The following is a 144,179-nucleotide window of genomic DNA, read 5'->3' on the forward strand; positions in this document are numbered from 1 at the left end:
ATATAGATACTGTGGCTACAAGAGCAGGTCAGAGTCTAAGGGCAGAATTTTGCTGTTGTCGGGCGGGAGGTCAGCGGGGGTGGGTGGGGGCGATCAGGAAGCCGGCCTCCGCCCACAATAGGAGCCGGACTGCGATTTCACGCTAGCGGGCCAATTAAGGCCGGCCCAGCATGAAATGCCAGCTGCAGCGCTCAGCGCTGCCTGTGTGGGCGGGGGAGGAAGAGGGTGAGTGGGGTGAGCGGGGAACTTCCTGTATGCACGTGGGTGCGCGCTAGGAGAGCCCCACCCCCGAGGCACAGAGCGCCTCAGGGAGATGAAGAGTTCTGAAAAACAAAAATAAAGAATTTTTAAATGTTAAAAAACATGTCCCCTCACATGACTCTGTCACCTGAGCCGGGACATGATATAAATGAGATGTAAAATGTTTTATTTTATTTTTATTTGCTGTTGGAAACCTCATCCCGCCCCTGGAGGAGATTTCCTAAAAAGTGCAAAGGCTGCTTGGCCTTTTTGCCTGCGCGACGACCATAAGGTTGGACAGGCAGCAAAAAATTTAAGTTAATTGATTCTTTAATGGCCTTAATAGACCTTCAAGTTGTCAGTAGGGGCACCTCCGATTCCCACGCATGCGTGCCCACCAACTGAACTACCGCGTGACTGTGCGTTGATGTCAAGATGCTCGCCTGATGTCATCGCACATCATTTCATGCTTGAGCGGGTTGGGTGTGTTCCCATCCAGGTGAAAATTCTGACCTGGGAACCCTGCAGCGAGTAACTCACCTCCTGACTCCCCAAAGCCTGTCCACCATCTACAAGGCACAAGTCAGGAGTGTGATGGAATGTTCTTCACTTGCCTGAATGAGTGCAGCTCCAACAACACTCAAGAAGCTTGGCACCATCCAGGACAAAGCAGCCCTGCTTGACTGGCACCACATCCACAAACATTCACTCCCTCCATCACCGATGCACAGTAGCAGCAGTGTGTACCATATACAAGATGCACTACAGGGATTCACCAAGGTTCCTTCAGCAGCACCTTCCAAACCCATGGCCACTACCATCTAGAAGGACAAGGGCAGCAGATGGATGGGAACACCACAATCTGGAAATTCCCCTCCAAGTCACTCACCATCCTGACTTGGAAATATATTGCCGTTCCTTCACTGTCACTGGGTCAATATCCTGGAACTGTCTTCCTAACAGCACTGTGGGTGTACCTATACCACATGGACTGCAATGGTTCAAGAAGGCAATTCACCACCACCTTCTCAAGGTCAATTAGGGATGGACAATAAATGCTGGCCCAGCCAGCGAAGCCCACATCCCATAAATTAATAAAAAAAACATCCACAAGGATCTCACTCGCTGCCAGTTCAAGGGACATCACCATTCACCCTCTCACACACACACACCTTCATCTGCCCTTCGACCATGTCCTCATCCTGTCCATGACACAACTCACCACCCACACATGCCAGGCATCCTTATCATCTGGCCTGGCAGGCATCCTGCTTACACTCTGTCTGTATTCATGCAGGACAAACTGGAACATAACAAAAGGGAGAGGTTGCAGACTGGTAGGGGAATGTCTGACATCAAGGTCCTCACAGACACTGAAAACAGAGCCACCCAGCCGGCTGGCAAGGATCTGGACAGTTCCTGTGCTGAAGGTGAAGTCGGCGGTGCTCTACCAAGTAAGGAGCCAGCAATGCAACATCCATCAGACAACCATGCTGTGAGTGAGTTCCCCTGTTCTGCAGTTCACTGCCATGCACTAATTATCTCTCCTTGCTTTCACAGGCTGAGAGGTTCCACATCGCACTGTCTGATCCAAAGCAGGTGGTGGCAGTGACTTTCTGATACTCAGAGGACTGCTGGAGACCAGAATGTTGCTGAGTCCAAGTCAGATGATGAGTCCTTGGACTTGGTCATACCTCAGTTGCTGGAGCTGCAAAGGCAAGCTCGGGAACATCAGGAAGGAATGTCCGCTGCCCTCCTCAGATTGCAAGGCATGATCGAGGAGTCTATCCGCCTTCATTCTGAAGTGATAGCACTGGCATGCCAATGGACTGCGATCAATGCTGGTAGGATGGTGGCCGCCATGGAGCCCTTGGTCCAGGACATCGCTCCTGCTTTATTGCTTGGGCTGAACTCCATCACTGATGCCAAAGTTAGCCTTCAACAGTATGTACTTGAGAAGGGTGCCAGCCAGCTTGATCTTACTCCAGCTCCCCCTTCTCAATGAGTCAGCCAGGAGCCCTCAGGCACCCATAGGAGGAGAATCAGCAGATGCACACCCTGGGGGCATCCACCCAGATGACTCCGGGAGTGACCGGCCCATCTGAATTCCCTCTTCCTGTGACCCCAGCAGCTCCAGATCCACAGGCCAAGGAGGGTGCCACTGCCACACAGCAGGATCTGAAAGCAGACTGGGACCCTCCAAGTCTCGGCCTTCCAGACGACACCCGTCAAGGTCATCACAGACAAGGTGTAGCAGTCAGCAGGCTGCCTCCACCTCCTCTGTGGACATCGGGGGAGCAACAAGACATAGTGGCAGGGTTAGGAAGCTTAAGAATGTGTAGTTTCACCTCTTGGGCATGGGTGTAAATCACTTGTACATAAAGCTGATAATGCAAAAAAATTCCCAACAATGTCTCCCTGCCTATGGCTCCTGTTATGATCAGCAGTGTCTGTGTCAGTCTGAAGTGAAACTTTGGTTCCTGCACAAGATAAAGGCAGGTGTCTCAGTCCAGGGCCTCCTCCCTGTGCTGTGTGCAACCTTCCCAGCACACTGATGGTGTGGCTTTCATAGTTACTGGACACATCAATCATGCCTGTACCTCAATGAGGCTTATCAATGCTGCCAGAATGTCCTGGGCCAGAGCACAGGGTTCTGTCATTCTCTCTGTGCTCTCAGCACCTTTGAGGTGCGGCTGGCCCCCAACTCACCAGCATCTGTGTCCGGTGACAGTGTGGTCCTGAAGGGTTCAGCTCACGAAGGATGCCACAGGATCAAGAGAAGTTAAAGTTTCCCCACTGCATCTCCATGATATGACCCTGTTCACAGAGAGCAAGTGGCATGTCATCAGCCAGACAGGAGTCAGACATTCAAATAAACTATGTGAGGATCTATGGTGTCTCCTCGCTCTATGTTGTCATCATCCTCCACAAATCTAGCGGCTGTGTGGACCTCCCGAGCGCGCCTGCCTCATCTGACCAGTGCGATGGCCTCATTGCCGCCATCCTCGCCTTCGAGGACCTCATCACCCTCATCCGCATTGACATCCTCCTCATTGGAGGAGACGTGCAGCTCCTCCGCCTCCTCCTCAGCCAGCTCCTCTCCCTGCTGCAGCGCGCAGCAGATGATGACGATGCGTGACACCCGCTGTGGACTGTATTGCAGGGCTCCACCAGACTAGTCCAGGCACTGAAACCTCATTTTCAACACCCAATGGTTTGCTTCGCCAATGTGCCAGTTGCAGCATGAGCCTAATTGTACCGCCTCTCTGCCTAGTCTGAGATTGCCGCACGGGCATCTTCAGTTACACCCTCTGCGGGTAGCCCTTGTCCCTGAGGAGCCAATCCTGCAGCCTCTGTGGACCCTGGACGAGGTCAGGGGTCTGTGACCGACTTAGAATGTAGGAGCCATGGACAATCCCTGGGAATTGTGCGCAGACCTGCAGGATGTGTTTGTGGTGGTCGCACATTCAGCAAGTGGAAGCCCTTGCGGTTCACATAGTTGACTGCATGTTGCTATGGAGATTTGAGCACCAGTCGGGGGCAACCTGTACCTGTGTGCACTCACCTCCAAGTTCCCCTCGAAGTTCAGCTTGCCAGGTGCACACTTTTTAAATGCTGTTGTGAATCATGTCATTCTGAGGTCATGCCGACATGGGAGGTAAATTTGATGTGTCAGGATGATTCCGGCGGGCAGGCAGGATGATGAGATGCAAATGCATTGAAATTAGGTTGCAATCGTCGGATAGCAGCCTGACATTGACAGGCAGAGCGGATGATCACAAACTGGTTTCATGATGGCATAAGACAGGTTTTTTGGCCTTCCCACCATATTGTCCCCCCATCGCCTATCACCAACGAGGGCAGAAAATTCCTGCCTCTTTCTTGGCAACATTATAAGTCTTAACCCGTAACAATCAACCATGTGACATTTGAGATTTAAAGTCCAGGTTGTCTGAGTTCTTGGAGACCAGACTCTCTTGCAAGTGAGAGTTTCTTTTTACTACTGGTTGATTCACTTCCTTTCAATCACCAAAAAGATCTCCTTTTTTTCATTTTGTGTAGTCTGCATAGCTTTTCCATATCCTTGGTTAAATGATTGCCCCTCGGTTTTGCACTCTTCACGCTGCCTTTTAAAATCTCTGTTGGATTGTGTACAGCTTGGACTCTGGGATAATATTCATGATAGGCCCAAAGGTTTTGCAATTTTTTTATGTCTGATTAACTTTGTCAAAAGCAACATAGCTGATCTCTGGCAAATCAGCTGGCTTCTTGGTGGCTGCAAATTGGAATCCAAGGGGATATCCCCTGTTGTATTGTTTGTTACTCTCTGGATTCAGCAGTTCCTTCTGTTCTTCTTTAAAGACTGACGCTAAGTTTTCATCGGGGTTCTCACCCTTTAAAAACAAACTCTGAGCCACTCTGTTTAAGTTCTAACTTCTGACCTCCATTTATATCCGTGCCTGCATGGCTTTTAATGCCCAAACCTTGGGGAAAAGTTTCAACCAGCCAAACATCCGAGTTGTTCTTCATAACAGTTCAATGCACCTCACCATTCTTAAAGTCAGGATTGTATTTAACTTTAAGAGCTGCTCTATGAGTTAACCCTTTGGTTTCCTTTTCTCGGAGACGCAGGTTTAGCGCTGTCTCCTTTTGCACAAGTGATTCATTTTTCTGTTGAATAAAATTCTTTTTAGCTGTTTTAAGAACTCAGTTAGGGTTATGCTGAGGTCCTGCTACGGAAGCTTGAGTCTCCCTTTTAAGCGGTTCACAAATTTTATTAATTTCTTTTTGCTTTCTGTCCTCGCACTCCATTCGGGCTCTCCTTAATTCCATTCTAGCAAGAGTGATTGCCTCCTCGTTTTCAAGTTTTAATTTTCATTCAAGAACACATATCCTTTCTCATAGCTCCATAGTATCTGCACTGGATTCAGCTTTGACACTCTCTTTCATAGTCTATTATCCCTGTTTCACCCTTAGCTTTGAGTGCTGTTGCTATCTGCTGTCCCTCATCTTGTTCATACATTTTCTGCATTATTGCTTCAGATGATTTTAAAGCTTTTCCAACTGCCACGAACTTTTCCTTGTCAGCTGGATGCTCCAATGTCCCTTTAAAATTAGTCGGCTGATTTTCTGACTCTGTAGACGCATCTTTAGTTCAAAACATTAATTCTCACAGCAGTTTTACAGAAAGTCAGGGATTCTTTTAAGTCACTCGGCTTTTCCTGTACAATTTCAGTTTCAGCAGTACCTAATTCCCAGCCGAGTCATTTCCTAATAATAAATATACATTGTCAATAGGCAAATCAGTAAAAACACCAACTATTAAGAACTGGTAACTAAAGCACATTTTAAATTAACTAGACAATGGCACAGGTAAATAGCTTGCAGCAATCCCCCGACATAATACTTTGGTGTTCGTTGAACTATCTGCAGAGTAAGTCATGTCATTGCCAATGTTATGGTCAGGTGAGATGTGGTGGAATGGTTCCCCTCTCTTTCCACCCCTCAGTTGACTGCAGGTGATTTTTAAAGAATTCAGTGAGTGTTTAACTATTTAAGTGCTGTGACTGTAAAAGGCACACACAGGCATGTTTTTTTAAGTTTTAAAAGAAAAGAGAATAGTGTTTATTGTACTTAACACCCAATCTGAATAAAAATAATAAAAACACTCCAGCTCTCAATCACACATGCATTAAAGAGTTCACACACACATATACACACAGAAGTATGTTACAAAGGGAGAGGGTAGGTTAAATTGTTTAAGAGTCCAAAATAAGTCAATTTTACATGGATCCTGTAGATTGATGACTTGGATAGTTTCAGACTGGGCTCTTTCTTGATTCTGTGTCAAAATGACTTAAAGATGTTGACAGATGATTTTTGTCTTTTCTTCTGGAGTCAGCAGCTTCTGGATTGATATTTAAGATGCTGCCTGTATGGCTGGTGAAAAAACATGCAGGGCACAAACTTGCATGATGGTTGTCAAAGAGAGAGTGCCAACTCAGCGTCTTTCTGGTTTCACTCTGACTGGCCTGGGAGAAAGCTGTTTCTTAAAACACAAAGAGGGTTAGCTTGCTTATCATTTGATCTCCTCTCACAAACTGGCCAGTTACCCAAACATGGTCATAGTAAACTGGTCCTAGGTCCATTGTATAAAATTGATTAGATTATGGTTGATGGAGTTCCCTTCTCAGCCAGGGTCAAATTTCTGAAATGATTTAGTCTCATGGCTTGGTCCACACCTAGCTAAATACACAGGTTATGTCTGGATGTTTTGTGAATGGTTCAGGAGATGGGACGTTCACACTCATCAAAGTTGATTGTCTCTGATGGGCCACTTCTAGACTGGTGATAGTTTTGTAATTTGTAGGGTACAACTGTGTCAATGTGCAGCCTCTTAAGAGCTGATGTTTAAGTCATTTAAAATGCTGTTCTGTCTTTTTAAATGTATCTGGTGGTTTCAGATGACTTGATAAATAAAGTCATTTCCTATGTAAAACATAGTTTTATAACACCAATATCAATGGCCGTCACCTCATATCCCTATGGATAATAATCAATTTTCCTGCCTCACCAGATGAACATGGGGACACCTTACTCTTGAGCAAAAATCTCTTTTGCTTTCTATCCCCTGTTCATCCACTCAGTGAATGTGGAAGAGACTCCCTGCTTGTCTTGAACCCAGGGCATTATCACCTGGGGAAACGCCTCTTGTTTGAACAAATGCGACAGGCTTGGTTTTCAACTTCCAACATTCAGCCTTCACATATCCATTTTTATGACAAGATTACCATGTTGGTCCTCTTGACACAAGCTTACCCTCTGGGTTTTCTCTATTAATAATCTGAGGAGTGACAATCTTCACCCTGGCCCTCTCTTCCACTAGAATTAGATTTCTTTTCACTATCAAACCTTCAGTTTTTCTGTGATTTTTCAAAATCTGTCCTTTTACTGATTATCTCATGAGTTAGTTCATAATTGTCTGCCATTACTGAGGGGTCCCTTATCTTACGAACTTTGTGGTCTTCCAGGTGAGACCTTAACTTCAAAGGAATGCTATTTCTTAATTTATCGACCATCATCATCTCCTTAAAGTTATTGAAGCTCTGTTCCACCTTCATTGACCTACACCACCTTTCAAATGCCAGTTTCTTTTCTCTGGCAAATTCTATATAGGTCTTGCCCATTCTCTTTCTCAAATTGCTAAATTTTTGTCTGTCAGCCAATGGCATCAACTCGTAAGAGTTGAGTATAGAAGTCTTTACTTCCTCTTAAGCACACAAGTGCTCTTCTGTGAGAAATTAGTACACCTCCAAAGTCTTCTCTGCCTAGACAAGCATAACCTACTTCCTTTTAGCCAAATCAGATTCATGGCAATTTACTCGAAAGAAATGAAGTGTATCTTCATTCCCTCCTCACTAAATTTAAGTACTAAGCAAAAATTCCTCACCACATCAGAAATAAGAGGAGTCTTCTCTGGGTCAGCCTCACTTCTCCTTGTCAACTCAAGTTCCTGTAATCAGAACCCATGGGATGATTCTGCCCAAAGAAAGATCGCGTTTTATTTCAAGTCTTTTCATCTTCTCTCTCTTCCCTTTTTTGCCTATCTCTTTCCTCTCTTTCTTATTTCTCTTTTTATAAGCCAATCTTTCTTTGGGCAGAATCATCCCAGATTTGCACTGTGTGATAGCAGGTGGGAAAATCAGCATTTTACCCACTGGCCTCAATGGCAGCTTTTCACACGGCATCGTCCCAAACCCACCGCATCAATTATGCATTCTCTCGTTCGCCTGCCACGCCATCACCTCAATGCTTCATCACGCCAGGCACCATATTTAAAGTGCAGCCATGCGCACACCTCCCAGTATCATGGCTGCTGCATGAAAGACATGACCCCAAAAGGCAAAAAGACTGCAGCCCCCAGGTTCAATGACGTGGTCCTCAGCACCTTTTGGACACAGTGGAGGCCTGCCATGATGTCCTTTACCCCCACTCTGGCCACAGGATGGGCAGATACATCACCAGCCTGGCTTGGGAGATCGTGACAGGGTGGTCAGAGCTAATGCCCTGCAAACGAGGACAGCCAACCAGTGCTGCAAGAGGATGAATCTTGTCCGTTCTGCCAGGGTAAGTCACTCTTCTCATCCTTCTCAGCTCACAAACCCATCACACATCCACAGGGCCCTCACTCGCTGCCAGTTCAAGGGACATCACCATTCTCTCAAACAAACCATCTTTGTCCTCATCCCATCCATGGCACCACTCACCACCCAAACATGCCAGGCATACTTATCATCTGGCAGGCGTCCTGCTTACACTCGCTCCATCTCTATCCATGCAGGACAAGCTGGCACACAACAAAATAGAGATCACAGACCGGTGGAGGAATGCTTGAAATCAAGGTCCTCATGGACTTTGAAAACAGAGCCATCCAGCTGGCCGGCGAGGATCTGGACTGTTCCTGTGCTGACGGTGAGGTCAGCGATGCTCTGCCAAGTGAGGATCCAGTAGTGCAACATCCACCAGACAACCATGCCATGAGTGATGTGTCCTGTCTCACAGGCCATTGCCACGCACTAATTATCTCTCCTAGATTTCGCAGGCACATCTGGGAAAAGCTGAGAGTCTACAGCCCAGGGCCTCCAATAAAGCCCCGAAGAAACCTCTGAAGAGGAATCTGGAGGCACCCTCCTTGAATCCCGTCACAGTGCTCACCCACACTCTCCACCAGTGCAGACACACACCTCGATGGGATCTAGCTTTAGAGTAACCTCAGGATCATAATTTGGTGAGCGCATCGCACTGTCTGATCCACAACAGCTGGCAGCAGGGTCTCCTCAGGTCCCCGACACTCAGAGAGTTGATGGAGGCCAGAGCTTTGCTGAGTCTGAGTCAGATGATGAACCTCTGGACTCAGTCATGCCTCAGTTCCTGGTGCTGCAAAGGCAAGCTCGGGAATATCAGGAAGGGATGTCTGGTCTACTCCTCAGATTGCAAGGCACAATGGAGGAGTCCATCTGCATTCGGGCTGAGGTGATAGCGCTGGTATGCCAATGCACTGAGGTCAACACTTGTAGCATGGCAGCCTTCATGGAGACCTTGGCCCAGGATGTTGCTCCTGCACTGCTGCGTGGGCTGAACTCCATTGCTGATGCCATAGTTGGCCTTCAACAGTGATTATGCAAGAGGGGTGCGGGGCAGCTCAATCTCACTCCAGCTACCCCTTCTCCTCATGGAGGTAGCCAGCGGCCCTTGGGCAACTATAGGGGAGGAGGCCATCTTGGTGACTTCGGGAGTGTCTGGCCTATCTGGATCCATTCTTCCTGTGACCTCAGCAGCTCCAGCTCCACACGTCAAGGAGGGCACCACTGCTACACAGCAGGACCCTAAAGCAGGCTGGGGCCCTCCAGGTCTCGGCCCTCCAGAGGATGTCCTGCCTATGATGACCTTGATCTGCCTGTGGCTCCTTGTTCTGATGAGCAGTGTTTGTGTCACTCAGATGTGAAACCTTTCTGCACAATATAAAGGCAGGTGTCTCAGTCCAGGGCCTCTTCCCTGTGCTCTGTGCAGCCTTCAGACCAAAGTGATAGTCCGGCCTCACACTCCCTGGACACATCGCTGATGCCTGCACCTCGACAGTGCTTGTCATTGCTGCCAGAATGTCGTGGGCAGGCATCACAAAGTTTCGTCATTCTCTCTGTGTGCTTTCAGCACCTATAGGGTGGGGCTGGCTCCCATCTCTTCAGCATCTGTGACCAGTGATGCTGTGCTCCTGAAGAGATCAGGTGTTGAAGGTGGACAAAGGATCAGATGCTTTTAAAGTTTCATGGCTGTGTCTCCATGATATGACCCTGATAACAGTGTGCAAGTGAGCTTCCCTCAGCCAGACAGGAGTCATTCTCAGAGGCAATGGGCTGCACCATCCGGTTGGTGAGTGGGGGCTGGGGCCTGCTCGCCGACACGTAAAATGACGCGGGGTGACGTTGGGCGTGTGTCCCGACATCAACCCCGCGTCATTTACATTTTCAGGTTGGCTGCGCACCCGCCGAGCTGTCAACGGCCACTTAAGGCCATTAATAAAGTAATTGAATCAATCAGTGGACCTGCCCGTCCAACCTTAAGGCTAGTGGGCAGGCCGGGAGCCCAGGAGGGCTTGTGAAAAAACATGAAACCTCATCCGTGGATAGGATGAGGGTTTCATAAGGGTATTAAAATTTGTATTAAATGTGTAAATAAAATAAATTTGACATGTCCCAGGTCACGTAACAGTGGCACATGAGGGGACATGTCAGTAATTTTTTTTCTAATCTTTACTCAATGTTTCAAACCTGAGCCAATCTCCCTGAGGCAGCACTCCCGGCTCAGGGAATTCCCACCCCCCGCCCCCTGCTGGCATCCGTGACCTCATGGATGCATTTGTTGGTGGAGGCTTGTGAGATCCTACAGAGGTCTTCTATGGATCCCTGAAAAAAGCCACTGGCGTAGAAATTGAGCGCCACTGTTACTTTCACGACCACCGGCCGTGAAGGCCCTCCATGTCCCTGTGACGCCAAATCCTGCAGTAACTGGCAAATGTGACTGACCAGTTCCCTAGACATGTGCAGTCTGTCTGGTTCTTGGTCATCTGCAGGAGTGAAAGGTGGCATCTATAGACTCTGGGCCGACCAGCGACGGCTTGCTGTGGCTCTTCAACGGTGTGTGCAGGAGCCCCAGTTGCACGATCTTCCTGAGGGTGCTGCTCCTCCCTCTGCCCAGCCAGGTGCCTCTGTCACTCTCTTCTCCATCATCTTCACTCGCTGTAGGCCATAAGGCATACAACTAGTTCACCAGCTCCATGCTCCTTCTTTACTCCTCCTGCAGCATGAAAGAGAAAGAAATGTCAGTTAGCTTGGGTGTTCTAAGAAACTTTCTTGGTTTAGCCTGAAAGCTTCTTAATGCAACCCAGAGAATGCTGACCAGAGATTAATGTGCTGCATGGCTGCCCGAAACCCCACCCTCCTTTGCCCCACTCCATCTGACCGATTGGCAGCAGCTTTGCCCATTGGACTGCATACTGTACTCTCAGCTCAGGCACAGGCATTCTCCTAACTCACACTGCAAGGCTACACTGTTAACTTGAACCATAGGGGAGACTGATTCAAACTGGGATGATGACATTGCAAAGGGGCTGTGAGCACCTCCACCAGTGACTGCTCCATGGTCAGCTTTAGCAAAGAGATTGTACAACTTGCCCAGTCATCCAACTGTCCTCAATCCGCTAAAACACTCATTAGTTTGCAGTCTGTGCCTGAAGGGTGAAAAGCTCTGGAGCACTTAGTAGCGCTTTCATGCCTCTGCGCTGCTCAAGTGGGCAGATAAGCTAGAGACCTGTCTCCAGGCATGTCAATGTGGCTGCACCTGAACTGTCTCAGCTGCAGAGAAATGGTCACTTTATATAAGTTTCCCTAATGCGTGGCTGCTTTCCTCTCCTCGACCCTGCATGTGCTTCTGCATTACCTTCAACATCAGAGCAGCCTTTGCCCATCACCCCACCACCCCGCCCCCCCACGCCCCATCACCGGGAAGATGATTCTGGTGGGCTGGCCTTAAAATGATATACAGATGTATTACAATGAGGTTCTTGATGTCTGATGGTGGGAAATGCGGCTCGCAATTGACAGACTGAACAGACGGTCACAAACCGGTTTCACGATGTCATGAAACTGATTTTTGCCCTTCTTGCCACATTGCCCACTTACACTGTGGAACACACCCGATGCCAGCAGGTATGGAAAATTTTGTCCTTTGTTTTATTTCTTTTAAAATTCTGGCCAGTTGTACTCAGCCACTAATAGAACTAATACTTTCTTCCTTAAACCCCAGCCAATTCTTCAAGAATCCCAGCCCTCTTAGCTCCTGATCTTATGTTAATCCCCACATGCTCTGCTACAGCCTATAAGTAGTCTTTTCTCAACTGTTTCAAGTCTTGAGAATCTTCTCTCTCAACAAAGGCTAGAGCCTCAAAGATACCCATGTTCATTTCCCTAAAAGATATGGCAAAAGTAATCGTGAAATCTTGTTTGTTTAAATGCAGGAAGTTCCAGGGAATCCATTTCAGTCCCTGGGTTCGATCCTGCAGGAGCCCCCAACTTTGATATAATTCTCGTGGGGAACTGTAAACCCAAATAACCAAATTTACTGAATGACCCCCACCGCCCCTCCAATGAAGAAATTACAGGACGATTTCACTGTTTATACCTTTTACTTTAACATGAAACAGAGCCAACATAAATTAACAGGCAAATCACAGTTGGTATGAACTATAAATTACACATGGAATAGCTAATACAACAGAGACTAGCTCAAAGACTTAGTATGCAGTCGACTCGACCTGCATGGTCCCAGTTTCTGCCAAACAGTTTGTCCAAGCAAAATTCCAGCCCTTTTTCTTAAAGGAATTAGCCAACACTCCATAGACAGTGCTTCTGTGTAAACAGGGTTCTGTCTGTGCAATCTTCCCTATATCACGCACTTATTTCAGGAACCTTCTCAACTCTCATCTCTTTTTGGTTGTGGTAGTGTGGATCTACCAGAACTGCCTTCTATCCCCTTTCTTCTTTGTCTTCTTGGCCACATGGCTTCCATATGACCATGTGAACAAGGAGCAGGAGTAGGCTATTTGGCCCCTTGAGCCTGCTGCACCATTTGATAAGATCATGGCTGATCTGATAGTAACCTGAAATCTGCATTCTGCCTACCCCCCGATAGCCTACTACCCCTTTGTTTAACAAGAATCTTTCCACCTCTGCCTTAAAAATATTCAAAGACTCTGCTTCCACTTCCTTTTCAGGAAGAGAGTTCCAAAGACTCACAAACCTCTGAGAGAAAAAATTTTGCCTCACCACTGTTTTAAATGGATGACTCCTTACTTTTAAACAGGGACCCCCAGTTCTAGATTCTCCCACAAAAGGAAACATCTTCTCCACATCCACCCAGTCAAGACCCCTCAGGATCTTATATATTTCAATCAAATTGCCTCTTACTTTTCTAAACTCCAGCAGATACCAGCCTAGTGTGTCCAATCTTTCCTTATCAGACAACCCACCCATTTCAGGTATTAGTCTGGTAAACCTTCTCTGAACTGCTTCCAATGCATTTATATCCATTCTTAAATAAGGTGACCATTACTGTACACAGTACTCCAGATGTGGTCTCACTAGTGCTCTGCATAAATGAAGCATAACCTCCCTACTTTTGTATTCAATCCCCCTCACAATAAATGATAACATTCTATTAGCGTTCCTAATTACTTGCTGTACCTGCATACTAGGCTTTTACGATGCATGCACTAAAACACCCAGATCCCTCTGCACCTCAGAGCTCTGCAATCTCTCACCATTTAGATAATATGCTTCTCTTTTATTCCTCCTGTGAAGATGGACAATTTCACATTTTCCCACATTATACTCCATTTGCCAGATCCTCGCAAACTCACTTATCCTACCTATATCTTTTTGCAGCCTCCTTATGTCCTCTTCACTACTTACTTTCCTATCTATCTTTGTGTCTACAGCAAATTTGGCAACCATCCCATCCTTCCCTTCATCCAAGTCATTTATATAAATTGTAAACAGTCGAGGTCCCAGCACTGATCCCTGTGGCACATCATTCGTTACATCTTGCCAACCTGAAAAAGACCCATTTACACCCACTCTCTGTTTCTTGTTAGCCTGCCAGTCTTCTATCCATGCCAATATGTTACCCCCTACACCATGAGCTTTTATATTCTGCAATAACCTTTGATGTGGCACTTTATCAAATGCCTTCCGTATTTTAGCTTCATTCCTGTTAGTACTTCCAGGTCAAGGGCTGCCAGGTCACATGGACCAGTATTTCTTATTATCCAAAACTATAATTGAATCCTTTACAAGTGATACAAGCTCTCAAAAGTCCTTTTTGAGCATTTTTGAAATATTTTAAAGTGATTACAAGTTTTCTTTATTGTTGCTGCTTCCAGGCCAAAGGCTTAACTGAGTGATTGGGACCAGAAGGCCCCAGGTTCAATTCCTGGTCAGGTCTGAATGAACTGATTTCATTCAGAACAATGCTGTAATCAGCCTACAAATTAGGCTATGTTCCTGCTCCTGATTCCTGTCCTGTGTCTCCTGATGGGAATTATTACAAATACCTGGCGAGGGGAGGGGAGGGAGAGTTAATTTCTTTGGAGCTATTTTTGCCAAAATCCTGTTTACCCAAAGAAATTACCCCCCACTCCCCCTCCTCCCCCCACTCCTACCAAAGTGTTTACAAATTGTTTCTTCAGGTCAGGTTGGGCATGGTGACATGTTGAACACAGCACTATTGTCTGAAAATGGTAAGGACCGGTGGCCTGGTTTGAATGGTAACTCTTTTTGCTGCTCTCTTCCTCTTTTCCCCTTCACACATTGTCGCGTCTCCTTTTTTTAACCTGTTGAGTTTCGTTTTTAGATCTGCCTTGCTGGATGAGTCACAGCTGAAATGGAACGCCCACACCAGGGAGTGTGGCTGATAAAAGGCTTGAGCAAGTAAAAGGCTTGAAGCAGACAAAATGAGGTGTCAGAGGCCCTGATGACATATTTCCAGCATTTTTCCTTTGTTACTTCTAAGTGTGGGTGAGTGGGGGGAGGGTGGGGGAGAATGGCGGCGGGATACTATGGGATATTCCTTTTCTGTTAAACATTTACGCATATTTGAGAATTGAGTACCAGGTAGCTATGGACTGGATTCCAGAATATAAACCTAATGTTCAGTCTTAGGTCCAAAGGTTGAGGCAATAGTAGGGTGTCTCCAGGTCGGGTCCTAAACTAAAGAGATAGGTATAATCAGCCTGGGATCATGCTTATGGGATCTGCGACATCTGGTAGTGTATTTATATAGCAGCAGTAACAGAGTAAAACATCACACAGTGATTCACAGGAGTGCTATCAGGCAAGATTTGACACCGGGCCACATAGTGGGACATTAGGACCGGGGACCAAAGCTTGGTCAAAGAGGTAGATTTGAAGGTGTGTCTTAAAGGAAGAGGAAAATAGGTAGAGTGGAGAGATGTAGAGGTGGATATCCTGAGCTTCAGGCCTAGGCAGGTGAAGGCACAGCCACCAGTGGTGGAGTGAAGAATATAAGCGATACACAAGTGCAGCTATCATGGAGGATTGTGGGCTTTGAGAAGGTTACAGAATTAAGGAGGCCATGGAGGGATTTGAAAACAAGGATGAATATTTTTAATTCAAATGTGTCAGACAGCAAGGTGGGTCCACAAGCACAGGAGTGATGGGTGAATGGAGCTGGGTGCAAGTTGGGACATGGGCAACAGAGTTTCAGATGTGCTCGAGTTTACAGAGCATGAATGATGAGAGGAAATCCATCCCCACCCCTATAGTCAGTTTGCTGAGAAGCTTACTAAGGATGGCAACTTCAGTGAGGGACCATTGGGAGATGAGGATCAAAGGGATCACAGCTCAGGATGAATGAATGCTGTTAATAGAGAAAATTGGAGTCTTGACAGTGTGATATAGTAAGGCAGTCATTAATGCTTCATGCACCATGGTGGCATGTCGGGTGAGTTTGTAAACCTTCAGCTATTATCCTCCCTCCATTGTGCCTGCTAACTGGAGCAGTTGACATGTCCTGTTAATCTTCCTGGTTTGGCCATGCAGCAAGAGAGCCTCACTGATTTTGTCTCCTTTATAAGAAGGAGTGAACTGGCTCCCCTCTATTCAGCCTCCTCAGTTAATATGAAGCTGATCTCTCTCTCACACACACACACACGAAAGTAACTCACCTCTTGACTCCCCAAAGCCAGTCCACCATCTACAAGGCACTCAGGAGTGTGATGGAATACTCCCCACATGCCTGGATAAGTGCAGCTCCAACAACATTCAAGAAGCTAGACACCATCCTGAACAAAGTAGCCCGGTTGATTGGCACCCCTTCTACAAACAGTCACTCCCTCCACCACCGACGCACAGTAGCAGCAGTGTGTACCACCTACAAGATGCACTGCAGGAACTCACCAAGGCTCCTTAGGCAGCACCTTCAAAACCCATGACCTCCACCATCTAGAAGGACAAGGGCAGCGGATAGATGGGAACACCAACCGCTGGAAGTTCCCCTCCAAGCCACTCACTATCCTGACTTGGAAATATATCGCTGTTCCTTCACTGTTGTTGGGTCAAAATCCTGGAACTCCCTCCCAAACAGCACTGTGAGTGTACCTACACCACATGGACTGCAGCAGTTCAAGGAAGCAGCTCACGACCTCTCTCTCAAAGGCAATTAGGGATGGGTAATAAATGCTGGCCTAGCCAGTGATGCCCACATCCCATAAATGAATTTTAAAAAACTCTCCTGAGGGTGTCTTGTTTGCTTATTGACCTTCACTTGGAACGTGGCCTTGCATTTTTAAGTTGTTTGTTCTGTTTCATTTCAAATTGCATAATTTCTAGTTAGTTGAAAGTCATATTTTCAAATATAAGGGGGCACAGCCTCGTGACAAAGTGAAGAAACAAAAGAGAGAAGGCTGGCTGGTTTGTCGAGCTTGTTCCTCCAAACATTTATGAGCAACTGAGAACCATTGTCTCCCAGTGTGCCGTTCCCATTGTTATCTTATGGTAAAGATAAAAAAAATAAACAAATAAAAATCCTTAGGCCAATTCAAGGATAAGAAATCTGGGAAATTCCCTGCTCTGACTTCTTGCTCAGCTCAGTGGAGCAGCCGTTGATTGATGGCTAGTGGTTCATTCAATGATTACATCAATAAGACTTGGCTGTGAGAATGGCCTGAGACTCCTGCCAGTGCCAACAGGCAGAGGGGGCATGATAGCTTTGCCCAATGCCTGTTCAGTTTAGGTATCAGGAGCGTGGATAGCACTGCAGGCTTTCCATCCCATCTTGATACATTCACTTATAACCCACACACTGACCCCTGAGTATGATGCACTTATCCTGAGAATCTAACTCACATGCTAACCCATCCAGAGCCTATCTTTTACAGTTTTCAAAATGAATATACATTCTGTCCTAATTTTGAAATAATGCTGCAACTGTTAGGTTGTTCTCCTATTGCAATGCGATGTGATTGGCTGAGATCCCAACATCTCTACATTCAGACTGTTTTTTTAATGCACTCCTCTCTCCCTTGTGTATCAATGATAGTGTTGTAATTTCAAAAGCACTGCACTAATGAGTATCTGTTACTGACCGATTGGCCACATGGGAAAAAGGGAGATTCCCTGAGTGCCAGCATGATTGATTCCTGTCATGTTATTATAATGATATAAGTCCTTGGGCTTATTTACTCTACAAGGCACAAGGCACCAATTGCTCATAAAAGATTGGGTAAACACATTGTGGGTTCATTTATTAAGACTATGCACATGAAAACAGTAATACATAGATATAAAGCTTGAAGACATCAGAACTGTTTGGGTGTGTGTGTGTGTGTGCGTGTGTGTGTGCGTGTGCTCTGCTCAATGCAAAAGTGATACTAAGACTGGATCACATGACATATTTCCCTTCTAGTGATTTCATACTGACATCTCTTAAAGGCATATTACAACAATTCCATGGCGTTGTTTTATCAGTGGGAATCCCACGCCCTGTCAGAAATACTATCCACCCCTGTCCATCACTGATGGCAGAAAGATATGGCTTCCTCTGGCTAGCTTTAGTTCCTCATGGTAGCCTTGACCGAGTCATTGGGACACTCAATGCTTGGCAGAGGTAAAAGGGCAGGAAATACCACCCAAAGAGGGGGAAATGAAGTGAGACCCCTCATCTCCTGTACGACCAGTTATCCAGTAAAAGCAATGTTGGAGGTGATGCCTTTCGATGAGACATTGAGCCAAGCCTCCAACAGCCCTCTCAGATTCCATGGCACGGTATCAAAAATGAATAAAGTTCTCTCCAGTGCTCTCACAATGTTTATCCCTCAGCCAAAATCACTATCTGGTAATTATCACATTGCCATATGTGGGAGCTTGCTGTGCGCAAATTGGCTGCTGCGTTTTCTACATTACAACAGTGACTACACTTCAATGCACTATAAAGTGCTTTGGGACATCCTGAAGCTACAAAAGCTGCTATATAAATGTAAGCATTTACTTCTTTTACATGAGAGAGCTTCTTGCTATCAGAGAACTGTATGTTGGGCTAACTGTGGGCGGAGTGAAGAGAAACAAATTAAAAATTCAGGCTCCATCTCCCTCAGTGATTTCCTGAAGTTTTAAATGCTGCGCATATACAAGCGGAAAAAAAAATCATTGGCTCTGAGATTCACTGAATTTGTGCGGAAAGTGTCTTTTGCAATTCTAGTGACAGGGTGAAAAAAAACTGATTGGCTGGAGAGCCAGGAACATGAGGAAAGGTTTCTGCAGAAATGAGTCATCTCCTGATTATACCAGCCAAAACACGTCAGTTAAACAACACACAATGAATGCGTGCCAAGACATTTAATACAGCTAGGTGAACACCAACAACACTGTCCTGGCCACTCCAAACCAGAGGCATTCATGGCCCTTTGAGGAACTTGGCACAGTATGGAGTGGATTCCCTGCCTCCATCAGATCTGTGGCATGACAAGAAAATTGACAGGAGGAGGGTGAGGTTCAGAACTTAGCAACTAAAAGGTCAAGGTCAACAGAGACAAGGGAACACAAGTGCCTCCAAGGTCTCCTCTGAGTCACACACCATCGTAACTTGGAAATATACTGCCGTTCCTTCCTTTCTGCTGGGTTAAATTCCTGGAACACCTTTCATATCAGTTTTGTGGGAATATGTTCACCAAACAGATTGGAGTGATCTGAGTAGAAGGCCTACTGTTGCCTTCTCAGGCCTAATGGAATTTTTAAAAAAAATTTTAGCCACGGGACGTGGCTAGGTCAGCACTTTTATTGCCCCTCCCTAATTGTCCTTGAGAGTGTGGTGGTGAGATGCCTTCTCGAGCTGCTGCAGTCCATGTGGTGAGGGTACACCCACAGTGCTGTTAGGGAGGGAGTTCCAGTATTTTGACCTAGCGACAGTGAAGGCGATTTGGTTCCAAGTTAGGATGGTGTGAGGTTTGGAGGGCATCTTGCAGGTGGTGGTGTTCCATCACACTCCTGTCTATGCCTTGCAGATGGTGGACAGACTTTGGAGAGTTAGGAGGTGAGTTACTCTCCACGGAATTCCCAGCCTCTGACCTGCTCTTGTAGCCACAGCACTTATTTACAGTATTTACATCATTATGGACAATAGATGCCAGCATTGACACTAATGCCCACATCCCAAGTGTTTTTAAAAGCAAAGACAATCGACAGATCTGTGAATCCAAACTTTCAGTTCATTTCTTTCCCCATGTATTCACTGCTTCTCCTCTCTTGAAGACTCTGTCTCTCCTGCTGAAGTATAGTTCAACAGCTGACGATGCCCTGGTGTCAGACCCCAATTGCCATTCTTTGTGTAAGAGCCTGGACAGCAAGTCCTTGGTAAAGGGGAAATCCTCAGAGCTGAACCTGATCCTGTTCTCACCCAGAATCCATTCATCTGGATTTTCCTGCACCCTAAGAGACTGAGACCTGCAGCATGATAAGAATAGAGAGAAGAAATGAGAGGGAGCATCTCCCTCAGAGACATCCACAGCCTATCTTTTGGCAAGATGAATTGAGGAAGAAGATAGCATGCTGCTCTGGAAAGGCACCTTGGAGAGTCATTGTGCACTTTGCCTGACCAGTTGATGATACCTTTCCTGAGAGATGGGCACAAACTTATTTGAGTTTTTTGACTCGTAACTAATAGGGTAAATAAAGGGGAGCCAGTAGACGTAGTGTAATTGGATTTTCAAAAGACGTTCAATAAAGAGCTATAGAAAAGATTAATACACAAGATAAGGGCTAATGGAGTTAGGGGTAATATATTATCATGGATATAGAATTGGTTAACAGTAAGGAAGCAGGGAGTAGGGATAAAAAGACATTTTCAAGTGGGCAAGTTGTAAGTAGTTAAGTGCTGCAATCAGTGCTGGGGTCTCAGCTATTTACGATCCATAGTAATGACTTAGACAAAGCGACCAAGGGCTGTAACTTTCGATGGAATGGCAACTGAGTCGGATTGCCACTCCACTTGAAAGTACATAGCTGGAGATCCTATCTCGCTTGACCTTCCGACTCAGGTCGGGTGAGATCTGTGTCGTGCAGCGCATCCCGGGGCCAAGCATCGAGGGCTGTAGAGTGGCAGGTAAGGAAGCCATGTCCCTTTTTTATGGCACTAGCTGCTGTAAACCAGGTCCAGCCGGGTTTAAAGGCCTTTAACAAGCTAGGGATAAGGCAAGTATATAAGGAAGTGGGTAGGATTTGGTGGTGGTTGGGTGAGAGGTGGTTGGGGGAGGGGGGGCGTGGTTGGAATCAGGTCAGGTCAGGCCTTGGGGGGTTGGGTCGGGTCAGGAACTTTGGGGAGTGTGTGCAGAGTCAGGCCTGACGTAGGCAGCAGGGAATGGCGGAGGGTGAGGGTAGTCAGGTCTGGTGGGAGGGGTTGCTTTGCGGGTGGGGACTCCCGTGAGGAGTGAGGGGAGTTCCTGTCGTGGGGTGTAGGCCCTTCGGGGTTTGGAGAGGCCCATGGTGTGTGGGGGGTTGTGGGGTGTGACCTGTGGGGTGGTGGTGGTCAGGAGGGTCAGGGGTGTCCCTTAGGGGCTCAGGGGAGTGGGGAGTCCCGTGATGGTGTAGTCAGGGTGTGGAGGGGTGTCCCATGGTGGGGGGAGGAGGGGGTGGTGGGGGAGTCCCCTGGAGGTTCGGAAGTGTTGGTGGAGTCATGTGGGGGCCTGTACAATAGTTACCCAGAAGCTAGAGGTGGTTTTAATTCTTCTAACTTTTTCTGGGTAACTAACTTTTTCTGGGTAAGACAGTCCAAACAATCTGGAGTTTCCTTAAGTGGGCAATTAATGCTCAGTCAAGGGCCTCATTCTGCTGCACCTGGTATTCATCCAGTGGCTGGCGGAGGGGTGTTGCCATGCAGGGAGCCCAAAGCCAGTTCCAAGGAAAGCAGAGACCCTTGAGCAAAAGGCATTCAATGCCTAATCAAGGGACCCACATGAGGAAGGTTTGGGGGAGGGTCATGTGGGTGGTGCTGAAAGTCAGCCTCCTAACCTTGCTGCCGACCTCCCCTCACCCACTTTTTCTGCGACACCCTCGCTGTGACATCCATCCTTGGGGTGACGTGGTGGGACTTCTGCCCCTGGGGTCCCTGAACCTGGGGAAGGCCCGTCACTGGTCACTTAAGTGCCTGATTGACTCTTAATAAGGCAGGCCTTCCCCTAGGAGTTGACGCAGGGCTCTTGCTGGCTCTTGAGCTGGGGGGCTGAGACCCACATCGCCTGGATCAGTTACTGCCCAATGTGGGGGTATGCGCGGTTATTTACTTTAGTGGTAAGAAAAGAAAGCAGAATATTTTTTAAAAGGCGTGAAACTTTGAAATGCTTATGTCCAAACAGAGTTAGATGTATTTATACAAGGAAAACAGAAGGTTAGCATTCAGGTACAGCAAACAATTAGAAAGCCAAATGGCAAGTTGGCCTTTATCGCAAAGGGACTGGAGTACAGGAATAAAGAAGTCTTGTTACAATTGTATAAGACCTTGATGAGAACACACTTAGAATACTGTGCAAACTTTTGGTCTCCATAACTGAGGAAGGATATATTTGTCTTGGAGGTGGTACAGCAAAGATTCACTCGATTGATTCCTGAGATGTGAGGGTAGTCTGGAGTTTAGAAAAATAAGAGGTGATATCATTTCAACATACAAGATTATGAAGGGCCCTGACAGGGTTGGCACAGAGGTTCGTTCGTCTGGCTGGGGAACCTAGAACACAGAGGCACGGTTTCAGGATAAGGGGTCAATCATTAGGACTGAGATGAGGGAAAATTTCTTCACTCAGAGGGTTCTGAGTCTTGGGAATTGTCTACCCCAGAGGATTGTGGATCATCCATCATTGAGCCTGTTTAAGAATGAGATAGATTTTTGATCTCTGAGAGAATTAAGCGATATGGAGAGCGTGCAGGAAAGTGGAGTTGAGGCAGAAGATCAGCCATAGTCGTATTGAATGAGAAAGCAAGCTTGAGGGGTCAGCTAGTCTATTCCAGTTCCTATTTATGTTCTTCCATTCTTAAAGCACTGCCATTTATATTGGAACAGTAGATGATGCACACATTGACTACACCACAACTTATCTCCAACTTACTTTCCGAATCATCCTTCATGTCCCAATTACTGCTGAGGGTAAAATGAGCAAGGCCTTCATTTTAACCACAAATATCTGAAACATAAATATATTGTGCCTGTTCTTGTGCGAAGACAGTGCCTGAGATAATGGGCCTTTGTTCATGTTTTTCCTGGGTTTTCCACTTTGCAGGTCTCCACTGCTTTTCTGTGATGAGCACCCCAGAATTGATACAAACATGATTAATTAAAATCTACAGAACTTTCCCCATTTAGAATGGGAGCCTGAGTGAATGAGCTCTTAAAACAGCACAGTCTTTGTATGTTTCCCAAAACCTATTGGATTTGGCCTGACAACTTGACCATATTTGTGGGTTCACCACAGTCATCTAGGCCCAACATGCCACAGGAAACCTGGAAATTCTCGTGTGTGAAGACAACTACTGCTGCTGGCCTGAAATGTCTCCTGTGGCCACTGGTCTTGGGATGTTTCACTGCTGTCCAAAAACAAGGAATGTCCATGCCTTTGATCCCTCGTCCCCTACTTCAGGATGGTAAACAGACTTTATTAGCTCGTTGATTTATTGCTGCCTGATCATCCAATTGGAGAGGGGCTTGTCGCAAGACCCTGTTCATCTGGGTGCCTCTGAGAATCGATTCCCTTCCAACACTAGGACAGCAAACTGAGGTGGTTGAACTGCTTGTGTTATTGCCACATTAGCATACATGCCTGTTTCTTGCTTGCAGGCACTCCAGCACCACTCTCAGGGGAGACCTGGTTAATCCCTTGGCAATGTAAAGGAGGCAGAAGCCCAACATCATTGCCTCCCTCCCTCCTTTCATCCCCTTTGCACCTGGGAACACCGAGTGATACCTGACAGCCAGCCACAGGCTGGTGACACAGTCTCCTCTTGGGGTGGAATTGCTTGCAGAGGCTTCTCAGGTCACAATTAATGTACCTTCATAGAATTCTGGTTCACATCAGAGGAAATGCAGGCGTCAGCTGATTATTATCACTTGGGCAGGTATTTCAGCTGATTTAACTCCACAGATGCCCTTAGCTTGAATATACCATATCTCAGAATCCTCACTGATGATGTAGGGGGACTGAACTGAATCTCAGTGATGAGGGGGCGGGACTGAGCTGAGTAATGATGAAAAATACTTTAAATAATTTTCATTTTTTAAAATCTCTCTTGCTCTCCTCCTCTCCACGGAGGTGTTGCGGTGTATTGGAGTTGAGTTATATGTGAGCGTCAGGGCCTCCGCTACATCATCCAAGTGTAAGACTTGATAGTGAGCTGTTCAAGGGAAGCCTTTCCACACCTTTCTCTGATGTCTCCCTATACTTCACAGCCGGTGCCACTGAATAGTCACCAGCACCATTAACCCAGCTGATTCATATTCCCATCCACCAGCCAGCAAGGCTGAAGTAATGTGCCATATCCAATGGCTGACATCGGCCAACACAATACAGGAAACGACCTATACACCAGTCACCACACACTAAAGATAATTCAGCGTGTGAAGTTTAGGGAGGTTTTTCATTGATTTTCTGTAAATGAAACTATTATTATAAATATCTGGAAGCCTACAGAGGGTGTGACTCACAGCTGTAGACATTCAGCTCGGTCACTAGCATAACATGGATGAGAGCGAAACTGTTTAGCTCAATTTTCTTCTAAAAAGCAGGCTGCTGATTCACTGTCACTTGTTTTGTGCTTCTGCCCATGATGGATTTTTACCTTTGTTCCTCTTCAATCTGCTCTTAGACATGTGGGCTAATGAGGAAGCACAACTTCCGTAGGTAGGTTTGCCTCCCCTTGTGGTGGGAACTGAGTTTATCTGGAAGATCAAGCAAAATTAAATGCAGTTTACCCCATGATCAACCTTTCCCGCAGTTAGGGTTGCCAATCATCCAAGGTTGTCCTGTAGTCTCCAAAAAATTAATCTCCTACACACAGTGCTGCAAAACATTCCAGGAGGAGAGCCATGGAGACATTTAAAAAAAATGCCATTGTACCACAGCAGACATTTTCTTTGAATACTTGGATTTATTGGTTGTTGGAAATGGGAAATAAAGGGCTGTTTGACTGTGAGTCAAGAATCATTAATCTTAGATTAAGTAAGAGTGTGTGCTTTCCACTTCATGAGGGAAATCTGTTTGCCAGAAGAATGTGCATTAAGCAAGCAACAGCTGGAAGGTGGGAAGAGGGGTGCAGTTCGAGAATGAAGTAATAACCCAACCAATCAGGATTCCTCTGGTGTCCGACCAAAACGATAGCGGGTGATGCAGGAAGACTTTCAGAAATTCCAGGCTAAGGGCCTTTTGTAAAGAGATAGTGAAAAGGGCCAATGTTGTAAAAGAAATCTGTGTGGCATATTGGGGCCACAGTAACAACAGAACTTAGCAATGCTTCAGAAAGAAAAGATCTCATCGGTTTCAAAATGAGTTTAGGGTTCAATTTGCAGAAATCTATTTCTACTCAACCTGAAATAGATTGATATCTCAAGCAGAAACTGAGTGGACCCTGTGTTATGTGAGTCTCTACACACCTGATTTTGATGAGGCCCATGCAGGGTTGTGCAATGTGTGGACAGCAAGTGGTCAGAGAGTTGGAGGAATCTCAATATAAATGTTCAGTGGCTGCTTGTTGAGGATTCTGATTGGGCATAAGTCAAGAGGGTGCAGGAAATCTCTAGCGCCACTGCTGGTTTTGAAGGCCTGTGGCTTCTCAAAGGGATGGTCGCATGGTACTTATGTTACTCTCATAATCCAGAGACCAGGACTAATTATCCATAAATATTGACTTTGGACCCCATCAAGTCTCATGACATCAGGTCAAACATGGACAAGGGATCCACCTGCTGATCGCCACTCACTATGTTGAACAGGGCAGCAGACACATGGGAACACCACTACCTGGAAGTTCCCCTCCAATCCACTCACTGTCCTGACTTGGAAATATATCGCCGTTCCTTCAAAATCCTAGAACTCCCTCCCTAACAGCACTGTAGGTGTACCTACACCACATGGACTCCAGCGGTTCAAGAAGGTAGCTCACCACCACCTTCCCAAGGGCAATTAGGATGGGCAGTAAATGCTGGCCTAGCCAGCAATGGCCACATCCCATGAATGAATAAAAAAATACATAATTGGGAAGAAGCACTGAGGGTAGTGAACTATGATTCCTGTAAACCACGTGGCCACACAGCAAGCTGGAGGTGACTGTACCATTTGCATACAACTCAGTCTCGTTAAGCTATTGAGCGTGAAGGGCTGCACACTTAAATAAATCACCCGTACACCCCAAAATCATCAGAGGGAATGTTGGTAGCAAGGGCATGGAAGGCATTCTGGATGGGGGATATCAATGCCCATCATCAAGAGTGGCTCAATAGCATCACTATTGACTGAGCTGGCCAAGTCCTGAAGGACATATCTGCCAGATTTGGCCTGTGGCTGGTGGTGAGGGAACCAAGAAGAGGGAAAAACCTACTTGATCTCAACCTCATCAATCTACCTGTCTCTGATGCATCTGTCCATGACAGAATTGGTAGGAGTGATCGCTGCACAAGCCATGTGAAGATAAAGTCCCACCTTCACACTGAGGATACTGTCCATTGAGTTGTGTGGCACTACCACTCTGCTAACTCGGATCAAGTCAGAACAGATTTAGCAGCTTCATAAGGTGTTGTGGGCCATCAGCAACAGAAGAACTTAATTTAACCATAATCTGTGTCCTCATAGACTGACATATCCCTCACTCTATCATTACTGTTAAGCCAAAGAATCAACCTGGTTCAGTGAGGAGTGTAGGAAAGCCCCAGGTGTAACACCAAGCGCACTTAAAAATGAGGTGCCAACCTGTTGAAGTTAAAACATGTACCAAATGCATGCTAAACAACAGAGGCAGCATGCTACAGACAGAGCTTAGCGATCCTACAGCCAATGCATAAGATCAAAGTTCTGCAACCCTGCCACATTCATTCATGGCTGATGGTGGAAAATTAAAGTATTAATGGAAAGAGGAGGCTCCATGAAGATTTCGATGATGGCAGACCCTAGCACATGAGTGCAAAAGACAAGGGCTGAGATCTTCCAGCCCCGTAGTGTGTAGGTTTTATCCAGCTGCAGTCTCTCTGTACCTTAGAAAGATGACACAAAGCTTTGAGGAGGATGCAGAGATGTTTCACTGTGATTTGGACAAGCTGAGTGAGTGGGCAAATGCATGGCAGATGCAGTATAATGTGGATAAATATGAGGTTATCCATTTTGCTAGCAAAAACAGGAAGGCAGATTATTATCTAAATGGCTATAAATTGAGAGAGGGGGATGTGCAACGAGACCTGGGTGTCCTTGTACACCAGTCGCTGAAGGTAAGCATGCAGGTGCAGCAGGCGGTAAAGAAGGCAAATGGTATGTAGGCCTTCATAGCCAGAGGATTTGAGTACAGAAACAGGGATGTCTTGCTGCAATTGTACAGGGCCTTGGTGAGACCACACCTGGAATATTGTGTGCAGTTTTGGTCCCCTTATCTGAGGAAGGATGTACTTGCTCTAGAGGGATTGCAGCGAAGGTTTACCCGACTGATTCCTGGGATGGCAGGACTGACATATGAGGAGAGATTTGAGTCGATTAGGATGATATTCGCTGGAGTTCAGAACAATGAGGGGGGATTTCATAGAAACCTATAAAATTCTAACAGGACTAGACAGGGTAGATGCAGGAAGGATGTTCCCGATGGTGAGGAAGTCCAGACTGATGGGTCACAGTCTGAGGATATGGGGTAGACCATTTAAGACTGAGATGAGGAGAAAATTCTTCACCCAGACAGTGGTGAGCCTGTGGAATTTGTTACCGCAGAAAGTAGTTGAGACCAAAACATTGTATGCTTTCAAGAAAGAGTTAGATATAGTTCTTGGGGTGAAAGGGATCAAAGGGTATGGGGAGAAAGCGGGAGCAGGCTATTGAGTTGGATGATCAGCCATGATCATAATGAATGGCAGAGCAGGCTTGAAGGGCCAAATGGCCTATTCCTGCTCCTAATTTCTATGTTTCTATGTTTCTATGAAAGTCAGTCTTGGATTCTGTGCATTTGTCCTTGTTTAGCATCAATCAAATTATGTTGTGCAAGTTGAGTGAGCATTGCTGATTATGTTCTGCTGTGTCCCTTCCATGGACAATGATGTCATCAAGTCGGCTAAGTGTCCCCTCAATGTCTGACAATATTGAAGAAATTATCTTCAAATGTGCTAGGTGCTGAACTTAGTCCATTGGGCATTCTGCAGTGCTGAAATACATCTTCATGAGTAAAAGCTGTAAGACATTGGCTTTGCTCTGCTCGTGGGGTCTGAAGATAGCTCGGTCACATAATGAGCTTGGTGAAGGTTGTGGAGTCAGGAAATGATGCAGTTAGTTCTTGGATCTTAGGAAATGGATACTTATCTTAAATGATTACTTTGTTGACTGTCTTAGGGTCGACAAATAGTATAAGTTTGCCATTTTTACATCATGCAATGAATAGATTCGATATTTTTGAGGATGAGTCAAATTGTTCTATGATATCATCTGCTTCAAGTCATGTCAGCTCTTGTGACACTTAAGGGCAGATTGCAAATGGCAACCATCTCAAATTTTGCAAAACTGGTGAAATTGATATGTCAATTTGAGGAGCATGACAGTATCCCTTAATTTCCTCAAATCCAGTAAACAAGGAAGGATACTGCTGCGCATAATCATTATGTGTCATCGATTATGTTAATGTGTGCTCTGGTTGGGTCTTCAAGTTTGAAACCTAGCTTATTGGTCAAGTTTATTACCATAAGGCTTCTGCATTTGGCTATGCTGAATGTGAACTTGTCTAGGTTTTGTACTGTACTGGAATAGTGCTCATTCCCAAAACTGAAATAACCAAGTCATCAAAGAGTATCCCTCATAGAAATGAGAGAAAATTGTGAAAAGTGATTATAGTAGAGTTGACTGCTTAATATAGACACTTTTGCACCAACTTCAAAGAGGAGCGACACAGATGCCCGTGATTTTGCCTGAGCATTCCTTAGTGGTGCTCAGGTGGTGCTTTGCCATCTGAGATTCTATACACATGCCTTATTTCATTCTTGGGAATAGATTCCTCCATATGTTGAACTGATGCTGTTTATTTCTTCAACACCTGCACTCCTTCGTGGAGTGATTCATTTCTGAGCATGACTTACACTTTTTCCCTTGGGCTGGACATGATGTTGTGAATCGATGGGCACCTCCACAACTCGGGCACACGTTTGAGGGTGTCTGACTGTGATGGGCCAAGTCTTGATGAGACTGCTGAAGTCTCTTTGTTCATAACCCTTGCACTTGAGCTGGTTGGGGCAGGCTGTGTCTGTGACCCTGAGTCTGAGGAGTGTTTCTGTATAACCTCTATGAATCAAATATGGTAGATTTGATTTGGACTGCCAAGATCCTGGCTTTTTTCAAAGTTAAATCATCCTCCTCCATAAGGAAGCATTCCCTAATTTGTGGAATTGAAGTTTTCTCATGAATTAGTTTACTAGTTAATGTACCAAATTTACACAGGGAAGCCGACTGCTGCAATGCTGCCATTTCCTTGACATTTCTGGCAGAACGTATATCATTTGATCATCATACCTTTCTTTGGCCTGAAGTATTCTTTGAGGGCAGTTGCCTATGTATCAAACTAGACATGTCTTCTGTGAGCTGCTTGAATATGCACTGGCTTTCTGTCCCCAGGCTATGGATGAATATTGCCTTCTTGCAGGTTGGTGTTACCTGTGGATCGCCCATACCCGTTGTGACCAAGGCATTTCCATGGGGAATGAACCAAGGAAGGTATCCCCCAAGAATTTGTTTAATTTAAAAAGGCACAATGCATGGACATCCTCCTTCTGTCTGCAAAGCACCAGGGCCCCGTGTGTGAATATATGTAGCTCCTAGCATGTAATAGTGAGCCACACTATGAGACTGACTGATAATCTTAAATTGGTTTTCAGCGTAATTCTTAGCACAATCGGGATTGTGCTAAGCGAGTGTTGTCCAATTGTGGATCACATATAATTTTGGACATTATGTTTTGCATTTTGCAAGCATGGGCTGGTTGGGTATGGTTTGTATTTCACTTGTTACAAACAGCTGAAGATATGTGCTGTTTGATACGATCTGCCAGTCTTTGGGATGTACATCTGGCATCTCACTGGCACTGAAATTACTATACCACACTACTCATTTATGTGATAGGCAAAATGTCTCTTTGCTTGATGACAGCATCCTGTTAGTGGAGAATACCACTCGTTTTGCTACTGCATAGTAACAGCGTGAAATGGTTAGCTTCATCTGTTGTTCAACTTTTGAGGCACCGTATCCTTCTAGGGTACTCTGAGGTAGACTGGGCACACTAATATATCACCTCCCCCCCCAACTCCATGAGGCCCTATTTTGAGTATTAACCTTTAATGTGGTGCCTTAATAGATACCTTTTGTAAATACAAGTATACAACGTCTACTGGTACCCCTTTATCACTCTGCTAGCTACATCTTCAAAAAAGCTCTAATAAATTTATCAAACAGGATTTCCCTTACAAAAAGTCATGTTGATCTGATCCAATCATACTATGTTTTTCAATGTGCATTGTTAAAACTTCTTTCATAATAGATTCCAGCGCTTCCCCTGTTGGTAGATCTCAGGCTAATTGGTCTGTAGTTTTTTGTTTTGTCTCTCCTTCCTTTCTGGAAGAGCGGAGTTACATTTAGTAACTTCCAATCTGTTGGGACCATTCCACAATCCAGGGAATTTTGGAAAATCATAGCAAGTGCATCCACAATACTGCAGCTATCTCTTTTACAACCCTAGGATGTAGGCAATCAGATCCTTGTAAGATTTTAGCCCCTTGAGTTTCTCCAGTAATTTTTCTCTTCAGATATTAATTATCTTAATCTCCTTACTCTTAATAGTTACTCTCTACTGCTGATATATAACTTGCGTCTTCTATTCTGAAGTCAGACACAAAATATTTGTTCGTCTCTGCCATTTCCTCAATCCCCATGATAATTTCTCCTGCCTCTGCTTCTAAGAGACCAATGTTTATTTTAGCTACTCTCTTCCTTTTTATGAATTTGTAAAAACTTTTACAATCTGTTTTTATATTCCTGTCTAGTTTGCTTTCACATTCTATTTTTGACCTATTTTTGGTGGCCCTTTGCTGGTTTCTAAAACATTTCCAACCCACATGCTACTACTCTTGACAATACCTGGACATTGAGATTCTTTTAAACAATGGCCCTACCTATGGTAAATAACTTGCAATTCAATTTTTGGGCCTGTGGAAAAATTAAAATGTTCTCTCCTGCCCTTCCGTCAGATAGATAATTCTCCTTCTTGCTAAAAGAAAAAAGATAAAAAAAGCTGAAAATAAGTGGGTGTACTTCTGGAGCAAAAACAAAACCTTGATAATGATTCATGTTTCCCCATCATTAATTTGTGGTTGAGCTATAACATGTAATAACAGACATGTTATAACTGCATATCAATGGGCTTAAAGGTCACTGGGCACTTTTTGAGGCTGTTAGATGTGGCTGAAACCCTCCTACATCCAATGTTTGCCAAGTTACAGAGCCTAATTGGGCTAGTCTGGTAGTCATTTTTTGCGTTAGATTATATTTAGGGTCTGAATATCTCTAAATTCTCCTAATCAAAGATAATAAATCATGTGTGGTTAACACTTTTATTCCCTAATTGTCCTTATCACTGCAATGCAAATTAAACTGCTTTGATGTGAAGATCATCACCCAGTGTTAGGAGAAAAGGTTATCTGTCCCTAGATCTATAAACGTTGTTACCAATTGCTGTTTAAGACCAATGCTTTTAAAGTATGATTCTCATGAGAATGGATTCTGTTTATCTGAGAATCCCAGTAACAGTTATATTAAATGTGCAGCTTGCTTTGACTTCAGCAGAAGCAAGAAATGAGAAAAGGGCCATTTTTCTGCTCCTTCCACAGGCAGTGTGCTATCCATCCTATCATGAAAGATACCACACCCGCCATTATTGAACATTCACTGACACATGCATCTTCTAGTAGGAATTACTGATCTAGCTGTGCGGAGACAATTTTATTGTCTTGTCAGCTTGGTTAAGATCAGGTAAATCACATAAATACTGTGGCTACTAGAGCAGGTCAGTACCTGGGTATCCTGCAATTATTAACTCACCGCCTGGCTCTCCAAAGTCTTTTTACCATCTACAAGGCACAAGTGAGGAGCGTGATGGAAAACTCTGCACTTGTCTGGATGAGTGCAGCTCCAAAAACACTCAAGAAGCTCAACACCATCCAGGTCAAAGCAATTCATTTGATTGGCAGCCCATCTATCATCTTAAACATTTGCTCCCTCCACTATTACTGCACAGTGGCAGCAATGTGTATCATCTGCAAGATGCATGACAACAACTTGGCAAAGCTTCTCTGACAGCACCTCCCCAACCCCTGAGCTCTACCACTGAGAAGAACAAGAGCAGAAGATGCATGGGAACACCACAAGCTTCAAGTTTCCCTACAATTCACACACCATCCCAACTTTGAAATATATTGCTATTTCTTCAGTATTCCTAGGTCAAAATCCTCGAACTCCCCTCCTAACAGCACTCTGGGTGTTTCTACACCACATGGACTGCAGCGGTTCAAGAAGGTGACTCACCACCGCCTTCTTAAGGACAATCGGAGATGAGAAATAAATGCTGGCCTCCAATGTCCATATTCTGTGAATGAATAATTGACATTTTCAGTATTTATTTCATATTTGCAAAATTAGTTGTTTATTATCTTCCTCTGTATTTCTACTGAGCAGCTCTGTAATTTTCAACCTCCCAGTCTCAGAGTCATTGGATGACAGCTGCAAGTTGGTGGACAGCAAAAAGTTTTCAATTATTTGTAGTGAAAACTGCCTATTTCAGCTTTACATTGCCCAGCTTGTACTGCAGAGAGATTTTTGTGCTCCAACTTTTGTGCTCGCTTGATTGGCACCCCATCCACAAACATTCACTCCCTCCACCACCGACGCAAAGTAGCAGCAGTGTGCACAAGATGCACTGCAGGAATTCACCAAGGCTTCTTCGACAGCACCTTCCAAACTCACGACCACTACCATCTAGAAGGACAAGGGCAGCAGATAGATGGGAAAACCACCACCTGCAAGTTCCCCTACAAGTCACTCACCATCCTGGTTTGGAAATATATCGCCATTCCTTCATTGTCGCTGGGTCAAAATCCTGGAACTCCCTTCCATGGACTGCAGCGGTTCAAGAAGGCAGCTCACCACCATCTTCTCAAGGGCAATTTGGGATGGGCAATAGATAAAGCCCACACCTCGTGAATGAATAAAAAAAAGTCACAGCCACCAGCGGTACAGGGCTGAAAATCGGGGATGCTTAAGAAGCCAGAACTAGAGGAACACAGATATTCTGCAGGACCTTGCAGAAATAGGGAGGGACGAGGCCAGGGAGGGATATGAAACAAGGATGAGAATTTTAAAATTTATCACTATGTAAAAGTAAGTACAAAATGCTCAATTTTAAAATGGGCAGTGAATTATATCTACACAGCCTGGACTAATTATCCCCGGCCCTCTAATTTTAATTTACTTGAACATTATCCTTGGCCTCGACTTCCATTGTGCAATGTTCTTTATCTGAATGCATGCAGCGTTTGTAACAAGTTTTATGAATTGATGGTAGAAATAGAAATAAATGAGTATGATAAAATAGCTATTACCGAGATTTGCTTGCAAGGTGACCTTGGCTGCGCCCCTGAATATTCAAGGGTATTTGGGAAAAAGGAGAAGGAGGTGATGTAGCTCTGCTTATAAAGGAAGAGATCAGTACAATGGTGAGAAATGATCTTGGTTGTGAAGATCAAGATCAGTTTGGATGGAGATAAGAAATAGCAAAGGACAGAAGTCACTGGTGTGGTCACAGTAGTGACACTGTAGGACAGAGTATAAATCCAGAAATAATTGGGGCTTGCAAGAAAGGTACTGCAATATTGTGGGTGATTTTAATCTTCATATAAATTGGATGAATCAGATTGGCAATGATGGCCTGGAAGATATGTGCATTCGGGACAGTTCCTTAGAGAAATATGTTCTGGAACTAACCAGGAACAGCCTATTTTAGTCCCGGTAATGTGTTATGAGACTGAATTAACAAATTACCTCATAGTAAAATATCATCTAGGCAAGAATGATCATAACATGAAGGAATTTCAAGTTTAGTTTAAAGGTAAGAAACGTGGGTCTAAAACTGGTGTCTTAAACTTAAACAAAGGCAATTATAAGGGTATGAAGACAAAGTTGGCTGAAGTGGACTGGGAAAGTAGGTTAAAAGGCAAGGCAGTAGAAAAGCATTGGCAGAAATTTAAGGCAATATTTCATAACTCTCAAAAAAGATATATTCCATTTAGAAAGAAAGACTCTATGAGAAGGTTACACCATCCGTAGCTAAATAAGGAAGTTAAGGATTATATCAAGTTGAAAGAAAAGATATAAAATACTGCAAAGATTGGTGGTAGACCAGAAAACTGTGAACATTCTAGAAACCAGCAAAGGATAACTAAAAAATTAATAAAGAAGGAGAAATTAGAGTATGAGAAAATTAGCAAGAAATATAAAAACTGACAGCAAAAGCTTCTATAAAACTATAAATCTATAAAAAGGAAAACATAGTTAAAGTGAGCATTGGGGTGAGGCTGGGGAATTAATAATGGGAAACATGGAAATGAAGGAGACTTTGAACAATTATTTTGTATCTGTTTTCACTGCAACAAATACAAAAAGCATCCCAAGAATAGTAGAAAATTGGGGGCACAAAGGAGGAAGCAACTTAAAAAAAAAGTCACTGGAGAAAAAGTACAAGGAAAACTAATGTGACAAAAAGCTGATGAGTCCCCTAGACCTGATGGCCTGCATCCTAGGGTCTTAAAAGAAATGTCTGCAGAGATAGTGGATGCATTGATTGTAAATTTCCAAAATTCCTTAGATCCTGGAAAGTTCCCAATGGAAGGAAAATCACATATGTAGCTATTCCATTCAAGAAAGGAGGGAGATAGAAAGCAGGATACCGTAGGCCAGTTAACCTAATAACCTGTCATTGGCAAAATGCTGGAATCTATTATTAATGAAGCAAAAGCAGGGCAATGAGAAAATCACAGTATAATCAGGCAGAGCCAACATGCTTTTATGAAAGAGAAATCGTGTTGACAAATGTATTAGAGTTACTTGAGGATGTAACAAGCAGGGTGTATAAAAGGGAACCAGTAGATGTCAGGTATTTGGATTTACAAAAAGCATTCGATAAGGTGTCACATAAAAGGTGACTGCACAAGATGAGAGCTCAAAATGTTGGGGTTGATAGATTAGCATGGATAGCAGGAAACAGGAAGTTGGATAAATGGGTCATTTGCGCTTCAGGGATCAGCGCTAGGGCCTCAATTGTTTATGGTCTCGAATAATGAACTGGATGAAGGGACTGACTGTATTGTCACCAAATTTACAGATGATACAAGGATAGGTAGGAAAGCAAGTTGTGAGAAGGATACAAGGGATTTGCAAAGGGATATGGATAGGTTAAGTGGGTAGGCAAAAAATTCGGCAGGTGTAATGCGGGAAAATGTGAGGTTGTCTACATTGGCAGGAAGAATAGAAAAACAGAATATAATTTAAATAGAGACAGACTGCAGAAAGCCGCTGTACACAGGGATCTGTGTGTCCTTGTACAAGAATCACAGAAAGTTAGCATGCAGGTACAGCAAGTAACAAGTGAAGAGGGCACTCAGTAATGTGCATACCTCTGCCACGCTGTGTTTACTCAACGTTATTACAATTACGCAGCTCTTCCTTGAAATTTTCCCTGTCTGGTAACTATTGTTATAATGTGGCAGATGATGTGTGCCAGGTGGATCAAACCACAAGGGAAACTTGGTCACACTGTCACAACGGTTTTGCAGTTTGTATTTATTGCAAGAAGATGTGTGCATTGAATTCAGAAGTAATGAGTCCACTAAGACCTTTAGAGATTTTAGAAATTAAATTAAAATATTTATTAACAAAAGAAAAGATTTCAAGCACATTTCAAGACTACAATTACTTAATACCTTATTACCAATCCTAAAATTCCTAATTAACCTGACTCTAAATTACACATCCCCTTTAAGGCAACAGGTCAAAATAGATTTTAAATTAATTAAAAAACCAGCAAGTTACCACAGTACTCACTTGACAGTAGAACTCCCAAAAGCTTCTCTCCAACTTTAGTTACTGGACACAGCAGACTTTCGCAGACATGGCTATCGACTTCCTGTAGGCTGTTTCACACACTCCGGTTAGATCTTACATGGCCCCCAACATAGCCTTTCATTCTCCTTTATATATGTTTCTCTCTCTTTAATACGTAAAGTCCATTGTTCCATATGTTTTTGGAACTTCACCTTTCCAATAATATAAAAATCTTTCATGTTGTCAATATTGTCAGTAGCCTTTGGGAAAAAAATAAACACACTGCTTAGCCTTGCTTATCTGGCTAGTTAGAAACATCTTAACATTTGAAATCCAAACAACCCCTTCACTTATCTAAAAATGCAAATTCCCATCACACCTTACATGCCAAGGCTCCAAATACTCATTAGTATTTCAAGTACATTTCTACACCTAACTTCGTTTGATAATTTTAGGCTTGCAGTCTACTTGATTCCAAATGTAATTAAATCACACAGACAGAACCATCTACACTCATACCCATAAACCCACTTTATAACAAACCAGAAAAATATTCCAAAAGTTTCATAGCAACCCCATCCTTATGGAAAAATGAACTGTCATAATTTTAAAAGACGGCTTCATTTTTTCAACCTAACTTACACTACTTACTATAGTTATCTACATACATAAACAATTACATTATTATCTGCATGCATTAACATAACAATATGTCCAAATCTTTTGTATCAACAGATGTCATTTCAGTCCAGTGTCCAGGTTTTAAGTGTCCAATTTCATTTAAGCTTTAAACTCTCGACAATGCATCTGCAATTAGATTTTCTCATTTAACCACATGTGTGATCTGTAAATTAAATGGTTGTAGTAATAGACTGCATCTGAACAGCTTTGTACTTCAGTCTCGAAATTTGTCCAGAAATTTTAAAGGATTGTGGTCTATATAAATTTTTTTTGATGAATTGCTTGCAACATAAACCTTGAAATGCTGCAATGTTAACATCAGACCCAGTCTTCTTTTCGATGGTTGAATATTTTCTCTGTTCTACATCCAGCTTTTGTGAAAAATGTCCTATTGGTTTCTCAATTCCAGTTTAATCTTCTTGCAACAGTACAGCACCAATGCCTACATCACTTGCGTCAACAGCCAACGTAAACTGCTTGGCGTAATTAGGTACTGCCAAAACTGGTGTCGCAATCAATACAGTTTTTAAATTGTAAAATGACCTCTGACACTCCTGTGTCCATTGAAACTTCTTGTTCCTTTTTAATAGTTCAATCAATGGAGAAACCACACTGCTAAAATTTGGTACAAATTTCAGGTAAAACCTACTCATGCCCAGAAATCTCAAAACTTCTCATTTTTTGTTGGCATGGGGAAATTAATGATGGCTTTTATTTTCGCATCTCTCAGAGCCACCTTACCATGTTCAATGGAATGGCCTAGGTATGGAACTTGCGCTTTTGCAGACTCGCTTTTAGCTAAGTTCGCCACCAAGTTAGCATCTTACAGTCAATTAAACAGTTCTTTCAGATGTTGTAAATGTTCCTCTCACGTTTGACTGAAAACTATCAAGTCATAAACAGCACAATTATTCAGTCCTGCAATTACTTTGTCAGTGATTGAAATGTTGGAGATGCATTTTTCATACCAAATGGCATAACTTTAAATTGATGTAGTCAATCTGGCATCACAAAAGCCGATATCGCCTTTGTTCTCTCTGATAATGGTACTTTCCAATATTCTCTCAGCAAGTCAATCTTTGTGATAAACTTTGATTGTTCCACTCTCTCAATGCAATCTTCCAACTGTGGTATGGCATATGAACCTGCTTTTGTCACTCCATTCACCTTTTGATAGTCCACATGCCGTCTGTGTGTTCCATCCGGTTTCGGTACCATCACAACAGGTGAACGCCAGTTATTGCAACTATACTCAATGATATAATTTTGAAGCATGAATTCAATTTCTTTCTGTACTTGTGATAATTTTGCTGGACTTAATCTATAAGAATGTTGCCTTATCAAAAGTAAATCCTCCATATTTACATCATGTGTAGCTAAATTTGTCCTCCCCAGTTTATTCCCACAAATAGCTTTGTGTGACTGCAATAGCATCTCCAAATCACTTTGACACATGTCTGGAAGGTAACTCAACATTACATTAATTTTTTTAATAACCCCCTCATTTGTCCAATTTGATTGAAGGAAAATCAATTTCAGAATCTTTCAGTTCTACCTCTTTCTCCTTATCTACCATGACTAATATCTCCTTTTGGTCATCTTCCCTGTCAAAGTACTTTTTAAGCATATTCACATGGCACACCCTCTGCTTGTTTTTTTCTTTCTGGAATATTTATTAAATAATTTACTTCACTCAGTTTCTTTACAATTCCGTAAGGCCCACTAAACCTTGCCTTTAATGATTCACCCAGTACTGGTAACAAAACTAACATTTTTCCCCCAGCAACAAAACTATGAGCTGTGGCTATCCTATTTGCCTTCACTTTCATCATCTGCTGTGATATCTTTAAATGTTCCCTAGCTAACTCACATGCTCTGTTCAATCTTTTTCTAAAGTTTGTCAGATAATCCAGGAGGGTACTTTCCAAATTTTGACACACCAATTTCTCATGAATCAATTTCATTGGTCCCCTTTCCTCATGATCAAAGATAAATTCAAAAGGACTAAATCCTGTTGATGCATTAGGAACATTCCCAGCAGCAAACGACAATAATGGAATTCCTCTATCCAAATCCTGTGGATAGCTTTGACTATAAACCCTCATCATGATTTAAACTTTGATACCATCTTTCCAAAGCACCTTGTGATTGAGGATGGTAAGCTGTTGACTTAAACTATTTTATCCCCAAACTGTTCATTACTTCCTTAAATAGCTGTGACATGAAATTTGAACCCTGATCCAATTGTATTTCTTTTGGCAAACCATATCTTATAAAAGATTTAGTCAACTCTTACATAATTCTCTTCACTGTAATATTTTTCAAAGGTATCACTTCCGGAAACCTTGTGGACACATCCATTATTGCCAGCAAGTACTGATTTCTACTTTTACTCTTAGGAAGGGGCCCTACATAATCAATCAGGACCCTAGTAAAAAGGTCTCAAGTGCTTGAATTGAAATTAAAGGTGTTGGCTTAATCACTACTTAAGGTTTCCCTGTCACCTGGCGTGTGTGACACCTTCTACAGGTTTGACTAAATCTCTGTGCAATCCAGGCCAATAGAAATGTTTTTGTGTTTTTACCTGAGTCTTCCTAATTCCTAAATGTCCCCCTATTGGAGTTTCATGAGCTACTCTCAATATCGGTTCTGTATCTAGATGGTATAACAATCTGATGCACTTTCATCCATTTTCATCTGCTGAGACTTGATGCGGTCTCCACTTTCTCATTAACACATTATTTGTAAGGTAATAACATTCTGGAATACATTCTGCCCCTGTTTCTGTAGTAAACTGTCTGATATAACTGCCTGATTCATGGATCCTTTTTTTGTAACTCTACCAACTTTCTTGAGCTTAATACTTCAGCTTCATTCTCCTCCATTCTCTCCCCCGAACAATCTTATCAAAGGTAGTATCAGCTAATTGAGCTTCAACACCTTTCCCCTGCCTTTTAAATTCCTCCTCTTCCTGTTTTAACCTATGTGTTTGCGATTTTGTTACTACAATCACACAATCTGGAAACAATCCAAGATGCTCTTTCTGCTACATCTCTGTTGAATGCACCTCCATAGGCTACTCAGCCACCATAGGCATCACCCACATCTGTGACCTAGCTATACCATTATCTAAAATAAATTCAACCTATGCAATGGGCAATTTTTCCACTGTGCAACAATCACCTCACTTGCTTTCCGCTTACTCTTAAAATTTCCCTTCCATAATGGAATAAGTTTAGCACCTCCACTTATTATCATTTTTTCCTGCAACACTCCCTCTGAACAACTAATATCACTATCCCATAACACTAAGGATTGACTAGCCCCTGTGTCTCTTAAAATTTTGATAACTTTGACTACTTCAACCTATACATATGGAAATACTTCCCCTTCACATACACAACTTTAAACACTTCTGCAGACTACCCTTCAGCACTCCCTTGGGTAAATTGTGAGCACATTCCCACTTCTTTACCTATCACTGATTCTTCCTGCTTTACCTGTACACAAACATTGGATTTTCCTGTACCTGGACATCAGAACCCAGAGTACTCTTACTTCCAGAAATTTTCTGTGTTCCAATTACTGCAACAGATTTTCCCTGTAACCTCCAAAACATTGGCCTGAATTTTACCTTTGGTGGGCACATGCAATTGGCAGGCCTGGGAGCAGTTGCAAAATCGACCGCCGACTGCGATCAGCCCTGGACCGCGATTTCATGCTGGCTGGCCAATTAATGGCTAGCCAGTGTGAAACATGCGCTGAAAAGCTCAGTGCTGCCAGGGTGGGGGCAGGAGGAGGGCGGGCAATGATGTTTCCGTGGCTGTGGGTGAACGCTGCGAAAGAGCTCCCTGAAACCAGACAGCTGCCTCAGGGAGCTGCAATCCTGAAAATGCTCAAATAAAGGTTTTAAAAGCTGCAAAAAAAATGTCCATGCATCACAATCAATCACCTGAAAATACAGCTGATAAAAATGCTGCACACAGATATTTATTCTATTTTATTTCATAATGGAAATTTCATCCCGCCCTTGGATGAGGTTTGATGAAAAATACAAAAGGCCACCTGACCAATTTGCTCATCTGCCGACAGTAAGGTTGTACAGGCCACAAAAAATTGGAGACAATTTCACCATTTATGGGCTTAATTGCCCTCTTAACTGTTGGTGGGCGCGCGTCTGACTTTTGTGCGCGCCCGCCCTGCGAAATATTGCGCAGGTGTGCGATGAAGTCTTCTCGCTTGATTTTACACCTGATTGATTTTGTGTGCCCAATGTTAATATGATGAAAACACAACGGTTTTTGAGTGTCACTTCTACCCTCAGTACCTTACTTTTTGGTCTGAGAAAAAACTTCCTGAGAATTTCCAACTACTCCTTCTCTTCCCTGTCTACCCAGCTTTCGTTCACCTTCCCACTTTTTATCTGTCTTGTATTTAAAAGGGTGATGAGAAAAGGTTTAGATCTATGAACTAACTCATAAACATCAGCTATCTCTGCTGCTTGTCTTGCTGTTTTAACCCTCTATTCCTCCACATGAGTTCTCATTATTGAAAGTATGGAATCTTTAAATTCTTCCAAAAGAATTACTTCTCTAAGCGCTGTATATGCTGTCTCTACCTTTAAGGCTCGTATCCACTGGTCAAAATTACTTTGTCTTACTCTCTCAGACTCAATATAAGTTTGACCAGGCTGTTTCCTTATATTCCTAAATTTCTGCCTGTACACCTCAGGAATCAACTCATATGCACTCAAAATAGCCTTTTTTTACTACATCATAATCTACTGACTCTTCTTCTGACTGAAACTTAAACCTCATGAGCTCTACCTACTAACCTAAACCGTAAAAGCAATCTCCAGATTGCTAGCTGCCATGTCATCTGATTAGCTATCTTCTCAAATGAGATAAAGGATGCCTCTCCATCCCTTTCTTCAAACTTTGGAAGAGCTTGTATAAATATAAACATCTCACTTTTGGGCTTTAGACTGGAAGTGGTTGTTTCCACAATGGAACTTTTCTCAGCATCTGAGATCGCTTTTTTAACTTCCAGCTTTTTAGGCTGATATTGCCTCAGCCTCTCCTTCCATCTTTCATCCACTGCTAATTTCTCCCTCTGGAGGTCAAGTTTTCACATTTCCATTTCTCTTTGGAATGCTCTCTTTTTCCTTTTCTTTTTCTGTTGCCTCTAATTCCAGTTTTTTATATTTCTATCGCTTGTTCATGTTCAAGTTTTTCATTTGTAACTGAAGTCTCACTACCTCCAAATGTGACTCACTAGTGTCAGGTATCCCTTCCAATTTCAAATGCTGTGCTATCATTTCAGTTATGTCTGCTTTCTTTGGCACTATAGTTAACCTCAACTACAACTTATCCACCAATTTTGTTAACTTACCCTGAGATATTTTTTGTAACCCAAGCAGAGTTATATCTTCTACTTCCAGGAAAGTTTTAGCCATGGATAAAGCCATTTTCACAATCTCACCACTTTAAAATACCTCACACCAATGTGCTTCTTGTACTCATAGCCTTAAGATTCACCAACTCCAAACCAATCAAGGAGTTTCAAATATTCTGCAAAGAGCCCCCAATTTTGTTTTGACGTGGCAGATGATGTGCGCCAGATGGACCAAATTCACAATGGAATTTGGCCACACTGTCACAACTGTTATGTTGTTTGTATTTATTAAGAGATGTGTGTATTGAATTCAGAAGTAATGAATCCACTAAGACCTTTAGAGATTTTAGAAATTAAATTAAAATATTCATTAACAAAAGAAAAGATTTCAAGCACATTTCAAGACTACAGTTACTTAACACCTTATTACCAATCCTAAAATTCCTAATTAACCTGACTCTAAATTACACATCCCCTTTAAGGCAACAGGCCAAAATAGATTTTAAATTAATTAAAAAACCAGCAAGTTACTACAGTACCCACTTGACAGTAGAACTCCCAAAAACTTCTCTCCAACTTTAGTTACTGGACACAGCAGACTTTCGCAGACATGGCTATCGATTTCTTGTAGGCTGTTTCACACACTCCTGTTGGATCTTACATGGCCCCCAACATAGCCTTTCATTCTTCTTTATATATGTTTCTCTCTCTTTAATATGTAAATTCCATTGTCCCATATGTCTTTGGAATTTTACCTTTCCCATAATATAAAAATCTTTCATGTTGCCAATATTGCCAGTAGCCTTTGGGAAAAAATAGACACAGTGCTTAGCCTTGCTTATCTGGCTAGTTGTAAACATCCTAACATCCATTTGAAATTCACTTATCTAAAAATGTAAATTCCCATCACACCTTACATGCTAAGACCCCATCCATGTTTACTCATTAGCATTTCAAGGATATTTCTACCCCTAACTTCTTTTGATAATTTCAAGCTTGCAGTCTACCTGAATCCAAATGTAATTAAATCACACAGACAGAACAATCTACACTCACACCCATAAACCTACTTTACAAATAATAATATTATGAAAATTATTATCCTTTCATAGCAAGACAAACCTGAAAAAAGAAATCTTTTTATTCAGAACTTCCATTTCACTGAGGAACCTTCAGGCCAATCCATACCCAACAACCTGCTGTGAAAACTCTGCTCACATTTTGACAGCAGACAAATTCCACCACAGCAGCTGAGACAATCCACAACATTCTAAAACAATCCACAACATTCTAAGTGAAAGTCAACTTTGCCTAATGGATCCTTAAAAAAATTCCATGATCCAGATTTGGATCTGCATCTTTGCCAAAAACTAATCAGCTCTTCCTTGGTCCAGACCCTATCTTTGTACCATGTTTCATTGAAATCCATGTTAGGTTTTTGAGATATATCATTTATGGACAAACAGGTAACAGACTAACAAACAGGCATGAAAACATTACCTCCTCCCACCTTCATTGGTGGAGGTAATTAGGAAGGTAATTGAACTTTGACCTTTATAGTAAAGGGGCTGAAGTATAAAAGTAGAGAAGACTAGCAACAACTGTACAGGTTGAGACAATGGGTGAGATTTTCCAGCCCCACCCACCACCAGGATTGGCTGGTCCTGCTGAAAATCAAAGGGCTTCTTGGCTGGGCTGCCGAATTTCCCACGGCGGGTCCCACCATGACAGGGCCAGAAATTCCCAGTGCACATATAGAATACTGTGCACAGTTTTGGCCTCCTTACCTAAGGAGAGATATACTTGCATTAGAAGCAGTTCAGGGAAGGTTCAATAGGCTGATTCCTGGGATGAAGATTCTGTCTTATGAGGAAAAGTTGAGCATGTTGGGCCTATAGTCATTGGGGTTTTGAAGAATGAGAGGTGATCTTATTGAAGTATATAGGATTCTGAGGGGGCTAGACAGGGTAGATGCTGATGGGAGAATCCAGAAACGGTGGGCTACAATTTAAAAATAAGGGGTCTCACATTTAAAAGGGAGATGAGGAGGAATTTCTCCTCTTAGAGGGTTAGTCATCTATGGAATTCTCTTTCCCAGAGCATTGGCTGGGTCATTGAACATATTTAAGGCTGAGTTAGACAGATTTTTGATATACAAGGGAGACAGTGGCTTACTGGTAATGTCACCAGACTTGTAATCCAGAGGCCCAGGGGAGAAGGGTTCAATTTAATTAATAATCTGGAATTGAAACCTAGTCTCAGTGATGGTGACCATGGAATCATTGTTGATTGCTGTAAAATCCCATCTGGTTCACTAACGCCTTTTAGGGAAGGAAAATCTGTCCTTATCTGGTTTGGCCTACATGTGACTTCAGACCCACGGCAAGGTGGTTGACTCCTAACTGCCCTCTGAAATGGTGTGGGAATTAGAAATGGGCAAAATATGCTGACCTTGCCAGTGATGCCCACATCCATAGAAGCAAAAAAATGGGAGTCAATGGTTAGGAGTGGGCAGGCAGGAAAGTGGAGGTATTGAATGGCAGAGCAGAGCCAAATGGCCTATTTCTGATGTTAATTCTTATGACTCATGTTACAGGAGATGGACTAGCTCACATAATGTAAAGTTTGCATACAGTACTCCAGTTGGGCTTTCACCAGTAAAACAGAAGTAATATACTGCAACTGCTGGAAGTCTGAAACAATAACAATAAATGCTCAAAACACTCAGCAGGTCTGCTAGTATCTGTGGAGAGAGAAACAGTTAACGTTTCAGGTCGATGACCTCTTGTCAGAATTGGAAGGTGTTAGATTTAAACAGCTTTTAAGCAAGTGCAGAGGAAAAGGGTTTAATGAGTGCCTTATATACTTCCAATATAATCTCAGGAAGGATCTATTAGCCTTGGAGGGGGTGCAGTACAGATTTTCTGGAATACTACCTGCGGCTAAAAGAGGTACCTTAAACATGGACAACGCTCCTATTCCATTGAGAATAAAAGATTAAGGGCTGATCTAATTAGTGTATTTAAACTGATGAATGGATTTGAAAGAACAAGGAGAAACTACATCCTCTTGTAAGGCAGTCAAGAACAAAGAGCCATTGCCTTAAAATTAGAGCAAGGCTGTTCAGGGTGATATCAGGAAGCATTTCTTCACTCAAAGGGTAGTGGAAATTTGTATGATTCTCCCAGACAACCCTGTTGTCACTATGTCAATTGAAAATGTCAAAACTAAGATTAATAAATTTTTGTTCAGTAGGGGTATTAGGCGAATGGAACCTTGGCAGATAAGTTGAGTTAAATACAGGTCAGCCATGATCTCATTGAATGGTGGAACAGAATGGACGGGCTGAATGGCCTTCTCATGTTTCCAATGCTCTATTTCTTTAGCTTCATTGCTACCAACATTATTTTTGTGTGTCACTTGCATTCTGTCCTGCTTCCAGCCTTAAAGCCTTCCTCCAATTCTGGCCTCTTGTACATCCCAATTTCTATCAGCTCACCATTAGTGGTCATGCCTTCAGCTGCTTAGGCCTATGTCCTGGATTTGCCACCTTGAACCTCTTTCTAAGAGGTTCTGTAAACCTTCCTCTATTGGTTTAAGTTCGGAAGCTCTTAGTCACCTGTCCTTATGTAGCTCGACCGTAAAATCCTTGAATGGTTACATAGGCCACGCCAGCTCTCTGTAAGACCAATGTTGCCCGATAACTCGCTTGTCACCTTGGGACATTTTACCATATTAAGAGTGGCAAAAACGCAATTGTTTTTTAAAAAATACCCAATAACTTCATACATAAACGTGGCTAATGGGAGCACCTCTTGGGAATGATTGATAGACATAATCACAGATGACTCAGTCCCCCGGCTTTATTGCCATTCACATTTAAATCTAATCTGTCCTTTTGACGTTTTCTATTAAATGCGTTGGCACACAATCATAGCTCTCTTCTCGGCCGTGGCTTCACTCACTGCCTGTTTCATAGTCGAAACATGTTTCCTTTTTTAAACTCCCGTTTTATCAAATGGCTGGCTATTTGATATACCTGCTTCAGCAGGAGGGGATGGTTAATGATGTCAGAGGTAACTAGATTGGTTGGCGTTGTGCACTGTTGTAGATGTGTTCATTGGCTCACTGGGCTGGGTCTATTGGTTGCCTGCCTCTGATCTCTCTCTGTGTGTGTGTGTGTGTGTGTGCTTTTGCAACTTACCTGGGAGAAGGAAGGAAGGACTTTTTCAAAGGAGAGGAAATGTGATCGGGGATTCACTCGATGAAGGAAAAAGATCTGCGACCTTCAAGCTTCTTCAGAATGCGGGCTTCGGTGACAGCAGTCTGAATGGAAACACTGTCAAAGACTCGACCTTAACATAACTGGCGAGAAAAGAGACTGCAATGGTAGGTAGAACAAACTATTTCACCTTTCATCGAGCTGTGTGTGTGTGTGTGTGGGAGGGGGAATTTGATCTGCAAATATCACAACTGATTTTGAATTCTGCATGGTAAAGTGCAAGTTTTCAGAGCTCACAGGAGTGATTGGAAAGAGTGACTTTTTCTAGTGCGATGATCAATGCCATGTGTTTTCATTTTTTTCCCCTATCCCAGCAAGATCTGATTCCAGTGACAAGTTGATGAGATTCATTGTGATTTTTCTTTTATAAAAACGGTTTGGACGTTGAAAAGTATTGCTGTAAAACGAAATCTTCGTGTTCTTCTTAAAGATATTTTTTTTCTGACAAGTTTTTCAAGAGGTCGTCTCAGTTGTGAAGATGTTCGATCACAATTAACGTCACTGGGTGGCACAAATGTTCCAAACTCAATCAAAACTGACAGCGATCTGGCAATAAAGATTAGGTTTAGCTGTATTAAATGCCCTGGCTTCGATTTTATGCAGAATTGCATACTGATATGATAAATGCAACCACCCCCCCCTCGAAACTTCCAAAGTTCTTCCAGTGCAGCTGAATTTTTTTTTTGACATTAATCCAGCAGTGAAAGATGCTCCACTCCAAATAAGTGGGTCAAAATTTAGACACTTTTCAAAGACCACTGCTGTGAAATGGCATCATCCCCCGCTCCTGAAACTAGCTGACTGCTATATTGGAACAGCCAGCAGGAACAGAAGAATAACTAGATAGAGTCCAGACGTGTAGGTGGATTAGGATAAATTGGTTTCAAATGCATTAAAAGGTTGCATGCTGCAGGTAGATTCGGGGTTTAATAAATGCATGCAGTCCAGTGATTTTAGACGTGCTCTCCGAATTCTATCCCAGGGACAGCAGGGCACGAGCTCTGATTGGGTTGAGCAGCATGTCAATCCGGATGATTGTCAGCGGCTCAAGAGCAGGTAGCAACGACCAACCCCACCTCCAGCTCATGTTCCGTGTGTCGGGCTCTGATTGGTTGATCTGCGGGGCGGAACCTGTCAATCAGAGCGAAGAGGGCGGAATTGCCCGCGGGACGTGCGTCATTTCGGTTGTCAGGTGGCAGCCCCTCCCCCTCCTCCTTCCCCCTCTCGGCTCTCTCGAGAGGCGAGGCCCCCGGGCGGGATGGAGAGCGGGACTGCCGCCGTCGCTCAGTGTCGATTCATCGCATCGGCCTCGGGCTGTTCCAGGATGGCGTCCCCCCTCCACTGATTTTTCCGGGGACAAATAGTTGCCCCTTGCCCCTTGCCCCACCCCGTTTGCACGTAATATACGTTGCAAAAACAAAACAAAAGGCCTGGCCGAGCGCACGGAGTTAGAGTTGAAGCCGCGCGGGGCCTTGGTATGAGAGGCGGGGAGCGGCTTTAGTAGAGCCGGAGGTGCGAGCACAGAGGGTGAGTGAGCGGCTTTGTGTGGGCCAGAGGCCATTAGGTGGGGGGGAGATCACGAATCCCACCTCCCCGCCCGCCCCGTATCCCCGATCTCTTCCCCCCGCCTCGCCCACCCCGTCTCCCCGATCTCCCCACCTTGCCCCGTCTCCCCGATCTCCCCCCCCTTGCCCCGTCTCCCCGATCTCCCCCCCCTTGCCCCGACTCCCCGATCTCCCCCCTCCCCCGCCCCGTTTCCCCGATCTCCCCCCTCCCCCGCCCCGTCCCCCCATCTCCCCCCACCTCCGCCCCGTCTCCCCGATCTCCCCCCTCCCCCGCCCCGTCTCCCCGATCTCCCCCCTCCCCCGCCCCGTCTCCCCGATCTCCCCCTCCACCCCGTATCCTCGATCCCGCCCCCCGAAGCCCCCGCGCCCGGTGTGCCCCATCTGCCCCCTCGCCCGGTGTGCCCCATCTGCCCCCGTGCCTGGTGTGCCCCATCTGCCCCTGTGCCCGGTGTGCCCCATCTGCCCCCGCGCCCGGTGTGCGCCATCTGCCCCCGCTCCCGGTGTGCGCCATCTGCCCCCACGCCCGGTGTGCGCCATCTGCCCCCACGCCCGGTGTGCGCCATCTGCCCCCACGCCCGGTGTGTGCCATCTGCCCCCGCGCCCGGTGTGCGCCATCTGCCCCCGCACCCGGTGTGCGCCATCTGCCCCCGCGCCCGGTGTGCCCCATCTGCCCCTGCGCCCGGCACGCCCCATCGCCTTGGCATTGGCTCATAAAGCCCGAAGCGAAGGCTTTGAGGGGAGTATGGGACTTTTTTCCTCAACCTTCTGACATCTTGATTAACTGTTGGTTCAGCCCGTATTATGGTATGGAGAGTTGGATATTCTATTTGTTATTTTGGCATTACAGCTACCAGCTGGTGTTGTGCATATTTTTATGTCCATTGGCGCTCTTGAGCAGTTAAGTCTGCTCAGAAGTCAACTCATCACCGTGAAGAATGAGCCTCAAGGTCATGCCTTATGGCTGCCAATCCCCTGACACCATGAGTTATGTCATGCCTGCCCTTTGCTATGCATTGTTGGTCTCAGAATGTGAGCAACCCTTGCAGAGGTGGCTAAAGTCCCATCTTTGACAGTGACTAGAATAAACCTGGACAGCTTTGATCTCCTCACATCAAATTTGTCTCTGATTGACATGGGAATAATGTTGGCTTTGATCTTGCGATGGTACTTTGATGTTAGAATTATGTTGGTGATGTTTGCTGAGAAGATGAGTTCCCACTTTGAAAGTGTAGGCACATGTCTCTCTTTGACTTGCTTAGATTTTAAAGGATACAGTGTTAGCAGGACGATAGCACAAGCGATTGCTGGCTCAGCCTTCCTCTGGTGATTGTATTATAGTACATTGATGGAGCTTGTTGTTAAGTGCCTACTTGGTGGTATGGTTTTCTCATGCAAACTAAATAGAAGGGGCAAGACCATGAGAGTTTGTTTCTGGCCACTGAAGTCTGCTGTTGCCCTGTTTTCCCAATAACGTGCACCTTTAAAGTAGAAAACTCTTGGGGACATATGATGTGCAGGCGTTAAAATTCAAATCTTCCAAACCGATGATCTGAAGTACAAACACGGTATTGAATGATCTGCGCTTTCTGGCAGAAGGCAATTACATAACTTGTGTTTGGGCACCCACTTATTCTCTGATCCTCAGCATTTGCTCTTGGCCAAGTGGCAGACATTACGCCTGCCTTATAGTATGATGGTACTGTCTGCTGTATTTTGTCTCTTGAATTCTGCTATTTGAGTTTTTCTAGGTTATGACGTTGAAGTTCACTATAACAGCTTTCTTTGTGAAATAAATGTTATATCTTATTGATAGGATTTTAAATGTATGTGGTAGGATGAGCCATTTTTGCAAATGTAGATGCTAGAATTTGGATTGCTTTGAGGGCAGTGGGGAAGTGCCATCTGAGACCAGAGCTTCCTGTTTATATTGGTGTTGGATTCTGCCTCTGGATTCTTTGAGACTCACTACCAGGTAGACTTGTCTTTGTTTTAGAAAGAGGAAACTTGCAATTATATGACATCTTTCCTAATCTTGGGCACCTTGAAATAATTTACAACAGCAGCTATTTATATATCACCTTTAACGCAATGGAACATCCCAAGGCACTTCACAGGAACACTAAAGCAGTATAACACCAAGCCACATAAGGAAATATTAGTTCAGATGACCAAGAGCTTTGTAGGTACGTTTGAAGGAATGTCTTAAAAGAGGCAAGTGAGATAAAGGTGTAGGGAGGGAACTACAGAGTTTGTTTGGGGCCTTGGCAACTGAAGGCACAGCCACCGATGGTGGAGCAATTATAATTGGGAAAGCACAAGGGGTCAGGATGGGAGCAGTGCAGATACCCAAGGGTTGTGGGGTTGGAGGATATTACAAAGTTAGGGAGGGGCAAGTCCATGGAGGGATTTGAAAACAGGAATAAGAATTTTAAAGTCAAGACGTTGGTTGACTGGGAGCCAAGGTAGGTCAGAGAGCACAGAGTTGAGAGGGTAATGGGACTTGCTGTGAGATAAGACACGGGAAGCAGCGTTTTGGATGACCTTTAGTTTACCTTTGGATGACCTTTAGGCAGAATGTGGGATACCAGCCAGGAGTGCATTGGAATCGTCGAGCCTAGAGGTACTAAAGGTTTGGATGAGGTTTTCAACAGCTGATATTGAGCTGAGACGTGCAAAGCCAGGCAATGTTATGAAGGTGAAGGTGGTGGCCTTTATATCCAATAAAGTGCTTTTTGAAATGTTGGTACTGCTGCCATGTAGGAAACTGCAAGTGCCTGTGTAAAAAATCTTAATTTCCACAAGGGCCTCCTAGTGTCCATTATTTTTATGCTCTTATTCACCTTTCCAAGTCTTTTTGACATTGGTGTGCCTTTGCCTGGGATTGCATTTTGAAAAATTAACTGAGCAACTAAATTTTCAAATAAAATTTACATCATGGAAGAAAGCCGTTTGTCCCAATGCTAGTTTTTATGCCCCACGTGTACCTCCTACTCTTTACTTCATCTCACCTTACCAAGACATCCTTCTCTTAAGAATATAAGGAGCAGGAGTAGACCATATGGCACCTCAAATCTACTCTACCATTGAAAACAATTGTGGCTGATCTGCGTCAACTCCCCTTTCCTGCCTGCTCCCCATATGCCTTGATTTCTTAAAATTCAAAGTCTTCACTCTTTCTGTTTTAAATATATTCAATGATAGAGCATCCACAATCATCTGGGGTAGAGAATTCCAAATATTCATAATCCTTCGAGTGAAGAAATTTCTCCTCATAGTATGAAATGAGCGACCCCTTATCTTGAGGCTGTACTCACCGTGTTCTAGATTCCCCAGCCAGGAAAACCAACCTGTGTTTATCCTGTCAAGCCCCTTCAGAATCATTGTTCCCTCAGATGCATCTATACTACTTGCTTCATCCACTCCATGTGTGGTATCTTCCACATTCTTCCCACTTTTGAATAAAGATTTAACAGATTAGGGCCCATCGGGGGATTATGTTTTTCCCATTTTTTTTGCGTTGGCGTGGGGGTTCTTCAGTAGGACCTTTGTGAAACAATGACCGAGACAGTACACATGTCTTTACTGAGCATTGCTGTATTGCCAGCCCAATGTATTAATTACTTTTGTTCTATGGTGCTTCAAGCTGATCTGAATTGATAGATTCTATGCAACCCAGCCCCAAAAGAAGAATTGTGCTGAAAAACTGTACCAAAAAATCTGCAATCTCAATTCCTTGATTTGGAATGGGCCCTCCACATAGAGCTGTCTACTGACAAACATTTACTTCTGACCCCGTAGGGATTTTTGTAGCTTCTATACTATCTTCAATGAATTTTCAATCTCGTACTGCTTCCTACAGTGAAGTTGATAACATCCCAATGGCTTATATCATTTTTTGTTTTGGAACACTCTTCCCCGGAGTGGATGAGACAGGGTCATTGAATATTTTTAAGGCAGAGTTAAGGATCTTTGACTAACAAGGGAGTTAATCAGTGTCCGGGGTGGGGGTCGGGGGTAGGCAGGGGATGTGGAGTTGAGGCCACAATCAGATCATCCATGATCGCACTGAATGGCAGAGCAGGTTTAAGAAGCCTGGCCTACTCCTGCTCATAATTCGTATGTATGTGCTGGTTACCAGGGTGGGGGTCCCTAGGCTTGGCAGGGCAGCTGAGCTGCAGGCGGCTATCAGTAAAGCTGGACCATTCATGATGGATAGTGCCAATCTTCACCTGAGTCCATACATCATCCTTTTAAAAGACAACATTTCTCATATGGAAGTTTGCACAGGTGGTTATTTGCCCTTTTTGTGTAAGGGAAAAAGAAAAGGGAATCCTTTTTTATTAAAGTGAACGGTCCAGCTCAAGATTGAGGAGTTTAATCTTGCTTTGTACCCTGCTAAGAATTCCCTTTATATTAAATTGGTTGGGAACCTATTTTGAGCTTTTGAAGTGGTCCCATGTCAAATTGTTATTTAGCAAGTGTTCTGCAGCTTAATTTTTGTTTGCAAGAAAGTACTTGGATTTTAAAATGCCTCTCGTAGCACTGAGTTTGTGTTTTTATGTAGCATTTGGCAACTTGTATTTTTACGTTTAGAGCCAGTGTGAAGTGAGCTCACTATATCCTGTGGTGTAGTTACATCATAGAACTGGTTGCTAAAGTGGTTTTCCAGTACTGGCTCCTAGTCCCACTGTTGGATCTGCCCTGCTTTTAGTGAGGGCTAATATTACAAAACCGGGTTCCAACTTAAAACCGCTGCATGTATGTGCTGTTTGGGACATTTTCCTAACAGGACCTTGCCTAGTGCTAGGGCGCAGTCAGTTCAGTGGCATCTCTAAAGAAGCACGAGTGCTTCTGCCAGTCACCTCGCTGGCGGCCAAGCAGCACTAGCCTCTGTTGCTTGTAGAGGTGATGGTTCTAAGCACCTGTTTGGCAGCTGTGCACTGACTCTGGCAGCATCAACAGTGCCTTGTTTACGCCATCAGCTCACTGCTGGTAATGAAGGTGCTGTCAACAGACTAGCAAAGTAAATGCATTGTTAGGGACTAAATATTTGTGACTACAATCAGAGCTGGTGCTAGTTTTTCTGTAGGGCTGGCAATGCCTATGCCTGGCATAGTTTTAAGGCAGCGAGGTGAGTGGTGGAAGCACTCGTGTTTAATCTGTACAGATACTCCCAGTTTATACAGACCCTATACTCAGGCAAAGAGAAGGTCCTTGGCTTGATCACTGGCCTGTACTGGCTTAGCTGATCAGAGATAGGCAGCCGCAAGTGTGTGACAATTGGCCTCAGTCCCCGTGGGTTTGGGAAGGTTTTTTCTGTAAGTGATTAGTGATCTCTAGGTAGTGTTCTCTTTCACTGCCTTCACACAGACAATATTAGATTTTGTTGTGTTTAAACAGATATAAATGGATTGCATGTACAGAATGGCTACTTTTGTGAGGGACAGGGACTGTGGATAAGTGGACTGTCCAGCAGCTGAAGTCTGCACTTTCAGGGTTTGTGGGGTGGGGGCTTTGGTGGCAGTGTTAGTACTGCTGAGGGTTGTAAAAGTGATTATCTGGGACAGAGCAGCTCAAGCTCCTGTCAGAGTTGTGCTTACTTTATGATTATAGACTGTGACACTATACGATTGTTGTGGTCTTCCACTTTGCACAAGCAGGCCATAGATATTTGCCTTTCAGCTCCTTTTGTAATGGAATTGATAAGATTGTGAACTCCTTTATTCGTTAGGTATGTTCCTGTCTTGAAGCTATGTGCCACTTGGTACTTTTCCCAGAAATTCTGGATCTGTTTTTAAAAAGAGTAATTGTTCATTTATCTGTGGACATTGATACTGGAGTTGTGCTTAGCTGTAATAATCATCCAACTCTCTAGCCTTCAAAAAAAACCCAACTATAAATACAATAAAAATGGCAGCCTCAAATGTAGCATCCTTCGATCCACTTCAGATGCAAAATCCCTGTTTTGGGAGAGTTGCCATCCTGCTGTCAATGGAAGCCTGGACTTTGCTGCCCGTATGTAAACACAAAGGATGGATGTGTTGGACTGACTTCCTGTTCTTGCATTGCAGAAACTAACAGCCAGCACCCAATGTCAAAAAATTAGTGCTTTCCTATTCCTTTGAAACCTTTGCTTGTTTACACTGTGGAGAGTGGCCAACAGAAGGAAACTTGCTTGGCTACACTTGTGGTGTAAAAGTGCATGTTGCTTATTGACCTATTGTAATCCTTTTTATTGCTTGAATGAAACGTGCTGTTTACTTCAAAGTATCGGCTGTACCACCACATTGTAATTGGTTTGGGAAACGTTTCATCTGGCCTCCCAAACTTGAGTTTTAAAGATCTGCACGGAACTATATGTTCACACTTTTTTTGGAATACTTAGATGGTGCTTGGTATGGAAAGGTTATTTGGTGGTTTTGGGAGTTTTCCTTGGGGAGCCTGTGGTAATTAGTCATTATATAAATGTTAGCTTCTAAATGCTTTTTTTGAGTCCTGTTAGGGTGGTATCTGGGATCCCACCTCAGCTGTGCTCTCCTTTCTCCTCCCTCCCACAAAGCACTCCATACAAGACTAGATTTGTTTAGATAATATGCAATGGGGGGAAGTAAATCACACCTTTGTGTTGTGCTTATACTTGTGTTTTCCACCTCCAAATTGCCTCTAACATTACTGCCATCAGTGACAGACCTGCAACTATCAACACCTCACTTTGATGTTACACAACTCTCTCCAGGCAGAACCCAAGTTTGGAAGAATAGGAACTATGTGCTGCTGAGTGTTGTTCACAGTTTTAAAGCACATAGCGTGAACAGTTCATGTGCCTATCTGCAGATTTTACTGAAAATCTAGTTACATTAAGAATCATCAGAGTCTAATGTTATCTATGAGCAATCATACAAAAGTCACCGTTCTTTAAAATAAAATGTGATTGTCCAAAGCTTCTCGATATTTCAGTATATAGGATACTGTATAAATGAAACTTTAATATGAAATATTTGAATATGAAATAGTTGTTTGGTAGTCCAGAACTTGAGTATTGCTGAAAAAATAAGAGAGTATTAATTGGTTGGGAAGAGTCCACTTGCCAACCATTCAGCACTCTCTTATGCAGTATAAATTGTTGTCTCCGTACTATTGATTTATCTTCCATAGCTGTCCTGATGAGTGCAAGACAAAAAGCTTTGATCTATGTCTCTTTAATATGAAACTATAATTTCTTTGCTTTTGTGAAGCTTTTTGATATTATTGTGCTGGTTATTTTATAAACAAAGAGCAACTTGCTTTAATATACCTTTTACAATCTCTAATTACCAAAATGCTTTGCAGCCAATTAAATACTTTTGAAGCGGAGTTACTATTGCAATGCAGAAAACACAACAGCTGAATTGTGCACAGCAAGGCTCCACAGACTGCAATGTGGTTGGGAGCAAATAATCTCTTTGAATGATGTTTGCTGAGGGATAAACACCGGGCCGAACAATGGGGAAAACCCCCTACTTCTCTTCAGTATAAAACGGTGGGACTGAATGTCCTTGGATTTTTTTTTAAACTGAAAAGTCTGACATCTCTGTGGGATGTTTTCTGTGGTGGTGACGGCTGGTACAAGAATGACTAAGTGTCAGCTTTGGGAGTGCAAAGCAAATAGGATAGAAATGAATTAGTGGAAATACTTTTTTAATTTCTTCATTGCAGGATTTGTGTGTCAAATAATATAACAATTCTCTTTGGTTTGCTGTTTGATTTCAAAATCAGCGCAGAAACTCCAATCTGGATTATTGCTAACAGCTTCCATTTACCTAGTTTAAACCCTTCGCTATTTCTGTTTCATGTTTCTGTTTATATTGGTATTTCTAAATCATTTTGTCTTTCTGTTTACATTAATACATATATTATTATTGTAAGCATGCTAAGTATACAAACAGTCTCCAGTCTGAACCTCCTATGTAGCTAAATAATAAATTGAGCTTGTCCTGACCACTTGCTAAGGATTGGGACCAGTGAGGTTTGTGCCCTATGTAATAAGTTATCTCAAAACAAATTCCTCTGGTTGAAGCATTCTTTATTTTAGAATAATCTAATGTGAATCGAGATTGCATTACAATATATTAAACTTGTGGTAGCTCATGCTTTCTAGTATGTGCCTGGTAAGATTTCTTGCCTTTTCCATTTTAAATCTAACGTTTAGGTTTGGTAGAATGCTTGCCTTAAAATTTGATGGTGATTATTTTGGGCTCATACTGATTGAAGTATGAGTTTGAAGGTGGAGTTGACAATACATAGCACAGCTTTGATTGAAATGTGGATGCATGCTTTGTGAGCCTTGATTTTTGGCTGTAGTAATTCACAACCGTTCAGCTTCTTATGAAAGTGTGAATGATCTCTTCGGAAATAAATGGCGACTGTTCCTAGCCAGACTGCCAATTATTTTTAATCTTTTGATGACTCTGTGGTTAAGTATGATAATGCAGTCATTCCCGTGAGGATAATGGGCTGATCCAGACAACAAATAGACATAATGTACTCATCAACTCATTTTTAACTTTTATTCTTGAGATACAGGGAGTTGGCATGGCTGCACTTGTTGCTTTAAGAAGAGGGCTGGGCCTTATTTTTGAGTACCTGTAGCCTATTTGTTTATGTAACTAAGCAGCTTGTTACTTAGCAGGTTATTAACAGCACCAAGTATGGCACTGCATTGATGGGCCAAATCTGGCATGAATGGCAGCTTTCGCAGGATTTGTGGACTTCTTCCTTTTCAATCCCTCCTCATAAATTACTACTTCTCATCCAAGTCTAATTGACAGGAGCCATGAATGATGCAGATACTCATATATCCAGGTATGCTTGAACAGTGGGAAGGTGTCCCGTTGTCTCCATGTTCCACATTAAAGCCACCTAAAGTGTGCAGGTGCAATGAGAAGTTGCATACATAGATGTTTGGGTGTTTCCCTCTGGTACCACTTGATTGCACTGAGCCATATAGCTGTGGAAGATCACAAGTCCTATTCCTTGTTTGGATTGCAGTGACTGACGTTGGTTAAGGCAGTGGCAGAAATTCTATAGATGTGCACAAAGCATCCATTATTTGGGAACAGGAGGGATATTGGGGAGAATTGAGTTTTGTTCTATTCCATTATGGTGGATAACTATTGATGTTTTCTGCCTGGATTCATAATGAATGGTCATATGGACAGTTGATACTCGTGAAGCTGGCCATAACACAGTTGTGAATTAGATTGGGTTTAATATTCAGTCTTCACCCTGGTACCGCATGTTTTCACAGTTATAAATACTGGTTAAGGCTGAAAATTTTTAAATGTTCTCTTTCAAAAAGCATTGTTGTTTAATTGCGTGTTGACAAGCTCAGTTGGGTGACTTGGAAACTTGTGTTCTGATCTACTTGTGACTAACATGTCTGAAAGATCAAGTTATTTGAATTCTTTTAATAAAGGATTTCTGTGGAGAGTAGTTACATACAGTCGGGCAATGTATTCTTGCTTTGATAGAAACATGAGTTGCTCATGTTACTGTAATTCAGTCTCTGAAATAAATGCTGGCTATTTAAAAAAAAATCTACTCGCCACCGTTGCCTAGGAATGACTTCACGGCATTACTCATCGCAAGTAGTTGTTTTGAGCATTAACCGCAGGAATTTTAATCCTATAAAGGGATTAAATAGTTCCATTTATGTTGCTTGAAGGAAATTCATAGGAGCGATCAAAACATTCATGCTGCCTTTAGGGAGTAAATTCTGACACGTACTAGCCTAATTTGATGATGAATTTGAGAGAACTGATTTGCTGTACTCATTGAATCTGCCCCATTCTAACTTTTAACCTCAAACTGAATGGGGGAAAAAAAACTGCAAAAAGAAAAATCAACTCTTCCTGCACAGATTTTTTGTTTTCTGAGAGGTTGCAGGATATTCAGGGGAACTTTGGTGAGTTTAACACTTGAACTTGGATTTTTGCCTTTGGGTCTCCTTTGTTAATATGGCACAGGCTGCAGCATATCCAAGGAACTGAAGAGCAGCAGAGTTAAGATAAGCTTAATGCATATGTGTTCTAAACAGACAAGAAGTGCTGAAATATGAAGCACATAAGTCAGCATCTGAAAAGATAAATGAGCATTTTGGGTCTTTCCTCTTTTCCCACCCTATCCTTAAGTATCAGTAAGGAACTTCTGTTTTGGTATTGGAAGTGTGACTCTCTCAACCTGTTGTGTACTACTATGAAGAATTCTAAAGTTCTCCCCTTTGAGCTGTTCTAGACTACATTACATTAATCAACTTAATGTGTGACTGTACAATCCAACAGTTAAACTCCAGTGGAAGTTCACATGTTTTAGTCATGTTTTAACTAGTGAAAGATTGCCTGCTTTCAAGCAAGATAACTTGGTGAGATCTTTCCAATTGCTGCTTCTGTCTTTTCAGTCCGTGGATTCTGTGCCACAGGCCCAGGACTGTCTCCTAATTTTGTGCTATAGGAAGTTGTACAGAATTTTCTGGTATCAACTTCTAAACATAGATCTGGAGAATTAATCTTGTCAGCTGAGCTCTGTTGAAGGTTCTGTAGCCAACAGTACCATAGTGATACCAGAGATTGAAAGACTTCAGTTATGTGGTGAAGCTTGAGAAACTGGAGTTGTTCTCCTTAAAGGAGAAAATGTTGAGGGGAGATTTGAGAGGTGTTTAAAAATCATGAGGGATTTTCATAGAGTAGATAGGGAGAAACTGTTCTCTTTGTCAGGAGGATTGGTAGCAGAGGACACAGATTTAAGGTAATTGGCAAAAGAACCAGAGATGATTTGCAGAAACTTTTTTATTTTACGTAGGATATTGTGATCTGGGAGGTACTGTCTGAAAGCACGGTGGAAGTAGATTCAATAATAACTTTCAAAAGGAAATTGGATAAATATTTAAAGGAGAATTTTTTTAGGGCTATGGGGAAGGAACAGGGGAGTGGGACTAATTGGATCACTTTTTCAAAGAGCCGCTGCAAGCATGATGGGTCAAATGACCTCCTTTGCTGTATCATTCTATGATTTTTATAACTTATTTCTTTTTGCTCTCGTTATGTTGACAGGTCTTTGCCCATTTATTTCTGGCATTTTGTCGCTTTGTTTAATAATTTTTGCCTTCAAAGGCCTTTTTACTTTGGCTTCAGTGGCTACTTTAACCAGTTGAGTTAAGCTATTTTACTGTCAGTCCTCATTTGAAAATTTTATTTTTATTTTTCCCTTGTTCTGTTTTCTAGACAGCTGGGTAGAGCTCTGGTTCCCATGCATGCGTTATTTTAGAATTGAGTGTTGTAAATGTGCTGGATGTCTGGATAGTTCAGATTCCATTCCTCCTCCTCGCAGACTAGTACCTGGTTTCTGTGGCATAAGTGACTAATATTCCTTACCATTCCTATTTCTAGTAAAATACTGCATAGGGTTGTTCACTGTGCAGTGTTATAGAATCAGAGACTTAGCAGCGCAGGAGACCATTTGGATGTTTGCAAGAGTAGCTGTTTTTAGTCTCACATCCTTTCTTTCCGTCCATAACCTTTAAGTTTCTCATCCTCAAGTACCTGCCCAACTCCCTTTTTAAAACTATGGAATCTTTTCAGGTAGAGCATTCCAGATCCTGACAACTGAGTAAGTGAAAACATTTTTCCTCATCCCCTGTCAAAATCCTTTGCCAATGAACTTGAATTTGTCTTGTTATTGACCCATTTTCCTGAGGGATAGAGTAGAAAGAGAAAACTATCAAAACTTCTATGAAGCCTGAAAATGTATAGTGCCTCATCATTTAAAGAGAAGCAGCTGTAAATGGTATTTAGTATTTTAAGATAAATGGTTACAATTGCTGCAGTTAGGTGATTTAATCTCATAATTTAAAGAAAAATGCAATGAGTTGAAAGGGCTAGATTTAGCGTATGAAGCTTACTGCAGCTTGTACAAAATGGGTGCTGGTGTCCTGCTGGCTTTTAAACTATGCAGCAGCATTGTTTGTGTCAATATGGTGCAGGTTAACTGGTGGAATTTAACATGCTGCTGCTCTGCTTTGTTGAAACTGTGAATTATACATTGAAATATGGAGCATTTGCGGGTTCTAAATTTACTTCTGCAGCATCGTCCTTGCCAGCCCCTGATTTCCCCATTCATCCAGAACTTCAAAGTGTTGAATAATCGAATGCATACATCCTGGTCTCTGCTATAATCTTGTTAGCCCATCATTCCTATCGTCCTATCACCAATGCAGTGAATTTAGAACCCCCATTCTCTTTGTAGCATCACCCACTTTCTAATCCTTGGACTCTGACCTTCTCTGTACGTCTCTTCCACTGCCTTGCCCCATTCTCTTGAACTCCTTCCCTGAACCTCTTAGCTTCTCCACATTTCTCCCATCCTTTAACTATTTTGTTAAAGCCATGCATTTGCTTACCTCTTAGCTTTCCTATCATGGCCAGGCTCCTGTCCCTTGTACATAATAAAAATGAGAAAATGCTGGAAATACTCAGCAGGTCAAGCAGCATCTGAAGAGGGAGAAACAATTAAAATTTCAGGTCTGTGGCCTTGCATCGGAACCCTGCAGCTGTTTGCTGCAGGATGTGACAACCCTTCACCTCCCGTGAAACGTTCTGCTGATCGTGTATTGATACATCAGTTATTTTGAAACTAAGTGGTGTGATTGTGTGGGAACAAACAACTCATTTTTGAGAAGCTTTCTGCGATTATTTTTGTGGAAAATTTTAAATGAGTTTAGTCAGCATTTTCCTTGTAAAATAAATGATCAACTTTGCCTCAACTGCCTTAACTTATCTGGTTACCCAATAAACTTGAATGGAGAAATCAAAGTGAAGTTTTTACTGTAGTATGTGTGAGCTTGAATTAAAGCCTTGAATGCGAGACAACAAGACCAATACCAGAGCCAACTGTTGGTCTGCAGTGAAAAAGCATTGCCTTGTAATAATTAAAACTAAAAATATAGCTGCACTGCTCAATATTTATGGAAGGTGGGTTTTTCTTGAGCTGTGTGTTGCAATGCGGATACAGTTCGCTTAGTTCGTGCTCTGTTGCTGAATAAACTTGAGTGATGGCTTTGCGCTTATGTTGTGTATACAGTTTCCATTGGTGCAGAGATTGCAATTAAAATTTATAAATGTTCATGTAATTTTGGAGATAGCCTTGCCATGTATGCAATGGTGTACTGATATTGTAAGAAGCATATGATTGATGCATTCTTATCTTGTCTTTCCTTTTGAACTACTGAACTAGTGCACACAGTGAAATTTATTTCATAGCAAACACCTCAAAATCCAAGAGCAAAGTAGCATCAATAAAATCTACAAATGTGAAGAATATTCATCTATCCAAGAGGAACTGATTGAAAAACTGCATCACCATGAGTTTCTCTCCCTCCCCCTCAAACTCACTTTTTCCCAGAGGCAATGCAGACTCTTAAAAGTTACCACAGAACTGGGAAATGTATTCTTGAAAACGGGGACAAAGGAAAATAAGATTTGTCTTGTTGCAGAGGAAGCAGTCTATTATTATTATTATTTTAGTCTTTTAAACTACCATTTTCATTTTGCAATTTAAATGTTAACTAAATTAGAATGGGCTCAAAAAACCAAGCTCCCTCTCCAGGGTTCACAATTGAAGCAGTGATATAGCAGAAGTGGAGTTACCAACATGATTCAGAGACTGAGCCAACTGACTGAAAGGTTCAGACTGTTGTTGGAAGTCAGTTTTTCTTTTCAGTCATGTCCTGTTTTCATGCAAATTGTTGTGTATTGTAGCTTTTAAATCATTGAAAACCTAGCTGTCTGACAACTTGACTACAATTGTAAAATGCCCCCTTGGAACTGCTATATCTGTTTTAGTTAATCTTGAAATTGTCAAATAGGCATCGCCCAGTTTTTATTTAACTTGAGCAAAAAATAAGCCTTGAGAATTGACTTTGAAATAACCAGTTAGGAAAGATAACCATAGGTAATTGTTCAATCAGTTTGGTCTGATCAGAAATCATTTTGCTGCTGTTAACATATGTGTTAGACGGGCAATAAAATATCTCCTTGAAAGGAAACAGCTAGTTAGCAGTGTAGGGAAGAACTGTGCAGAAATAAATCTAAGACAGCAAGAATCTAGAAGATGAAGGAAAAATTTGGGGCTAAAAAATGGCTTCTTTGAAGAATAAAACATAACGTTTTGCTGAAAGTCAGGCTTTCTTTATGATTTAATTTGTAATGACAATTGATGGCAGAGGGTTTTTCATAGATTCCACGAAAACGCCCTGCCCACTGAGATACTGAGGAGATTCTGCTATGATTACTGACTCTTTTTCATGACTGGGAATTGCTGGTTGCATCATACCAACTACCACTCCTCTTGCAGCATCAGTGCCTCTCATTTTCAGAGCTGCCAAGTCAATTGAGTCCTTCGTAATGGGAATTAATTTATATGCATCAAATAGTTATTTAACTTGTGACTTGCTAAACTGGTTAGTTGGGGACTATTTAAAATAATATTGGTCAGTTGAACCAACCCAAAAGAAACAAATGCTTTAAAATGTTTGTTTTCTCTAGAGTGGAGACTGCAGGATGAAGAGGAGAGCAGCAGACAGAGGAGCTGGTGAATCCTCAGCACGATCCAAGGCTCTTTGTACAGGGATCTCTGGAAGCAACAGCAAGAGGGCTGGCCCATTCATCTTGGGTGAGTTTGTTCGGTTGCAGATCTTTGAGAGAGAATGATGATTATAGTCATCAATTTATATTCTTCTTGGCACTTCCCTTCCCCCTTCTCCCTGGACTTGGATTGGGCTCAGTTCCAGTGGGTTCAATTCCGGAGGCACTCTTTACCCCTTGCTATTTGCTGCTTTTCACGAGCAAGCTTAGATCGTGAGTGTTGATAGCTAAATCCAGATAGAGGGCATGTTCCAGCCCAGCCCAATCATGTCTTCATTTGGCATGGACAATGTCAAATACTTGATTACAATCAGGAGCAGGAACCTAGGTTATTCCTCTCTCTTCAGTAACCTTAGACACAGAGGCTATTAATAGTACTTGTGTAAAATTAACTCAGGGGATAGGGAATCAAACCTGGGATCTTTGGTTTGTGTGGCTTGGAGACCAATTTCTATTCCCAGCCAACCATCAAAAGAGCGAATTAACAAAATAGCCTGTGTACAGGCTTAATGAAAAAAACTGATCAGAGTTTCTGCTCCTGATCATTAGTCCCTACTGAAAACTCAGGTGAGAATGCAGTCAGCTGTGTTCTAATACCCTGCATAATACACTTATTGGCCAGACTTGTGAGCAGTGGACATACTGATGAGGTGTTTGCAGGACCTTACACCAGAAGAGATTTTTTTAGCTGATGTGGGGAAGGTGGAACTGCTTTGGCTGGTCCTTTTTCCCAAAATGATAGTCTTAGTAAATTGACACATCAGGGTGGGTAAATGAATACAGATCATTTTGAGGATGTGTTCTAGATGGAGGATAACCTGTTATGATTTTAGGAATGCAGATCGCATTTTGCAAATAAAGGGAGTGTAATTCTGCAAAGCTTTGCTTGTTAAGGCAGGGAGTAGCTGAGCCATGCCAGTTTGATCCCTGGTCTGTGTAAATTAGCAGATCTCTGCTTTGGTAGTAGTAGAAATATTAGAGCTCGCTTCAGAGCCCATGGGTTAAGGAGGGGGGAAAAATTATCTGGGGTTTCCCCCTCCATTGGTTATCCAGTGACAGTGTTGATTGACAACAGGATTAAGGTTGGATGCCTCGTGCAGTTGACCAACCTGCCAACCCTGAGGGTGATACAAAATTTGGGTGCGGGTGCAGGGCCAGCCCATGTGAATCCATATGTACCTTGAGCAGTGGGGGAGAAAAGAAAATTTACTTTGATTAAGTAAGTGCTTGAACACTCAGTTTGATTTTTATTTTTCAAGGAATCTTTGAAATGGACAATGTACTTGCATCGTGTCTTAAAAGGGATTGGAAAATGAGTTTTATCCTGCAGCAGGACTTGTCAGCTGCATGTTGTTTTTATGGCTTTTTAGTGACTCAAAAATCATTAGTCATTCTCTGAGCTGTTCCCAGCGGCACATATTACACCACATAACCTTGATTTTTAAAATGAGTAAGAAATCCTACACATTGGGGAAGTCTTTTATGTAATTGTGAGTTAGTCATAGGCCTTCCACTAAATTGAAAGGAATCTCTGGGGTGTGCGTTTTCTTTTTAAAGCAGTTTTGTTTCTCTTGGTTAGGTCCTCGTTTGGGAAATTCGCCTGTACAGAGCATTGTTCAATGTTTGGCGAGAAAAGATGGAACAGATGACTTCTATCAATTAAAAGTGAGTGAAGAAAGCCTCCTAACATCTTCAAAAATGCCCGTCACACGGAAGAACAAATGTGCTTCCAAATGTTCAATTATAAACTTTGCCACCATGAAATAAAATTAGTCCAAAGCACTGTTGTCACTAAGGTATCGATGTAGCTTAATAGTAGGCATGTGAAAGTTTTCAACCTACATCCACCTGAACTCTGCAAGAGACCCAACAGCTCAGTTAAATGTGCTACCCTTTCAAATGTATCAAAAGAGACCATTTTCAGGATGAAGTACAAGCGATTGCAGATTTGTTGCTGGTGGTTGTTACTTGTGGGAGCAATTTCAAGTGGTGAATTAAGTTTTTTTTACAGTAAAAGTATATAATGATACCACTGTTAAATGAGCCCGGTAAAGGTTGAAGTCAAGGCCATTTTGGTTTCCTTTGTTAACAGCTAAACTGCTTTTAGGGCCCCTACCTAGAAGGGGTGGTGATCGGACAACACACTTCAACCACATGGTATTTATTTATCTCCATGTACCAAAAAATCTGTCCTGTTCACTTGTCCAAATTGCTATTTATCCAGTTATTGCCCGGCTATTGTTTCTTTTCTGTCTTCTCTGTCCTTGCCCCAAATGATTAAAAGTATACATTGGAAGATGCAATTGAGTTCAGCTTTGGTGCTTCTTTGCTGACACATTTGCTGCCAGGTTCTCATGGCCTGAATGACTGTTAAGACTAGGTATCAGAGTGCCAATTGTTTCAGAAAAATAAATGCAGAGCCATTTTGGGAAATCTTTATATGTGATATTGACACATTACAAATCATAAAATGATTTGGGTTCCTACTACTTCTCACTACCCTGATAAGAGTTAGGCTATGCTCTTTCTAATTTCTCTCTTTTCTGAGACTATGAGGGAGACAGCATGGTGGTAATGTCACTGGACTAGTAATCCAGACGCCCAGGCTATTGCTGTGAGGACATGGGTTCAAATCCCACCTGGCAGCTGGTGGAATTTAAATTCAATTAATAAAAAATCTGGAGTTTCAGTATATGAAACCATTGATGATTGTCGTAAAAACCCATCTGGTTCACTAATGTCCTTTAGGGAAGGAAACCTGCTGTCCTTACATAGTCTAGCCTATATGTGACTCCAGGCCCACAGCAATGTGGTCGACTCCTAACTGCCCTCTGAAATGGCTGAGGAGGCCACTCAGATCAAGGGCAATTGGCAACAAATGCTGACCTTGCCAGCAACGTCCACACCCCATGAAAGAGTTTAAAAAAAAAACAGGCATCTTGCCTGTAGGCCTGCTCTATTTTACTTGACTGAAAGATTAAAGAGAATGTAAAATTGTCAAATATGGCGTCAGATTTGAGTGCAGATATACAGAAATTTAAGAGCATGATTGTAGGTGGAGGAAAAAAAATGCAGATAAAATTTTGGATTTTATTTAAGAGAATTAAATATAAAAATGTGATAAATCCACATGACATACGGAACTATTAAAAAGATGCACTTTACACAGTGGGTGACAGTGATAAACTAGGGCTATCCACTAGAAAGAATCAAATGTTTGAAGAGAATAAATAAAATTATTTCCATTGGTCACTGAATCTGTAGCCAGCCATAAATTTGGGATTGGTGGAAATATGAAAGCTGAGATTAGACTATTTCTTTCCACATAAAGTGGTTACTAGTTGTTTGAGAGTGAGAAAATATTTAGAGGGTCTGGGGAAAAGAGATGAAAAATGGGATTAGAGCAAGTAGTTTCAGTGCAGAGCTGGCAAAGACAAAATGATTCCAGTGGTTATGTCCTGTGGTGAATTTGTGATTCAATGCATATCTGGGAGAAAATTTGTTGGAAAAGTTGCTTCACTTCTGGATCAGTGAGGCGCCTATTTTGCTTTTTTATGTTGATACTTCAGTGTCTTAACTGCATTTGATTGAAAAACAGTCACTGAAATTAAAATAAGTACTGTTACAGCTATAAATAATTATTTTAATTCTGACTCTCTTGCATCTCTCCCCACCCTTTTAGATTCTCACACTTGAAGATAGAGGTGAGAGAATGGAAACTCAGGAAGAAAGGCAAGGAAAGATGCTTTTGCATACAGAATATTCACTCCTGTCCTTGCTTCCCAATCAAGATGGAGTGGTGCATCACCACGGCCTCTTTCAGGTAACTATATTAAAACACAGCGCATGTTTACTTCGAAAAGGTAATGTCTGTTACCTTTTTCCCTGCAAATTATTTCTCTCATTAAACTAGTATTTATTTCACAAAGCTCACCATGATTGTCAAATATTTAAAGCAGAACTGAACCTGTAAATTGAATCTGTCAGGAGGACAAATTTGTTGAACCTTTAACCTGGATTAGCCACTGAAAAAGTAAAGTGCAGACATCCTTATGGACCTTAGCAAGCTTTCTTCCCACTTGGGTATTTCTTGGGCCAGGCATTTGTTCACCTGATTGGCCAGTCAAACTGGACCTCGGAGCAGGTGCAGTTGAATTGAATTTTCTTCTCCGCCCTTGGCTTCTGCTTGGTGCTTGGAAACACTTGCATAAACGTGAGCCGGTGTAAGGTAATGCTGGAAATGAGGCTACATCAAGTAACCTACTTCAAAAATCAAATGTTTGCAGTTTTGTGCTTTTTTAATATCATCTTCATTTAACTACAGATAGCAAAGTTACTCTAAACCTAATTGTCAACAATACAACAATACAATCCTGCACCTCAGGAATCTGAAATTAGTTGATTGATTTATGGTTCTTAATTAATTTTCATTTTTCCAGCTACCTGCCCTGTGCATCTGAATTACTGAGTACATTTTAGCTATTTGACTGTAGTGCGTGCTAATCAAGAAATAAAGTGCCATTGTTTGGAAGGGCAGCATGTTCTCAAAGGACTGTTCTAAGGAAGGGTTAACAGTCTGGAAATTCTAAAAGTATGGACTCACTGTGGTTCAAAAGCTGCAAGAACCACTGTGTCTCAGATCAGTGTGGGAGGGGAATAGTTATTTTAAAGTGGGATTTATTGCCGAGGGACAATACTAATCAATGCATTTAACAAATTCGATGCAATTAGGAGAATTTGAGAAAATTATGGTGTCTGCAACGAGTTTCCAAATGTAATGCTATCATATGTTTACAAATGTTTACCAAGATGTTCTGAAACATGGGTTCTGCTCATATGTCTGCAGTGCACATGCTGCCTCAAAAGATGGTCTGATTCTCGATGTCTACTTTTTTTAACAGGATAGGGCTGTTGTAGAAGAGTTTGAATCCAGCAAGCTTGTACGGAGGATGAAGAAAAGGATCTGTTTAGTTCTGGACTGCCTCTGTGCCCATGACTTTAGTGACAAAACTGCAGATCTCATCAATCTACAACATTATGTTATCAAAGAGAAGAGACTCAGTGAGCGTGAAACAATTGCAATATTCTATGATGTGGTACGGGTAGTGGAAGCTTTACATAAGGTAAAAAGATTTTGTGTTTAATTACCTTTTACTTGAGATAGGGAGATTGGGCTAATGAACGGAGCAAATTATATTTTGGCTTGAATGGAAATATATTGCCATTCCTTCACTGTCACTGGGTCAAAATCCTGCAATTCCCTTCCTTCCTAACGGCACTGTGGGTGTACCTACACCACATGGACTGCAGTGGTTCAAGAAGGCAGCTCACCACCACCTTCTCAAGGGCATCTAAAGATGGGCAATAAATGCTGGTCCAGCCAGCGAAGCCCACATCCCTTGAATGAATAAAAAAAGGCTGTAGATTAAAGCTGTCTCTCCCTTTCCCCTGTGGTATGCATTAGCTACAACCTAAGAAAATAAGACCCTCAGTGTGCATTGGGAAGAACCAATGTGGCTTTAAAGGAAAAATTGCATTAACATCACAGGACCTGGAATACCTGTGATTACAAATACCAAGCAACAAGAGTAGAACATCAAGCCACTTGAGCCTGTCACACCATTCAATTAGATCATTGCTGATCTGTGCCTCGACCTTGATCAATATCTCTTAATACCTATAACTAATAAAAATCTGTCAATTTCTATTTAGCTTATACCTGTACTGGATCAATTCACCTTATTTCCAACTGCATTCTGAACTTCCTTGATATACTTCACTTAACCAAGACTTAGTAGATCATTCACTGACTTACTGTTTTTTGAATAAATATCTCATTAGTTTAACTTGCCTAATTTGAGTCGTTTTTAATATGTGCAATAGGTATTCAAGAAGGGAGCGAACACTTGTAACTAAGACTAGCTACAGTTGTGAGGGCATTATAGTGTTTAATCTGCCTACACTTTCCTTAATTGCCAATTTGTTTTTCCCTCTTACATCAATGTGAGAGCTGATCAGTGACATTGACGTAAACCTTTCCACAAGTAACTATTGTGTACTGTGTACTTATCTGTTGATCTGCCTGTTACTTCTTTGTAAAGGTCATGGGGGTAGGAATTCTTTTGGTTATGTGTAGCAATATGATAAATGGATTTCTGCAGGTGCTTTGAGCTTAGAAATCATATGTGTCCTAGAGACCAGAGAGAATCTTTGCACAATAGGGCAGCTACAGGGTTTGGACAGTTAATCCTAGTTTGTAGTTGATATTTTGAAAAAAAACATTATATAGTCTTTTTCTAAACTTATATGACTGATTTAACTGATAGGTGACCTTCCCTACAGCTCCTTATCCCCTTAGTGTTTGGTCCCTGCCTCTTACCAATTTTTACCATGCTGCTCTCCTTAACCCCTTCCCTCACCAAAAAAGCTACAATCAGGTAGTTGTGATATAATAAAGAGCAGCTATGAATTGATGCCCCAAACTCTATTGGACCATTCTGACACGGTACAGTCAAGGATGATCACACCTTACCCTTATCTGTAATTTGTAATGCAGCTAGTGACTTTGATACTGAGAAACCTGGCCTTCGAGATTATTTTTGATGCTATGTATTTTGATGTAAACCAAACCTCTGACAGGCCCTGACCATTTATAAGTTGCTTTCTATTTAAACTTCACTCTGTCTGCCTTGGAGAAGGCTGCTTAATTACAAAAAATAATCACATTTTTCTCCTTCCTTCTGCAGAAGAACATTGTGCACAGGGACCTGAAGCTGGGGAACATGGTGCTAAATAAAAGGTAACTTGAAATTGATTATCTTTCAGTTACTGAATCTATATTTTGTTAATACTCAGTTCATCAAATTGAGGGAAAGTAGTGAAGGGAGAATGGAACACTTGCTGTGGCCACTCAATGTCAGTATCAAGCACCCCCAGATCTGTTGTAGCACAGTTAGTTCTAAGCTCCCCGTACTCCAGAGCTTCGAGTCAAGGTGTATAAGTGAAGAGCACCTGTCTCTTGCACCACTGATAGTTCCCCTTTTCTCACAACAACCACCTATGGCCTTTGCGTGATTGTCAATTGCCAGTTGAAGATATCTTTGTGCTGTGGCCCCAGTACCCCATCGTATTTGGGCTGAAACTACTTAAAAATAATCTCCCAGAGGGCTGGTAATGAGCAGTGGACGAATATCCTGTTAGTGTGAGCTGGGTTTGAACTCAGATCCAAAAAAAATGAAATCCCAGTGCCCAACATAATTCATTAATCCAACCTTGTTGCTCTTTTAGTTAATAGGGTTGTGTCTCTAAAGCAACCAGCTGCAACTGGTTTGGCTTGAGTCAGCCAGGCAACATTAGTAAGCCACCACTTGGCAACTTAATGGGCCTTGGTATTCTTGCTGTAAACATTGAATTTGGAAGCATCAATTCATGTGACCATTCCATGTGCTGATGTACATAACTGAAGAAATTCAGAGATTGCATAGGAAAATTTAAGTGCTGGAAATCTGTAATAAAAACACCAAACGCTGAACATATATCTCTGGTCAGTGGGTCCCTGAAAAGAAGGTATAATTTTCCTTAAGATGCAACTGATCCATGGTGTAGCCCTGATCTACTTCTTATTTCATTTAAAGCCTTAGTCTTGTGTTTTCGCTTCCTCCTTGATCCCCTTAGCAAATGTATAGTTTTTTCTTGTTCTCATCAAAGGGGAAACATTGTAATGAATGGTGTTCTCTGACCAGTTGCGGAAGTGTGTGGGATCAGCTTAACCATAATTGTCTATTCAGCTTAACAAATATGAATAATTTTAAACTTGTAGAGGGCTTGATGTTTGATTTTCCCTGGTACCGCAGTCCTTTTCTTCTTTCTTTCTACTGCCTTTTTCTTACCCTCCCCATATCCAAAATCTTAGTTTGTTTGGCTGGAACTTAGATGCAAAAAAGAAAACTGAGGTCAATAACATCACAATGCTTGCTAAATCCATGTAAAGAGCAGTTTAATTGCAACGTCTTCAAGCCTTATCAATTCATGATGGAAATACCTGAACATTAAATAGAAAAACTCATGGCTGCTGTATCTTCAGTACAGCATAACATTCAGCACTGCACAATTCAAAATTGCAAGTCTTAATTTGCCTACGCTTGTCAAAAGATTGAAAGCAAGTTTTTGTACTTCAGTTACATTTAAATTGCTGTACAGATGAAGTTTGAGTTCAGTAACCGGGTGCGATAACCTCATTGCATTCATTGTGGAGCAGATGTTTTGGAGTCGGTGCGAAATAATGTACCAGTGTTGGTTAATTTGCTTTTTTTATTCATTCATGGGATGTGGGCGTCACTGGCTAGGCCAGTGTTTATTGCCCATTCCTAATTGCCCTTGAGAAGGTGGTGGTGAGTTGTTGTCTCAAACCATTGCAGTCCATGTGTTGTAGGAACACCCACAGTGCAGTTAGGAAGGGAGTTCCAGGATTTTGACCCAGCGACAGTGAAGGAACGGCGATATTTTCAAGTCAGGATGATGAGTGACTTGGAGGGCAACCAGGTAGTGGTGTTCTCATGCACCTGCTACCCTTGTCCTTCTCTGTGGTAGAGGTTTAGGGTTTGGAAGGTGCTGTCAAAGGAGCCTTGGTGAGTTGCTGCAGTGCATCTTATAAATGGTACACACTGTGTCAGTGGTGGGGGGAGTGAATGTTGAAGGTGGTGGATGGGGTGTCAATCAAGCAGGCTGTTTTGTCCTGGATGGTGTCAAACTTCTTGTGTTGCTGGAGCTGCACTCATGCAGCCAAGTAGAGATTATTCCGTCACATGCTTAACTTGATCCTTGTGGGCAGGCTTTGGGGAGTCAGGAGGTGAATTACTCTCCACAGAATCCCCAGTCTCTGACCTGCTGTTGTAGTCACAGTATTTATATGGCTGTTCCAGATCAGTTTCTGGTCAATGGTAGCCTCCAGGATGTTGATAGTGGGGGATTCAGCAACAGTAATGCCATTGAATGTCAAAGGGAGGTGGTTAGGTTCTCTCCCTCATTGGAGTTGGTCATTGCCTGTCACATATGTGGGCGAATGTTACTTGCCACTTATCAGCCCAAGTCTGAATATTGTCCGGGTTTTGCTGCATATGGACATGGACTGCTTCAGTATCTGAGGAGTTATGAATGGTGCTGAACATTGTGCAATCATCAGAGAATATCCCCACTTCTGACTTCATGATGGAGGGAAGGTCATTGAAACAGCTGAAGATGGTTGGGCCTAGGACACCACCCTGAGGAACTCCAACAGTGATGCCCTGGAGCTGAGATGACTGTTAGAGGTCAACCACAACCACCTCCCTTTGCTCTCTTTATAAGATACTCTATTTGCTGTGCTCTCCAATCCTGTGTGTGAGTCTTGTCTCTCACTTGGTTTCTCTCTCTGTTCTAATATATATCTAAATTTATTTAATGACTTCTGTAAATCTTTCATTCCTGAGCAAATTTACCAGCTGCATGGTTAAAATTAAAGGAAAAAAATGAACACTTTTTGTGGGTTTTTAAATCTATAAATGTCCTGCCTCTTTGAAAAACCACAATGTTACTGCCAACAGTAGGTTACATAATGCAGGCTAATACTGCTCTATAACTCTGATGGTTTGAGGGACTCTCCGCTTATTGAGCATGTGCTTACAGTTTTGTAGGACGCCAGTAGGTCAAGAGAGTTTGTTTTAAAGCATGAGGAGAATAACTTCTCGTCTTCCTTAGAATCCACCTGCACCACCATAATAATTTTGATCAAAGAGTAGAAGGAATGGTTATGTTCATAAGTGCTTGGCCATTTAAATGAGCCATCGTCAAGTTGTAGTGAAGCACATCCTTGCCAGCAGTCAGTACTTTTTGGGATGCTTATTGTGTATAAAAAAAATCAAAATTCTGCCTGCTGGGAAGGCACTATAATACTGCAATAATATGTACCATTAGTGCTGGACTTATATTGTTTAGTAATCTGAGAGTGATTGCACCACATAAATGGTCTACAGAGGAGTTTTAATTATGATTTATGAGCCATCTTGGAATATGTTGGTATTGTACTTGTCCAAACAGTAGCAGCTCATTTCTTGGTGTTGATTTTCATTTGTTCCAAAGACCAAAGATTAGTTTAACCTTTCCTGCCCAAATAAAATTAATTTTCTAACGCTTTTTCTCATCCTTTTCTTCCTCTACACCTTGGCTACTCTATATGTGTGTCCTTCACAGATGAAGGTAGTGACCAAGAGCACTAATACACGAGAGCTTTGTTACGCAGAAGCCATCCGCATGATTATTGCACAGTTTTGATTTTAGATGAATATTACTTGGACTTGATTTGAGGATACTTACTGTTGGCAAGTCATTTTCTCTTTTAAGCATGTGCACCTTGTGTTTCCTTTTTAATCCTTTAAAAATAAAAGAACTTAGCTTATGATATAGTAATCGATTGTGTATGTATACATTGTAAGACTCCACTAGCACTGTGCCACCATTATTTTGGGGGCAACTCAGTTCTGTAATTGCAAGTTGTCTCCTGCACTGTCCTTTTGAGCAAGATTTAAATCTTAACGTTGCTGATCTTCATCAGTTTCCATTGCAGAGAAGCTATCCTCAATTGCTTTGAATTGCTGTTTGTGTCTATATTTGACGGGGGAAAGAAAAGAAGAAATGAGCAAAAATAACCTTGGTCTTTAATTGCACATGGCAGAACTTGCAGTTAATGAATGTTGGAAAAATATTCAGGTTTTATTAGTTTCCTTTGTGTTATAACTGTGGAGTCTGCCTTAAAGATCACCAATGAGCTTGTGTGCCTGTGTCTTTCAGCAAGATGATGTCAATCAGGTTCATCTTGACGTTGATGTGTGTGTGTGTGTTTTGTGTGTGTGTGTGTGTTGTGTGTGTGTGTGTTTTTCCCTTAACTTCATAAGACTGAATATGTTGCTTTTCACGATACAGGATTAGCAAACTCTTCAGTTTTACAGTTAATTCCAGTTAACTGTGAACCACACAGTGCTATCACACACAATCTGACTGACAGGGAAAAGGGAAATAATGTCTATCCATAATGATTGGTTGAAACCAGTGTACACAGTGATATGTTTTTTTTTATTTGGGATGGTTTTATGCCAGTCATTTCAATTTAACAATGCAGTGTTAAGATCTTTTGTAACCCTTTTAAAACCTATTTGTAACACTTTGACAGTGACAATAATGAATTTTTTTTTTGCTCACTGTGTCTGACTTGTTCCTCATTCACCGGCAAGTCCCATTCTGTGGTTCAGTGTTTTGGCTTGCCATACATTATGTTCCTGTGTGGTAAGAGCTGAGTAGGGAAAAGCAGGGAAAGGAAGCTAGGTAGTTGAAGGGTTAAAGTGCTTGCTACTGTGCAAATGGAGAGGCTCTCAGAACCTTTCACTACAAGCAAACAATAGTTATTTGCCAGAGGAACCATGGCTTGGGTGACTCATCCAGTCTAAATTGTGCTGACGCAAGAGAAGGCTTGCTTATATTTATAACCCTGTATAATGCAGCTCAGGGAGCAATTAAAGCAGCAAGTGTCCTACCCAATGTGGGGGTGTGTGTGTACCTTCTATTTCCCGCCCACTACCACCTCCCACGTTTGCTTGTAAACTTTCAGATGCAGGGAAAGCATACTGTGCTTCAAATGTTCCCGTTTCTGAAGTGTTGCAAGGTCAGGAGTCGTTGAACATTTTATTTAAGCTCATGGCAAATTTTAGGCAGTAGCGAAATATTGAGACATACTCCTGTTTTTTAAACCATGTCAGCGATTTGACAGTCTGCCGTACCTTTTGTAATAAGACAGCGCATGATTGAAAGTTTTTGTATTTAACGCCTTTTAGATAATGTGGGCATCGATATCAATATAACGATGCTTGTTCTGTGGCTTGTTTCTTCTGTGGCTAGTGTTAAGTGTCACTTTCATTTTGAAGAGTTGCACTAGATATGTGTGTGGGGTGGTGGGGGGCGGGGGGAAGGTGGAAGTGATTCTAAACCACGACATTCAAAAGGTATTCAATATAAAACATTTTCAATGATGCGCTGCCTTATCATAAAAGGTAAGACAGACTGTCAAATTGTTGGCATGGTTTAAAAAACAGGAGTAGTCTCAATATTTCGCTACTGCCTTAAATTTGCCACCAGCTTAAACAAAATGTTCAGCTATTGAAGCAGGCCAGACTCATTCATGACTCATGGGGGTGGAAGCGATGCTAAATGTTCTGGTTATGTAGGAGTTTCGAATGCTGTGATAGCTAGTCAGTGTAGCAGTTATTTCTGTTAAAATTTCTGTGTCCGTATCACAACATCATGTATTGCAAGATAAGTATTTCCCTCCTATAATTTTTAAGGTGGAAATTCCAGCATGATATATTCATGCCCATGACCAATAAAAATAATCACTGCTTCAGAAAAGCAGTCTCCACTGCGCCAATGTGATATTTTCTTTTCCTTTTAACCAGACATCTAGGAGCCCTTTGAGAGAGACTGCAAAATGATGGGCATCCTGGTGTTGTAAGCTCCAACTCTCTGTTTATAAATGAATAACACACCTGAACTATTTGGGAAGCTTTTTTTCCATTTTCCTTTTCCCTGTCTCACCTCAAGCCACAGTCTGCTGTTAGTGGTTTTAGTTCTACACGCATCAGCAGTCCGACAGTTTCTTATGCCCTTTCTTCACATGTGAGCCAGTTGGTGAGTATTTGCAGACTTCTTAAGTGTATGAGTTAGTTTAGCGAAGCTGGCTCTTGTCATTCCCACTTGGACTTTCTAGCGGGAGTGGTTATTCCTGGATTAATAATCCAGAGAAAGTGAGTTCAAATGCCACCGGGGCAGTTTGGGAATTTGAATTCAGATGTTAAAAAAAAATACTGTTGTTGGAGTATCACTAAAAATCCAAGTGATTTCACTAATACTTGAAAGGGAAGGGAACCTGATGCGCTTGCTTGGTCTGACTAACCTGTGACTCCAGTCAACCTATCTAACCACTCAACTGTATGACGACTGTTACAAAGACCACCACCTCCTTGAGGATGGACAATAAATGCTCGCCTGACCAGTGAAACCCAGATCCCAATTATGAATTGGGAGTGTGGAAGGAACTTTGTATTACACTGCTCTTGAGAGGCAGATTATGGAAACCTTATCTCTTGGCTGAGGTATCCTAAATCGGTACCAAACAGTTCAAATCTAACACACCTGGCTCATTATGATACCGCGTTTACTCTCTCATGCTGAGGAACCCCAGCAACTTCTCTCTTTTTTTAAACCTAGAAATACATGAGGATGAGTTGATTCCTGTCATGAGTACCTGGACAAGTAAGTCATTGGTTAGCAGAGTGGGATCACATGTGTTTTAAACTGCGTTAGTCTGGGGTATTGAGTTGAAAGTGCCTCAATTCATCTCAACTAGGACTTTGAAAGAGATTTTGGGATGGATTGAAGAGCAGATCCCAGAAGTAAAAGCTTCCCAATTCCCAATGATGAATTGCCTAGTTCTCTGTGACGTGCTTTTATTCTGAATGTTTCTATTGCCCTGACACAGCATGTTTGCACTGTGGTTCATTGGGTGGGCCCATGATCTAGAAGTTCCTGTTAGAGCCTTGTCAAAGCATTTCAAACAAAGATTTGCCTTTTGATATACAGTGACTTTTCAGAGACAAACGGTGTCTTCGGGCTGAGCTTTTTACTGGTCGTTCCCTCTTTTACCTCCCCCCCCACTTCATACATCTTTTGATCCCACTGAAATTTTCTGGATTTTCCATCAGTGTTGCTTTTACTGGTAGATGCATTGCGGGGAAAGATTCCTCTTCAAGTTTGTTCAAGGATGTGGCCTGCAGGGGCAATAAGACAGTTGGTGTGTCTGGAGATACACATGCATTGGATCTCTTCACTTCCTTTATGGAGGTGTAGGATATAAGCAGAGGGAGGAAAGTAATTAGGACAGTAGAAGAGGTGAGAACTGCACAGCAACTTTTGTGCAATTTCATACTCATAAGATTCCAACTTTTCAGGCCTTCAGGTTTTAAACAGACAATTTAAAAATAACTTTGAAGTATCCTCCTCATACAACTATATTCAGAGAAAATAGACATAGCATGATTTGTGATCTTATTGGCCATTCATTATTAGATATTATTAATGTATGCACACCAGCGGACTTCTTTATTAAAGCAAAATACTGCAGATGCTGGAAATCTAAAACAAAAACAAAATGCTGGAAAAACTCAGCAGGTCTAACAGCATACATGGAGAGAGAAACAGAGTTAACATTTCGGGCTCTGAAGAAGGGTCATACGGATTTGAAATGTTAACTCTGTTTCCCTTTCCACTGGCTGCTAGACCTGCTGAGTTTTTCCAGTATTTTCTGTTTTTGTTTCGGCGTTCTTTACTGTTGCTGTAAGTATCTAAACAAACACAATGTGATGCACTATATTAAGAACAACTAAGTACCTAATCTTCTGTGTTTATAATTGAATAGCAAATCTGACCATGAGAGAGCTTTTTTGCATTTCCTTCATTCCTCCCAACCCCAATGGATCCTGTCAGGGTATGTAAAAGAAAAGGAAAAAAAACCTTGCGTTTGTATAGCATCTTTCCTGGCCATGGGGCAACCCAAAATGGTTTACAGCCAATGAGGCATTTTTGAAGGTATTTTACTCACTGTTCTAATGTAAGAAATGCAGGAGCCAGTTTGTGCATAGCAAGCTTCCACAAACAGCAATGTGATAATTATCAGATAACCTGTCTCTATGATATTGATTGAGGGATGAATTTTGGCCAGGACACTGGGGATAATTCTCTTGCTTTTCTTTGAAGTAGTGCTGTGACCTGAGAGGTCAGACATGGCGTTCTGAAAGATAGCAGCTCTGCCAGTGCAGCATGCCTTCAGTACTGTACTATCGCATCAGCTTTGATTTTTGTGCTTAGTCCCTGGAGTGGGACTTGATCACACGACCTTGCAGTTCTGTGTTTCAGCAGGCCTGTAATACCTTACCTATGTGCCCATTCTTCATGCATGAGCCAAATGGTGAGATATTTTCAGGAGTCTTAAAGTGTAGGAGTTAACTTAGCCAAGCTGGCTTCTGTCATGAACACCTGGACTTTTAAGTGGGTGCACTTTGTTGTTGGACTAATAATCCAGAGAACACAAGTTTAAATCCCATATGGCAGTTTGAGTCACGTTTTCCAAGCAGTGAAGGAACCGTGTGTGCATGTTATGTTCTCGCCTTACTTTTGGGACACAGGCTAATTCTGGCAGCCCCAATGTCTGGTTGAAGAATGCTACCTCAGCATTGACCAGAGATCAAACCTTGTGTGTATGGTGTGTATGGTTCAGTGTAACAATAAATTTATTAGCACACCACAGCAACTTTTTGCTTTCTTTTTAAAACCTAAACATAAATCAGGAGCAGCATGGTGACTGGAAAATGTGACTTTGGCTATTGCAGTTGCAGTTCCCTTTTCTTTCCTTCCTGGCTGAACTTCTCCCCTTCCCCACCCCAAATATGAAATCGCTGATCTGTTGATCTAAAGTTAGAATTTCTCATTTTAGAAATCTGGTGTCTGTCATTTGTTTTGCAGCATGTCTATATATAATACCTTTTGGATACAGGCACACTAAGTCTTAAATGAATTACATTAAAGTACATTTTGGAATATCTATGCTGCACACAATTCAATGTTTTTGAGTTAGATTTCATATGTGGTTAGCTTACATACTTCAAATATTACATATTTGTCATAAATTACCGTGGCTCTGAGTTATGACTTTAAACTGTTCAAGTAGACTCACTCCTCTCCTCTATGTGTACCCCTCCCCAAAAAGAGAGCCATCTTTTGGAAAGACTTTTGTGTGCAGATAATGTAAGGATACAGCAGTTTACGATTAAAACCTGCTGTCTTTTGGTCCTTTTATCCTGTACAGCTCCTTAATTTGATAGATGATCAGAGGTGACCCTATGGTGTAAATGGCCTGGTGCCAATGAAGTCATTTCACCTGGTGTCTTTGAGGCCAATTGCAGTCAGTTGCAAAAGTAAATGTCTACTGGTACTTGCATTTGGTTTCCCACTTCGACTGACCACTCAGCCAACCTGTAGGGAACAACAATGCATTTTTGCTGCAAGGAGGACATAAATAGGTGGGGTGGGGGTGGGGGTGGATAGCGTGGGGATTTCTCTCCCCCAACAACCCCCCCACAAGTATTATTGATAATAGCTTCCTGCTATTTTGCAGTGAGCCACCCTTGCAATGTTTAGGTTCTGTAAGTTAATGTGTATTCCATGAAATCTCTTGCATATGTGTTTATTATTTCCCTAATCTATACCAGAGTCATGTTTGGGAATACAAATTTAGCTTCAGGCCGTTGGTCTATACTTGGTGCTAGTTGTTTTTGTGGTAGGGCATTGCTGAAAGGTGAGTCATATATTTGGTTAATTGCAGCCATCTGTGGTTTCAGTTGCTCAGTGATGCATACCTGTTCCAGGCTCTAAAAACAATACTACTGTAGAATTGTTATTCAGTGATCCATCTTTCCCTCCTGGGTGACTGAGTGCATTTTATGATCTAGGGGAGTGATTTTCCTTTTCACTCTTCTTTGGTATAAATTTAGAATTTGAGGAATGCAAGTTTCTCCCTTTCATATTCTGGAAAGGAAGATACAGCTCTAAAATTATATTAATCTGACCAGTCCCACCACAAAGTAAAAATTAATTGAATGTAAATTTTAATTTAAATGCATAGAGAAGGTCATCATCTCTGCATCCTTCAAAATTTCACAGCATTCCTTGTCTCAATGAAGCATCTAATTTTACCCTCTTGAAAATTAATTTGTCCTCAATTATTTTTCTATCAAAATTCTTTTAGAATCTGACTTTCAGGCTTGGTAATAGACTTTTCCCAGAGGGTATCCTTGTGACAAGGAACCATAGAAACTGTCTGCATTGTAGTTCACGAGTGTGTGTTTTTTGTAATGAACTGGGAACTTTTGAAAGGAAAAACTGGCTTAATGTTTCAGATGCAGACCATTTGTCAAGAATCTTCTCATGAAATTCACATGTGAAATGGTAAACCTTCACTGGGAGGGCAAGTGAGAAGGACTAGAAGGCCTAGGGAAGGTCACTCTTAGTTTGTGTTTTCATTTTGCCTGATAGAGTAAGAAGATAACACTTATGCCCTCAGGCTACTATTTTTTGTAGACTTGTGATAAATTAACTTTTTTTCAGGGTTGTTACAAAGAAGCATACTCTCGCAGTCAAAATCAAATTGCATCAGAAATTGTTGCGGACAGTTCAAATAAAGGTTAGCTGTTCTTTTCTAGGCCTTGGATGTATTTTCGTGATGTTGGTTTGATTGTGTGGTTCAAGCAAACCTATATGTAGCTAATAATCTAGTAGTATGCTTAGAAACGAGAAATTGTATTTGAAAAGCCAAAAGATGGAAAGAATTTTTTTTGTTTTTAATGCCTCATTTCCCGAAGGCACTGACTCATACTAGGGTACAGCTCTCTGGGTGTTGCCTGAATTATCATGGAAAAACGCCAAACTTCTCATTAACCACAGCATTGGATTCCCTTCTTCAAAACTGCCGTAATTGGATTGCCAATGACTACCTCATTGCTATGACCCTAGAAAGTGTCTTGCCACCTAACTCTGTGGTCCTTTCTTCAGTCTTTTTAGCTTGGTTTTCGTCCCACTCTCAGCATTGGAAGCACACTTGGAACCAATAGGTTATTAACCCTTCTTGTGCTTCTCAACCAGCGTTAATTGGAATTTGCTGCTTTGTTTGCTTTCATTGCTTCTCCTTTGTGATGTGACTCACATGTGGGTTTTGCTCTGTTTGCCCTGCCAATCGGTTGCAGTGGCACCGCTTCTTGCCCCCACACTGTCATGAATATGGCTTTTCTCCAACTTTCTCATTTGCTTGCTGCCCCTTGATGACTGCTTATTCGATAGGTGTGGATAACACAAAATCTGCATCATGACTTCTTTCCTGCTGTTTGCTCAGGCTGTGCTTACAATGTTATTTTTGACCTTGAGCTGAACTTCAAACTTCATATTCTATCCATCGCTAAGACCATCTGTTTCTAACTTCTTAATATCAGCACCCTCCATATGGATCTCATTGCTGGTGGTAACTTCTATCTGTCAATGCCCTCGCCGTAACCAAGCTTTACTTCTCTGCCTCTGTGCTAGCCTTTTGAGCTCCATCCATCCTATACAAACTCTTAACTAATCCAAAACTCAACTCACTTATACCCCAGCCCTATTCCTGTACTAAATTTTACTTGCCCATCTATTTCCTATTCCCTACAGACAGATGACCAGATTGTCCTAATAGTTTAGGCCTTGCTTTACTCTCCCTCTGGACATCAAGCCTTATGTCCCAGACTCTGTTGATGAGTCTTATGTTGGCTACCTTCCCCATCTTGTCTCCAAATCCCTCCAAGCCACCATCAGTGGCAGAAACTTCAACAATTCCTTCAACTATGGAATTTTCTTCTTCCACCTTCCTAATGTCTCTTCACTTTCAAATGCCTCCTTAAAACAACAATTATATTGTGCCTTTTTATGTAGAAAAACGCTTCACAGGAACATTGCGACAACATTTGACACTGAGCTACATAAGATGTCAGGACAGGTGATCAAAAGCTTGATCAAATAGAGATTTAAGGAGTGCCTTGAAGGAAGAGAGCTGGAGATTTAGGGAGGGTGTTTCAGAGTTTAGTCCAGGCAGCTGAAGGCACAGCCATAAATGATGGAGCAAGAAAATTGGGGATGCGCAAAAGGCTAAAATTAGAGTAGTGCAGAGGTCTGAGTATTGTAGGGCTGGAGATACCATGAAGGGATTTCAAAATAAGGAAGAGAATTTTAAAATTGAGGACATTGCTGGACTGGGAGCCAATGTAGACTCGCTGTACAAGTGTAAGTTGTTGAAATGATTGGGTTGAAGGGTCCAGATCAATAAGCAAATAATCCTGTGCGAGCTTCAACTTTAAATGTCCCCTGCTGTCAAATATCCTGAAAATACAAGGGGTAGGTGGGCTATATGACCCTATTGATCTGGAGGTTCCTTGCGGCACAGCCCAGTTATTAGTGGTGAACTCCAGCCTTGCCTTGATGTTGGTTTGCTGTTAGTTAATCAGAGGATTTGTATATTTTATTTCACCATTTAAATTGTATTTGGGATTGTAGATTGTCTGCCACAAGATCAGTTAATGGAAAAAGCGTACTGGTAATTTTAGAACATTATTAAAAACCTCTTCAAAGGGTTAGTGTTTGTTGTGCCTTTGGCCACTCTGTATTTGAGAGGATGGTGGTTGTGACAGTGCATTATTGATCTAGGAGACCCGCCAATTCAACACCTTCCTGGCTTCCAGCCCCTTCCTTGTGGTCCACCACAAAAGGTAATTGGTATAATGCATCATGTAATTTACATATTGCCGCTTAGGCACTCTGGGATGTGAACTGTACTTCCATTTGTGAGGTTGGTTACGGGTTTGTAAAATAACCTAAGTTACAGAAATAAAGGTTTAGTTAGGTGCTCACGGGTTAATTTGACAGCTTGTTTAAAGTGAGCTTCCCTGGCCTCCTTTTTCTTCTCTACCTTTAGTGCTTTAAAAACTAAGTAAATTTGGTGCACACTCACTCGTTTTCTTTTGCCCACAGGACCCACAGAATCACCATCACTAACTTCTGCCTTGGAAAGCATCTAGTTAGTGAGGATGATTTACTGAAAGATCAGCGGGGGAGCCCTGCCTACATCAGCCCTGATGTACTGAGTGGTGAGTTCCCAGTTCTGTCTGATGACTAAAATCTGTTGGCAGGGAGTGGGCGGGTTGCAGTTTTTAAGGCAGCCCGTGTTCCTGGATCAATGTTTACTGCGTATAGTGACATAAGACAGGAAAGCCTTCTCAAATGTCCACACCCACTGTTTTTTCCTGTTGTCCAATGCTTTCAGCTTCCAGTTAAGTGTTTCTGTACAGTAACCATATTTATCATCTTGCTGCTGCAACAGATGGTATAGTAAACGTGGAGAATATGATGAAGAACAAATATTAATTATTTCTTTGAGCTGAAGAGCGACCTTCATTGCATTTTGTGCTGTAACTCAGCTATGAATTTTCAAATTGTTATGATCCCGTGTAGAGACCTGTAACTTTTAAAGAGATTCGAACGTCAGTTAGTAGATTGAAGAATGACATGCCAAGATTTTGCCTTTTAAAACTTACTGTAATAAATGCTCTATTTTATTTTTGGAGGCAACTTAAATTTTAAACTACAGAGGAACTTTCCCCTTTGTATGTATCACTCATTGCATTCTCCATGGAATTAGACCTTAAAGCACAGTCCGCAGTTGCTCCCAGCTTCTAATGGGTTCCCATATCCCTGCCTTGTCAAGTAGTAATTTCAAATGACTGTCTCTAGGTGCTTTCCTCCGTTCTCGGCGAGTTTCTTAAATCCACAACCAGCAGTAAAGCCTGCCCCTGATGATGATTCTTCCCCCTGGCCATGCAAAGGCAAATCTCCTGGAATCATTAGAGGGCTGCAGGATACGCCTCTTCGACTAGAGACTGCCTCCCTCCTGCATCCGGCTGCTTTGGTAGCTCGCAAAGTCTAGCAGCCTTTTCACTCTGCTGACCACACAGGACTGCTGTCTATCTGTGATATTCCTTGATTTGTAGGGAAGCCTGTAACTTGATCTCAAAAATGGCTTCCTCTGTCCTTTTACTCATGACAACATGAAACACATTAACCTTGCATTCAGGTGGAACTGCTGATGAGTTATTCATGACTCTAACTTCCTTTCACCTTAGAAGTAAATAGACAGCTTACAGCACAGCTGTTTGCAACCTGATACCTAGACATCTCTTTTGGGATTTTGGGAGATGAAGGGTCTATTAATTGTAAACTCAGACTGCTGCCGTCGCCTCCAAACGTAAATACCTCTTATCTTACCAAGAAAATGATCTAAGCCTTCCTTTGATCACTAACAATCAAACTACCGAGGCTTACCGTCAGGCAGACTGCAGAACAGGTCACGTGAACACCCCCTCCCCCCACCCCGCCAAACCACCACTTAGTGTTTGAAAAATCAGAAAAGCGGTGAGTGGGAAGAGGTCGAACCAGATTGATTCTATCTAGCCAGGATCCGGGTGAAGGGAAAAGATTTGATCCAAGAGAGTGCCTTTCAGGTTCTGCAACATGCCACCATTCATAATGGTCTGGATAATGGTTTGGGTCTCAGGGCGCTCGGTTTTGGTGTAAGGCTGTTACAAAGGCCAGGCTTTAAAACATTTTTTGAAAATTCATTCTTGGGATGTGGGTGTGGCTGGCTCGGCCAGCATTTATTGCCCATCCCTAATTGCCCTTGAGAAGGAGGTGATGAGCTACCTTCTTAAACTGCTGCAATCCATGTGGTGTAGATATACCCTAGTGCTGAGTAGCTTGCTAGGTTATTTCAGAGGGAATTCAAGAGTCAACCACATTGCTGTGGGTGTGGAGTCACATGTAGGCCAAACCAGGTAAGGATGGCAGATTTCCTTCACTAAAGGACATTAGTGAACCAGTTGAGTGAACCAGTGACAATAGACCATGGTTTCATGGTCATCATTAGACTTTTAATTCTAATTCTAAATTTTTTTTTATTGAATTCAAATTTCACCCTATGTCATGGTGGGATTTGAACTCTGGTCTCTGGATTACTGGTCCAGTGAAAATATACGTCACTGTCTCCCACCACTGCCGAGTGAGTGAGTGACAGGGAGGGTACTTGGGAAGAAGGGCTGCCAAGTTTGGGGAAGGAGGTTTGGAAGAGGGGCTGCCGACTCAGTGAGTGGAGTATAGGGGTTTTGGAAAGAGGAGCTGTTGAGCGAATGGGAAGGGATTTTGAAGGAGGGGCTGTTTAGTGTGTGCGTGTATGAGGAAGAGGGGTGTGGGGGAGAGAAGTTGATTACAATGTGTGTTGGGGGGGTGACAGGAAAGAGGCTTCACTGAGTCTTCAGTCACCAGGGAATGTGGAGAGCTTGGCTGACACCTACATAAAAATAACATTTTTACTAAGTGTTAAAAACATAGATTTTAATAAGTATTTGATATATTATATGTTGAGTTTTAATATGCAAAATTTAATAATATACTGAATGCAACTATGCTTTATTTGTTTCTTCCTGGCATAATATTTTTCAAGAGTTTGTTGTATATTTGTTCATGGGATGTGGGCATCGATGCCATTGCTAGTTTATATTGCCCATCCCTAATTGCCTTTGAGAAGGTGATGGTGATTTAAAATGGGGTTATGTTGGAAAATAGTTTGAAGCACTGCCGTAGTCCTTTTGCTTCATTTCACATGTACATAATCCGGCAAGGTCATGTTTGATTGTTAGTATGAACTTTATCTTATATTACATGCACCAACTGCATTGAGATGTTGAGGTCACTGGTGATTTGATATAAATGCATTGGTCCACAGTCTTGACTGTAATAGGAAGGTAAACAAAGGCAAAATTAATGTTTCTACCCATTTGAAGTCTAATAATTCCACCCATTTGAAGTGGCCTAGAAGCATTTGCATTTCGCTACAGATCATTAAAATTGGTGTAATTACATGGTTCCTTTCCACAGAAGATTTTCGCACCTTTTTGTCTTCGGCCTCTCTCATCCCTGAGTAATCCAGAGGCCCAAGCTGTGAGTTGAAACCCTGCCATGACCACTGGTGGAATTTAAATTCAATTAATTAATTTAATCTGGAATAAAATGCTAGTCTAATTAATAATGACCTTGGAACTACTGTATTGTCGTAAAAGCCCATCTAGTCCCCTAATGTCGTTCAGGGAAGAAAATTTGTTGTCTTTACCCAGTCTGGCCAATTTGTGACTCCAAACCCACATCAACGTGGTTGACTCTTAACTGTCCTCTGAAATGGCCTAGAAAATCACTCCAGGAAATTAGAGGTGAGCAATAAATGTTGGCCTTGCCAGCAATGCGCGCATCCAAAGAACAATTTTTTTAAAAAGGGGATATCACAGGTGTCCTTTCCTGATACCCACATCCATAAAATTTCCAGTATTGGATCATTGCATAGTGATCAAAATATACTGAAGCTAATTGTAGCACCTCAGCACATGACCAGATGATAGCAGCTAATTGGGCACAAACAGGAAACTGAACTTGGGGTTTTCTAGTCAGTATGGCTTTCATAATTTGTTTCTTGGGCTGTCGTTGATGCTGGCAAAGCTGCATTTATTTTTCACCCCTAGTTACCCTGAAAAGGTGAAATGTCGTGAAGCCATTATTTTTGCAGAGTACATTGCTAAGCACTCAAATCAACAGTGCAGTGTGAGGCTGGTATGGCAGGTTGGGTTACAGCGGCCAGTTTGCTTCCTTGGTGAATAGTGGTAGACAACAATCTGGCAGCTTTGTATGCTTTTGTCTCATTCAACTTCACAACTTTAGCTTTCTGGTTCAGTTTATTGGGCTGTCCTCTGTCCAGCATCTTGAGCATATTTCTAAATTCCGATCTAATGCTGTGTCATTACAACCCAAATGGTATCCTGCCTCTCTTTGTTTACTCTTATCGCTTCTTAATTCTAAAATCTCAGAAGCAATAGTAACTTTAATGAGTGATTGATTGTGTATTTTCTTGTGAACTTGGTGTGATAATATTCTTATTGGGACTTCATTGAATTCCTGGGAAGGGAAAGCAAATTCAATGGCAAGTGGAGTCCATTTCACCCGATCAGAATGGACTGTCTACCAAAAGCTTTGCAATTAAATGTTTTAATTAACAGTGTGTGTAGGCTGGCCAGATGAGGACAAGAAAATTGTTTGCAATACCACTGCATTCTCCAAGCTTTTTATAATCCTGAATGACCACAGTAACACACCCACAAGCCCCAAAACTCTCAATTTAACATGCAAATGGCTAGACCAAATACTAACATTCTCCCATTGTTTAGTTGGTAAATTAACGCACTGAACCATAGAGAGCTGGGGGTCCAAGTTTCAATCACTGGTCTGTTCTCAAGTTAACTGATTTCATCCTGTTTGGAAGACCATCATAAGTTGCCTTCATGTCAGGGCTAGAGAGAGGCAACTGAAAACACGCACACCTCCTGCTCTGAAAAGATCTGAAGCCAAGTGTATTAGTATCAGTGTTGGCTGTGACATTTTCCCAACAGTACTTTTAACTGCCTTAGTGCTATATGGTACTGGGAAATATGGAAAAGAGTTAAAATATAAAATGATTTTTGATTATAACATGTAATTTTGCCCAGAAGCCTTCCTATCCCTATTTGGGGATAAAAGTAAAGAGGGTCTTCTGCATGGGCTCGAGGTCATTGCTGAAGCAGACTGAACATGGCCATCTTGAGCTGTTGCACCAAACGTGCCCTTCTTTTATACAATCAAGTAAGGCTCTGTATTTAATTTAGCTCAGACTCTGATGGAGCGACCCATGCCTCTTCTGCAGGATATGGGTAACAACCTACTTGGATCCAGTCACTGCCTGGCACTGGTTATTCGCAATAAAAAATAGCTTCGTTCCCCTGACCTTCAATGACACCAGCATTAAGTCCCCTAACATCAATATCGTAAGGGTTACTATTGACCAGCAGTTAACTAGGCCAGCCATATCAAGACCCTGTTTGGAGGCTGAGTAGTCTCTGTGGTTTTGTTTTTGAAATTTGAATCTCCTGTCTGACATGGAGAGGGGGAGTGGAAAAATAAAACCAAACTACCTCACGCAACAGAAGCTACTCTTGGGAATGTGCTGCTTGTGTCTCATATTGTTGAGCTTTCTCTGTGCTCTTGGGTTTCTGTTCACTGAAGCAAGAACTTTGGTTGTAAAGGAAAACAAGCAACTTGAGCAAATTGTACTTTCCTCACTGGCTGTTTTTTCATCAATGATCCATTCCTATACTCTGACCTTGATTCAGTCTCCTTCACCTGTCAGGAATTGACAGGAAAAACGAACCACTATTTTTCAATCTGCACTTTAATTCAATGCTTTCAATTTATAAAGAGAACATTTCTGAGTTTTCACCAATTTCATTCAGTTATTAATCTGGTGAAGGTTAGTTGCAGAAGAGATCTTTGATCATGAACGTTTAGATTATTAAATTTCGCACAAGTTTAGCAATATAACCTTGGCAATTGCAGTGTACAAAACAACAGACTTTGTGCTGAATAAACAAAACCTCACATAGCAATTTGTGCGCATGTGGAAATAGTTGGTTACCTTTATGTTGTTTAATCGTTTGGTACGACATTGCACTTTACATCTTTGTTTTGGCTTGAGCTGTAAAAAAGATAACTGGGTTCTGAGCAGGGACTTAGTGGAAAATAGGCTCTGGATAAGCTTCTTTTTGGAGTTGTAGGATCCTGATGTGTTTCAAATGAAGCTAGTGTCTTTTTCTTACCCTGTGTATTTTAGCAAAAATTTGGATTGGTTTTGATAGTGTAGTCACAGCACAATAAGTGGATAGAAAATATTTTTCTCCCTTGGTGGAACTGCTCTAGAAAAACCTGAAGGCCTTGGCTTGCTGGTTTGTGCTGACTTAATTGACCTCAGCTGAGGTGAATGTTGAGATGCTACAATTAGCCTAATCTTCTGTGTGTCAGAGGTAGGGGGAATACTAGTCATGGTTCCTATTCCTGATTATTGTACACTGCTAGAAAGCATACTTGTATGGATGTTGAGAAAAGGATCAAGTTCTACTGCTTCAGGTGAAACAGCTAACCATTACTCACTAACCTGGCTCACTTAGCAAGTTACTAGATGGCTGTTGGCAGCTAAGGGACCATACTAGAACAAGGAATCAACATGTTCAGAGGAGATGGGGCGATAATTACGTTAAATTGTATATAATTCATAGCACAGATCAGGCCATTCAGCCCAACTGGCCTATGCTTAGGGAGAGACTTCTTATTAGAATCGATCATTAAGCAGGTTATAGCCAGGTACTTAAAAGAGCTCAAGGCAATTGGGAAGAGTCAGCATGGTATAAGGTGCCACATCAAATGCCTTCTGGAAATCCAAGTACAGTACGCCTACAGGCTCCCCTTTATCCATTGCGCATGTTACTCCTTCAAAAAACTCCATTAAATTAGTTAAACATGATCTTTCTTTCACAAAGCCATGCTGACTCTTCCCAATTGCCTTGAGCTCTCCTAAGTACCTGGCCAAGTGTTACAGAAAATAAAAGCGCATGGCATAGTGGGTAGCATATTAGCATGGATAGAAGATTGGCTGGCTGGCTGGCAGAAAGCAGAGAGTATGCATAAATGGGTCTTTTTCTGATTGGCAGGATGTGACAAGTGGAGTCCCACAGGGGTCTGTACTGGGGCCTCAACATTTTATGATTTACATCAATATCTTAGATGAGGAGAGAGAAGACATGGTAGCTAAATTTGCAGGTGTCACAAAGGTAGGTAGGAAAGTATGTTGTGAAGAGATCATGAGGTTGAAAATGGATATATATATAGGTTGAGTGAGTGGGCAAAGATCTAGCAAATGGAGTTTAATATGGGAAAATGTGAAGTTCACTTTGGGAGGAAGAACAAAAAGCAAACATATTACTTAAATAGAGAATGACTGCATAATTCTGAGGTACAGAGGGATCTAGGTGTTTTAGTACATGAGTCACAAAAGGTTAGTATGCAGTTACAACAAGTAATTAAAAAGGCTAATGGAATGCTATCCTTTATTGTGAAAGGGATTGAACATAAAAGTAAGGATGTTATGCTTCAGTTATACAGGGCATGGTGAGACCGCATCTTGAATACTGTGTTCAGTTTTGGTCTCCTTCTTTAAGTAAGAATGTAAATGCATTGGAGGCGGTTCAAAAGAGGTTTACTAGATTGATACCTGGAATGAGTGGGTTGGCTTGTGAGGAAAGGCTGGACAGACAGGGCTTGTTTCCATTGGAGTTTAGAAGAGTGAGGGGTGATTTGATTGAGGTATACAAGATCCTGAACGGCGTTGACATGGTGGATCTCCAAAGGGTGTTTCCTCTTGTGGGTGAGCCCAGAACTATGGGGTACTGTTTTAAGATTAGGGGTCGCCTTTTTAGGATAGAGATGAGGAGAATTTTTTTTCTGGAGGGTTGTGTGACTTTGGAATTCTCTGCCCCAGAAGGTGGTGGAGGCAGGGTCATTGAATATTTTTAAGGCAGAGGTAGATAGATTCTTGTTAGGTCAGGGAATCAAAGGTTATCGGGGTTAGATGGGAATGTAGAAATGGAAACACAAGATCATCAGCCTTGATCTTATTGAATGGCGGAGCGGGCTCGAGGGACCAAATGGTCTATTCCTGTTCCTATTTCTTATGTTCTTATGAGATGATGACCTAGTGATTATGTCACTGGACTAGTTATCCAGAGGCCCAAGCTAATGCTCTGGAGTCATGGGTTCAAATCCCACCATAACAGCTGGTGGAATTTGAATTCAATTAATAAATCTGGAGTATAGTCTCAGTAATGTTGGCCGTGACAACTGTCATGGATTTTTACAAAAATCGATCTGGTTCACTAATGCCCTTTAGGGAAGGAAATCTGCCATGCTTACTTGGCCTGGCCTACATGTGACTCCAGACTCTCAACAATGTGTTTGACTCTCAAATGCCCTCTGAAATGGCCTGGCAAGCCAGTCAGTTCACGGGCAATTAGGGATGGGCAACAAATGCTGGCCTTGCAGTGATGCTCACATCCCATGAAAGTATAAAGAAAAAGTGTTCATTCTGCGCTGCTTTATCTAACCTTATCAGCGTAACCTTTTCTCTCCCTTTCTCACTCAGGTGAGAAATTATCTAGATGCCATGTAGAGAAAAGCGATGCTATTTGCAGCTTTTATTCACCTCTGTGCAGAGTGGGTTAGAGTTTGAATTGGGGAAGAAGCATTCTACAGCTTCAGCAGGCTGTTATTTCTCTGCGTCCCCCACTGTCGCAGAAAATTTCAAAATTTGTGGTTGATGTCTTAGGCACAGTCAGTCTTGATGGCTATTCTGAACTGAAACTAATGTAAGAAGAGCAAGTATTAGTTGAGTTGACGGTCTTCAGTCTTGTTGTGGGATATTGCCCTATCTTTCACTCACTGAAATTTTAATTGTCAAGCACATTTTAAAACTCAGAATACTGGTTTAAAGGTTCTGTTTTGTTTTTACATTGTCATTACAGAAATGACTCATGAATTCACATGCCACATGCTGAATAGATCCTGCACAAACCACAAAAACCCCAGCTGTCCCAGAATTTGGAGAATTCATTTGTAACCCAATTTGAAAGTGTCACCGGTACTAAATGGCAAACACTCATTCTTGCCTCAGATTTTTGAATCTTCTTGCCTGAAGTATCTGAAAAGAGCTTGTATATATCCTGATCTCTCTTTGTGCCAAAACTGTTTGTGTTAATTTAACCACGATTGCTGTTGTTCCACTATTGATTACTACCCTAGACCTGAATTGCTCCACCTCCTTGTCCATCTTTGCTACATCTTGTTCTAATTTTCTCCATCTCCTGTGTCTAATGCTGTCAATTCTCCTCAATTACATTCTTCCTGGCCCTGAAATTCCTTTCCCTCCATTAATCCAGCACAGGATCGTGGCTCCCCTCTGCTTCAAACCAGACATCCTTCACTGTGCTCTTTGCAGTGCCTTTCTAACTTAATAGTTTGGCTGATTGCTTTATTCCCCTCACCTGCCATGTTCACCTGAAGGCCAACTTCCATTTCCTCTTCTTGTGTACCAAGTAATGTATCCAAATTTGCTGACACTGCAAAGCTAGGTAAGAAAGTGAGGAAGACACCCAGGGCTACAAAAGGGTATATAGGGCAAGTGAATGGCAGATGGTGTACAATGTGGGGAAATGATCTTATTCACTTTAGTAGAAAGTGTAGAAAAAACTTACTTAAAATGGTGAGAATCTATTAACGTTGTTCAGAGGGATTTGGGTCTCCTTGTACATGAAACACAAAGTTAATATGTATGTACAGTAGGCAGTTAGGAAGGCAAGTGGTATGTTGGTCTTTCTTGCTCTTGTACTCCAACCTTGTTGCAATAAAGTGTTGCTGCAGTTGGGTTTTGATATGACAACACTTGGAGTACAGTGTACCCTTTTGATCTCTTCACCGAAGGAAGGATGTGCTTACTTTGGAGGGATGCAGCAAAGATTCAAAGAACGATTACTGTGGTTAGAGATTGTCTGAAGAGAGATTGAGTAAAATGGGCCTAGACTGTCTGGAGTTAAGAAGAATGAGATTTGATTCTTGGAAGGTTTGACTGAGAGGTTGTTTCCTCTGGCTGGAGAGTCTAGAACATGGGACACAGTCTCGGGATAAGGGTTGACCATTTAGAACTGAGATGAGAAATTTCTTCACTCAGAGCGTTGTGAATCTTTGGAATTCTCCATTTCAGAGGATGGTGAATGCTCAGTTGTTGAGTATATTCAAGACTGAAATCGATATATACCTGACCTCTAAGGCAATCAAGGTTATGGAGACTGGGTAGAAAGTGCAAGTCAAAATTGAAGATCAGCTATGATTTTATTGAATAGTGGAACAGACTCGAGGGTTGAATGGCCTAATTCTTCTATTTCTTATACCCATCCCTCCTCCAACGCCCCACCCTCAACACCACAATTACCTTGACACCTCCAAAGAGCTATCTGCTGTCCCCTCTTCATTTGCTTACTACCCTTTTACGATAGAATTAGCAGGTAAGTACACAGCTCACACCCAGCTCTACCCGTCCAGCACTTCTCCTGAATCTCTGCACTACCTCTGATTTCTCAGATTGCTTGTGAGACATCCAGTCTTAGTTGAGATTCATTTTCCATTAGCTAAACATTGGGCAAATCAGCTATTTTCTTTGATTCCCATCTGCTCGCCACATAAAGTGCCATTTCCACTGATTTCATTCCGAACATCCCTGCCATTGTCTCTGGCTGGACCATACTATTTGCAACCTCAGCTGCTAGACTAAGAGCTGAACTTTAGACCCCATAACCTCTCCATTAAGAGACCACCTATTTCCACCTACTTAACATATTCTGTCTCCATCCAAACTCCACTTTCAGCCTCCACTATTCAGTCTCCCATTCTCCACCCTCCATAAGCTTCAGCTCATCCAAAATGCTGTCTGTGTCCTATCCTGCATGCACTCATCACTCCTATCTTTGCTGACCTAGTCCCTCAATGCTTCCAATTTAACATTCTCATAGGAACATGGGATCGGGAGTACCCCATTTGGCCGTGGAGCCTGCTGCACCATTCAAACAGATCGTGACTGATCATCTATCTCTTACACCATTTTCCCCACTATCCCCATATCCCTTGTTGTCATTAGTGTCCAGATTTCTGTCCTGAACATGCTCAATGACTGAGCTTCCACAGCCCCCTGGGATAGACAATTCCAAAGATTCTCCATCCTCTGAGTGAAGAAATACCTCCTCATCTCAGTCTTAAATATCCTGTCCCTTATTCTGAGTGTGTCCCCTGGTACTAGACTCACCAGCCAGGGGAAACATCCTAACAACATCTACCTTGTCACTCCCTGTAGGAATTTAACATTTCAATGAGATCATCTCTCATTCTTTGAAACTGGAGAGAATGCCCTCGATCTTTCCCCATAAGATAACCCCACCATCCTAGGGATTAGTCTGGTGAACCTCTGACGCACTCCCCCCATCCTTCCTTAGACAAGGACACCAAAACTGTACACATCACTCCAGGTATGTTCTCACCAAGGCTCTATACAATTGTAGCAAGACATCTTTACTCCTGTATTCAAATCCCCTTGCGATGAAGGCCAACATACAATTCGCCTTCCTAATAGCTTGCTACACCTGCATGCTAGCTTTTAGTGACTCATGAACAAGGATACCCAGGTCCCTTTGGACATCAACACTTCCCAAACTCTGACCATTTAAGGAAATACTCTGCTTTTCTGTTTTTTCTACCAAATATTATAGTAAAGTAGATAACTTCACTCTTATTCACATTATGTTCCATCTGCCATGTTCTTGCCCATTTACTTAGCCTGTCCAAAGCCTCCTTACACCCTCTTCCCAACTCACATTCCCACCAAGTTTTGTGTCATCAGCAAATGTGGAAATATTACATTTGGTCCTCACATCCAAATCATTTATACAGATTATGAGCAGCTGTGGCCCTAGCACTGATCCTTGCAGCATCCCACTAGTAACAGCCTGTCCATCTGAGAATGACCCGTTTATTCCTACCCTTTGTTTTCTGCCTGTTAACTAATTCTGAATCCATAGCTGTATATCACCCCCAATCCCATGCGCTCTGATTTTGTTTACTAGCCTCCTGTGTGGGACCTTACTAAAGCCTTCTGAAAATCCAAATACACTGCACCTATCTATGCTGCAAGTAACATCCTCAAAAAAAAAGTCAAACAGGTTGTCAAACATGATTTCCCTTTAATAAATCCATATGGAATTTGCTCACTCGTATCATTACTTTCCAAGTGATCAGTTATCACATCCTTTATAATGGATTCTAACATTTTCCCTACTACTGACGTCAAACTAACAGGTCCACAGTCTCAGTTTTCTCTCTCCCTGCCTCCTTAAATAGTGGGCTTACATTTGTTACTTTTTAGTCTTCAGGAACCTTTGCAGAATCTATAGAATTTTGAAATCCATCCACATTCTCTATAACCACCTCCTTCAACCCTTTGGGATGTAGCTCATCTGGTCTGGAGAATTATCAGCCTTCAACCTAATTAATTTTTCGAGTACCACCTCTATTAATAATTTCTTTCAGTTCCTCATTTTTACAATTCCCTTGGTTCCCTGGTATTTCTGGGAGATTTTCTGTAACTTCCTCCATGAAGACAGACACAAAGTAATTGTTTAGTTTCTCTGCCATTCCCCTATTCTTCATTATAAATTCTCCTGCCTCTGCCTGTAATGGATCCACAGTTGCCCTTGCTAATCTTTTCCTTTCCACATATCTGAAGAAGATTATACAGTCCACCTTTGTTACTCGCTAGCTTGCACTCATTTTCTCTTTTCCCTTTCTTTATCAGTTTCTTGGTCATCCTTTATTGGACTTTGAATTGCTCCAAATCCTCAGGCTTACTACTTTTCCTGACAACCTTATAAGCCACTTCTTTTGTTAGCCACGGTTGATTCACCTTTCGTGTTGGGTTTTTGTGTCTTTGAGGAACGTATATTCCCCGTAGACTCTGTCCACCGTCACCATCTTTTAATGTATTTTCCCAATCCACCATAGCCAACTTGCCTCTCATACTTTTGTAATACCCTGTTCAGATTTAGGATCCTAGTTTTAGAATGAACTGTTTATCACTTTCAAGCTTAATGTAAAACTCTGGTATCATATTATGGTCACTGTTTCCTAATGGCTTCTTTACAGCAAGGTTATCAATTAGCCCTTTTTCATTAGATAATGCTAAATCTAAAATAGCCTAATTCCTAGTTGGTTCCTCAGCTTACTGCTCCAGAAACCCACCTCGTACACACTCCAGAAAGTCATCCTCCACAGCATTGGTGCTCATTAGGTTTGCCCAGTCTCTATGTAAATTGAAGTCACCCATTATTGTCAATATTTCATGCAGTTTTAATTTCCTGATTCTTGTGTTTAAATTCCCCTCCCCTATTCCTGTAACATCATATATGATTGTTGCATCTCTCCCCTCACCCAGAATTCTAGTCTGTTCTGTTCTCCTACTGTTCACACTACCATTGGTGCATGTGCCTTCATCCACCCAGGACCCATGTTCTGGAATTCTCTACCTAAACCTTTCTACCTCTGTCCTCCCTTAAGACCCTCCTTAACACCCACCACTTGTACCAAGTTATAATCTTTGTTGGCTTGGTGTACATGTTTTGTTTGTCTCTGTCTCCTTGAAGCGCTTTCGAACCATTTTTTTATGGTACAGGTGCTAAAAAAAATGCAAGTTGTTGGTAGCTTGATCCCCTCTCCTCCAAGCTCTGACTTTTGCAAAGCCTTTGGATTTTTATTCCTCCCCATTATATCACTACTGCATTGATGAACTTTCCCTCTCACTCCTCATGCTCGCTTTTCCTCTTGTTTGCCCAGAGCGTTAACCAATGCTGATCTTGTTGACTGAGTCATCATTCCCAGAATCTCAAAACTGTGGGATTTCTTCCTCCTACAAGCTATGCTTCCATAATTTGGTGTTGCCTAACCACTAATTGTTTGTCCAACCTCCTTTAACCTAAGTGGTGTTTTGTACTTTGAACTTTAATTATGCACCTTGGTTTCTAAGTAATGAAAGTACTCCTGCAGCATTGCTTTTTGATATGTTAGCATGTCTCTTTTTATTATTCATGTGATGTGGGTCTCAATGGTAAGGCCAGCAGTTATCGCCCTCGAAGGCGGCAGTAAGACACCTCTGTGTACTGCTGCAGTCCATGTGGTGAATGTACTCCTACAGTTCTGTTCAGGAGGGAGTTTCAGAATTTCGACTCTGCGACAGTGAAGGAACAGCAATTTAGTTCCAAGTCAGGATGGTTTTGAGGAGAACTTACAGGTAGCGGTCGGTGTTCCCATGCATTTGCAGCCCTTGTCCTTCTGGATCAGGGGTCAGCAACCTTTTCTACCGGAAGAGGCATTTTTAAAAGAAATTGCCAAAAATAAAAGTTACTGGGAGCCTTGCGCCAAAAATTTGGCTGTTCTAAACCAAATACTTGACAAATTGCCAAGTGTCTGTAGTAGAGTGTATAATTTACATACATAAATTCAAAGTTTATTTATTATATATCAGTAGGAAATAAATTGAAATTAAAGTAGACCTAATTCTGAATTATCATTTGTTGACTTTTTTACAATAATTTTCTCAGTAAAGTCATCTTTAAAACAAACTTTAATTTGAGGTGTTGAATGAAGACAATTTTTTGGCTAATGATTCTCATCCCAAAGATAGCTTCTAATAGCACATTCAGAATAATCTATTGTTTCAGCTATATTAGGAACAATAATGGCTGCATCCATAAAACCTGTTCCTCATACCAAAGGCATTACCTATAACCGTGGTGTAGCTATACCACTCAAACAGGTTTATTTAGAGAATGATAATGATTTTTGTTAAGATAATCATTTGAAACTGTAATGTACAGCATAATAATTAAAAACAAGGCTCTTACTTTTCTTGACTTCATTTTTTTAATCTTTTTTCATGATAATTTGATCAACAGGAAAAGGCTAGGAGCTAGAAATGAGATGTTGAGGAGTTGCAGGTTGCAGTCCCTGTTCTAGGCGGTAGGGGTTGGGATGTACTGGCAAAGGATCTTTGGTGAGTTGCTTCAGTGCATCTTATAGATGGTACACACTGCAGCCAAGTTGTGCTGGTGGTGGAGGGAGTAAATGTTAAAGGTCCTGTTTAATGTTTACCTCCGTATAGCACAATCCAAAATTGATTTGTTGTGCGAAATGTTTTTGAGATGATTTAGTAACGTTGTGACGCGTTGCATAAATATAGCATGAACAGTATAATTTCATGTAGGACTCCATTGCAACAATCCCGCCATGGCTAAGGGCAGGTAACATTACAACAGTGAGCAGTCAGGGCCTGTCAGTCTCTGTACCGTGCCTTATACTAAGGACTGATGAGACATGCTTGTGTCTGTACTGAGGGTTTACAGTACCTGAAATGACTTGGAGATGAAAATTCATTTGAAGAGAGGAGCCAAATCTTTAGAGCAAGTTATCTTCTGCATTGTCAACTCCATAGTAGTATTGCAAAGTTGGATTGGCAGCAGCCCAGGAACAATTTGCCTGATGAGTAACATATAGGATTCATGCATACATTGCATAATTAGTCAATGGTTGAGGGATTGAAGCTTTAGCAAAGCATGTTATTCTGTATGTCTTTTGTTTTTCAGGCCGACCATACAGGGGCAAACCCAGTGACATGTGGGCACTTGGTGTGGTGCTCTTCACCATGCTTTATGGACAGTTCCCGTTTTATGACAGCATACCTCAGGAGCTTTTCAGGAAAATCAAAGCAGCAGAATACACCATCCCAGAGTGAGTTGGGGTTTTTGTCTTTTTGGCTTAAAAATTACCTTGATTACTTAATTACATAAAACCACATTTATATTATTTTAAAATCCTGCCCCATCCCCTGGATGTTGACTGCCATACAGGATAGTGAAATCTAGATGGAATGATTTTTAGGTAGGGGATGTTTAAAGGAACAACCTTTGTATTTTTGCTATATTTCACAAGTCACTTTAGCACTGGCTCCTTTCAAGAGTGGCTGTGTGGCAAATAGTTCATTTTACTGGAACCTTCATCAGTCATTAGCAATCCAAGCTCAGGAGACTTTTAACCAAACTTAATTGGCAGACCCTCTTTTTTTTAAAATGCAACTAACAGAAGTCTGCTTGTCATCACAAGATTTTCACTGATGAAGGAGGCCATTTGGTCCACCCTTGCAGAAAGTCCTTAAGGTCTGCATTGCAGCATTCAACTTGAGCGATTCGATGGCTTTTGGTTCTACTGGTCTGCCAGAGAGTCCATTCCGTGTGTTGATCACTCCTTGTGTAAAGAACTTTTTGATATCTTTTCCATATATGTCTCGTATTAGTTTAGATATTTGTCACTTTGTTTTACTTTAAAGTAACTTTGTGGATTTGCCTTTTCCATACTGTTAATAGTGTTGGGTTTCTCTAAGATCGCCTCTCTCATATCTCCCTTCAAGCCTGAGAGGTCCATATTTTTTCACTGAGGCCTTGTACTGGGGCCAGTCTTGTGCTCTTCTCTGTGCTGCCTCCAAATCTTGATGTACTGCATCCAGTTCTGGTCACCAAGACTTACGGTGCAGTCTGACCAGAGCACTGCATTTATTGAGTATAAATTCTTCAGGCTTGTATTGTACTGTTTTGGCTCTGCTGTTCAGCAACCTATGGACCTAGTTTGCAGCTCTGCATTGGTTGAACATTGCTGAGCACCACATCTCTGAAGGCTCCTTGATCTCTTCCAGTTGACCTTTAACTATTTCTGCCATTTATGATGTACATGTCTCTCTCTCATTGTTTCTTCCAATCTTGCACTGCTTTGCATAGCTCTGCTTTTGTTGCATGCACAACACTGAGAGCCTTTGATCTGTTCTTTTCACTTTTCAGAGTTTGTTTTTAACAAGTGCACTTGTCTGGTTCTTTGGTAATTGTTTTTGCTTGCACAAGGTGCTAATTTGTAATGCTATAAAAGTGTTGCTAACACTACTGTGTGAGGGGACTGAATCGCATGCACAGCTAAAATGAACAAAATTGCTGAACTTCCCTGGAGTGGGGTTGGTGACTGTAGCTTTGCTGTTGATGAGTCAGTTGCCACACATTGGCTGGTTTCCACCAGTGCCTCCATGTCAGCTTTCTGGTTATTACTTAGTGTTTAAACTAATACTACTCAAAAACAATTAAATATCCATGTTCAGAATTTTTAAAAAAGTGCTTCCACTATTAAAAAGATTTTGAAAATGCTTCAGTTTTTCTTTGTAAATAGGAATGAATACATCTGCCTGTCTCTCGCTTTAAACTGACTCTGGGAGTGGTTTACCACACTTTGTCAACCTATTCAGCTGGATGTTAAATGATGTAATAGGGAGACAACAGGTTGGGATCCCAGCAGCATAAGAACAAATGCACTGCTGTGTTGCCTTCATCCAAATCAGCAATTGAAAGCCAATCCTGTATAGTCTTGCAGCCTTTTTGACAATATCTATGCTAGTGTGAATTGGCAGAATTGTCAATTGGGCAAACTTGGAATGCTGTGGCACCTGTAGGACTACTCTAGCATATGTTGGCACCTTAGTATCTGTGAAATTGAGGAGGGGTTCCGTATTCTATTTGCAGCTAACAAATTTCTTTGAAATATAAGCCACTCATTTTGTACGTAAATGTGGCAATTGGTCTATGCACAAAATGCACAAAAACAGTGGAATGACCACTGAATCTGTTTGCGTGGTTAGTTGCAAACTTCTGAAAGTGAAGAATAGGAAAAGATCAGTTGGTCCATCAAGTCAGTCCAGTAGAGCAACCCTTGTCTAACAGGACCCCATCTGCTTGCCCTTTCTCTTCCCTTCTCCATCCGATAACCGTACATCTACTGGGGGGAATGCCAGATATAAGTTTAGGGATTAAAAAAAAAACTGGTTAAAAAAAAAACTGGTTAATTCCTCTCTGATCCCCAAAGGAGATCAAGCAAGTTCCAGGAGACCACAGTGACTTGGTGAAGCATTCCTCCAGTATCATCTATGTCGTTGTGTCAGCCATGCTCTTATACCTCTGACTGCTTGAAACTAAGGGAGGAATGTTGACCGACACTGGAGGAACTCTCTGGTCTTCAGTAATGTGCCATGATACCCATCTGAGCAGGCAGATGTGCCTCCATTTAAAGTCTCACCTAAAGGACTGCAACAATAACAATGCAGCTGTTTGGTAGTACTGCAGTAAGTGTTTGCGTAAATTGTGCTCCATTTCTGAAATGTGTGTCATACTTAACAATCTACAGAAGTGAGAACGCTGAGGTAAGAAGAATGAAAAGCTGTAAAATCAGAATTCCTGTAAAATTGTAATAGTTAGAAAGTGCTCTGATTCTAAACGTAATAGTTTTGGCCAGAGTGAGTGATGAACATCAGAATCCTGACAATGTGAGAGCGAGATAAACAAATGGGTGTAGTTACTGCTGAATCATTCTTGGATGTGACTCTCAAAGGATGATTCAGCTCCCTCACAGACCTGATCATTACCTCTGGCAATACACTGATGGCGCCCGGATTCGCTAAATTAAAATGTAGTCAGCAGATGCAGGAGGGACAGATGCACATGTTAATTGCATCTTCTGTAATGGTTTAAATTTAAGTTATTTTAAATTTAATTTAAGTATAAGGCTGACTGTAAATTCTGAGTGGAAATTTAAAGCCCACTGCTGGTGATTTACCAGTTGGCTTAACTTTTTTGTTGCAAGAAATGATTAAATCATTTGCTCAGTATTCAGCATTTGACCATGTTTACATGCCAAACTGGCGATTTCCTTTCCTATGCTCTGCTAAATGCCTTCTGAAGTACTACCACCAGTGGGGGAAAAAGCAAGAGTTTCCATTTCACTGATGTCTTTTTTAATTAAAAGCATCAACAAAGCTCTTGGAAAAAATCACTGTCTATTGTTAATCAATGATTTGTTTTCCTCCATATTCACTTTGCAAAGAAATGTTACTTTGCTTCTATTTGTGGGAGCATTAGTTTCCATTAACTCTGTAACCTTTAGGCTTGCAGTGTTTTTAAAAATCTCATTACTGCTCAGATCTGTAAGGTTTATTTTGTTTGGGGAGGTGGATTTTGTGAGCATTAGTCACTGGTTTCTAGTTGCTTGTCTTGTGCCTGAGGTATTGGGTGTGCTGCTGTGTGACTCATGGGTTATATGTTCTACATTGCTTTGTATCAAATTGATGCAAGCTTTATTATGCAGCTGGCGCTGTTGTTGTGGATTCAGTTTTTTTCCCTTTTCCATAAAAATGCTATCCAGCCAGTATTGATTATCATTTTTTCTTCTTTCTTTCTCCCTTACAGGGACTGCCGTGTATCAGAAAACACAGTTTGTTTAATCCGAAAACTGTTGCTTCTGGACCCACAGCAAAGGCTGACAGCTACCGAAGTGCTGGATTCTCTGAGTTCCATCATAGCTACCTGGTGAGATTGCTATGCTGTACATACTTTGTAGTTCCATTCATGAACTAAGCCTAAACCACTTAGCAAAACTCCAGATTTCTTTCTCTTCTCATCTCACCCCAAACCAAACTCCAAACCTATATTGTCAGAGAGCCTGCTTTCGAGGCCCTGTCTAGCTCACCTGTATTACAGTGTAAATGGCTGATAGTATGTGTGCGTGCAATCAGGAAGGGATTGCCCATCAGGCTGTCCCTATTTGAAGTCTTCAGAATCCTTTTCTCTCATCAAGAGCTACTTGTGGCATTATCCCAATTGGAACTGTGAATTCTGTTGAAGCATTTCAGAAAATAATCTTTTAAATTTTCATACCTAAATATAACTTTCACACTCTTGCTAGGCCCTGAAATTTGTGTAGTAGAACAATCAACATTTAACGCATTCTGATGAGAAACATTTTACAACAATTCTGTTCTAATGATCCGTGAATGTTTGTTTGGTAATGGTTACTTGCAACCTGGGATGTACAAGAATTTTTAGGTGCAAGAGGAAGTCATCTGAGTGTGTCAGCTGTGGCTCAGTTGGTAGAACACAAGAATTAGGAACCGGAATAGGCCAATCAGCCCCTCAAGTCAGCTCTTCCATTGATAAGATCATGGTTGGTCTGATTGTGGCCACAACTCCACTTTTTTGTCTGTCCCCCATAATCCCCGTGTTGATCAGAAGATTTATCTAACTCAGTCTTGAATATGTTCAATGATCCAGCCTCCACTGCACTCTGAGGAAGAAAATTCCAGACTAATGTCCCTCTGAGAGCAAAAAAAGTTCTCCTCATCTCAGTCTTAAATGGGAGACCCCTAATTTTTAAACTGTGTCCCTTAGTTCTAGTCTCTCCCACAAGGGGAAATGTCCTCTCAGCATCCACCCTGTCAAGTCCCCTCAGGATCTTCTGTTTCAGTAAGATCACCTCTCATTCTTCTAAACTCCAATGAGTATAGGCCAAACATGCTCAACCTTTCCCAATAAGATAACCACCTCAATCCAACGAATCAGACAAGTGAACCTTCTCTGAACTGTTTGTAATGCAATAATATCCTTTCTTACGTAAGGAGACCAAAACTATAAACGGTGCTGTAGGTGCAGTCTAACTAAGGCCCTGTACAGCTGCAGCAACACTTCCCCACTTTTATAATTGATTACCCTTGCAATAAACAACAACATTCTATTTACCTTCCTAATCATTTGCTGCACCTACATACCAACCTTTTGTGATTCATGTACCAGGACACCCAGATCCCTCTGTACCACAAGAGTTTTGCATTCTCTCTCCATTCAAATAGTATACTGCTTTTCTATTCTCCCTGCCAAATGGACAAGTTCACATTTTCTCAGATTGTACTCCCATTTGCCAAATTTCTGCCCACTCAGTTAACCTATCTAAATCGCTTTGTAGACTCTTATGTCATCTTCACAACTTACTTTCCTACCTAATTTGCAGTCTTGCTTCTGAGTCACAAGGTTCTGGGTTCAAATCCCACTCCAGGACTCGAGCACAAAAAATAGGGCTTGACATTCCACTGCAATACAGAGGAAGTGCTGCACTGTTGGAGGTGTCATCCTTTGGATGAGATGATAAATCGAGACCCCATCTCTCTGGTTGGGTGGATGTAAAAGATCCCATGGCACTACTTCGAAGAACAGGAAAGTTATGCTCGGTGTCCTGGCCAATATTTAACCTTCAATCAATATCATCACAAAAACAGATTTATCTGGTTATTAACTCATTGCAGTGTGTGGAAGCTTACTGTATGCAAATTGGCTACTGCTTATCCAACATTATAACAGTGACTACACTTCAAAAGTACTTCATTGGCTGTAAAGCACTTTGAGACTTCTGGTGGTCATGAAAAGTGCTATATAATGCAAGTCTTTCTTTTTTGAACCTAACAGCCTTTAGAAATCTCAACTGCAACTATCTCCCTTCTTACAATATCCCTTAATTGCTTTTCTTTGAACAGACATTTTGTTACCTTGTGAATCCATTTAAATGACCTCATTGAGTGGTGACTTCCATGTGTGGAAAAAGTTCTGCCTGACTTCTTGTCCCACCCCCCATACCAGCATCCTCGTTCTAAGCTTTGTTCTCCTGGCTGAAAGCTTTGGTTACATTGGGTTTCTATTAATGCAATTGTCGTTTCCAAATACTTGCCATTTTATCAGCATGATAACAAATCACTACATTTTTTAGGAACAGTTTAGATCAAGTGCAATGGCAGATTTTTCTGACACAATGCTTCTGTGACCTTTTTTGTAGGCAGTCTCTTTCGTCACTTAGTGGTCCTTTGCAGGTGGTGCCAGATATCGATGACCAAGTCAACAATCCGGAAATCTTACAGGAGGTAAGAAACTCTAGGGATCAGGTTTTCCTTTGCTGCTATTGACTGATATACTGCACCATTCAATTAACTAACAGCAGGATTAAAATCAGTCAACATGAATTCAATTGCTCTGGTGTGTTGGGTTTGGTTCCCTATTGACTATTTTGGATTAGCACTGTTGTATACAATGAGCCCAACTTTGTAATTCAGCAGTTTTTGGCTGCAATGCTTCATGACCCATATAGTGTAAAACTCTTAACTTGTAGAATCATTATCATTTTGCTGCCATCTAAGCTGTTATGGAGTCTGTAAAATTTGTCTTTTAGCTTCACCATGCAGTTCGGGAAAGGGGCTCATCTCACTGGGAAAACCCGTTGCCTATTGTACCTGCAGATAATTGTGTTTCTGCTGTTAATTTGGTATTGTGTGCTTGGTGTGAGTGAGAGAGAATCAAGCAGGTTTTGACCAGCTTGTGCACCAGAATTGCTCTGTGGCCAATTCGCCATGCTGTACATCCCTGAAACATAGCTTTGTGCACTGAGCCAAGGTCACTCCAATCAACAAGCTGTTTGATGACTTCATTTTCCTCTCTCCCAAGGGTGGTGTCTCATCCACTGACAACTTATTGAAAATATTATTCTTTGCTATTCTTTGTTTTTTCTTAATTCTTGGTGTGAGTGCCAACCCCAGGCAATGAGTGTTAGCAGATTATCTCACCATACATACTCAATTTCCACCAGGTGACATAGAACAGTGCTTAGACATACTCCTCCCTAGATCAGGGTGCTCAGGCCAATACTAGCATCCCAACTGCTGTTGTGCCAAAGGTTCAGCAAAGACTGGAGGTAGAACCTGAGACATTTGGTCTGTTGACTCCGTCCTATCTTTGCCACTATATTTTACCCACTTGCTGACTTCTGTGGGAGATGCTGCTGACTGTGTTACAGTGTAAACTTTGTGTCATCTGGCACTCTAACAGCCAGAATTCTCTACTAACTGGAATTCCTGATGCTTCCCTAATACGAATCATCACTTTACCAACCGGAAGCAATCACAAAGTTATCGGGAACCCATACCTGTATATTGTAGTATTTTATACTTTGTTTTAATGTACTGTTGAAGTTTAGAAGTAAAAAGGATTACTGCTGTTTACTTCCTGAACACTTGCATATTAGCTCATGCCACAAGTATTGCACCGTATCCATTGGTAAATGAAACTCTCCATTAACCAGCATTTTTGATTAACCAGCATTTTTGATTAACCAGCACTACCCATTTCCTGAATATGCCGGACAATAAAGATTTTACCACAATATCATTCAAATAACTCTTTGATTGTTTGGGAGGGTGGAACACAGGAACAGAAGTATGATATTTAACACTTTGAATATGTTCAGTTAGACCGTGGCTGTTTTGGATGTCAACTCCATTTTTTTCTTCCTTTTCCTTTACTCTAGAAAAATTTGTCAGTCTCTGTCTTGAAACTTTCAATTGACTGCCAGAATCCATATCCATTTGGGGAAAGGTGTTCCAGACTTCCTCTGCCCTTGGTGTGAAACGTACTTCCTTATTTCACTCCTGAGTAGCCCAGCACTTCTGCCTCCATATCTCTGGAACCCCTTCGCTAGAGGGTTTCTCTGTATTCTCTGTACCTCTCTCATTTTCAGCACCTTGATTACATCACCCCTCAATCTTTTGAACTCAAGGGAGTGTGAATCAAGTGTTTTTGGATGACCCGTCCTTAATTTACTCCTTTATGTCCTGCTATCATTCTCGTGTATCTGCACTGTAGCTCTTCCATGGCCTGAGGATCGGGACCCAAAACTAAGTGCCAGAGGGGTTTGACCAGGACAAATCGTTCTTCACTTCATTTCTAACCCCCTTGAATTAAAGACCAACGTTCCATTAGCCTTTTTGATTGACTATTTGTACTTGTGCACTAGCTTTTAGTAATGTTTTTAGACACACTTAAACCCCTTTGTTCCTTTACGGCTCTGGGCTTTTCCATTATGGAAATATTATGATTTGTGTCTCAGATTAAAAGTGGATGACCTCACGCTTCCCCACAATGAATCTTATGTCATCAGTTTTGCCCATTCATTTTACATTTGTTTACCTTTCCACTCCCATTCACACCATTTAGTGCCATCTGTAAACTTAGATTTACAAGCCTTATTTTTTTCAATCAAGTGAGTAATATACATGGTAAAAATATCTGAGGCCTCAGCATAGATCCCCAGAGGCAAGAGGGTAAATTTGTCATCTTTGAAGCCTATAATTGGATGCTGAATTCTAATTATTTTTTGAACTTTACTGTCAAAACATGAGTAAATCTTGAATGATAATGTACTGCAGATATTTATGATACAGGGTAACCAAAGCGTTGGAGTTAGTGGTTCTTCAGGATTAAGGTGCTGTGCAACTAACTGGTTGTTGTTAACCTCATTGAAATCAGGCACTGGACACCAGTCATGTTCTTCTTGACTTTGGTTGCTGTTTCTCGATAGCTGTTCTTAAACAAGCAGCGAGGTTTGGGCAGTGGAAACTGCATCACCAATGACTTTGCTGACTGGGACAATACTATAATTGCAGAGTGAAGTGTGTGACCTTGTGATGTGATCTCTTGGTGCACACGATGGGCAGTAAGGCTTGACAGGTTCATGGTGATAGTTGGGCTATTTAGGGGTGAGGTGGGGGGTGCACGGGTTGAGAAGTGAAAGATGTTAAGCTGTGTGTCTAGGTCATTTCTTCCATAGGGCTTAAAGGAATGTGGGAAGGCAGTGGACTGTTTAATGGACCATTGCAAGCAATCAAACATTATAAAAAATTTACAATTAAATCTTTTCTTCACTTGTGGAACCTGGGGTTAAATCCAGCCAAATGTCACAGTTAAAAGCCTTCTCTCTGACTTTCAAAGAGTTCTAATGTAAAAGGAATATTGGCAGTCTCTTTTCAACTACAGCACTAAATTCATTCTGCATTAATTGGCAATTGTGTTCTTTGGGAAAGAAACACTGTTGGCTGATTAGCCTGGAGGTATGTTGGGGCAGAGTAGAGGGGGATTTGCTCTCAGTCAAACTGCCATATCTAACAAGGGAGTGATTGAGTACCAGAAATGGAAACAGTGTACTATTTCCTCACACTCAATTGCTTTAATGAACAGAAATTTCATCAAAAACATATGGGAAAACCCAGCTCCTCACTGCTCCCTGAGCAACACTGTGGGTCAGTTACTGACTTGATGAAGTCGAACTCCAGGCCTAAAGTGGTGTGGTGGTGAATGTTTTTTTTTCAAGTGTCCTTTTCAGTACTATGGTGGGTTTTTGCTATGTCCACTTGAACTGTGAAAGTGTGCAGCAGGACAGTTGAAAAGTTTGACTCCAAATATAGATTGTATCTGGAGCTTGCGTTACATAATACTAGGGTGAGGTACAGATAGCCTCATATTTGCCACTACTCTCAGCCATTTGTGGTGCTAAAGTAAGAGTGTCACATTTTCCATTCTCTAACGTATTTGCACCATCATACTAAATTAACTGGGGCAAAAAATGTGATGGAGATTTGCATTTTTCTAATGTCTGTCTCCTGGCCCCTTATAATAAATTACTTGGAAATGCAGTGATGTCATTGGGAGGACAAAAAGTGGGACATTTCTTTAACTTCTCACTTTCTTTCTCAGGCAAAAGTCACAGAAGAGTCCTCACAATATGAGTTTGAAAACTACATGCGGCAGCAGCTGATGCTGGCTGAGGGAAACACTATGCATGAAGTGAAGAGTTTTGCACACAAGCGCCAGTTCAGCAACATCCCGCCGGTGCGGCGACTGGGCCATGACGCTCAGCCCATAAATCCTCTCGATGCAGCAATCCTTGCTCAGCGCTACTTGCGGAAATGAAGGCTGGAAACAGCATCTGAAGCTCCACAAGCCAAGTTCACAGCACAGTAATACTCATTATGCCACGTAGTACTGATCCTGAGCAATACAGTATTCTGTGACAGATATGTAGCATTGGATGGAGTCTCTTCAAAAGCATAACTGTGTTGTTTTAAAGAGACAGCTGAAGACGGCTTTTTTTATATATCAATATAAAGAAAGGACAGTATTGCAACATCGTCTGGGGCAGTAGTAGATGTTTAGTTTTTACTTTATATAATCTACCTCTTTCTTCATTGAACCAAGACATTCTCAGAACTGTAGATTGAGAGACAGGGCTGAGTTTTTTGTCCTATGTTGTGACTCTGAAAACGACTTGTACTGCAAGAGATTTTGAGAGCATTAAGAAATGGGTGTGTTCATCGCTGTGGAGTCCCTTTTGCCTGCATTAGCGCCAAATAATAGTGTAAAATGTAGGTTGTTGGGGTTATATTTTTTCTTCCCCTTTTGTGAAAATTTTTCTTGCAGAATTCAGTGAGGTACATTGTGTCCAAAAAAAAAGGAAAATGTGAAGGAAAGAAAACCAATATGATCCCCAGATACATTGTTTTTACTGTGTCTAAGAGCAAAGATCACTTTAGCTGGCCTTTCCCATCTTTTTTGTGATTTTTATTTTTATTTTGTAGTTTAAAAGCTCTTAGCTTGGAGGTTGAATTAAAAAAAAATCTTAGGACGTACTTCAATAGTTGTTTGTGATCCAGGGCCACTGGAATTTGTGAAGTTCACTGAGCTGCAGAAACTGTTAGAACACTAAAGAACAGTTGGGTGTGTCACATTTTTATTTAACAAGCTCAGGGAGAACATTCACTGTTGCCGCTAGTATTTTGTTAAAGCATTCAATGTGTGAGATACCAACAAGTGTGGCTGTGTGGGAGTTTCAACACCCAGTGGTGGTTCTGTCCTTGCATGCCTCACTTTTGAGTGGAGGGAGGGTTTGAATTTTATAGCACAGGTGGTTGCAGACCTCACTTATGGGAGTGACTTGAGATGAATTGGTTATCACGCGTTCAAATATGCTGACAGAAGTGTAGTTTGGTTTGATTACCAGTAGGCCTGATGACAACAATGACACTGCAGTGATTCTGAGCATTTGGTGAGTTCATTAACCCCTTCAGTTCTTATTTCACTGCACTAAGTGATTTGCAAATGTAAAATGTTCATCAACCGTGACGTTGACCAAATGGTCAATGATGAAAGAAGCCTTGGTTTGATTGAACATTGTACAGATTATGTACTGCTACTTACCATCTTGTATCATACCTGCCTCTCCCTTTGGGCAGGATGCATTTTCTCTCTGGCTGCCATGGACTAGTTGATTTACACTTTCATAAGTGACCACTAGGGGTTGCACGATGATGGCCATGGTCAGCCATTTCTCTCTATCTTACAATGCCTTGGGAAATGGTTCGTATACTGCTTATCACCTCATCCAGTTAGTCTGGCTCGGGTAAAATACTCCCAGCCTTGAAGAGCTGTGAATGTATCAGCTCACTCCATGATCTGGCATTATGCTGGGCTAACATTATCTGACCTTTTAAGACTTGTCTTAGCTTGCTGTCAGCTCCAGAAGAGTAACTGGTGAAGAATATACATTGACCCTTTTAGCTGGGGCAGTAGACCTTGATCTACTCAGTACTGTCATTTTCCCACCACTTTCGAATGACTGCAGAGACTGCTAAATCTTACCCCAATCCTTCAAAGACTGAGAACCAGATGCTGTCCTCCTGTTAATCCAAGCTTCTGGCAATCCTTTTAAAGGCTGGGTCTTGGGAATGTCATTTAACTGTAGCACAAATCACTTATGCCAGCCAGATGTTGCCTATGTGACTTTAGTATGACATTGGATTCTTTTCACCCTAATTTTAATGATGGAAGGGTAAAATGATTCAAAGGTGGTCTGCAGTAACAGAGCTTGGTGTACATATTTATTTTTCTGTGGTGGCTTTCCAACTCCATTGGGTTTCCTCAATATTGCTGAGACTTTCAGTTAGTATTAAAACCAGTAATAAATGCCTGTCTTGCCTGAGTATATTTAACCTGTGAAAATATACAAGGAATCAAGCTGATTCAAATCATTTTAGTTTCAATTTAACATTAAATGAGGGAAGGTTTGGTCCCTCAAATGACAGGAGGTTGTACATAGAAATCTCCACCATTCAGGGATGATCACAAGTGATCTCTGGTCGATGTGACCTTGTAGATTCATGTTTTGGATTGGGGCGGGGTGGGGTGAGTGGAGAAATGCTGTGATGCGGCCAAAGGGTCTATTTATTAAATACCATGTGTTCCTCATAAAGCTTTTATACTGTGTGATTGGGTAAACCAGTTCATTGCTCGGGACAGGGAGTGGGTGAAGATTGGCCTTGCATTGATGATTTGTAACATTCTGAAGATCTTTGGGTCCTCATGGAGTTTAATGTTGTGGGGCTAGTGTGTAGACTGACTGTTGGGACAATCTGTAAAGCCATAATGTTATCAGGCAGCAGGTGAGACACACGGATACAGGAGTGAAGTACTGAAATCCTGTATTGTAAAAGTTGACTTGGATTAGTGAGGCAAGTTTTCATGGAGATCTCACATGTCCTTTCAGTGCCTCACTAACATGAGTTTGAAGAGGCCCTGCTTCCACCATGAATTGGAGGCAGCTTAGATAAGCGAACATATCCAATTTTGAGTGTGGTATGTTAATGAATTTAAGTGGAAAACAAAGTAGCAGTTTGTGATAAGACTCAAGTATGGATGCAATAAAGTATAGAAGGTCTTAAAAATATATATGTAAGTAAATACATTTTATGAAATGGTCTCTGAAGGCCAAAGTAGCTTATAAAGGTGCAACAGGAGGGTGATTGAAGAAATGGTGCCCACTTTTGCTGGCCAGCTTAGACTGGATCTTGAAGCTGGTTTGATGTTGATCAAGTGATGCTCAAGTTGAGGCCTTGACCCATGAGCTTTGCACTCCTTGATCCTTAATGTAATAATCTAGTTGAAGACTTGCATTTTGGAATTAGAGGCTGTATTTCTCACTGGCTTTAACTACAGTTCTCAGGATCCATAAAAATTTAGTTTCTGGACACCTGTCAGCACTGTGGAATTAAACTTCTTGTAATAGGTAGTATCAGTGGTGAGAGAACTGTGTGCCTGCCACTGAGGACACGTTGGTGCTGTAAGGAATGAAGGGTTTCACCAAAGACCTCTCGCTGCTGCTATTGGGCCTTGGCTATTGCTTATCCAAAAATAACTCCTTCAGGGAGTGCTGAGCCCACTTGTAGAGATCAGCAGAAAAGCAGCCCTATCACTTGTTGCATTATTATTCACAGAGCAACTAGGAAAAACCCAGCCAAAAAAACCTTTGGATTTTACAACATGGACTGTTTCTTCAACTCTTCATTCACTGAGTTCTCTGAGCCTTACTCCAGTCTGGCTGCTCCAGTTACCTTTTTTTTGTAATAACTTGTATATAATTTCTAATAACTTCAATTCAGTGAAGACATGTAAAGTCACGTAAAGTATTACCGTTTGTCACAATTAGAAGCTGTGGCTTTTTACTTCATCCTGGGGAATCTATCATGCAAGTTTTTTTTTGTTTCCTCTAATTATGTCTTTATGGTAAAAGTGATTATCTAATCAGACTGGAATAATGCAGCAGCCCATGCACGTCAGTTATTTGTGTGTTTGAGCTGCCTCTGGGTGTACCCATTGAAGTACGTTGTATGAGACGTCAGTAGAAAGGAATCGTGATCATTGTATACAAATTTGTATAAATAAAGATGACATATTTTTGTACTTCATTTAAAATCTACTTGCATGTCAGCAATAAATTTCATACTGTAGAGACATTCATTCTGACTTGTGGTTAAATGGGTTCATATCCAGTTACCTGGTGTTATTATGTAATGATACAAAATTTATCTCAATGGTGCTGAGACCATGGTGTTCATGGATGTTCGATTTTTTTTTTCTGCTGGTAAATGAGCTCAAGGTTGAAGGATGTTGCTGCTGTCGAATGAAGCACTTGTCATTTCAAGTAATGAGGCATCCTCATCAAACACTCCCAGATCAGATACACAGCGTAAAGCTCCAAATACGCTTCCACACTGTTCGCTTTGGACGTTGGCCTATATTACCTAACTGTCCTTTGTCACTCGGGTTATAAGATGGCGTGCAAAAATGGGGAATCTGCTACATACTGCTACAGTATGGATGCTCTTGTTGAGCCAGAGTAAGAAGGTTTGATATACCTGGCTTGAGTGTTTTCTGACACTGAAATGGGAAGAGTTCGTTCCTTTAGCATTAACAATCCTCAACTTTGACCATTAAAAAGAACATTTCCATTTTTTTCCCACTTTATTCCTCCCTTGCTGGTGGTTCACACTGGGAGTGTTGACAGCTCTCTGGGATCTTGCACAAGTCGTCATTCTTCATGAGGCTAGACTGAGTGAGGCTTATTTAAGCAGCCAGCCTTGGCTCAGAGGAAGGACTTTTGCCTGTGTCAAAAACATTATCTGGTCACTTATCTCCTGTTTCTGGGGCCTTGCTGTGTGCAAATGCAATACTGCATTCCCTACAATGTGAATACACTTCATAATTGGCTGCAGAGCATCTGGGGATGTCCTAAGATTGTGAAAGGTACTATATAAATGGGATTCCTTTGTCTCGTGAACCAATGGGAGCCTGACAGCCAACACTTGTGCAGTTCCCCAGTAAGCGCATGGGTTAATTGTGCAGTGCTGCTCTAACTCTATTAGTTGAAATTGGCCAATTCAAGAGCAGGGATCAATCTAACTCTTCTCTAGTCTGTAACTGCACTGCTCTGCTCCAGACTTGCTATCATTTTTCTTAAAAATCCAGAGCTTTATATTGGTTAGAGCCCATTCATAAAGTTACTTGGAAAAAGATGATGATCTAATTTTTTAAATGCCCTTATTTTGTTCTGCTATTCTGTTCAAAATCTGCATCTCCTGATTTGTGTCTTGTGTTTAGTAGTTTTGTAAGTTGTGCTTTGTAAACTAGACCATCAATGCTGTGGTGTCTGAATAAGTGATGCTGCTCACTGTAAGACTGATAAATCCCGCATTCCCCATAGTAGCACACTTTCTATATCCCCCACATGAACATCAGTCTACCCCATACTCTGCGTTGTGTATTTTTTTTTTACCCCTTTCTGTTTAGATGTCCACCATGGTAGCCCTCGCCTCTGGGACAGAAGGCTATCGGTTCAAGATCCAATTCAAACAGTTGAGTGCAAAATCTAGGCTGACAGTGCAGCATGTCCTTAGTACTGCACTGCAGTGTCAGCAGGTGCTGCCTTTCTGAAGAGACATGAAGCTGAGGCCATGCCTGCACATTTAACTGGCTCATGACAATATTTTGAAGAGGAGTAGGGAAATTCTCCTCCACCCCCCACCAACCCCTCCAGTGTCCTAGTGCACTTCATGCCCCTTGCTGTAAAGCTGATGTAACGCTTCCAGTGCAAAACAGGTTTAATTATTTTTTCATTGACACAATGAGGTGAAGTTATGGCACTGTGATTACTACTACCTGTGGCTGCTGCTGTGCAAAGGGAGCTTTGAATGTAGCTACTGGCACAAAAGCGCCCTCTGGGGACAGTGTGCTGTTATGACCAGATTATTCAGTCATGTGAATCACAAAGTATAATTAACAATGAAAACATAAGCTGATATCCAGCTCAATGGTTAATAATAAAAGTGGATTAAATGTTCCAGTGAACCCTTTTTACACTCTTTTCTAGTTAATTTACCAGCCTGATTTGGCAGTATATCTGTCTCCTGGTTGAGTTCATCTCCCCTGCTGGGTTATAAGTTCTGTTTTGATTCCCGTGCTGTTGTCTAAAATTGCCAACCCTGCTTTGTGCGTAGAGATCAGTTACTGTGCTTAATGAAGGAGGCGTGAGTGAAAACATTTACAGAAGAGAGCTGTTATGTTTCATTTTAGGGTGGGAGCGTAGCTCCTTCTTAACCTGCGATGATCGATCATGATCGTATTGAATGACTGAGCAGGCTCGTAGGGCCATATAATCTTCTGCTTCTAATTCTTAAGAACATAAGAGAAAAGTGAGGGTCTGAACGACTATATGGGGGAAAAAAGAACTTAAAGTTTACTCTTGGAGCCTTGCTCCCTTTTTCCAAGTCTGGCATCATTCAGCTTTCCCCATGTTACAATATGTCAGTCGCCCAGGATTTATATTCCTAAGGACGGTTTGCCCAATGGTCATATATGCCACACCGAGTCAAGCCTCCAACAATAGCAGTAGAACATTGGAGGTGAAGGCTTCGTTGTGTTTATTCAATGAGTCCCAATGTGTCCCTACTTCAGGAGCATTAGTGGATGTAAGTGATTTGTCAGGTAATGTGGTGACACTGACCTTTCACCTCCAGCATCACCCAAGCATTTGGGATGCCACAGCTCGCTTGAAAACCAAAAGGATTTTTTAAAGAAATGTATATTTATTTCCCATAGCCTCTTCTGATAGAGGTCCATTATCAATCACAAAGATGCACCACAGAGCTTCAATAAACACACCATGAAGACTCTCATATAACGCATTTGACTTCAAGGTCAAAATCATTTTAAGAGACAACTAAGTAGCAACCAATTAGAGCACAGCAAGATCCCATGATGAGCACTGGTATAAATGAGAATTCATATAAATCTGTTTTACATTGGTCTGTTTCTATACCGTAAAATTCATTCAGGCCAACAGGCCTATCCCATTGACGTTTCGAGTCCTCATGACCCTTCAACAGAACTGGGTGAATCCAAGGAGAGGGGTGAAATATAAGCTGGTTTAAGGTGGGGGGGGGGTGGTTGGGTGGAGGGAGAGAAGTGGAGGGGGGTGGTGTGGTTGTAGGGACAAGCAAGCAGTGATCTGCTCCTATCACTGTTTGCTTGTCCCTACAACCACACCACCCCCTCCACTTCTCTCCCCCATCCCAAGCCCCCCCACCTTAAACCTGCTTATATTTCACTCCTCTCCTTGGATTCACCCAGTTCTGTTGAAGGGTCATGAGAACTCGAAATGTCAGGACTCGAAACTTCAACTCTTCTCCGCCGATGCTGCCAGACCTGCTGAGTTTTTCCAGGTAATTCTGTTTTTGTTTTGGATTTCCAGCATCCGCAGTTTTTTGTTTTTATCTTTTAGGCTTATCCCATTGTTTATTCCCAGACATGCCACCCACCATGCCCCCTTTTCATCCCACCCTACCAATATCCTTGGTATTCTTTTCTCAGTTATGTACTTAACTAATTCCCATTAAATGCATCTACACTATTCACTTCAACTCCATGTGATAGCAAGTTTTCTATTCTCATCATTCTCTGAGTAAAGAAGTTTCTCCTGAATTCCTTGTTGAATATATTAGACCCAATCTTATGTTTATGGACCTATATTTGGACTTCACCACATGTGGAAACATCATCTCTACATCTACCCTATTGAAAACTTTAATAATATTAAAGGCTTCTAGCAGGTCACCTCTTAGTCTTTTTCATGGAGAAAAGAGCCCAAGCCCATAATTTTTTTTTTATAGTTGTATCCTTTTTGTGCTAGTATCATCCTTGCAAATCTTTTTTGCACCTTCTCCAGAGCCTCTATATCCTTTTCATGCTGTGAACTGTGCACAGTATTCCAAACGTGGTCTAACCAAGGCTCTATAAATTTTATATAATTCTATGCTTTTGAATTCAATTCCTCTAGAAATGAATCCCAGTGTTTTGCACTCTATGGCTTTGTTAGCAGGCCTTGCTACATTTAAAGGTTTGTGAATCTGTATCCCTAGATCCTTTGTGTGCCCTATTTAGATTCTTATTTTCCGAGGAGCAGGTGGTATTATTCCTCAAACCTAGCTGTTGGCCGAGGGATATATGTTGGCCAGAACACCAGGAGAATTCCCCTGCTGTTTAAATAATGCAATTTTTTTTAATGTCGAGAGTGATAGTAGATAGAGCCTTAGGTTACCACCTTATCCAAAATTACTGACAATACAGTACTCCCTCAATACTTTCAACTGCAGTGACAGTCTAGATTTTTGTGTCCAAGACTCTGAATTGGGACTTGAATTCATGTCCTTATGAACATATGAAATAGGAGCAGAAGTAGGCCATTCGGCTCCTCAAGCCGGCTCCTACATTCAATAAGATCATGGCTGATTTGTTTGTGTTTCGAGATCCATATTCCCATCTACCCCACCGATAACCTTTGGTTCCCTTGCCTAACAAGAATCGGTCTACCTCTGCCTTAAAAATATTCAGTGACCCCCCCTCCACTGCCTTCGCAGGCAGAGTTCCAAGGTCGCACAACCCTCAGAAAAAATTTCTCCTTATCTCTGTCCTATAAGGGTGACCCCTAATTTTAAAACAGTGCCCCCTGGTTCTGGACTCACCCACAAGAGGAAACATCCTTTTTATGTTCACCTTGTCAAGACTGCTCAGGATCCTATACACTTCAATCAGATCACCGCTCACTCTTCTAAACTCCAGTGGAAACAAGCCCAGTCTGTTCAACCTTTCCTCATAAGATAACCTGCTCATTCCAGGCATAATCTAGTAAACCTCTGAACCACCTCCAATGCATTTACAGCCTTCCTTAAATAAGGAGACCAAAACTGCACACACTATTCAAGACACCTTCTGATCCAGGAAGTGCTGCCTACCATTGAGCCACACCTGACACTTGGCTGAGGAAGCCAGTTTTCTGTGGGAATACCCAGGGAAGGGGGAAACAATTGTATGAATTTTTGCATTTTATTTGCTCAATAGTCTCCTCCCTCCTGCTGAGGAATTGACTTTCCCTGTATCTACCTCAGGCTTGAAAAATGAACAAAACTGTTCCTTCCCCAGTGCATTCATTTTGATAAGAAAATTGATATAAAAGTTTTTTTTAAAAATGGACTGTACTTCTGATACCACAAACCGCCAGATAGTGGCACTGTTGGACTTCCGGAAGTCACAATGCTCATCAGCACCTCCAGTGGGCCTTATGGTGACACTGCACCCAATACTTTGAAGCAGGTAACATTTTAAAAATGGTTAACTAAGGCAGTCAGCATAAGACAGTTATTACATGCAGTTAGTTAGTATAACATGTTGTAGTTAACACATTCTATTATGGCCAATGTATATCGTATGATACAGCTAGTCCGCACTGTGCACTCGAACAGCACAGAAGGAAACCATTCAGCTTGTGCAGCTCTTTACAAAGGCAAAACAGCTCCTCCAACTTCCCCACCCATTCCTTGTAGCCCCTTTTCCTTTCAGGTACTTATCCAATTCTTTTCTGAAAGCCATAATTGAATCTGCCTCCACCATCCTCTCAGGCCAGGCATTCCAGATCCTAACCATACTGCATAAAAAAGGTTTTCTTCAAATCACCTGTGGCTATTTTACCAATCATTTTAACTCAGTGTCCTCTTGTTCTTCCTCAATGATAACAGTTTTATTCTCTCTGTCTGGAGGCCTCATGATTTTGAACACCTCTATCAAAACTCTTCTCAGCCTTCTCTTTAAGGGAACAGCCCCAGCTTCTCTGATCTATGTAACTGAAGTCCCTTGTCCCTAGAACCATTCTAGTAAATCTTTGTTGCACCCTGATACAATTATTAGGTTTATAAGATTATATTTTGGGATTGTAGCTTTAAATGTAAGGTAAATGATGGGGGTTATGTGACCAGCATTGTGCCTGATAAGCTTGGGTGTTTGAGTGTTAGAGATTAAAGGAACACTTAGTTTGTTTTGCTGAGAAGAAGCTGCAAGATATTTACACTTAGAGACAATGGCAGCCATCTCTGAGTATACTATGAGGATACCCTGAGTTTCCCAAAGTCCTTGAAAGGTGTTATAGGTATCATGTTAACAGCTGTGCTATAAATAATTCATTTCCTTCTAAGATGAAAGGGAGTTGGGATCAATTATCGCTAATTAGCAATTTTACGTAGATAAAAGGCTAACGTGTTTCACATTGCTATAGGGAAGAGGGCAGAGGAAGCCATTTTTGAGATCAGGTTACATGCTTCCCTACAAATCCATGAATATCACAAACAGACAGCAGTTTGTTTGGGGTGGTCTGCAGCCATCTGAGAAACAGATCAGGAAATAGAGCTAGCTAGTCCTGCATATGAAGCAGAGAAAATGCAGACTCTTATTGTTCACCATGCAGAACGAGGTGGGAGCTCGCACTCAGGATTACTGACCAAGTTTGAGAGTATTTGAAGGAGGCTGGAAGATTTTGCCTAGCTTGGGGCTAGCTAGAAGGAGTCCACAGTGTAACCCACACAGTGAAAGTCAGTTCTGGGATCAGAAGTTATGCACCTGGGAAAATGAAAAGGAAGCAAGCCATCAAGAGCTGAGAATTTTTAGATTGGTTCCTGGAGGATGAAGTGTCCACTTGAGGGGCAATGTAACATATAATTATAGGGAGAGATTTTTAGCTGTGCTAGAAGTTAAATGGGGAATCTTTTTTCTGTAATTTAAAATATGTTGACTTACAAGAAAATTGTTTTTTAGTCATTTGTTACAGTAAAAGTTTTAAAACATGAAATCTTGATGTATTCTTTCAGCTAATAACTGGAAGTTTGAATCTCGTTTTGAAAGTAATCGGTTTCTACAGATGATGTAACAACCTTCCTTAAAGCTTTCACATCTGTCACAAAGTGTGGTGTCCAGAATTGGACACAATACTCTAACTGAGGCCAAACCAGTGTCCTATAAATGTTCGCCATAACTTCCTTGCTTTTATACTCTATGCCGCCATTTATAAAGTTCAGGATCCTGAATGCTTTTTTAATCACTTTCTCAATCTGCCCTGCTACCTTTCGTGTTTTGTGCACTTATATTTACTCAGTCTCTCTGTTCCTGCACCCCCTTTAGAATTGTACCCCTTATTTTATATTGCCTCTCCTCATTCTTCTCCCAAAATGTATCACTTCACATTTCTCTGCATTAAATTTCTCAGTCACGTGTCCATCCATTCCACCAGCCTGTCTATATCCTCCTGAAGATTATCACTATCCTCCTCACAGTTCACAAGACTCAAGTGTTGTGTCATCTACAAATTTTGAAATTGTCCCCTGTTCGCCTAATTCAAGCCATTAAAATAATTTTTAAAAAAGGACTGGTTCTAGTACCAATGCCTGGAGAACGCCATTGTATACCCTCCTCCAGTCAGAAAAACAACTCTTCATCACTACAGTACTCTGTTTCCTGTTTCTTAGCCAATTTCGTATCCATGCTGCCACTTTCCCTTTTATTTCTGCAGCTTTTTCTTTGCTGGCAAGCCTGTCATGTGGCACTTTATCAGATGCAGTTTGGCAATCAATATACATCACTTCAACCACGTTACCCTATCAACCCTTTCTGTGACCTCATCAAAAAATGCAATCAATTTAATTAAACATGGTTTTCCTTTAACAAATCCAGACAGGCTTTAGATTAAACTGAATGGCTTAGGCTACTGCTCTGGGGACATGGGTTCAAATCCCAACATGGCAGCTGGTGGAATTTAAATTCAATTAATAAAATCTGGAATTGATAGCTCGTCTCTGTAATGAAGTGCCATGAAACTACCATTGATCATCATAAAAAGCCATCTGGTTCACAAGGGAAGGAAATCCGCCATCCTTAACTGGTCTGGCCTACATTTGACTCCAGATTCACAGCAATGGGTTGACTCTTAACTGCCCTCTGAAATGGCCTAGCAAGGCACTCAGTTAAAGGGCAATTAGGAGACGGACAACAAATGCTGACCTTGCCAGTGGTGCCCACATCCCATCAAAGAATATAGTAAAAAAAAAATTACAGTTAGCATAGGACGTGGTGTGAGTTAGGCTATGAGCAGCGGAGTTTGGATAATATAAGAAATAAAAAAAGACTAACTGGCATTTATAATAACCCAATGTCTTCCCAAAGTACTTTTAAAATGAAGGGTGATCTAGCTGAGATGTCCAAAGTGTTAAAGGATTCAATAGGGTGTATGCAGAAGAACAATTTCCTCTGGGCATAATCTTAAAACTAGAGTTAGGCAGTTCAGGAGTGGGAATCAGGAACTACGGTTTCATACAAAGACAGTGAAATCTGGAACTCTCTTCCCAACAGGCGTTCGATGTTGAGGGTCAATTGAAATTGGATATACATTTGAAGCAGAAGATGGTACAAGGGTATGAGAAGATTCGTTTTTGATTGCTCTAGCAAAGAATGGGCACAGCCATGATGAGCCGAATGGCCTCCTGACCTGTAAGCTGCGATGTTCATTCTACGCTTCTATGGTCTTCTGATTGATTCCAGGACCTGAGGCTGTGAAAAACTTGATTGCTTTCAGATTAACCTTCCTACTGCAACATTCTGGCTTTTGAAACCCAAGCATGGATTTACCTAAAAGTTAATTCCTGATTTGCCTCATCTTCTCTCCTATGCTTTTCACTGTTGGAGCTGTCCTGCAATATAGGCTGGGGACATTAACCTCAGAAAGCCACGGAATGCAATTAATATAATACAGCTAAAATGTACCATTTTGTATCACACATTTGTCAGGCAGTACAATATATCCATAGACAATATATCTACAGCAAGAGAGAGCTGGCATTTTCACATAATTATGAGTTGTATATAATAGTTATACATTATACACATGTATAATAGTTATCATTACACAGTTATATATCATTTTCTTTTAATTCACTTTTGGGATGCGAGTGTCACTACCAAAGCCAGCATTTATTGCCCATCCCTAGTTGCCCTCGAGAAGGTGATGGTGAGCTATCTTCTTGAACCGCTGCAGACCACGTGGTGTAGGTACACCCACAGTGCTGTTAGGAAGGGAGTTGACCTATCAAAATTGAAGGAACGGCGATATATTTCCAAGTCAGCTTGGTAGCTTGGTGTATGGCTTGGAGGGGAACTTGGAGGTAGTGGTGTTCCCATGCACCTGTTTCCTTGTCCTCCTAATATAGTGAGAGTTTTATAAGTTTTATAAATTGGGTCATGGAGTACAGAAGTAAAGAATACCACAACAATGTGATTGACTCTTAACTGCCCTCTGTAGTGACTGAACAAGTCACTCAGTTGTATCAAACTGCTACAATGGCATATAAGAATAAAATGGAGCATTCAGCACAAGCACATATGGCTCAGTTGATGTTGCAAAGTCCTCCTCACTAATATTTGGGGACTGATCTAGTGTTAAAATAGGTGGTGCTGTTCCACTAAGTCAACTAACAGCTTGACATAATCAAACTTTTGGAATCATATGTCAGCTAACATCCCAAACTTCCATGGCCATGCCCAGATATGTCTTGCCCCACCTGTAGGGGATAGCCAACAGAGCTGACAGCATAGTGGTATATATACCGTCTGGTTATACTGGCCTGGGGGAGTCTTCAAACATTGATTCAGGACCCCATGACGTCTCATGGCTTCTGCTCAAACATGGTCAAAAAAACCTCCAGCCAATTACCACTTGCTGCCCTCCCTCAGCTGTTAAGTCAGTGCTCCTTCCTATTAAATACCAATTGGAAAAATCACTGAAGATAAGAGGGGAACAGAATATACTCGGGTGGGGCACTTCAATGTCCATCACCAAGAGTGGCTCAGTAGAAGGACTTGACTGCTAGATTGTGCTTGCTGCTGGTGGTGAATGACCAGGATGAAAAAATGAACCACTTGATCTTATCCTCAACAATCTACATTGCAGATGCTTCCATGCACGACAGTATTGGTAGAAGTGACCACCTCACAGTCTTTGTGGAGATGGAATCCCTTCTTCACACGTGCTGTGTGGCACCACCACCGTGCTAGGTGGAATAGATTAAGATTAGATCTATCAGTTCAAAATTGGGAATTCAGGAGATGCTGTGGACCATCAGCAGCAACAAAATTTTATTCTACTGCAACCTCAGAGTGGCATTCCCTCATGGCCCTTTCACTATCAAAGCAAACGAGCAATCCTAGTTCAATGAAGGGTGGAGAGGAACGTATCAGGAGCAACACCAGGGGCAGAATTCCATGTTCCTCCGCTGGCGAGTTTGTAGGTGGTGGGGGCAGGGGGGTGGGGGTGGGGCGGGGGGGTGGGGGGGTGGGTGAGTGTAAAGTTTCTTGGATGGGCCTCCCGCTGTGATCCCGCCCACCCTGACCGCTCTGCAATTTTATGCTGGGATGGGTAAGGCCTAAGCTGGCTGGCCTGCCTGCCCTTGACCCAATTGAGGCCCTTAAGTGGCCAATTATTGACCCACTTAAGGGCCATTTCCCACCCAACCTCAATTTTCAGGCTGGCAGAAGGAGTTCTGGGGTATTGGGCAAACCTGAAAATAAACCAGGATCAAGCCTCGGGCGGGTAGAGGGTGGGGGCGCCTCCTTTTAACATCACCCCCTCCCCCCCACCATAGGTCCTCCCTCCCCTCCACTAATACCCCAATCCCCCTCTGCCCAAACTCCAGGCCTCACCTACCCTTCCCAAAACTTATTTGGTCCTGGACTTGGCTCTGGGGACTGCTTGCGATCCCAGTCCTGCCCGCCGCAACTTCTGGCACTCCAGGGACTAGGGAGCTGCCAGCCAATCAGTTTGGTTGGCAGCTCTCTGCAGCGAGTAAGAAGTCCCACCTCCGGCCATTAATGCTTGTTGGAGCATTAAATGGGTACGGGGCAGGCAGTATTGGCAGGGATGTGTTCCCCACTGCCTCTTTAGATGGCTTGAAGGGAAACCCCACCATTTTAAAAATCTTGGCCCAGGTGAAAATAAGGTGCCAATGTGTTGAATTTACAAAGCAGGACCATATATATGCTAAAGAGCGGAGATGGTAACAGAGCTAATTAACTACACAATGAGTGCATCAGATCAAAGCCTTGCAGTCCTGCTCCATTCAGTTGCGAATGGTGGTGAGCAATTGACCAATAAGGGGAGGGGGAAGGTTCATGAATATCCCCTTTCTCAAAGATGGGGAAGACCAGCACATCAGTGCAAAACAAGGCTGAAGTATTTACAACCATCATGAGCCAGAAGTGCCGACTGGATGATCCATCTCGGCCTTCTCCTGAGACTCCCAACATCATAGATGCCAGTCTTCAGCCAGTTCGATTCACTCCATGTGATGTCAAGGAATGGCTGAAGGCACTGGATACTGCAAAGGCTTTGGGCCCTGACAATATTCTGACAATAGTACTGAAGACTTGTGCTCCAGAACTTTCTGTGCCCCTTAGCCAAGCTGTTACAATACAGCTACAACACTGGCAGCTACCCGGTAATGTGGAAAATTGCCCAGGTATATCCTGTACACAAATAAAAAGATAAATTTCCAATGAGGGTCAATTACTGCCCCAGTCAACTCTCGATCATTAGCAAAGTGATGGAAGTTGTCATTGACAGTGTTATCAAGTGACACCTACCCACTAATAATTTGCTCACTGCCGCTCAATTTGGGTTTCCTCAGCACCACTCGGTTCCAGACCTTGTTACAGCCTTGGTCCAAACATGGTCAAAAGAGTGGAATTCCAGAGATGAGGAAGAAGTGATTCTCAGTTACAACCCACTTAAATAAATAGCAACAACTATTATTTAAAAAGCAACTTTAATGGAGAAAATGTCCTAAAATGCCTCGCAGAAGTGGTATGAAACACAGTTTGACACTGAACAATATGAAGGAGAGGTTAGGACAAAAGGTAGGTCTTAAAGAGCATCTTAAAGGAGGATAGAGAGCAGTAGAGAGATGGAGAGGTTTAGGGAAGGAATTCTAAAGCTTTGGACCCCAGCAGCTGAAGACTTAACAGCCAGTGGTGCGGTGAACAATATCAGGGATGCTCTGTAGGCCAGAATTGAAGGAAGGCAGATGCCCCTGTGGGTTAAATAGCTAGATTGGCTAGGGTAGGATTCCATAGGCTTGGAGCAGAGGAAGCTGACGGGAGATTTAACTGAAGTGTATAATATTATGAGAGGCCCAGATAGAGCAGATAGGAAGGACCTATTTCCCTTAGCAGAGAGGTCAATAACCAGGGGGGTATGAATTTAAAATCATTGCCAGGAGGATCAGAGGGAGTTAAGGAGAAATTATTTCACCCAGAAAATGGTAAGGGTCTGAAACTCACTGCCTGAAAAGAGGCAAAAGCCCTCATTGCGTGTAAAAAAAAACTTGGATGTGCAACTGAAGTGCAGTAACTGACAGGGCTACAGACCAAGAACTGGAATTAGGAGGCGCAGATATATTTTGGACATTACAGACACAATGGGCCAAATGACTTCTTTCTGTGACATAAATATCCTATATTTCTATGGAAGAGATTATTGAAGGGGCAAGACCATGGAGGGATTTGCAATCAAGGGTGTGAATTTTAAAATCAAGGCATTGCTGGACCAGGAGCCAGTCTAGGCCAGCTAGCACAGGGTGATGAGTAAACAGGACTTGGTATGAGTGAGGATATGGGCAGCAACATTTTGATGATCTGGATTTAATGGAGGGAGCAAGGTGGGAGGTTGGCCAGGAGGGTATTGGATAGTCGAATCTGGAACATGAAAAGTAATGATGAACATTTCAACAGCAGGTGAGCTGAAGCGGAGCAGAGGCAAGCGGTGTTATGGAGGTGGAAGTTGGTTGTCTTAGTGCTGGAAAGGATATGATGACACACGGGGTGCTGAGAATGTGAACAGTCTGGTTCAGTCTTAAACAATGGCTGCAACTGAACAGATAGGAGTGGAACTGATTGCCGGACAGGGATGATGTAGTCAGTCATGTGGAAGGCTGCAGGCAGGTTAAAAAAGCGGGCTGGTTTACTGTAATCACAAAGGATATGATTTTACAAGGGTAGGGTTTCCAGCATGGAGTTCACAGAATAACAGAAGGAGGCCATTCAGCCCATCATGTCTACACCTGCTCTCCGAATGTGCAATGTACCTAGTGTCATTCCCCTGCCTTCTCCCCCTAAACCCTACCCATTTTTCCTTTGCAGATGATATTCCAATTCTCTCTTGAATGTTGATTGAACCTGTCTTCACCACACTGTCAGTCAGCGCATTCCAGATCCTAACACTCGCTGCACCAGAAGGTTTCTTCTCATGTCGCCGTTGCTTTTTTTTGCCAATTACCTTATATCTATGCCCTCTCATTCTCGGTCCTTCCGCTACCAGTGGAAACGGTTTCTTCCTATCTACTCTGTCCAGACCCCTCGTGATTTTGAATAACTCAATATCCTCTCAACCTTCTGTTCTCCAAGGAAAACAAACCTCTTCAATCTTTCTATGTAACTGAAGTTCCTCATGCCTGGAAACATTCTCATTAATCTTTCTAATGCCATCCCATCTTTCCTAAAGTGTGGTGCCCACATCTGGACGCAATATTCCAGCTGAGGTCGAACCAGTGTTTTATAGAAGTTTAACATTACCTCCTCTTTCTTATACTCCATGCCACTATTAATAAAATCTAGGATACTGTATGCTTTAATAACCACACTATAAACTGTTCTGTCAACTCAAATGACTAATGCACATTTACGCCCAGGCCCATCTATTCCTGCATGCAACACTTTTAGAGTTTTACCCTTTATTTCATATTATCTCTCCGTGTGCTCCCGACCAAAATGAATCACTTCATACTTCTCTGCTTTGAATTTCATCCTCCACCTATACACCCGTTTTGCCAAGATGTCTATATCCTTATGAAGTTCTACCCTGTCCTCCTCGCAGTTCATAATACTTCCAAGTCTTACATCATCCACGAATTTGAAATTGTGCCCTGTACGCCAAGGTCTAGGTCATTAATATATATCAGTTGTGGGAAAGATTGGCATAAGTAACAACAACTTGCACTTATATAGCACTTAGATTGCAGGACAAGTCCCAGAGTGCTTCAAGGAGGTGTAATCAGAAAATAAAATATTATACACTCCTAGAATTCTCTATTATCTATTTGTGCATCTGTTATTAATTCTGCTGCTTTGAAAGTCTCTTATTGTTGTCGGACACGATCTAAGAGCGGGGGGATGTCTGGGACACGGAGTTCCTCCTTTACTATGTGGGAATACACTTCCTCTTCTCCACTGTGTCCAACATGGCAGACTGGTAATGGAAGGGGCAAGCCACAGTTGTATTTATGTTTTAGCTTTCACTTTGTGAACTGTGTTTCTAGTTGCTGCAAATACTTCTCGGCTGCTGTAACTGAGACTTCCGCTGACCTGAAGATTGTTGCTTCAATGAGTGCTCTGTTAAACCAGGAGGCTTAGGCCACATGCGAACCAGATGTTGCTATTCAGATGAATTGTACAAGCTTTGAAGAGCCAGGAACCTCACTCACATCATAATATCCTGTCTGAATCCCTACCAACATTATAGGATCAGTGTCAGGCATCCTGTGATGGAGTCTGATGCACTTTGTTTCTCTGAAAGATCCCTCTTTAAAAAGACACCTTTTGATGTTATTTCCCCCCACCCACCCAGTGATTTTTCTCTCCTCCTCCCTGAAGGATTCTTGCTCAGTTCTGATTCCATGAGCCACCCCACTGGGCATTTGTTTGCATGTGAGCTTTGGCAGTCAATGTTGGCAAGCTATTTGGCCATGGTGGGCTTCAGGAGAAAGAATTGATGGAAAAATTAGCAAGTAGAAAGTAGAAAATACTGTGCCAGAGATTCCTCATCAATGGCCACTTCAACTGTACAAGTTAACAGTTGACCTCAGAACACCCACCACACAAGTTCACCATTGATTCTTTTACAAGTTGAGGCCACACCTTGATTTCAGTATTTATACAGTAAATTTATGGAGGAATTTATTAAATAAATATCCTTTCTTCTCTTTGTTTAAAAAAAATGTGGTAACAAGTTATATGGACCAGAACGTGTGAGGTTCCATCAGCAACCTTTGCTGAGTTATGGCTAATCTCAGCAGTGCTGTTAGGCTATAACTGGCCTCATTGTCTGTGTACTCGGAAAGAGGGCAGAGGGAAATTCCCTTCTTAATCCTAGTGACTCAGGCCGGAATGTGTGCGTGGGAGTTCTTCAGGTGAGGTCAGGCTTGTCTACAAGGTCCTCTCTGGCCAGACAACACTTCGCACAGCAAGAACGGCTACTTTGGTGGGAGACCAGAAACTCCAAACAACCAGGCCTCAGTGGGTCTCAGCTCATTCAGGACAAGAAAGGATAGGAAGGAGAAAATAGAAAAGAAAGCAAACTTAGGGCTGGAATTTCCTCATCCTGCCCTTACAGGATGGGGGCCAGGGCTTTTGCCTCTGCCCTGTCACTAAGCCCACTTCTGGATCACTGCTTTGTTATATATTGATGCCAGAACCCTGGCAGGATTCTTGCTGGCATGCAGGAGATGACAAGGGTCCTCAAACGAGGCAGTCAGATAGCATAAAGGGGCCTTCAGCGGGCAATTCACTGGGTGAATTGGAGCGAGAAGAAGCTTCCTCTAAGTTGGCATCTACATCTGGCGGGTACTGAAGGAGTAACCAGCTACAGCCTTGGTTAGGGGAAGGAAATTGAGGTTAGGATGGTGAGCCAATTAGACACCTCACTGACCTCCTCTTCCCATTTTTTTTGGGCAACATGGTAGCTGACAGTTCATCTAGGGCTGCCAATTCCCCAGGATTGGCCTGGAGTCTCCAGAAATTGAAGATCAATCTCCAGGACGCTGCTGTGTGCAGCTCTGGAGAAAAATCATAGGGACGTTAAATAAGATTTTAAAACAAAATTATTTGACCATTTCTCTTTACCAGATATAAAAATGGGAAAACGGCTGTTTGGCTGACAGTCAAGCATCATCCAATTGGGTCATGAGTCTTTTTGCTCTCCAGTCGTGGTGGGAAGGCCGTCCATCACAAGGATGGATGTGTTGGTTGACTAATGGCTAGAGTGTGGGGGAAAGTCATGTGATGAAACCTCCGGGAATACATTTAATCACAGTTGGCAAACCTAAGTCCATCCCAAATGTCAGAGCATCCTCTTCAGGGCTAGATTTCCCCCAGTGTTCCCACCTCACCTGAGCTGCAGCAACCTGGAACTTTGAGCCCAAATCCTCTCTTAAACAGAAAATACAGAATATGGTTTCCCCTGATTGACGTTAATTCAGCTGTCTGAAGTCTTGGGCTGTAACTTAAGGAGAAAGTTCACTGAACAATCTGTGCTCTCCAAACAATTTATTTTAATCTGCTGTACGCCTGGTCAGGACAGGGGTCAGCAGCTTTCAAATGCCTAGCTTTCAATTTTTATTTTGCCAAAGTAAACTGAGCTGAACTTGATAACCGCTGAATGGCTGACTTATTGGAACTAGGTCTTCTTTTCCAAGGTGCACTGCCCTTATCAGTGTGAGCCTAGGGAATATTTATTATTATAACAATTTCCCCAGGGCTGTAGCTGTTTGCCCTTCTGAGGACTAAAGTGTTAATTTCTTCCTTTAATAGTTTACCCTGCCCACTTTCCTCTTCCAAGCATATTCCACAGGCCACTGTTAATCTTTCAGTACCTTACCCAAATGGCCATCTTTGTTTTGTGAGTGTAGACAATGGGGTTGATTTTGAGTGGCTTCATCTGGCATAAATGGGGCCTACTGAAAGGTGTCCAAAGTGCCTGCCTGTTTCAGGAAATAAAACCCCATTTAATATTGAAATCTGAGTCCGGTGATGTGAATAGGAACCCGACCGCCATTTTGAATTTGACCCTCACCGCTCACCTGCCAGATTTAAATGAGGCCAAGTCCTCAAAATCACAGGTGCTTCCTCACTGCCAGAATGGGTGGCTGGCTAAGTGACTGCGCTGCAGGATCTTCCACTCAAAATTGAAACCAATCAGTGTAAAGGAGAGAAAGGCTTGAATTACATCCCAAAATGCTTTACAGCCAATGAAGTCATTTTTGAAGTGTAGTCACTGTTGTAATGTAGAAAATGCAGTTGCCAATTTGTGCACAACAAACTCCCACAAACATAAGTGTGATAAGGATCAGATAATCTGTTTACGTTGGCTGATAAATATGGGACAAGGCACCAGGGAGAATTCCACTGCTCTTCCTTGATTAACACAACAGGATCTTGAAGTCCATTTGGGAGGGAACTTGGGGCCTTAGCTTAATGTCTCATTCAGAAGGCAACACCTTTGGCAGGGCAGCACTCTCTCAGCGGTGTCACTCCAGATTTTGTGCTCAAGTCTCTGGAGCGAGACTTGAACCCATGATATTCTAACACAGGGTAAGAGTGTCCACTCTTGAATGTCTGCTTCATTTTCAGCAGCAGCATTGCTAAGCCTCAATCCTGTCTCCACCTAATGGATATTTTCGATGGGGTCTCTGGAGAAGGGGGAATTCTACTGATATTTTCTCCACTCCTCTGGGCAGCGATGCTGAAAGCAATTTTAACAGTTTGATAATCTGCTTCGATTTACTGAAAAGGAATCGGACTGTGTATCGTGATCAAAAGGTCAAGTGGGCTCATGTCTTTGATTCAAACATGCTGTATTTTATATTTTAACCCAATAAAATGTTCCCATTATGTTTATAAAGTTGGTAGTTAGCACAGAAGGAGGTTCTTTTGGCTGATCATGCATGAGCTGGCTCTTTGAAAGATTTAGACCCACTTCCTCACCCTTTCCCAAAAGACATGCAAACTTTCCCTTTAAGTTTATATCTAATTCCCTTTTGAAAGTTACTATTGAATCTGCTTCCATCACTTTTTCAGGCAGTGCATTCAGATCACAACTCACTGCGTAAAAAACATTCTCCCCATCTCCTTTCCCAGTTTTTCACGCCACTTTTGCCTCTAGATATTGACCCTCTTACCAGTGGGAACAAGTTCGCCTGATTTGTTCTGCCAAGTGCCCTTTTAACATTGAACATTTCTATCAAATCTCCCTTTAACCTTCTCTGCTTCTTGCTGAAATTGGTTGCTTTATTTTTACTTTTTAATTGTAAAGTTAGATGTCAAATATATCATGCCACATGTTTTATATATATATAATATATATATATCATGCCACATCCTTGTGATGGGTGTTTAATATCCACTATTATGAACAGAGTTTGATCATGTAGTGTAATACACCGTGATATCCAGATTATTGCGGGTAGGGTAATTGTTAATCCTTGGACAATGTACATCTACGGAGGGCACATTGTAGACAGTACACTGTGCAGGTCATTGGAGATGAGGCCTGCTTATTGGAGCCATAATTAAATTATTGAGTGAGACCCTGCTTATTTCAAAAGGATCAAGTTAAACATGATACACACGGTTGCTTAGCTTTTCCCTCTGATCATATGAGGTGACTGAGAGTGAGCTGTCCGGAAAGGCTGATGAGGAACAGTCTTCTGCAAAGCTAGACTTTTATTCTGGGTTTTTGGAAGCTCATAAATTAGATATGAAAAATTGGCCGCATGGTGCAGGTGATCCCTGCTCTGTAAATACCCCTTGCACTGAGGCCAGAAGAATCTGTAGAGGCCCGTCATACTTCAGCCCACGCTGGGCAGGCCGCGTTTGACAAGGGTACATTAGTGCTCAATGTTGTGCAGAGTAAAACCTGCCTCAGGAGACATATTGTGCAGAGCCGTATTAATCACTTCAGTCACTGACATGGTTGGCTTAGTTACAAGTCAGTGGCTCTATTTTGGGTGGGAAGTTTATTAATAGCCCATGGGATCGGACATCTAACCCTCAGATCATTGGATTCTTAAACTAATCCAGTGAAAACTGATTTTAAATGGGCATTACCAGCAGTGATAAAGCACAAAAACAAAACACACACTGGAGCCTGTGAAGACAGGAGAGCATGATAGGGAGGGAAATGTTTGTTAGATATTCCCTTTTGTCTCCTTTGAATCCTTAACATTTCATGCAAACCTTTGGCAATGCTGTACTCCCTTAGTGCGACACCAGAGTGCCAGTGAATTAAGTGCTAACATGGGACTTTGATCCACAACCTTCAAATCAATAGTGACCGATGCGTCATTTATCCAGTTAATGATCCACCTCTACCTCTGCCTCCTTGTCAAATGTTACAAAGGTATACTTTTTAGAATAGTGATCAATGCCTATCTTGATTAGTGGCTAGTCTTTTTTCTCGCAAAGACTACTAACAAATGTTACTTTAACTTTTGTTGACTATTTTCCTCCTCAAGGTGAGAGCTGTTTGGTTTTGACAATAGAACATTGCCCATTTCGGACCATAAGAGTGAAGTGTTGGGATCTTGTGTGGAAAATCACAGAAGCACTCCCCGGAACTCCCAGGATTTCCCAATATGCACTGATTGTGAGGACCCACTGGTTTGAGGGAAATACAGAATCTGGTACTAGCATCAAGCATTCTCAGCCAGGTTTGGGATAAAACTCCCTTTGCTTGACACCAGCAATGTGCCCAGCTGAAAATGTGCTCCTGACTGCACAGATTCCTAATTCCCATTCCAACCATCCTGTAACTTTGCTGTGCTATTGCCAGTTTAATGCCAGATACTTCTAAATTAGAAGCATCTTATGCTGTGGGCACTAGATTGATCTAGATCTGCTTTGGGGCTGCCCAAAACTTATTTTGTATTGGATCATCATAGCCAGCAGACCTCATCCAAATAGCCCTTAGCACTATTTGAATCTAATAATATGTTTCAGTAGCACACAGATATCTTATTCTCTGGCTTTCCTCACCTGTAAAGGTCAGGTGTCCAATCAGCTGGACAAGCCAGAACAGAAAGTCCACAGCCAATGATAGTGATCCGAGATGTTGGGTTTGATAGTAAGCCCCCTCATGACAGACAGGTTGGGGGGCTGGTGCTGGGTCAATTAACAAGATTATAAATAGGAGCATGTGAAAGCCATGGGTTTGAAAGTTAAACTTGCTCCTCCGTTCAATAGAATCATGGCTGATCTTTGGCTTCAACTCTGCTTTCCCATCTGCTCCCATATCCTTCAATTCCCTGAAAGACCAAAAATTAATCTCTCCCAGCATTAAGTAGACTCAATTATGGAGCACCCATAACCCTCTGGGGTAGAGAATTCCAATGATTCACAACCCATTGAGTGAAGCCTTCTCCATGGGCAGGATTTTTAGTTTGGAGGGCACAGGAAATGGACCGACAGCCAGCTAACGTGAAATGCATGCCGAAATGCTCAACGCTGGTGGGGTGGGGGCAGCAGAGGGTGGGCACTGATGTAAGCGCGGGTGGGGGGGGAGCATGGAATGAAAGCCTCCTGAAGGCACAGAGCTGCTTCCAGGAGCTGAAGAATTTAAAAGCAATCAATAAAGATTTTAAAATCCAGAAAAAATGACTATGCATCAGAATCAGTCACCTGAGCATATAAATTATGAAAATTCTGTCCAAACGTTTTTATTTAATAATGGAAACCTCATCCCGCCCTTGGATGAGGTTTCATCAAAAATGCAACGTCTGCCTGGCATACTCGCCTGTCTGCCAGCCATAAGGTTGGATGGATCACGGAAAATCAGGGACAATTGGAGCTTTAATGTGCTTAATTGCCCTCTTAATTGTTAGCGGGCGTGCATGAAAGTCGGAAATGTGCCCGCCAACCAAAATATCTCACGAGTGTGGGATGACATCAGGACACTTGCCCACCACCATCAAGCGCTATTTTACACTCAAGTGGGTCAGGTGCACGCACACACACTGAGCTAAAAATTCTGCCCCATGTTACTTTGGCAGAAGAACTATGGGCATCATGAAATAATGGCCATTAATGCTATATTTACAGAATTTTCTGCCAAAGATACAGTGGATGAGCAGGTGAAATTTGCCCTCTATCCTCTAGTGTGGAAGTTCAGCCCTTTTGCTTGTTGGAATATTCACTCCGGGGAAGGCACTGGGGCCAGTTTTGACTGCCCTCACCCACGTTAATGAAGTGGTAATAAACGCAGCACAGAATCTGTTGCCTTATTGGTCCATTAGTGCTAACAATGGAGCCAGCACCATTTTGAAAATGGCCTACAGCCAGTTGTCCAGAGCACAGCCTGTTTCAGGTAATAGATCCCTTTTAATATGGGCATGGGGATCCTATGATGCAAGAAGGGCTCTGATTATCATGTTAGGCTGGAAATGGTCAGAGGCTAACTCCGATCAGTTCCACAGGACGATGGGATACAAGGCCCAACAAAGGAGCTCAAGTCCTACTCTGCTGCCTGTGAAGATATACTGGACTGTTGCTGTCTCAGGGACCCCAGCCTCCACAATTGTGACCACCCTCTTGACTTACCTGCTGGGTGGCAGCTCCAGCCTGGTTTTTTGTGCTGATTCTGGCCAGTAAGGCTGGGACATGGGTGAAGAGGCAGGGTCAGAGCCACATAGGTTTCAGGGTTGGGATCAGGGTTAGTGTCACGATCGGGAGCTTGCCTAACTCCCTACAGTTCACCTGATGAGTGTAGCTGAGATTGGAGTCTCAGATTCATGAAGCTTCTCTTCGCCACTGTCCAGTCGAAAGTTGACGTCTATTCCACTGCCTCACATTGAGTAGGACCCCTGAGATGCTGACAGTCCAAGTGGCTATTCTTCAAATATGCTGAACAACATCTATCAGCTGGAAGCTTGTCTTCCCCACCTGATGTCTCCACAGATGAACCTTCCAGTGAAAGTCACTGGACAGTCATCAGGATTAAGTGGGAGCCCTGATGAGTCCTATTCGCTAACCTAGGGTGGCAGTTGTGACTCTGTGGGTACCACTCTCACCCAAATCAGGAAGTAGCTTCAAGTCCCACTCCAGAGATTTGAGCACACAAATTAAGGGAGACACTCCAGTGCAGTACTGAGGGAATGCTGTAGTTGGAAGTGACGTCGCTCAGCTAAGCCATTAAGTAAAGGCCCAGTCTCATTGTCTGCCCTGTCAGTGGACATAAATGATCCCTCAGCACTGAGAGAAGAGCAGAGGATAGTTCTCTCAAGTGTCTTAGTCAATACCTATCCCTCAACCAATATCACTTAGAAGAACAAATTGCCTGGTCATTAATACATTGCTGTTTGCAGGAGCTAACTGTGCACAAATTGGCTGTTGTGCTTACTACATTACAATAGAGATTACACTTTAAAAATACTTCATTGGCTGCAAAGTACCTTGGGATGTCCTGAGGTTGTGAAAGACACCATAGAAATTCAAGTTCTTTCTTTCATTTTAAGAGGCAATGTAGCCAATTGCTATGTTGCAACTGCTGGTCTGACTGAAATTAACTAACAGGCCAAGGATATAGCCTGTGGCCAATTTGGATTGTGTGACTCAGTGTTAACTAGGAAGCCATTAGGGACACACTGTTCAAGCCTTGAAAAAAATATTTATTAAGTTAGCTTTGGCTAAGAGTCTCGCAAACCTGGCAATCTTTGCTGTAGGTGCATAACTGACCCATTAATGTCATTTGGGGCATATAGTGCCCAAGTACAGATACATTGGCCAAAGAACTCGCACAAGCCTAACTTTGGGCAGGCAGGGAGGCACAAGGGCTGACCCTGCACCTTAATGTTGAGGCCTGAGGCACCCATTATTGGGCCTCTGGCCTAATTTACATCAAGCGGGTGAGCAGCAGAGAAAAGCAGGCAGCTCGTTGGTAAAATGTGATCAAAGGTCGGGCTGCTATTAGCCCAGCAGGTAAGTGAGGAAGTGGGGTGATCAAACGCATTGGGAAGTAGTGACAGCGATCAGCCTGCATGGTGGTAGCGAGGGTAAAGGGAGATGGGCAAGAAATTGGTGGGTAGCATGTTGCCCAATATGGCATGGTTGCTAAATTTGCTGATGACACAAAGATAGGTAGACAAGTAAGTTGTGAAGAGGACATAAGAAGGCTACAAAAGGAATATAGATAGGTTCAATGAGTGGGCAAAGATCTGGCAAATGGAGTATAATGTGGGAAAATGTGAAATTGTCCATTTTGGCAGGAAGAATAAAAAAAGAGGCAATTTATCTAAATGATGAGAAATTGCACAGCTCTGAGATGCAGAGAGACCTGGGTGTCTTAGTGCATAAATTGCAAAAGGTTAGTATGCAGGTAATTAGGAAAGCTAATAGAATGTTATTGTTTATTGTGAGGGGAATTGATTACAAAAGTAGGGAGATTACGGTTCAGTTATACAGGGCATTGTTGAGACACATCTGGAGTACCATGTGCAGTATTGGTCTCTTTACTTAAGGAAGGATGTAAATGCATTGGAAGCAGTTCAGAGAAGGTTTACCAGATTATACTTGTCTTATCAGGAAAGGCTGGACAGGCTAGGCTTGTATCCTCTGGAGTTTAGAAGAGTAAGAGGCGACTTGATTGAAACCTCTAAGATCCTGAGGGGCCTCGACAGGGTGGATGTGGAGAGAATATTTCCCTTTGTGGGAGAATCTAGAACTCGGGGTCACTATTTAAAAATAAGGGGCTGCCCATTTAAAACAGAAATGAGGAGAAATTTTTTCGCTCAGATGGTTGAGAGTCTTTGGAACTCTCTTCCTCAAAAGGTGGTGGAAGCAGTCTTTGAATATTTTTAAAGCCGAGCTAGATAGATTCTTGATAAACAAGAGGGTGCAAGGTTATTGGAAGTAGGCAGGTTACAGTCAGATCAGCCATGATCTTATTGAGTGGCAGAGCAGGCTCGAAGACCGAGTGGCTTACTCGTGCTTCGAATTCATATGTAATCGCTTTCACGTGGGTGCATGTGGGATGAACCCTGTTGCACCTCCTGGCTCCACATTCAGGCAGGTATATTTTCAAACCTTACCTTGTTGGTTGGGACCTGCCGTTGCCCCTTTAACCACCTGTTGGGCCACATGGACCCTGTCTCCTGAGTGCAGATGGTGTCTGATGCCTCAGGCCAAATCAAGCATCTAGTGAGAACCTCCAGGCATGAGGCCCCTTATTTACATACTCCTGTAGCAGACATGGACATTGCAGAATCTCAGATGTAGTAAAGCTGTTCAAATGCAGGAAGCTTGTTAGGAGCAGTATTACGGGAAGCAGACAAGAGTTTATAAAAACATTGCATCCATTGGCTGCAATCTGTGTGCGTGTTGAGAGAAAGGAATGTGTTCCTTCAATTCCAAAAATAATCTGTGACCCTTTTTCCTGCTGTAAATCCACGCTTGCTGTTCGTTACTGACCTTTGAGTGGTTGAGAAAAGGAACAGCAATTGCTCAGTGAATGAAACATCTGGATCACGTATTCCGAATGCAACCCAACTCAAAAACAGTTTGATGAGAGATGAGAGCTCCCTACACGGGCCCAAGGAACTGTGTGTTAAGCTATTTACAGGTATTTAGTTCTCTCCCTCAAATGAAGATTGTATTTAAGAGGAAACTAGATAAGTTCATGAGGGAGAAATGAATAGGATGATATACTTACAGACTGAGAAGAAGTATGGAGAGAGAAGGCTCGAGCATAAACTGGCACAGAGCAGCCGGGCCACACGCTGCTGTAAACTCTGATTCTCTGTGTAAAAACATTTGGATAATGCTCTTTGCTACACCTAAACAATCATTCTTTCTATGCCATCAAGCTCAGGTTAACTTAAAGCACAACTTGCATTGTGTATGACTCAACCATCGACCAAACTTCACTTTACCTTTGGCCATGAAAAAATATCGGTGTTCCCACCTATCACTGAGGTGACCTAATAATTTCTCACCTCTGTTTATAGCTTCAGATAATTCCTTATGAATAAATTGAACAGCCTCAGTCTTTACAATGTCTCAGTGGCTGCCCAGCCTGGTCCTGAACCACACAGATCAAGGGAGGTGCCCACACTCAATTCCTGACTGGTGCCGAGTTGGTTAAAGTCAGACTAGATGGAGCTGGGCAGGCAGCTGTTGCAACTCACCACAAAGATCCCAGCTCAGGGAGAGGTAAAAGCAGCCAGGGTTCCTGCTCTGAAAAACCATCCAGCGATTCCTGTTGGAGACATCTGGTGACATCAGCAACAGATTGAATTGTTGTATCAGCCCACAGGTTAAAGAATGGGTTCTTGAGCAATGTACCCCACTGGAGTCAGCAGTTTCAGGAGAGATTGGGTGAATATTGGGCTAAAAGGCAATATGTTACCAAAACAATGAGATTGCACTAATCAGCGATGTGGGAAGCTCTAAGCAATTTGAGCAGTTTATTTTTAAACATATTTAAATCCACAACAAAGTTTTTTGTGGTGTAAGGGTTTTACATTTTCTAGTTGTGATAATAGATGGTTTTTGAGGAGCAGTGATAATAGTATCTCTTTAGCTTGCAAGAGAGTGACAAATGAGCATGTTGGGATTTGATTACACTAATTGGTAGTGAGCAGCATTATTCAATTTTCATTCCAGTCCCACCCTGAGTCTCAGGATTTAATCCTCCCAGCAGCTGCTGTCAAAACAGACCCTAGAGGACCAATATCAACAAGCGAGGATCATTTATTTTGAGGGGTGGATAGACACTTCCAGAGCTGAATGGTGCCTGATGGGCTGAGTGGCCTCCTTTTGTGCCATAATGATTCTGATTGGGCTGAATTTTCATGTGGGTTTGGGGACCCCAATGTTGGGACAAAAAGTGAGTCATGAGCCCACAAGTCAGCAATGCTTGCATTTTAAAATTCTCACCTTCATGTTTAAACCCTTCATTCTTCACTATCTCTGCAGCCAGTGCTGTTCCAACACCCCACTGAGATCTCTATATTTCCCCCAGTCTGACATTCTAATCATTCTGTCATTGAAATCTTCTTGGGCCCCAGGCTCTGGTGTTCCCTCCCTAAATCTCCACCTCGCTCCCTCTCTCTCATTCTTGAAGAAGCTCCTCAAATCCTTCCTTTTTGAGAAAGCTTTTGGTCATCTGTCCCAATATCACCTTATGTGGCTTGATGTCTGATTATGCTCATGTGAACCTTGGAATGTTTTATTACATTAAAGGTGCTATTAAAATGCAGGTTGTTGTTGTTGCTGATTGTTGTAACATCCCTTCAAGGGATATCAGCATGACATCATTAGAAGGGAAATGTGTCAGGTGTCAAGAGCAGGTCAGAGGCTAGGAATTGTGCAACAAGTAACTTGCCTCCTGACTCCCATAAGCCTGCCCACCATCTACAAGACACAAGTCAGGACTGTGATGGAATACTCTCCACTTGCCTGGGGATGAGTGCAGCTCCAACAACACTGAAGAAGCTGGACACCGTCCAGGATAAAATGGTCTGCTTGATTGGCACCCATCCAAAAATATTCACTCCCTCCACCACCAAAGCACAGTGGCAGCAGTGTGTACCATCTATAAGATGCACTGCAGGAATTCACCAAAGGTCCTTAGACAGCACCTTCCAAACCCATAACCACTACCATCTAGAAGGACAAGGGCAGCAAATAACTTGGAACACCACCACCTGGAAGTTTCCCTCCAAGTCACTCACCATCCTGACTTGGAAAGATATCACTGTTCCTTCACTGTTGCTGGGTCAAAATCCTGGAACTCCCTTCCTACCAGCACTGTGGGTATATCTACACTACATGGACTGCAGCAGTTCAAGAAGACAGCTCACTCCCACCTTCTGAATGTCAACTAGGGATGGGCAGTAAATTTTGGCCTAGCCAACGAAACCCACAACCCGTGAATGAATAAAAAAAAAGTGATTCAGTCTTAGGGTGGAATTGTCCCAGATTTGCACTAAGTGCAGTAGCGGGCGGGTAAAATGACGTTTACTCGCCAGCTGCGATGGCGGATTTTCATGCTATATCGTCCCAAATCTGCCACATTATTTATGCATTCCTGGGAAACTTGCTGTTTCCATGGCGGGCAGGGTCTCATTTGGCCGCCTGCCGTCACCTCGCCACTTCATCACACTGGGCGCAATATTTAAAGTCCAGCTGTGCGCACACATCTCAGTGCTTCCAGCCCACGACTAATGCAGGGAAGATGTCCACAAAAGGCAAAAAAACTGCAACCCCCAGGTTTAATGACACCATCTGGAATGCCATCTGGATGCCGTGGAGATCCGCCGTGATATCCTCTACCTGTGCTCTGGCTGCATGACAGGTAGCGGCATCACCAATCCAACAGCGCAGGTGGTGACAGTGGTGGTCAGTGCCAATGATGCACAGAAGAGGTTTGCCATTCAATGCAGATAGAGGATGAATGATCTCATCTGTGCTGCCAGGGTATGGCAACCATCTCATCACTCTAAACTCACACACTCAAGCCCATCACACATTCACTGACATTCACTCTGGAGACTGCGTCCTCAGCCCTCACCATCTTAAGGCCACTTGCACAGATCAACATGTCCCCCACACACACCCTGGGATACCCTCCTTCTCCAGTACAGCCCTCGTTCTGCTGCCTCCTCCCTTGCCTGAGGCCACTTCTCCCTCTTCCCCAAACATGACCTACCCCTTCAGCCATTGAAAAGCCACCCACATAGGCTGATCTGATAGGTAGAAACCTGCCATGAGCCCCCCTCAAAGTGATGTGGTGTTACCTGTGAAGCCTGGTGCTGATGACTGCGAGTGCTGACCGAAGCGAGGTAGGCAAACAAACCTTGAAATCCTGAGCCAAGTGTTCGCCTTATATATACCGTTATGCAATGCATCAGTGTGTTTTCCCACTGACGTGGGCAGATGATCCAGCAGTGGGAGGATGAGACTGGCAGGATATGCTGATGTATTACAATAAGGTTTCTGACATCTGATGGTGGGAAATGCGGCCCGCCACTGGTGGGTGATCACAATCTGGTTTCACGACATTGTGAAACCGATTTTTGGCGTTCTCACCATATTATCCACTGACATCACTGAACATGGCTGATGCTGGCAGGCATGGAAAATCCCAGCCTTGGTTTCACTTTTGCTTTGAGCAGAGCACACACACAGTTCTGATGCCTACAATCTTTCTACCTATATTCAACTGTTCTCATGTGCCTGCTTGTCATAAAGCTATTAATGTGTAGAATATTATTGGAAAATATTTTTCTTTTAAAATGGGAGTTTAGTTTGTGGGTGTGGCTTAATTGGATTAAAGACAACTAGCCTGGGTGCTTTGATATGTACTAGTTTTGACATGTAAGAGAGATAGAGTGCATTTGCAGTTTTTGAATAGGGCATTCAAGAAGCTGGGTGAAAACTACCACCTAGCCAGCAGAGACCAAGCAATATATTTATATTACTAATAAAATTAGTACTATGAAAGGGGTTTTATTGTTAAAAGGTGAAGTTCAAAGAGGCCGATGATACAATGAGAATTTACATTCAATGGGCTGTGCTAGGTATAACTTCAGCAGTTTTGTGTGTGCAGGGCAGAGGTAATGTGAGATCAAAAGCAGCTGTAAGCCGCTAACTGTGTCCACAGGAACCTAAGTGAAAAGAGCCTAATTTTGAATTCATAAGGCAAAAATGCTTAGCCTGGTATCTGGTTAAGTATATCAATTGCAGTTGCCTTAATGGAGATTAGTTTGGGAAATTGTTAACAGTTATGATGATATTAATTTGTAGCTATGTGTATATATTTAACTTGTGTAAATTAATAAAAGTTTTCATTTAGCTTACTATAAAACCTATTGAGAACTGGTGGTCTGATTCCCGAATTTAGAGTTGCATCTCAAACATACCATTTAAAATTATAGGTTATGACAGTTGTTTAAAGTTTCCTTCTGGGATTTTTAAATAACTCCGCTCTATCAACTGCTGGGTCATAACACTAGTATTAATGAATGAACCCACAATGTGTTTACCAAATTACTAATGAGCAATTGGTGCCTTGTGACTTATACAGTAAATAAGCCCAAGTTATTGTATCATTATAATAACATGACATGGTGATCAGCGGTGGTAAGACAGGTGGCAGCAAGATCAAGTCCAGGCACGACATGGTAAACAGCCTTAGATCATGCTACATGGCATGAGAAGACCCTCAACGAAGTAGCAGCATTGGAGAGTGTTGAAAATGCAGCGTGGTGACTGCAAAGAAAAGATTTGGAGATGCAGTGCTGAGCTAGTGCTCAAGTAAAGAACTGGTAAGCAGACCGATCCCTTGTGGTGAGACTGCAGCGCAAAGCCTGTCAGTTCCATGAGTGGGACAGTGCATTGAGAGGACCGGTGCTGGGTTAGCTCTGTTGGGAAAGGCAAGTGACTGGGGTGTGGGCCAGATCAATAGAGACCAAGGTGGAGGCAAACAGAAATGAAATGTTAAAAAGTCAAAAAAACTGGGGCCAGAGAAGATTGTGATTATAATGGGCGGTTTCAGGAGTTGCTAAACAATAGAATGAATAAAAAAAGCAAAGGTGCTGTCACTCAGTGGTGTGTTCCCGCCATAACTCATCTTCATGGGTGGAGCTTTAGAAAAGCGCACAAAAGTTGCTACAGCAATACCCATTCCAAGTACTACAGAGGAAGGAAGGCCAAAGGAGTATTATCAGAATGTCCACAAAATTCTTCATTGAATTTAGATGCAGCTGACCTGCTACCCAAATTAAAAATATTTAAACAGCATACGGAGCTATGGTTTCTTGATTCAGGTGTCTCTGAACCAGACAAGCAAGCCTTAAAAATTTGCCTAGCAATTGGGAAATGAGGGTCTACACAGGCAGAATGAATCAGGATTAACAGAAGAAGAGCTAATGGATCCCCAAAAGATGTGGACCACATTCGGAGACCAGTCCAGCATCAGGTTGAACTTCCATATTCATCAATCAGAGTTCATGTTGTTTCAACAAAAGTCTACAGAATCCAGAGACCACTTTATCAGCAGAGGCAGAGGAAAGGGTACATACTGGGATTTTTCAAATGCGCAACTAGCAGACAGAATTGTTGAGTTGTTAATCACCACCACTTCCTTGGAAAAGTTCCAGAAAGATCTGCTAGACAAGTCCAAAACATATAGCATTGAGGAGCTACTCAAGGATAGATGTAAGTACAGAGCAAGCCTCGCAGGTCAACGAAGCTTACAGGTCCTAAGTACAGCCCAATCATTGATGCACTCACTAGAACACCCAAACCTGGCAGGACGCGTGGAAGGTGTGATCTTCTACAAGCACCAAGGAAACTCCCAGGTTTTCAGCAATTCTGCAAGGCATGTTGCAGAAAGGGCCATTGGCAGCGGCAGTGCATGAGAGAAAAGGCTGTTGCAGCTACAAAGAACCGTGCACTGATCCAAAGAGACCGAACACAACAGGTACCTTCAAGCAATAAGAATTACCATCTGTTATCCCGTCAGAAACACATACATGAGGTGATTGACAAACCAGAAAATGATGATGATGTGCACTGTCAATCACACCGTGCAAAATGTTTGCCAAGATTTGAACTATCTACCCTAAGAAAGATAGGAAATATTTGTCATCGGCTAAGATTGACACAGGGGCAAGTGCCAACATACTACCTCTGCCAATTCTAAAAGACATGTATCCACAGATGTGGAAGGCTATGGTGAAACCTGCTGCTGTGAAACTTTCACTGTGCAAAGGTTCACTAATTCCATGTGCAGGCTCCATAGTTTTGGAGTATAAGTACAATTAATCCTCTTGGGTGTCACAGTAGTTCTACATCGTAGAGGCTAAAGGCCCAGCAATTGCAGGTATACCAGCATGTTGTGGACCTGCACTTATTACAATTGATGGAATCAGTCAGACATCACAAGGTAGATGAATCTTAGAAACTACTCTTATCACCTCAGTTCATGATCTAACTATGAAATACCTGAAATGTTTTGACAAAATTGACAGTTTCAAGGGAGCTGCAACATTATACTTAAAGGATAATGCAAATCTGTCAATTGGTCCACCACATAAGTGCAGCACCCACAAAGAAGACAGATTGAAGAACATGAGAACATAATAAATAGGAGCGGGAGTAGGCCATTCGGCCCCTCAAGCCTACCCCACCATTCAATAAGATCATGGCTGATCAGTCCCAGGCCTCAACTCCTCTTTTGAGCCAGCTCCTTATAGCCCTCAACTCCCGATATTTCAAAAATCTATCACCTCTATAAATACTTTCAGTGATCTAGCCTCCATAACTCTCTGAGGTAGAGAATTCCAGATATTCACTACCCTCTGAGAGAAGAAATTCCTTCACATCTCAGTTTTAAATGAGTGAACGATAACTTGAGTCAATGATAAATTGAAGGTTGAACTAGACAAAATAGAGGAAGGTGGAATCATTAGAAGAGCACATGAGCACACAGATTGGTGTAGCTCGATCACGTGCCATAAAGAAGAATGGACCATTGAGAATGTGCCTTGATTCATGTCATTTAAACGCAACTTTGAAACATTGGATATATCTTCTATTTTCACTGAGTTAGGCAATCTGCTAAGTGTATCCAAAGTGACCATCAAATTATCTGGCTTGTACCTAATCTCACTGTAGTAACCTTGAATCTTTATCAAGAGATGTTGAATCTTGGTGGTGCATTGGTCAATGGTTTTCACCAAATCATTTCCAGTGGCCACAAGTCACTTAGCAGATTGCCAAACTCAGTGAAAACAGAAGATATATTCTTAGATCTACAAGTTGACTTCATTGACATCGAAATGAAGATGTTCTCCAAATTGACCTGGTACATTTTTCACAACACAAATGCCAACAGCTTCAAGAAGGAATGGTGAAAGATTTCAAACTACAGAAACTGTGGAAAACCATCATTGAAGGATCGCCTGATTGAATTCAACATGTCCATGTTCACGTGAGACCATTTTGGCCATATTGGTATGAGCTAGGTATCTCCCGGGGTGTCACTTTAATGGTAGGCAGGTCATCATACCGGAACCTTTGTGACCTGATATTCTTCAACAAATTCATCACTCACACATGGCCATAGATCGGACAAGAAGACTCGTAAGAGAGACAGTCCATTGGCCGGGTATGAACAATGACATTGAAGTAATCGTCAAGAAGTGTGAGGCATGTCAAGATCATATGACAAGTCAGCACAAAGCACCATTATTTCCACTTGAAATTCCTACTCATCCCTGGTCCAAAATTGCATCTGATGTCTTTGATGTCCATGCCACTCACTTAATCGTCATCATGCACTACATTACCAAGCACCATATTTTTTTGACAATTGTCCAATATTTTGTATTGTGCACACTCTAAGTGCTATTCTCAGTTTATTTGGTGTGACTAAAGAGTTCATTGCGGATAACAGTCCACAATTTATTGGTAAGCCACTTCAGGATATGAGTGAGAAGAGGAATATTGGTCACACTACTTCTTCTCATTACCCCAGATCGAACGGCCTAGCTGAATGAATGATTCACACAGTGAAATCCTTAATTCTCAAATGTAGACAAACCAAGCAAGATCTACATATTGCAAAGTTACATCTGAGAGTAACACCTTTATGTGCAACTATTCCATCACCGGCAGAGCTCACGTTTGGCAGATCAGTGCACACCAATTTGCCTACTCTTAGGCATTCTACTCTCTCAGAAACTAGACAACAACTTTTAAAACTACAAGAGATGACCAGCTTATGCGATAAAAATTCAGGCACAGAATTGTCAACTTTACAGTTGGGACAACAAATTCGCATCTAAGATTCCACAGAAGGTACGTTGTAACCAGCTGAGGTGACGAGGATTTGATCAGAATCAAGGTCCTATGAAGTCATTACACACAAAGGCTCAACGGTGAGGCGTAACCAAGGGCAAATCAGATCCATTCCAGCTCCTCAGCTACTGTGCAGTCTGATTCCATCGAGGACAAGATCCCAAGTGCAGCCAGGAACAACATCCAAGAATGAGAATCCAACAGGTCACTGTGAGCAATTAATGAAATCTCCAACAAGGTTACCGTTGCAAGACCTGGGCGTACAAGCAGATTAACTTTACGCTTTAGAGACTCATAGATTCACCAGTTCTATACACTTATGTAATGGTAACTAAACATGAACATGTATTGTAAATAGTTATATTTCTTGGAAGGGGGAAAGTATCTTTAAAAAGAAATGTTGTAATATGCCTTTAACGGATATCAGCATGACATCACTAG

General features: G+C 42.3%; 1 protein-coding gene across 3 annotated transcripts; it reads left to right on the forward strand.

Annotated features, from left to right (window-relative positions):
- The first annotated feature begins 46,019 nt into the window (after positions 1 to 46,019).
- stk40 (serine/threonine kinase 40) lies at positions 46,020 to 111,145 on the forward strand. 3 transcript variants are annotated; one of them, XM_041212910.1, is made up of 11 exons: positions 46,020 to 46,183; positions 62,218 to 62,344; positions 63,896 to 63,981; positions 65,999 to 66,139; positions 67,218 to 67,439; positions 69,063 to 69,115; positions 82,000 to 82,115; positions 97,215 to 97,359; positions 100,902 to 101,021; positions 103,312 to 103,396; positions 107,055 to 111,145. In XM_041212910.1, the coding sequence occupies exons 1-11, from the start codon at positions 46,181 to 46,183 to the stop codon at positions 107,268 to 107,270; spliced, it is 1,314 nt and encodes a 437-aa protein (XP_041068844.1). In that variant the 5' UTR covers positions 46,020 to 46,180; the 3' UTR covers positions 107,271 to 111,145. The 3 variants fall into 3 exon arrangements, with proteins under 3 accessions (XP_041068844.1, XP_041068846.1, XP_041068845.1); XM_041212912.1 differs by lacking the exon at positions 46,020 to 46,183 and adding an exon at positions 47,281 to 47,603; XM_041212911.1 differs by lacking the exon at positions 46,020 to 46,183 and adding an exon at positions 48,360 to 48,445.
- Positions 111,146 to 144,179: the final 33,034 nt, after the last annotated feature.

This window comes from Carcharodon carcharias, chromosome 19, assembly GCF_017639515.1.
Source record: "Carcharodon carcharias isolate sCarCar2 chromosome 19, sCarCar2.pri, whole genome shotgun sequence".
In the NCBI taxonomy this organism is placed as follows: domain Eukaryota; kingdom Metazoa; phylum Chordata; class Chondrichthyes; order Lamniformes; family Lamnidae; genus Carcharodon; species Carcharodon carcharias.

Coding starts and splice junctions, on each gene's coding strand:
- stk40 (XM_041212910.1), top strand. Junction 62,345..63,895: donor GGCTGGCCCATTCATCTTGG/GTGAGTTTGTTC, acceptor TCTCTTGGTTAG/GTCCTCGTTTGGGAAATTCG. Junction 103,397..107,054: donor ATCCGGAAATCTTACAGGAG/GTAAGAAACTCT, acceptor TTTCTTTCTCAG/GCAAAAGTCACAGAAGAGTC.